Genomic DNA, 137,500 nt, shown 5'->3' on the forward strand with positions numbered 1-137,500 from the left:
AGCACAAGACAGTAAAATGCCCAGCACAGTTTGTCAAGCCCCTGGGTCACCAACATTGGTATAGGATCCGATCACAGTGGACGCCCGAAACACGCTTCATGTTAAACTGAGTTCAGACTGCATGATATTTAAAGTAGTCGTTTCACAGATTTGTTTTCACACTGCATGACTATCTGGGCAAGCGTTTTGTCGCAGCTTTGTTTACACTGCAAGATGGATCGGCGACAGGGGCTTTCACATTGCATGACTTTAAAATAGGAAGAATTGCAGACAACTTCATCCAAATTACATCTCGCAGCCAAAAAAAATGTAGTATATCCTAACTACATAACGAGAAAGAAGCCTTTAATGGGGTAGAAAATGTACATATTTGCTCACCTGGGTTTGAAGGGAATTAGCAATTTCTCTTCAACTTCTTTTTTAACTTTCTGTATGAAACGTCAAACAGACACAGGTGCTCCTGTCAAACCTCCGCTAGTCTTTTCTCCATTTCTTGGGTCCAAATTAACTAAAAATGAGCACTTTTAACTTCTCCCTCAACATCCTGCTGGCCTCCAGGTACACACACACACACACAAACAAGTGAATGATGTTCTCTAATTGGCTGTAGGTGATCGTCTATGTTATTTTCAGTCAAAACTCATTTCACGGCATGACGGCTCCAAATCCAGATATTTAGCACGTAAAATATCTTACAGGCATCGGCGACTCATTAGGGATTCTCTCAGGTCGTACTCACACTAGGTACAGTTGCCTCGAACCAGGCCAAAGCACGCTTGTCCCCCCTCTCGTCTCTCCCGATGGCCCGCACTCACACCACAATCGGGCCTCGGCACAAGATGCTGATGGCGCGCAGCTGTCGTGCTGTGAGGGGTTTGCGTCTTTAATAAACTACGCCAGTTTGCGTTCACTGAACCGTAAGAATGATTAAGAAATCCATATGAAACAGTTCCTTAAAAGTCACGTATCGCTTTCAGTTTTGGGCTTTGGCGCATTTTGCACTCACGGCGCATTTTGCACTCACACTACAAACATACCGCGCCAAAGCCCAGGTGAACCGCGCTCAGGCCCACCTCTTCTATCCCGGGCCAGGGCCGGCCAAGTGAACCGTGCTTGAGCCCGATTCAGCGCACTCACACTTCTCAAACGATCCGGGAAACTGGCCTGGGCACGGTACGGATGGCATAGTGTGAGTAGGCCCTCTGATTGCACAGTCTTCGATAGTTCATACTATGTGATTGTCACTTACATGCACGAGCACCGGTTTGCCTGTGATTTCAGGCATTTGTCCGCAATTTCTCAAAACCTGTTGGTTGAGTCAAAATCGGCACTAAAATCGTGCAGTCTGAACTCGGCTTGACGCAGCATTGTAATTCAGACACCTTACCCCCAAAAGCAGTGTAGCTAAACACCAGCACATTGCTCCATTCTTAACTAAAACACACATTGAGTATTAATCCACACAGCAGCAAAAGCAAGACAAACGGCGGTGGAACACGAGCTCACGAGTGTATCAGATACTTTAAACAATTTTACTTTGTTAAATTTGCATATATCGCAGAATTTGAATATCAAAATCATGTCTGGATCATGATTGGGGCCAGGCTGGAGTGCTCTCTCTGAACCCCGCAAAGGCCTACATAGGATTGGGCAAACTGCTGGCCGCGTATAGGAGATGAGCTTCCCTCCCTCCTGGACATCTACACCCCACACAAACTCTTGCACACCCTCACTGCGCACCATCAATGTGTAGCATGCACTGCACTTTAACCAATCCATACTTGAAATGATACAGCCTACAACTATGTGTACACCTATTCATTGTACATATCACTGTCAACATTGCCAATTTTTGGTATTGGTAATCTGAGTCCAGGGGGGAGGGGGATGTTTCTATATACTGATGTATGGATGTTGTGTGGTAATATTTTATTAATGTGTACTTCGCCTGTGTTATGGTACTTTATTGCAATTTTAGTTTCCCTAACGGGATAATAAAGCTGAGTCTGAGTCTGAATTTAACATTGTTCTGTTTTTTTTTTTTTTTTTTTTTGTTTTTTGTTTTTTGGGAGTATGCTGTTGTATGTTGTTGTATTTTGCACTGTCTGTATTTTGCACCGTCGTTGTATTTTGCACTGTCTGGAGCCAGCAACTAAGCTTTTCACTCATCATCACACTTGTGCTGCTGATATTGTGACAATAAAAGTGATTTGATTTAGATTTTATTTGAAATAATACCTTTTAAAGTATAACCATATTCACTACTGGGAGGCGGTATAATCACTCTCGTAGGAGAATTTTGCTTTCACAATCCAAAATAAAGTAATTCAACATCAGTCCCCAAAAGCTCCGCCCCTTCCGCTACATGAGCAAAGCAGCGACCGTTGAGTGTGTGAAGTGTCCTAAATTCGACATTTCATTTTAATGCTTGAATAAGTGCATCATTCGGGCATTTAAAGTGCACTTCTTTTTAGTACTTAAACTATTTATATAGCAACATGGCGCAGAATAGTGCATAAGTATGTGATTTGGGACGCATTTTCACTTAGTTCTTATTCTGCGTTCACACCAGATGGGAACGCGCGTCAAGCGTGAGTGATTTACATGTTAAGTCAATGCAAACGCATGAATAGACATCCTGAGGTGCGAATGGCGCGACGTGAATGACGAGAATTGCGTGAATGGTGTGGCCCGAATTGAGCGTTTTGCGCTTTTGACGCGCTTAATGCACATTTCACTCGAGTTCGAAAACCTGACCTTCAGCGGACATTCGCGCCGCGTTAACCAATCAGGATCTTGCTCTTTTGGGGGCGTGATTGTGACGTATCGCCTGTTGTCGGTGTCCCAGGGGAAATCCCCCAGCAGACACCGACAAGAAGTTCATCAAACTGGGCTGGGCTTAGTCAGAAGCACAGCTAAAAACCTCCATTAGCCAGGTTCAGTTTCTGGAGGAGTCTATGAGCTTAAAGTGCTCTATGCACGTCTGAAAGGATGTAGTGGACTCAGACACGGCCCTAAACGTATCGACGCTGTTTATCATCTTTCATAAAGCACATAAACACTGTTATTTTCTTCATAAAATCCATGTTAGCCCTTTAGCTATGAAGCTAGAGTCACGGGGCAGACAGAAGCCCTGCCCATCATGCGAATCCGTGTCTGTTCTGAAGTGAATTTGACACGCGAATGAAGCAGGGTTTGACGCACGAATGAAGCAAGTAACCTCAAATGTTCACGCGGCTATTTACGCGCGAATAGCGCGATTTATCCGCGCATTCCGTGTCTGGTGTGAACACAGCATTATAGTCTCCTACAACCCCCACTAACAAACATATTATTAAGGTTAATATATTTGTCCACAATAACCGTATAGTGAAAAATCTGATGTTGTGGAACCCAACAGTGTGCAGTGGTTTGTAAACGCAAACATAAAAACTCTTATGGGACCAGATGGGGAAAAGAGACAGCCTCAAAAAGATCAGATAGTCTTTTCATTTAATTACTTCAATAATGCATTTCAAATGGTCTCATGAGCAAAATTGGACTCTGCACTCAATTCGCGAAGGAGCAGATAAATGGAGAGTTACGACAGCAAAATAAGTACAATTACAGTAATTGCGTCATTACAGCAACATCACAACAGCATCATTTTCTGTGTCTGATAAAAGCCATACATAATTCATGCCTGGCAGAACAGGTCTCGACTGAATTTACAATCAGACACTTTATCGTCATCTTAACTGAGCGCTTTATCAAAGAAGACCTGGCCAGAGGAGATGAGGATCGCTTCACCTTTCCCTCCAGGCCCAAATGAACAGAACGAATGAGACAGAGCATGGAGAAGTGACATCATAAAAGGTCACCTGTCAGTTTGGGCTGTGTATATGAAAGGGGTCCCGTGCATAATGAGAATCAGCACTGCTTCAACAACACCCCAATCCTCTGTGCACCGGCTGCTAAATGAGAGGAGAGTGGGAAATGTCAGATTTGTTCCACTGTGCGAGTTACTCTCAAGTGGAATGCCCCATCATGCATTCTAATGAGTCCCAAAAGTCATTAATAATTTCACTTAATCAAACTGGATGACCACACGAACTCCATTTAAAAAGCTTTCATTTCTGACCGGTAGAGCAAACATAATGTGCAAAAAGCACAGAAAAATGTACCTTTTTGCTTTTTTTATTGTCTCATATCCTCTGTGACAGTAATTTTTAGCTCATTTCATCCAATTCATCTATACCACATGCCTTTGGACTGTAGGGGAAACCAGAGCACCTGGAGGAAACTCACACAAACATAGGGAGAACATGCAAACAGAAATAATGACAGCTGACCCAGCCAGGGCTAAAACCAGCAATCTTCTTGCTGTGAGGCCACCGTTCTGCTTTAATAATAATAATAATAATAATAATTGCTTATATTAACATAGCGCTTTTCTGGACAATCAAAACGCTTTACACAATGGGGGAATCTCCTCATCCACCACAGTGTGCATCATCCACTTGGATGACGGCAGCCATATTGCACCAGACCGCACACCACACACCAGCTAATTGGTGGAGAGGAGACAGAGTAATGAAGCCAATTATGATATGGGGATGGTTAGGAGGCCATGATGGACAGAGGCCAGTGGGCAGGTTTGGCCAGGATGCAAGGGTTAAACCCCTACTCTCTTTAGAAGGACATCCCAGAATTTTTAATGACCACAGGGAGTCGGGCCTCTGTTTAACATCTCATCCGAAAGAGGGTGCTTACTGAGAAGTATAGAGTCCTCGTCACTATACTGGGGCATTAGGACTTCCAAAGACCACAGGTTGGGTGCCCCCTGCTGGTCTCACTAACACCACTTCCTGCAGCAATCTAGCTTTTCCATGTGGTCTCCCATCCCTGACCAGGCTCAGCCCTGCTTAGCTTCAGTGGGCGACCATGTGAGAGTTGCAGAGAGCTAGCTGCCGGCTTTATTCATTTGATTATACTTATTATGTCCATCAAGTCTCAGTTTCTACATCACTGTGTGCTATGACCCTCACTTTTCGTTTCAATTATATTGCAAACTTTGTTGTAACAATCTAAAGAAACCTAGTCTTTAAATCTCCCTATTGACCTGCCTCATTCACATTTCACGCTGATGGACCCATTGAAGGAGGATCTTTGTAGTCTCAAGGTGAGAATCGCCATCAGTATGCATGACACCGCTACTCCTTCACACAAAGTGCCTCACAAAAGTTAAATTAATAAGTATTCAATGTGAATGAGTAGGTTGATTTTTACATCATTCTGTGGTATGTGGAAAGTGTTCAGGGGACAAAAGCTTTGTTAAAGAGTATTTACTCTGTTTTTAATATAAGTGACATTATTATTAATAGTATTTATGCTAGCCTTGTAGTTAATATTATTAATATTCAGTATTGGGAGTAATGCATTACAAAAGTAATGTATTATAGTAACATATTACTTTGTGTAATGCAGTAGTGTAAGGCATTACTAATAGGATTGGGTATCGTTTGAGGTTTTTTCGATACAGGTGCTAAATCAATACTTTTAAAACGATACCGGTGCCTGAACCGATACTTTTGAGCCACAAAATTATGGTGGAAAAATTGTTTATTTGACAGAATCTTTAAAAAAAAAGATTTTAATAGAACAATAAAATTTAAGTTTGAAGTAAACATCAATTCATATTTTATATATTTGAATTACTTTAATATGATTCCTTTGATCATTTGTTGAATAGCATGAATTTAAGATTAGCATTATGAAATTATGCGGCCCCCGGGCAAGGGCCACTTGTACTTTTGGGGGCACATTGTAAAATGTATCACACTTTTTTTTTTTTTTTATACATCACTCTGCAGTCTTCATAAACAAGATAATTAAATAACTTAAACTCAAAATAATCTTCCTTGTTAATTTATTTGACATGTAACTTTGTACTGGTGTTGGATAACACATTTCCAACATTAAAATTACGTCAAGGCACAAGTTGCACCTGTAAACTTTAACAGATAGGCCTACAGTTGAAGTCAATTTATTTTGCCCTCCCATTCATTTAAAATAATGTTTCTGAAAATGTTCAAAGTGTTTCCTAAAATAAATAATTATTCTGAGGTCATAATAAGTTGTATTTCCTATTGTATATTTCTTGAATAAAAGCTGTTTTTAATATAAAAAAGAACTTAAGGTCAGTATTATTAGCCTCCTTAAGAAATATTTCCTGTATATTTTTTGATATACACAACAAATCAGTTATAAAATAATTTGACTAATTATTTCAACATTCGTAGTTAACTGATTAAGTCTTTAAATTACACTTTAATCTGAATAAAATACTATAAAATACTTAAAGAGACTTTGTCTGAATACAACTGTCTTGCTAAATAACTAGTAAAATGTTATGCACTGACTGTCACTGTGAGAAAGATAAAAAAGTAGATATTAAAAACTAGTTAGTTAATGTTAAACTATTATGATTAGGAGTGTGTTGTAAATAAATAATGTGTTGAAAACTGAAATCAAAAAAGTTGAATATGACTTACATAAGCATGACTGAAAACTACATTTGATCAATGTGTTACATCTGTTCTTTAGTACTTGCCTACTATTTGTAAATTCAAGACTGCATTTCCTAATGTAAAACTATGTACACTAGATTTCTGATTAATAATGGTCTCTGCATAGCTTAGGACTTCCTATATTAAAAGTGTTAAAATCACTATTACCTCTGTCAATTTTAGCATCAACCTCTGAAGAATGCGGGGAACTAGGCTAATGCAAGCAAGTGTCAAAGACAGTGCATTTCTCTGTCTTTGAGCCCTCAAATGTGTCATTAAGTTTGATGTGTTTCCCCATCTTACTCGCAGCTTTTGTAAAGAGTATGCGTCCCGATGCTGTGTCAGAATCCTTGCTTGTAAAATATGCTTTAGAACGCTTAGTTTAAGCAAATTTGATGAACGTGTTCATGCGTGTTAATCTGAAAAGTCGCTCTCGCTCACCGAATGCGCTGTACTGCGTGTGTTGCGTGCGTCTACCCTTAGTTACAAGAACAATTGCCTGACATCGCCTGTCGATATTCCTCAAAGTTGATTAGAATTAAATGCTCAGAGATGTAGCAACCATGGTTGCGTTGCAACAAACTTTTCACCTGCAAGACATAAATCAAATAAAATATACCGCAGTTCTATTTCCTGTTCATGGTTAATGAACATAGGCGTGTGTTGTCATTAATCTCCCACTGGCAATTGGAACTTTTCCACTTTGAATGCGGAATGATTTCAGCCTCAAAGCTCAAGTTCCGAGGCTATTGGGTCAGCCCGGTTCACAGTAACGTTAAGACGCCTAACGTGTAGCGGAAAAACAGCAAATAGATGAAAATGGCAGAAGGCAGTACTTTCGCAAGATGGACGTACACGCATTTGGCGTTATTTCACTGACAAAAAAAAAGGCTATGATACCTGTCACGGTTTATGGATTATGTGTGTTCCTGCTGTATGTTGTCAAGCCATGTGTGTTGTCGTGTTTGAGGGCGTGTGCTTGTTGACCTTTTTGTGTTGACAGCATGCTATAGAATCAGCTGATGTCATCAGCTAACTGAATCATCCTCCAGCTGATCCTTAATTGGCTGGCCATCTATGTCAGCCTGTGGTTTGTGCTGGTTATCAGTCCATTGTTTGTTCTTGTCCCTGTCTGTTCGTCGCATGATAACTTCGTTTGGTTGGTTAACATTCTTTGTTTCAAACTTTCCGTTTTTCCATGTTCAACGGCTACAAGCCGTTTGGTATCCTTTGATACAGATTTTTTTTGTTAAATATAACTTGCACTTGGTTTCATTCTGTTTGGTTTCTGACAACTTTCAAGTTTTTTCTCTTATTTCTATTAGTTACATTTCTGCTAGCATTAGTTATGTTTTTTATTTGATTAGGATGGTGCACCTTTTGGATGTTTATTAAATGTTTTCAAATAAAACGTATTCTTTACATTCAACGTCTACTCTCTGTGTCTTTAAGTGTTTGAAACTGGAAATTTCATAAAACATACAGCCAAAAATTGTATGCTTTTTTAACATAAAAAATTAATATGTAAGTCTATTTTAATATTTTGGTTATTGTTCATAAATAGTGTGCCAATATAAATCATATCAAAAAGCACGAAAGGAAGAAGGAACACAAGACACAAATTGTGAGTCTGTGTAACGGAGGCCAGCTAGTAAGTGCTGTGCAGGTAAACCTCACTCCTCTGACCTGTAAAGGTCCTCTAGCGGCAGACGCTAGAGGCCATGGTCTTTAGCCTCCTTGTTAGAGCAACCTACTCCCATGCGGAAGGTCGCCAGTCGATACCAGCTCGGAGCGGCTTGGGTGGTGTAGGACCGGCGGGGTTACATTGGTGCCGTGACCCAGATGGGAGTGAGGTTTAGAGGGGGTGAGTGTAACGAAGGCCAGCTAGTTAGTGCTGTGCTGGTAAATCTCACTCCTCTGACCTGTACAGGTGTTCTAGCGACAGACACTTCAGGCCATGGTCTTTAGCTTTCTTGTTAGTGCAACCGACTCCCATGTGGAAGGTCGCCGGTTCGATACCAGCTCAGAGCAGGTTGGGTGGCGTCGGACCAGTGGGGTTACATCTGCATATAATCAAAGTCTCTTTAGGACTATGGATAGGATAGGTCACAGTCATTCTGCTACATTATATCGCTTTCTACCGAATGTAAAAAGCTCTGCAGTGCGCTGTCATTTTATAATGTTAAGTTCTAATTCTGTAGTTATTTCAGTGAAAGCAACTAAACAGTAATATGAGTCATGTAACATATTACAATTCTGAGACAGTAATTTCGTAAGGTAAAGGATTACTTTTAAATAACAGAAACAGGTCATTTGTAATGGATTACAGTTTAGAAGTAACTTGCACCACACTGTTAATATTACACTAAACACAATTATTAAGTTGCATTATGTATGACAATCTTTACATACTGTCAGAAGCACAGATGATATATGCAGTATAAAGGTTTACTATAGATTCTATATATTTTAAAGTATGTTTTTTAATCACAAGGACATTAACATTTTAGTGCACATTCATGTGTTTTTGTATGCGCTTGTTTGTATGTGAGTGTGTCGGTCTTAGAATTTCTAGTCAGATCCAGTATCTCATTTAAACTGGCAAAGATTTCAATAGAGATTGCATCTGAGAATGTTCAGACCATGGTGCTTCCATTTACATGGAAATTAAATGCATTATTCATGCGCGGATTGACTGAAGTGATATATAAAAGGACTTTGTGGAAACTATAAGCATGATGTGATGTTTATAGGTATATAGCCTTTCACAAATTCTTGTACTGTAACAATGGGTCTCATTCACTAAGCAAGCACACACATAAATGTATTAGTGAAATGTTTGTGCAGACGTTTTTCTTAAATCATGATTCATCCAAATTTCCGTGTTAAATTGTATTTGTGTTTATGTAAAAACATACACTACACATACGCCTGTGGTGCTTTGCGTTTCCACGGAGCACTCTGAGCGCCTGCAGTTGGAGAAAGTTAACTCTAGGCAGAAAACATCTGAGTAACTAAACCCTCTTCTAAACCCAACCAATAGTGTTTTCAAAAGCACTGATTGACCCGCCCACCCACTTTCCTAAACCCAACCGACAGTTTTAAAAAACAATCCAGAAAAACAAAAGCTCTTGCCTTATTTTTACCACATTTTCAGATTTTACCACATTTTCACCCTGTTATTTACTTGTTTATATTATTTTTTGACTTCTGTTTTTGTCTTACCTGCTTTCTGGAAGCGTTCTTCACTGGACTCGAACACTGTTTTTACAGTCAACTCCTCTCTGAATCTCAAGTTCACAGATTTACATGGGGAGCGTACTGGACAAACTGATAACAGCGGGAAAGCTGTCCATATGGAGGTAAGCTGTCAGTTGGTAAGTGCGAAATGGAACGATGCCATACCGCCTCATAGCATTCGTTTTAAAGACAAAATGCAGCCATATGTACTTTTGGCTACATCATTCGCAATCTCCAGAAATGGACATAGGGCTTTGTTTTCAGAATGATCTAATGTTGCATTTGAGAGATCTACTGTAGCACTGATGTTGTATGAGAAGGCTCACAGTCTCCACTCTATTTCAGTTGAGTTGAGGTCAGGACTCTGTGCAGGCCAGTTTAGTTCATTAAACAGCACACAATTCCATTCACATCTTTATAGATCTTGCTCAGTGCTGAGTCATGTTAAAATGTGAAGTTGTGATCTCAAAATGATTTACACAATGTTGGGAACATGAATTTTACCAAGATGTCTTGGTATGCTGAATAATTAGGAGTTCATTTTACTGGTACTAAAAAGGGAACCAAAAAATAGCCCAACGACTTACTCCCCCACCATTAAAATTAATTTATAGGCAGGTCAGGTACTACTTCTAGCAACCACCAAACCCAGACTAATTCATCAGATTGCTGAACCGAGAAGTGTGAACCTCCACTGCTCTAGACCCCAGTGGCAGCCTGCTTTACACCACTGCAGCTCACACTTTGCATAGCACTTGGTGACGTAAAGTTGGGCACAGCTTCTCTGCCATGGAAACACATTTCTAAAGCTCTCTATACACTGATCTTGAGCTAATTCTGAAGGCCAAACAACAACTAAAGGTCTGTAGCTATTGACTGTGTAAAGTTAGTTTTATGAAATAAATGCTCTGTCCACACTCTGTGATTTTACATGGCTGACCACTTCATGGCCAAGTTGCGGTTGTTCCCAATTGCTTACACTTGGTTATAATACATCAGTTGATCATAGAGCATTTAGTGAGGAAATTTTGTGAATAAGCTTATGACACATGGTATATCATGTTTTCATGCTTGAATTAACTGAGCTCCTGGTAGTGACCTTTTCACGATCTGTTGTTTAAATAGTGTGCAAGTGATTTATTTTGTAAACCTGTGGCTATGGAAGTGATTGGAACACCTGAATTTAAGATTTTAATGGGTCCAACTTTATATTAAGTGTCCTTAACTACTATGTACTTACATAAAAACATAAATACAATGTACTTACTGTGTTTATAATGTATTTGTGAACACTTGTGATGCTCTTGGGTTGGGATAGAGGTTGGGTTAGGGACAGGTTTGGTGGTGTGGGTAGGTTTAAGGTTGGGTTAAGGTGTAAGGAATGGTCAGCAGTGTATTTACGAATGTATTTACAGAAGTTAATTACAGATGTAATTACATACAGGTATTTAATCAAGCATAAGTACACAGTAAATACATGTATTTACACAATTAGTAACAGACTATTAAATCCTGTGTAAGTATATATTAGTTAAGGCCACTTAATATAAAGTGGGACCAATGTTTTTAAAAATTATAGAATTTTAACTCTTTAATTGCCAAATTTACAAATGACATCACTGATTTGGTGAAAAACAAACACACAAAAGTTTTTTTTTTTTTTTTTTGTGAAACAACATTGCCTTTGATGCATTGTTTATGATTAATTTTCTTTTTTTTTCTCCCTGTTGGTGGCTGTTTTTATTACAAACCATGACACCATCTAATCATGCATTTTTAATTGTTGGTGGTTTTCCCTGATGAAAAGAGGTAAAATTATATTTTTTATTTATTTATTTTTTTGCTTATATCATCAGTTGGCCCCTTTAACCCTTTAAATAGGTGTGTGCAAAATAAGCTTAGTTTTCGACTTTTATAAATAGTATAAATAAAGGGTGTCTGTGAGTGTGTGAGAGTGACCTTTGCGCACTTACCTTGTTGTGTCTGAAAAAATCAAAATATGCATCTCAGCTCTCAGATCTACATGCAGTAAATAAAAACAAAGAATGTGTATTTATGCAGCATCAAATTTGTTAATAATGGAAGTCAATAGGGCAAAAACAGCCACCAACAGTAAATTAGGGAGAAAAAAAAAAGAAAATCCAGCAATGCATCGAAGGTTGTTACTAATCATTTACATGTTCAAGAATGTGATAAAAGGTTTAAAAAATAATAAAATCCAGTCCACAATTACTTTTCATAATAAAATATGTAATTTAGTGTTTTTATTTATTTATTTATTTATTTATTGCACCAAATCAATGACTGAATTTGTGAACTTGGCAATTAAAAAGTTGAAGTCCTGCAATTTTCAAAAAAAAAAAAAATTAGTTTTGATCAGGACTGAGGCTGATTAACTGATTTAAACAACAAAAAACAAAAAAAAAAAAAGAAAGAAAATATTTATCTGATGCATTTTTACAGCAATGCAACATTGAGCTGATGTTTTTATCCCATAACATAACAAACCAGTAGTAAATTTGTACAGCTCACAAATACAGTAGCAAGACAGTGAAATAAATTACTTTTGAAAGGACCCACTGCTTACAACTTGGTTATGGATGGGTTTGTCAGATTCCCCCATAGGAACGTTTTTATGTTAATGATTTTGCAAGTATTTCACCTTATGACTGGGTTGTGAGGGAAAGCAGACTTCACTTTCTACTCAGTCACATTTAAAGTATTTCCTGACAAGTTTATTGACAAGATCAAATAAAGAACAATAGCGTTTACTGCAGTGTCACACACTTTTCATGTTCATCAACTACTGAAGATGAAAAAAGAAAACTCTCAAGTCTGTTTTTTTATTTCAAGCCATCCCAAAGGTGACACTTTTATTGAAAATGTACTGTTATTAAATCAAAATGTGTCATTTTTGACATGGATTTGACTTTGCTACACATACCTCACCTTTAGCTCTTTATTGAAAACTGCTTCATTCCAGTAAATCAGACACTTTTTCAAACTAATGTAAACAGTTTGTTATACACTTTCTTCCCACGAGGTATCTTAATTTTTATTAGTTTTATCATGATCTAATTAGCTAACGGAAAGAAAATCTAAAGACAATCCCAAAAGAATAAACTGGAGGATCGTGGTATAGAAAAAAATATGCTCATGAAGCAATAATTACTCATTTGATGTTACACTTTTGTGAGCTAATGACATGCTAATTTTTATTTGTTATTTCTCTTTGGAGAAAATGTTAAACTGCCATGTAATGTGATTAAAAAAACTGCAGAACGGTTAACTGAGAGAGAGATTAACACATTGACTTTGGTATACTGTGGAGGCTTCAGCTAATGACTTGAATTATTATGTAAATGAAAAATATATTACTTATTTACTGGAGAATAAGAATTGACGGCTTTATTCAAAACATTTGAGTCTTAAAATGTATTTTATTATTTGAAGGAAAATTCTAGTAACAATATTATAGGAACCTGATCCTGGAGAGCTCTGACACATTTCCTACATGTGTTATACCTTTACAATATTCTTGTATATAGTATCCCTATATTTTGTATAATTTAGGATTAAACAAGTTGTTACAATGTAAACAAGTAAACCTCACTCCTCTGAGCTCTTAAGGTGCTTTTGCGACAGACGCTAGAGCCCATAGTCTTCAGCCTCCTTGTTAGAGCAACCGACTCCCATGCGGAAGGTTGCCGGTTTGATCCCAGCTCGGAGCGGGTTGGGTGGTGTTGGACCGGCGGGATTTATATTGGTGCCGTGACCCGTATGAAAGTGAGGTTTAGTGGTGTGAGTGTAACGGAGGCCAGCTGGTCAAGTGCTGTGCAGGTAAACCTCACTCCTCTAACCTCTAAATGTGCTCTAGCAACCGGCGCCAGAGGCTATGGTCTTTAGCCTCCTTGTTAGAGCAACCGACTCCCATGCAGAAGATTGCCGGTTCAATCCCAGCTCTGGGTGGGTTGGGATGCATAGGACCGGCAGGGTAACACATGTAGTTTATTGTGACAAATAATATTGTATAAAGATTTAAGCTGTTGCATTTAAAATTTTAATTATTATTTAAATGACTATGTATTTTCAGTTTTGCAAAGCTTAATTTAATAAGTGAATTGATTAACTGATGAGCACTTTTTAAACTGTCAAAAGACAATCTATGCTTAAATGTGCTGCATAGACCAGCTGAAATAATCAACATTTAGAGTGTTGGCAATCACAGAAAGTGAAGTGAGTGTAGACGCTACAATTGAACAGAAATAAAACAAGATAAACTTTCACATATTTACTGTATAATGTTTAACACTATTCTAGGTGAGCTCATTCATTTTCTGTATCTTTCTGTGACTTGACAGGCTGTATTTATGTGCCAGGCCACATTTATTTGCCATTATTTGTAAGTGGGTTTAAGTTTGTTTGCAAACCTGTCACAGTTTCCGCGGTCACAAAAGCCCCCTGTCATTTCAACAAGGAGTGCCTGGAAAGTGTGAACTCGTTGCGTGTGCGTCCCTCCATTGGAAATATCGAACTTGAAAGAGCTTGCCTTAATTATGAGCCGCAGTCATAGTTAGTCCAGTATGCGTGGTTAATAGTCTCAGTGTACAAACTAGCGCACAGTTGTCATAACTTTGTTTAGTTGCTGCATTTTTGTTCCGTGCAAAAACACAATGTTGAGAAGCCTTTGCGATTAATTAACCATGACGAAATAAATCACAATTAATAGTGAAATCGGTTAATCGTTGCATCCCTAATATTGACCTCAGCTAGATTTATATATTTATGGAACATAATCTTTAGTTTAAATCCTATCTTAAAATCTGATTTTGCCATAAAAGGAAATGTATTTTTGAGTATTGTCAAAAATATACCAGAGCAATATAAAGCACAGTCAGACTACAGTTTGAGCATGCTAAGTTATGTCGGATGATGCTACGAAAAGTGGCAGGATAAAACAAGCAACACAATTTTTCTGTACAGAGAGGTCACCTTTTAATCTTCCATTCGTCTCACACATTTACATGATGCAAATTCGCACAAACTGTGGAAAGGGGCAACTTATTGCATGAAACTTGCATTGGAACATGCTCGGATTTCTGGTTTAGAGCAGTGGCATGAATATGAATGGCAATGTTTCCATCCAAACATGCAAATTAGATTTATGTGCAGAACTGGAATATTGCATAAAACATTTGTAAATAAAGAACTGTTTCCATTCAGGCTGTCAAAAAAAGAAAAAAAAAATCAGCAAAAAATCTCCCTGATAAACTTCAACGAGTGTTCGAGTGTTATTTACTTGCCCTCGCTTTAGTATTGACATCGCACATAGGAGATAAATGATGTCAGAACGTAACAACCGGTAATGATCTATTAATGAACCGATATCAATAATTTTGACACCCCTAGTAACGAGTAACGATGGAGCACATAAAAAATCTATTTGAGTAAAAGTATTACACTCATCGATAATATGTACTGAAGTTAAAGTGGAAGTAGGAGAAAAATACTCCAGTAGAGTACAGATACAGCCTTTTAGCACTTAAGTACAGTAGTCAAGTAGTTCTACTTTGTTACTATACATCTCTGCTGCTGGGTCACATTAGCTAAAGTAGGCTTCAACAAGCCATTTTTTTGGTTTCGCTAATTGCTCACTTGCACTTTAAGGCTTGAAAGTTACAATGTTACCATAGTGCAATACAGTATTATATTTCAAAAGATCAAGGGCAATGTTATTCTTTATGATATAACCCCTTTAAAGAAAAGAGATTTGAAGATGACATCTCATATTTCACACAGAGCGTGCAGCAGCTCTGGGGAGATTTAAAACAGTTGTGGAGAAAAGGAATAAAAATCTGTGAGGGTAAAGCTGCTATTATAGCTTTTTCAAAAACACCGTACAGTCACATTCCCTTTCTTAAACTATCTCATTCACTCACCGATCTTTTTTTGTTCCACGTTACTCTTTTAACCTTTTAAGCATTCAACCGAGCATTATGAAGACCTAGATAGCATTCACTTTCTGAAAGACTCAAATCTACAGATATGCTCTTTTCTTCTGTTGCCTTTGAGTTTCATACTACAGTCTAAAGTCTTTTTAAATGCATTCATAGTTAATTCCACTCCCTCCTTGATGCTGATTGGTCAATAGCTGTGTTTTATTTACAATAAATGATCCCTCTACCTATACAGCAACCTTACAAAGCAACATAAACAATCACAATAGTGTCAGAACTCTTGAATATATAATTTATTTCAGCTAAATTTAAACCATTGATTATGCAATCATTGGCCACTTTATTAGGTACACCTTACTACCCAGTTAGACCTCTTTTTTGCCTTCAGAACTGCCTTAAGCCTTCAGGGCAACCAACAACCATGGCACATTCAAAGTCAGTTAAATCATCCATCTTTCTCCCCAGATATGATGCTCGGTTTGAACTGCAGTAGATCCTCTTCACCATGTCTACATGCCTAAATGCATTGCCTTGTGATTGGCTGATTAGACATTTGCGTAACGAGCAGTTGTACAGGTGTATCTAATAAAGTGGCCGGTGAGTGTATATGTACTGAAAATGTGTGACCCCGGTGGTGAGGTGTCATTTGAATGTTTTTTTGAAGTGCTTTGAAATGCACAGTGCAATCGTACAGCCGCTTGTCTATGTCTGACAAGCTTTCAGTATCAGCCTTGGCGCTCCCTTTTCAATTTGTGCACTCCCTCAGAGAAATAGTGAATAATTTCTGGAAAAAATGACATACTGGTTTCAGACAGTAGACATTAAGGTCTGCAATAAAAAAAAGAGAAAATAGCCAGTAGCATTTAGTTTATATTACAGCTGAATGGTGTAACTCAGTAAACAGTAACAGTCAGTCTGTCTAACTATTTCTTTAATAATCTCGCATTCTGTTTTGAGCATTTGTATATTTTGAATAAATACAAGTCATATCATCATAAATGAGTACACTCTTTTTTGAAAATGCATATTTTTATAAATTTTGAATATAGCCAATGACTGTTACACCCATTAAAATAACATTGAATATCCTAACAGCTTTAGGAATAAAAAGATAATACACTTAAAAACATTTATTGGAAAATAATAATAATAATAATAATAAAATGGTACTTTATTTTGATGGTCCATCTGCGTGATAGTTGACTGTCTGCTTAATATCTGTTGATACTGCTCCTTCAACAGACATTAACTGACTATACAAAACTTAGCAAGTACATGTCAGCTTACACTAACCCTAAACCCAATCCCAACCTAACACTCTACTTACAGTCTAATGAGTATTAGTTGACATGTAGATGCGATATAACTTTAAACAACAATTCAACAAACGGATAATCAAAATGAAGTGTGATCAAAAAAAAAAAAAAAACTACAAAATTTCAACTAAATTTGATATTTTATGCTGCTCTTGATTTATTCCATTTAATAAATTTGCATTTAATATTTCCCGCCAAACATATTATTTGTGTGTACTAATTTTATTTATTTTTTTGTGCTAAATTTTAGGACTTAGTTCCAGTTTTTGCTTTGGTACTGACTAATCTAATATAATATTATAAATATTAATTTAAATGCTATATATATATATTCATTTTTAGACAAAGTCCTTCATCCTTTGGACTAAAGTCTTCTAATGTGGGACAATGATAGTTCAAATGCATTTTTGAAAGTGCTTTAATTTTAAACATTGTTTAATGGCATACGATAACACTATGTTAACACAGGTGAATTGAGTGGGCTAAGTTGTCTGTGCTGTGTGTGTGGATGTTTCCCAGAGATGGATTGCGGCAGGAAGGGCATCCGCTGCATAAAAACGTGCTGGATAAGCTGTTAAGTTAACTCGACTACAAAATCTTAATCTTAAACAGATATTCTCACACAATGTGTTCTGGTAACTTGGTCAAATAAATAAATACATAATAAAATACATTTATGTGTTTTTATTATTATTATTATTTTTATTTATTTTATTATTGAATGAATTAATGTATTTATTTTCTGAAGCCAATTTCAAATCTATAACAAAAATATTAATATATTTGGCAATGTCTGAGAAGTTGCAATGCATTTCACAATTATTAAAAACATATATATATATATATATATATATATATATATATATATATATATATATATATATATATATATATATATATATATATATATATATATATATTTATATTTTGAAGCTGAACACCCATATTTTAGCTGCTAAATTTTAATCTAAAACAATATTTTATTATCCTGATCACAAAAACAAAATTACTTGCCTATAAAGGATCAATAACTATTTAGATTGTAAAACATTATAGACTTTATTTTTTGTAATTCAAGCCAGTGGAATAAATGTACTGTCCTCTACAGAACTCTGTGTGTGAGCTGCTTTTTCAATTTACACTGCATTTATAAACAAGCTTTGCACAAACCTCACACCTGGCAAAAGATAACAATAGAATGTAAACTACTGACAGTAAACATGGAAGTATGCCTTTCAAATATAACAGACAGAAAAAAAAAGCTCTGTGATACTGTGACTGACTTTATTTCCTCTTATAATTATTATAATAATTCATATTATTATCAAATGGTAGCATCTGCTGTAGTCAGTCACATATGCCCAGAGTGTTGCATTTGTTCACTATGAGCCTTTTTCCATTTCGAACTAGATCAGAGTGTTTAGTGTAGACAGTGGACTGGTCTAAACAGAAGCCTCAGGATATTGTTTTGTGGTGCTTCGGGATATTAACCAGCCACGTTGCCATCCTGCTGATATCTGATAGTTTATCTTTGCTGGCTGATCTTAAACTCTGGTATGTGTTCCAGCAGTAGTAGGTACAATGTTCCAGATGGAAACTGAAATACTACAAATCTTTTTTCAAAGTACAAATATTATTTTCAGTGACATTTTTATATATTTACCGCATCATCTTTTTTTGCGTCAGACTATTAAACGTGTTCTTGTGCTGGGTGTGTGGGGAACTGTTACATTTCACTCTGTCTCAGAAGTTATTATTTCATTTGAATGTAGCTTGATCAACCTTTTCAAAATCAATGAATGAAAAATTTTATAAATTCAGGATTTTTAATTTTGCCTTTTTGTTAACACATTGACTTGATTTTAAGGCTTAAAAACCTAAACTTAAAAGCCATTTTAGAGTGTGTTTATAAAAATAAAATGATTAATTTTAAAGAAGACAAGAATTGTTGCTTTAAAAGTGAACTAAAATCAATTTATGCTAGATTGTTAGAATTTCTAACTTTATTATTTTAACCCATTACATTCTTATTTGAATTGATGTAAACAATATTAATAATAATAATAACTAGAAAGGTTCATAGACAAAATTTATGATGGCTTGAAAAAGTCTGGACGTTTGAAGTAGTTTTAAAGTTTGAATCATTGAAGTAGCTTTCAAGAAGTTTGAAATATATGGCATAGACAGATAACTACATATATGTTAGCTCGTTTTTAGTATGGATTGGCATGTTTCTTGCTGGGCAGTGATAGGGGGTTGCTAGGTGGTTGCTAGGCGCTTATTAAGGCATTGCTATTGATTATGACTGCTTGCTAAAGTGTTTCTAGGAGGTTGCTAGGGTGCTCGGAGTGGTTGGTAAGGCATTGCTATGGTGTTTTGACTGGTTGTTAAGGTGTTGCCAAGGTGATTGCATCAGTGATTGGCAGATTGGTAGTCTGAGATAAATAAGCCCAACCTTTAGCCTGCATGACAGTGTGACGCAAAGTTATGAGTAGGCCTACCTGAGCTCAAACTCCTTGCAAACGGGAGGGAGCCCGTTTAAAAATAAAAAGGGACCAAAAAAAGTGAAGGCAAATAACACAAGAAATCCCACATATTCATTAAAAATGGCAAATTGCATACAGATGTGATATCTGTGTGCTTGTGGTTGCTGCAAAAACCCTTTCTTTGGGGTTGTAAGGTTCATGCTGTTAATTATTGCTCAGCAATTTAACATTACATATGTGCAACTTGAGAAATTACTAGCACTACTAGACTTTCTGTATCTGAATCCCAATATGCAAGGGTGTTCTCACAGCTTGGTTATTCCTTTATTTTTTTTTTTTTGTTTCGATCAAAGACAACCACAAGAGCAGTTAAGCACCCTGCATTTACCTCTCAAAATGCAAGTGCTGCATTCTCCATCACTTTAATGGTGAAAAACACATTGTTTTCTTTATTAGTCAGATGCTGTCTAGGCATCCTGAAACCAGATGGCAGTGCCACGTTGGCAGTGTTGCGTTATCTGGGACCTTCACTAGCAACCGCAGGGGAACACTGCGCACTTTTATGATACTCTGTCCTAGTTTTTTGAGCTTTTATTTTGAAGTATCTCATGTATAACGTGGCCTTGTTACTGAACCTCCTGCTGGTAGATGCTGGAACTTAAGAATTCAATTGAAATATAGTCTTTATGTTAGCGCAGTGTTATAATGGGCCAAATCATGCTGTGAGGGATCCCTTTGCAGCATGTCTTTTAATAAACACAGCAACGAAGAAGATTAGCCTCAATAGATAACTAATGAGAGGGGGGGGGGGACATGACTGTAACACACAACAAAAAGAATTGAAAGAAACAAGGGCTAGAAATACTAAGAAATAACATGGACAGAAGACAAGGGGGACAAATCAGTTACTTATAGTTCCTTCATTTTGTTTGGTTGGTTCACAGTAGAGTTTGTTTTCTCTTTTGTTGGTGGTTGGTTTGGGCAGGTGTGAATGCAGCAAATACTTTTGAGTGTGCACCAAAATGAACCTGCTTAAAGAGAAGTTTCCAGTGCTTACAATAAAAACACTGAAGTGGTTCATTTGTGATGAGAATATGATCCAAACTTGAACAGACCCAATGGCAAAAAGTGCTGCTCATTTGTGGACTAAACTTGCTGCCGTAGTCAGCTGTGATGTGATATATGGTATGAGGGCAAGTATCTGTTTACAGTGCTTTAGCAACTACTCCATGGTAGCTTGCAGACAAAGTATTCTGAAGTGATTTACGATGTGCCAAAGTGTTGCCTGCTGGCTTTTTGTTTGATTTCTGTTGGAATATTTGCACACTTTTACTCAGCACAGGCTTATTGTGAAAATGTTCCCCATATACATTTTTGGAGATAACAAATTATGTAGCCAGAGGTATGTATGTCTGTATTTTGTCTTTAAAATGACACTACAGGATGGTATAATGCTGCCGACGACTTCTGTTTTTTTTTTTTTTTCTTTCTTTTTTTTTGAACTACCAGCTAAACATTTAGCTCCATGTGGACAGATTTTCCGCTGTTACCAGTCTGCCCAGTCATTTGCCACGTATTTCGGCAGATTTGAGAGACAGAGTAGAGTTGACCACAATGATGAGTCCAGCAAAGAACGGTTTCAGAAAGTGGGTAAAACAAAAACAAAAGACAAAAAATAAAAGTAAATAACAGGGTGAGAATGTGGTAAGATCTGAAAACATGGTAAAGGGTTTTCTTTTTCCTGGATTGCTTTTGAAAACACTGTTGGTTGGGTTTAGGGAAAGGGGTGATTGGGTCAACTGGGGCTTTTAAAAACACTATTGGTTGGTTTTAGGGAAGGGGGTGGGTGGTGTTGTTGATCAGTCAGTCAGTCGACATCAGCCTCTCATGGATTTACACGAGAACAGCAGATGCGAATGGCACTCGCAAGAGAACTTTGAGATCTGAAAAAGTGTTCACATTGGCTTTTGGTGGATTTGTTAAAACAAAAACTGCAAAAACAAAACAAACAAAAAAAACATTCAAAAAGCAGTTTAGGAAACACTTTGATGACATCTGGTTAGTGGCTGTTTCACAATTCCAAGAACACAGAGAACGGACTTGTGTCCTCGGAAGAACGAACTAAGGAGACTGCGAGGACAGAGAACGCGTCCTTTGAGAATTGAGATGCTGCGTTCTTCCTGATGGTCACATGACCTTCACGCATTTTAAATGGTAAATTATTTAAACATTACAGCCTTCATACAACAATTTATTGTTTTTCCCCTTTTCAAAATATATACTTTGCATAAAAACATTATAAATATATGTTGCATAATATAAATAAAACAGATTTTAATACAAATTTCAGCAAGCAAACACCCTTAATGTGTTTATTCCTTTACTAAGATGTCCATGGTAATGTTTACTTTCACCGTTTCATTTAGGGAAACTCCTGAGGTAAATAATTCATATCTATGAACTTTAATAATAAATCTAGATAAAATGCTGTGCTTCCCACCTCCAGTCGCAATGACTTCTGGGACTTCCAGAGCGAGTTTGGGGCTCAAGTCTGCATCGGTGCATCCTCGATATCAAGAACACATCCGGGAAGTTTCACGTGTCCTCCGTACTTGCGGTCTTGAGTATTGGAACTGAACTTAGGCAGCTGATGATGACATTTCACGAGAACACGAGGACGCAAGACCGCTGAAGAACGCATATTGAGAAACAGCCAGTGTGTGATGTGTAGGAAGAATGAAATGAATGGATATTGCCTAATATTTTTAGCACGGGTGAAATTGATTAGAGGGAAAGCCATGGTGGAGATATGATAGGAAGGCAGGTAAAACCAGTTTAATGACAGTATAGGCATTTACCCAGGTTGAACCGAGCAGAACCTGAGTGATGATGGGCCACACTGAACCAAGGTGGTATAAAGATATTGCAGTGCATTGTAGAAAAAAAATGGATCACCAGGCCAAAGTGGAGCATTATGCTCAGAGGCCCTATGCAGAGTCAATGCACAAGAAAGAGTTCTGGCTCCAGTAGACTGAAGTAAATTAGCTTTAAACTATCTATTTAAGTCTTCACCCTTTGGAAATGCATGGAATTGTTTGCTTTGAATTGTAGAAGTTGGTGTCTTTTCAAAATCACAACAGCATCAACCAAACTCATCAATCCCTTACCTGGAACTACAGTTTTTAAAGACATAAGATTATTTTTTTTCTTTATTTCTATAGTGCATTGATCATATTTATTCCATCAAATTAGCTTAGCATAGATAAAGAAAAGAGAATAACAAGTCATAAAATAATTTAATTGTGGAACATTTCATCAAATTAAGCAGGCAGGAGAGTAGTCGCCGAATGCTGTTGTTGTTAGTTAAATTAAAACTGACTTAGTTCAATTGAACACAGATGTCACAAATCATTCATTTTCTTTTCGGCTTGGTGCCATTAATTAATCTGGGGTCGCCACAGTGGAATGAACCACCAACTTATCCAGCGTATGTTCTATGCAGTGGATGCCCTTCCAGCAACAATCCATCACTAGGAAACTAGTGAAGATCAGTTCAGTCTAATTCAGGTTAGTTTAATACAAAATGAACTACTGAAGAATGATCCACTGAAGAGGAGCTACACTGGTCCCAACCAAGCTAACCATAGACGGCAGTGCCAAGGAACCAATACTTCACTGATTGGCAGATGTGAAGAAAAAACCTTGTGAGAAACCAGGCTCAGTCAGAGGAACCATAACCTCTGGTTGAGAAGAAACAGTGTAATATGAGTGCAGATGTCATTCAAATGAGAGTCTTTTTGGGAAGTGTTCATGGCTCCAGCTTCCCTGATTAAAGCAGCCTAACAATCCTTTAGAGGTTTTGGATTTAAAGCCAATGAAGAGCATGAGCTGGCAATATGCAAATTAGTTCCAAAACTACACATTTTTGTGCAGCAGGACAGGAATTGGTCATGGCTCATTTAAGTCAGTTCAGACAAAGACAATAACCCATTTCAAACATACAGACCTTACTGGAAAATTACCGGCAATTTTCCGGAAAGGTCTGTATGTGTGAACACCTTTTTGAAAATAGCGGTAAATTTGTTCTGGCTATTTTCCAGAAAGAGAAGTTGTAACATTACTGGTAATTTGCCGGAATGCTGCGCTGTGTGAACACAGAAGGAAGATTGCCGGAAAGAACGCGTGCACGTCTAGAACATGCTGATGTAAGACGTCTACTTTAGCCAATCAAAATCAGGACACATTCACGTTCGTGCGGTTTAGGAAAATAAAAGCCTTTGAATATTTTTCCAGACGCTGCTAGATGTAAGTCAGATAACGTTTATATGTTCCTTATTAATGCCAACTGGGTAAATAATTATCGATAAGATGCTAATGATAAGCTGTTGTTTGTTTACCTTCAAACTCTGCTTCCTTTAGTTGCTTGACGCATCGCGTGTGCCTGTGAAGCAGCTGGTGAGCGCCAGCACACACGAGTTATGTACATCTCGACATTTGAAAGTGTTTCTCAATATGTTTTCATCGAAGTTGTTCGCTATACTGATCCATCTACATTTGTAATGTAGTCATTTGTAATGTAGTCAAATGTTTACAAACACAAGCGCGGCCATTTAGAGGTCATTCTAGTTAATGATGTTAGAATTCACCGGTATTTTGGAATGGATGCAGGGCTGGCGCATCCATAGAGGCGACCTAGGCGGCCGCCTAGGGTGGCAGTATAGAGAGGCCGGCGTCGGCAACACCCCCCTTACCACCCGCGTCCTCAGTTATGTCCACGACACCTCCCTCACCACCCGCATCCTCAGATATATTCGTGCATAGGCGACACCTCCATCGACACCCACATGTCCTCAGTTATATCCGCGCATAGAGTGGCAGAATAGAGAGAGCAGCGTCAGCGACACCTCCCTCTCTCCCTCAGCACCCGCGCCTCCTCAGTTATATCCGCGCATAGGGCGGCAGAATAGAGGTCCGCGACACCTCACTTTCATTTTCACATTGGGTTGAGGGCGGCGTGATCGTCCTCTGCCTAGAGCGGCAGTTCAGCTTGCTCCAGCCCTGAATAGATGTGTGAACAGTCTTTTCCTGAAAAATTCCAGAACGTCCTCATCTATGAACATCGCTTTTCTGAATTTACCGGTAAAGTCGTTCCGGAAATTTTCCGAATATTTTACTGGTATTACTGTGAGAAAGGGGCTAATAACTCTGTAACTTCTGATCTTTGAAACTTTGCAAAGCTTTTACATTCACATGCAGCTCTATTACACACTACATGAATATGAAAACCACAGTAGGGAGACTTTAGGAAACTTTGTTTCTGCTTTTAAGTAGATGGTAGATTAAAATCTTCCACAATGAGATGAATGGAAATATTAAAGGATAGTTTTCATTTTTATATGTATGCCTTGTTTTAGCATAGTCTTTACCCCATCTTGAATGCATTATGTGAATAAACCTTATGAATTTGATTTTGAGTCTCTAAGGTATCTAGATTTACATTTCTGTTATCCCGATGCTCATCCTGTTTCACTTCTAAACTGCTGCAGTTTATCCTTGTGTCTGAGTCATAGTTCTTACAAGCAGTCCACGGTTAAAATTAGGTCACATCTTTGTTCGGGTTATTGACTATATTTCAAAACAATGGACGTCCAGGGTAAAACCTCTCGGATGACTGGCTCCTTTTTCCTCCAGACTACCATATTTTTACAAGATGACTTCAAGACAGCCTATGTGAATGCAGATGGCCTCTTTAAAATGTACGGCCTCCGGTCAGATCTGGAGAGTGCTAATCCGACTTACCATTTCCTCCTCCGCCGTCTTTTATCTTCTGGTGGCCAGATGCTTTGGGAGTAGGAGCGTAAATGCCAGGCCGCTGTGCACTATCCAGTGTTTCACATATTCTCTCAGTCTTCATCTTTTTCGGGTCACTAACAAGGTGGTTAGGTGACATCTTCCAGAACTTTGATGTTTGTGATGTCTTGGCTACAGACTGCTCATTTGATGTGCAAGTCTTCCAAGGCAGGTAAGTTCAGGGATAAAGGGAAAGGACACATTATTATTTTTTTTTTACTTTTAGGTGATGTTTGCTTCACTGTCTGAACTCCAAAAAGCTTGATAAAGACAAGTGTTTGATGTGTTTTTTTCTCTTGAGCTCATGCTATCTGATCCCCTTCAGTGTCATTAAGTCTCCAAGCTCCTTTGATAAATGTGTGTGTGTGTGTGTGTGTGCGTGCATGCGTGTGTGTGTTTTCTCAACGCTTGGAGGTAAAAATATAAAATACTGTATGTCTATGAACTTAGCAAAGCTTGTTAAAATATGTATTTTATATCTGTTTATGTTTATAAATGTTTATTTATATGATGTTGTGTGCCTGCTGGGTGGTTATGAAAAGGTTAAAAAAAAAAGCTGTTAAACGGCATTTTGAAAAAATGAATAAATAAATAAAGTTACCATTTCACACAAGCGACAATATTGCAACCGCATAAATTTGACTTCAATTATCGTTATATAAGGTATATAAATAAATGAAAAAGCTAAGGATAATATTTTTTCAATTATTCTAAAAATAACTTTCTCAATTATTGTAGAAGTTAACCTTTCTGTCTTGTTTGGGTCAAAATCTTGGGTCACTTAAGTCACTCATATATATTGTGTTTTACATCTGATTGCCTCAAGGCCTTATGATATCCTCCACACGATGTATTTGAACATATTAAAGTTATGATCACCTCTTTCCTAGAATTTTGAGTGTTTTAATCAACTTTGTTACACTTGTGGTGTTCCCGGTCAAAAGTGACCGCCATAGGAAATTAATGGGTATCCAGGCTATATTCATTCATCAGACAGAAAACATCCCCACACACACTACCCCAACTCACTCACTCACTCACTCACTCTCTCTTTTCAGACTAAACAATGTCTTTTTTTCGTCGTTACGTGCTTATGTGCTGATCCTCCAGCCTGATTTCACAATGAAACTATTTTACGTTTTGTGGCTAATTCATATTCAGTTCAGTCGAGTTCAGTCGTACAAAATCGTACTATTTTTGAAAGGAGACGATGCTCCCAACCCCACCCCTAAACCCAGTCGTCATTGAGGATAAGCAAATTGTACAAAATTGTATAAATGAGATCTTACAAATTCATACAGATTAGATTTCATCGTAAATCAACTTCCTGATAAAACTTCACATAGACTTGGTGTCTGTTATGTGAATCCATCTTCTTTCTTTCTTTCTTTCTTTATTTCTTTCTTTTTCTTTTTTCTTTCTTTCTTTCATTCTTTTTTTTGTTTATTTATTTCTCTCTCTCTCTCTCTCTCTCTCTTTCTCTCTCTCTCTGAAAAGAAGCACAGAGAAGGAATCTTGTTATCTTTCTTTTTTTTCTTTCTTTCTTTCTTTCTGCCAATCTAGCAGGAGCAATTTTAGCTTAGCAACAATTATTTTATTATATTAGACCCTTATCATCTCGCTCAAATGATCAAAGTATAACTAGTGCTAGGTCTGTGTTCATGCTCAGCGTTTATACCCTCAGTCACTATTCCCTATTTTAGTAAACTTGAAGGACTGACAATTCGATCACTCAGAACACAGGAAAGGATAGCATTTTGTTTGTGCTTTGCTGGTTGATAAATCATTCAGATGGATTAAAGGTTCTATTTCTTTGGTCAGACCCTGTTATAGTTAATTTAGCGAGCTGTTTATTATTAATGAAAGAAAGTATTTTGACTTCTGTCATCTGTTGTTCTTTTATTTTCGATGCAGTTATTTTAAGTCTAATTCTGTAAATTCATGTTAAACACCACTGTCAGACATTGTTCACCGCTAAAGAATGCTAAATAAAAATTTGGTGGAGAAAAAAAAAATATTTTCGTGCTAAAAAAAGAGCAGTTAAAACAAACTGGTCAGTTTTGACCGGGAACACTAAAGTAAGGGTCAGGATGTGAACATGACAGGAGGGTTAAGAACCTTTATGTTAGTTTTGCATTTATAAAAAGACAAAGTCAAAACTGACTTTCCAGGTTGCCAATGAAAGCCTGTAGGCTGATTCTTTCCTTTTATATGTGAAGGACATTTTGTGGGACGTCACTGGACTGTTAAACAGCTCTTTATTGTCCTTGAATAAAGCTTAAATGTTTACAAATTGACAAACTGAAATCCAACAGTGAACATTGTTTTGTTATTTAAACATTTGTCCTCAGATGAGTGCATTACACCATGTCGGTTTATTATTATTTAAATCATCAATCAAAAGTTTCATCCAGAACAAATCTGCTTACATGACAAAAAATAGCTCCGAGTTGGCATTTTCCTCTGTACTCTTGCGGGAATTGAGATCAAAACCTTCAAGTGTTTCAGGGTCAAACCTGATGCAAGAGGCAGGGAAGTAATCACCAATAAATGTACAGCGATGATGTGAGATGGAGGGATTAATCGATAACCTTCCTCGCTGAAAGGTTTTGCTGCTCCCAGCGAACAACGTAATAAACATCTTCCCGATATCACACAATGGAAATCACTCTTTAACATCGCATACACTCTCCCTCGTCCATTAAAGCTTGTAAACATACACCGCTGTGGTGTTTATCTCTAATTCACATCTTCGATTTTGGCAAAGGTGCGCAGATAAGCTACAAAAAAACTTTGCAAACTTTTAAACTGTATTGGACAACTTCAGAATAACCGAAAAAACAACATTCATAGACATTTTTGCTGCTTGTTACTTATTTAAAATCAGAATCAGTTTTATTTAGTGTGCTTCACACACACAAGGATATTGTTTTGGCTACAGAAGCTTCCAGTGTACATAAAGTGACAAGTGACAACACAAAATAAATATGAGAAAAAAACAAGTTGATAAACATTAAGCAGAGATGCAGGTAGTCAAGAAATCTGGATATTGAATTGTATGTACAGATTTGTTATAAATATACAGGTATACGGTGCTGTGTACAAATGCGAATGTAGAAAGTATTGCATTGTATATTAAATTAAGGTGAAGTACAAGTGCGTATGAGAAAGTATTGCACATATTTATTGCACAGTTGGGGGATATTTAACTGTTTATGAGGTAAAGGAAGGCAAGGCACGTTTATTATATAGCACATTTCATACACAGTGGCAATTCAAAGTGCTTTACATAAACAAGAATAAAAGAAACAAGTAAAATAAAAATAAAAACAAATAATAAAAATGAGTAAGAAAAAAAAAAACAAAGGTAGATGGCCTGAAGAAAGAAACTGTTCATGTATCTGGCTGTTTTTGTGCTTGCTGCTGTGAAGTGCCGACCAGACGGTAACAGTTTGAACAGGTAGTGTGCTGGGTGCGAGGCGTCCAGAGTGATTTTGCAAGGACAAATAAGCTCAAACAACACAATAATGAAGTTTTTTTTGGAGGGCAGCTTAATAGTTTTATGCTCTATTAGCCTGAAATGGTAAAAACCATTAAGTTAATTTAAAGGATTGACATGATGTGTGAGGAACGCGTCTATATATTACTATTTATTTTTATTAATAGTAAGGAATCTGTGTCCACTCCAAATAATGACTTTAAATGAGTTAAATGAGTTGAAACAACAATTCTTAACATTTTTGCGACAACTTAATTGGTTTATGTTTAATCCTCCTAAATTTCTAAAAACGATTAAGTTAACTTAATTCATTTGTGTTTGAACAACATAAAGAAATAGTGTGGAACCCAGTAATGATTTTGCTAGCTATTTCTTAAGTGAAATGTGTTTGATAATGGAAATGGAAAGCAGACACAAAAGAGTTGATGAGCTTTATTATATGATTACCATACAACATCAAATTGCACAGCGTCAGCAGCCCCAGACGGACTCGCAGCTTTACATACAGATGTACACGCTGTTAAAGCAACAAGCGTCAGTCTCTTGGGTTTGCGAGCCCAATTTATAGTCAGCATTATGATCATTATGCAGCAGAAGAAAATTGAGATTATGAGTAAATATACCATATAATGCAGTATTATTAAACTGAGCCCCCATATATTCCATCAGAGAGAAATTAACTTACTTTTTTAAAATTATTTTAATGAAAAAAGAGAGAGAAGGATTTCTTGAAGATTCATTTTTTTCTGAATTTACTTTTTTAAGGTAGTGTTTGAGTATATTAATATTTGTTTGATATTAACATTTTAACTTTTAAATATATTTCTTATGATCAAAAATCTATTTTTTTTTTCTGAGGAATATTGATTTCTCTTAAAAATTTGTTGTGTTATCTAAAAGTTGGCACCTTTTTATTGTTTTACACAATAATAATAATAATAATAGTCTAAATGACTCTTGTTTTAAATTTAAACATAGGCTCATTCTGAAAACGTAGCCCTATATCTGTTTCTGGAGATATTATGTAATTAATTATGTTGCCTGGAGTATGTGCATAAGTGGCTGCGTTTCGTCTTTAAAACAGATGCTACGGTGCGGTATGATGGGGTTTCTTTTTGGACATACCAGCTGACTGCTTACCTCTGTATGGACGGCATTCCTGCTGTTTGTCCAGTAGCTCGACATGTACGTCAGCAGAGATGCAGAGAGGTGTTGACCACGATGACCAAGTTTAAATCTGGCGAAGAAGGCTTCCAGAAAGTGGGTATATAACAAAAACAGAAAAAAAAAAAGTCAGTTAGTTAGTCAGATGACAGCGGCTTCTTGTCGATTTATGTGAGAAAAGCAGGCATGAATGGCACTTGCGAGACAAATTTGAGATCTCAAAAAGTGTACACAGCGGCCTGGGTGGATTCAGAAACAAAACTACAAAAACATTTACCTCCTGGGACGTATTTGGCACTCTCCAGAAATGTATGTAGCTGTACAGTTTCAGAATGAGCCAGGATTGTTAAATTTAGAAGCTATGTTTTCAGAATAAACTGAAAATGATTCTTTACTTAATCACATAACAACCATTACAAATTGTAAATCCAAAGAAACTGAGCGTTTTTAAAAGGAAAGTTCATCCAAAACTTCAATAATATTATGATTTACTCACCTTTAACTTGTTCCAAACTAGTTTGACCTCCTTTTTTTCTGGTGGGCCGAAAAGAAGATATTAAGAATAAAAAAAAAAGGTTGAAAACAATTATTAACTTCCATAGTATTTATTTATTTATTTATTTATTTTATTTATTTTTATTTTACAGGTTACAAAACAAAGTAAGGAAATATAAAGAATGGGAACCACTTGATGGTAAATAAATTTTCATTTTTTGGTAAACCATCCCTCAAAGTGGTTTCTTGTTTATTTATTTATTTAGAAATAGATAGATAGCTGTACTGCAAACAAAATATTTCAGGAATCATTCAAATGGACTGATTTGCTGCTCATCATAACATTTCTTATTATTATTATGTTTGAATCATTGCTTCTATCTATTGTTATGTTTATAAATGTGATGCACTTCTGACTAAATATTTGTGGTATAAAAAAAAAACTGAAATTAATGTTTTTTTTTTATGTCAATAAAGGCTCAATAAATTGAGCATTAAACAATAAATAAATATTAACTTGCTATAAATATCTGACAAAAGATTTCAATTTTAAAAATTAACGCTTTAATACAATTTCACTCTATAGCTGTTATTACTATATATTTAATCAAACAAATCCAGCTGTGTTAGGCAAAAGAGATGCTTTATTTATTTATATTTATTTATTTATTTTACTCTGCTGCACAAGCAATGAGATAAACCATCTCTCAGCTACCAAGGCAATAACACAAATAGCTGTCACAACAATCATAGTACATATTAATATAGAAGCAATATCAGAACAATGAACACAGTATAGGACACCCATTAAAACCAACAAAGCTAATTTACAATAGTAGTAAACAGAGATTTTTTAAACAACGTAAAAACAAACAAACAAACAAAAAAGATTTTGCACACCTTCAATACACACATTAGCATTCAAGTTGCGATTTCCGTGCTTAAGGACTATTAGCTAGTCAATTAAGTCAGCTAGCTAGCAAAACACGCACATTAACACACAGTTTTAAGGCATTGGTGGCCTAAAGTCTATAATAGTCCATGTTTCTCTTTATACAGTTTTTTTTTTCAAATCTTGTTTACACAAATAAATACACAGATTAAATTTTAAATCCCTTCAAATTCCTACAGCATTACACTAAAGTAATAAAAGGTTATCACAGAGCAGATAGCAAAGCCCAGATAGTCATTCATTCAAAACATAAATGAAAAGAAAAACATTATGATAATCTTCTTTGCGTTGTAAAGACCTAAAGTACATTTCAGCCATGCAGACCAAATCACAGCTAGCCGGAGAGAAGGACACATCTACATTTGTTTGGTTGCCTTTTTTTCTTCTTCTTCTTTTTAATCAGAGTTGCTAACCCTTTGTATTTTTACTCGTTGGTAGAAAACTCTGTCACAAGATAATAAAATAAAAAAATAAAAAATAACTATATGATATACAGTGTATATATAAGATTTCAACAACTAGCCCACAGCAGTAATCAGATTCAACATTATTTTTTGAGGGGGGCACAAAATGGCATGAGACCGACTTCCGTAGGCTGCAAGACTATGAGCTTTAGTGGCCAAATCCACCGTTTTATTGAGGATCTGCAGTTTGAAACATGTCACCACAGTTTCTGGGGTCAGATATCAGTGTGTGGATGTCAGTAAATGTAATAACTTTCTCCAGACGTCTGGATTCAGTTGGAAGCCTCTAGAGGCGGATGTTAAAGCTCTGGGCAATCATGAACAACACTCATCTCATCTGCTCCACAAGACACTTCTTGAACTACAAAACACACTTGAATAAAGATATTTATCTTGGATATTTTACTATAAGGTTTATAGTAAGATTACATCGCTTTAGAATTATAAGATTAAACAGTATGCCCCCCACCCCAAAATACATAGTTGTATTTAATGACAACTTATTTACATTATGTGCTCATTTGTGTGTACTTTGTTTGTTTGTAGAAACAAAAGTATCTAGCTGCAAAGAATTTTGGCTATAAGGTACTATTTGTGAGCCAATCAGCACTCCGAATGCGAACAAAAAGACCAGGAGTGGTCAAAAAAAAATAAATAAATAAATCAGGAGTGCCATTAAGTCTGTTGATATTCATACAACTGGAAAATAGAGTCACCTACAGGTTATATATGAAGGTGAACAGAAAAAAAGGTTAAAAGTCATTCGGCTTACATTACCCAACATAAAAACATCAAGAAAAACCACCAATCCAAATGCAGAAACTCTGCCATTGCTGGCCCCAAGCACAAAAAAAGAGAAGGGTTGAGTGTGGAGCTAGAAACCCAACCTCATAAAACCTCAAACGCTTAAAAAAATGCCAAAAAAAGAAACAGACTAACTTTTAGGACGATGAAGGACTTCAGACAACCTGGAGATGTATGATGCTAGATGGTGGAAGCCGTCGAGCCAAAAACCCTTCTTTTGATCAGTATAGGGACCATGGAATGTCAGGACCTTGTACGAGACAGGTAAGACAGCAGGTAAGATAGCTGCCGAGATCAAAAAAGAACATCCTGATCATCCTGGGAATTAGTAAAACTAGGTGGACACAAGTTGGGCAGAGAAAACTGAGGACAGGAGAGTTATTGTTTTGCTCCAGGCACTCATCATCACCTGTCTCAGAAAGATTCTTCAAATTCACTGGCATGATAAGTAACATCGACCGATAGGGGAAGACCTGTCAACCTTCAATAGAAGTAGAAATCTGGAAGAGAAGATTGGGTTGGATTGGGCACACCCTACACAAACCACCAACTAGCATCACCAGACATGCTCTCAGATGGAACCCCCAAGGGAATCGCAAGAGAGGACGTCCACCTGGCAACACAACCTCAAGGCAGATATCACAAGGATAGTTTACACCTTTACACAAGTAGAAAGAATGGCCCAAGACATGTAGTGCTCGAGATTTGGTAGCCCATACCTTGAAAGGGGTGGAGAGCAGAAGTAAGCCAAATGCAGAAGCAAATGCTCAGATTTTAAATTAAAGTTACCAAAACATTTTATTTTTCGGAGTACTTTTCACAGAATAATTGCTAACCTTCAAAATAAAACTGTCAACTAGTAAAATAAACAAGGTAAATTTAGATTTCACATTTATTTGAACAATTATTCATAACAAATATGAGTCCACAAATCTTAGCATATTTTACATACTGCATGCTTGTAGTCCAGTGGTCACCAAACTTGTTCCTGGAGGGCCAGTATCCTGCAGATTTTAGCTCCAACCCTAATCAAACACACCTGAACAAGCTAATCAAGGTCCTACTAGGTCAGGTGTATCAAACTCAATCCCTGGAGGGCTGAAGCCCTCTACAGTTTAGTTCCAATCCTGCTCCAACACACTTACCTGTAGGTTTCAAACAAGCCTGAAGGACTCAATTAGTTTGATCAGGTGTGTTTAATTAGGGTTGGAACTAAACTGTGCAGAGCTGCGGCCCTTTTGGATCTGAGTTTGACACCTGTGTACTAGGTATACTAGAAACATCCAGGCAGGTGTGCTGAAGCAAGTTGGAGCTAAACCCTGCAGGGACATCGGCCCTCCAGGATCGAGATTGGTGACCCCTGTTGTAGTCAGTGGTGGATTTAGGCATGAGCAATGTGGGCGATCGCCCAGGGCGGCATCTTGCTAGAGGTAGCATAAACACACAACCATCATCTACCTCCCTTTCTTTACTTTCGTTTGCGACAACCACACCCCCCTTCTTCGATTTTGCCTGCGATAGTCCGTGAGGGTGGCACAACCATCATTTGCCTAGAGTGCCAGTTAAGCTTGCATTGCTACTGCTCGTAGTGTATTTGGTTATAAACGGCATTTTCTCAATTCATCTGCACTTTTCTGCTCTATGTTTGTGGCATGCCGCTTTAATTAAAAGTAAAATTCTTTGACGTACCAAACATAGGTTTGCTATTTATTTTAGAAAGCACAATCTGCCATCAGTTTGCATGAGCCAGTAGCAGATCATGATGCTCTCCGGGTGAAATCTGTCCACTGCTGTAGTAACAGATGCTGCGTAAGCCTGGTTACAAGGCTCTGTTAAGCCGTCTGCAAAAGAGATGAACATTTTAATACATCATCTAAAAAAAGGTTTAAAAAGACCTTTAAGCTTGTAGACCCTGTGCATAAATCCCATTCGCTACTAAATCCAATCTTTCAGACCGACTGGCATTGTGTAAGTGATGAAATGTGATCCGTTTGTACATACAGTTTAGGTCACATCCGGCATATCTAAATCGGATGCTGAAGCAATGATGTAAGCATTCAGAAAACTGGAAGATTTTCTGTCCGCTCATGTTTATCATGCTATCTCGCTGTCATTCTCACTGAATCTCTTTTGGATCATTCTTTTCAAAGCCTTTAGATATTGTCGCACATGGAAATCCTAGTAGATCTGCCTTTTATGAGATATTCAGAGCAGCCTGTATATGACACAAACAACTATGGCACATTTAAAGTCACTTAAAAAAAATGTCCAGCCAAAATTGAAAATTGCCCACTCTCAGAAAAACCCAGTTTGAGTAGTATAAACTGTTATGGTGTATAATTTGATGGTATGTCTATGGTGTATAATGGTGTGGGAGGGTAGATTGTATTTTTGAAACTTCCAAAAGTGCGTAAATACATTGTCAAACAAACCCATACCCCACCAGGGTGTTAAGACAGACTAATGATGTCTGTGAGACACTAGAAACTAGTGATGAGCTGAGAGATTAATAAACTGGTAAGCAGTACGCAAGGGCTTGTTCTCTAATTTAGATCACAAAAACACACTGTTACTGTCACCGACTCGGTCCCAGTCATTCCCCTCGCTGGCCAGCAGAGGTCACCATCTCCGGACTTCTAATCATTACGTCATCCATTCTACCTGATCCCAGCACACCTGTTCTCCATTCCACTAATGACCCACGTACCACATATAAGCAGCTCACACACACACTTTAGTGCGAAGTCTTGTTTAGCCCCGGCCAGCATTTCTGAGCGTTCTATCCTGCCTGATCTCCCGTTTACCACTTCAGCCCTTTCACAACTCTGCTCTGTCTTCTGCCTGCCCTCGACCAAAGCCTGTTTCCTCGGACTCTGATTCTCGCTGCCTGCCCCTGACCAAAGCCTGTTACACGGACTCTGAATCACGCTGCCTGCCTCTGACCCAAGCCTGGTAATCACACTGTGTCTGTTATCTGCTACGTCTCCCTTGATGTGTATGTTGTATGTCCGCACAGCCGTGCGAGTTGTTGATGTTTAAGTGTGACTTAATAAATACTGCAAAATGGATCCCTCCGTGTCAGTCTCCCCGTTACAGTTACTATCAGCATTGTATAACCAACTATAATTTAGAACAAAGATGAAGAAAATGTTTGTGAAAATATTGCTAACACTTTAGTTTGGGTCACAATTCAAGCTATTAACTACTGGCTCATTACCTGGCTATCATTAAAATATTAACTGTCCGTTAGTAGTTAAGTAAGTTAAGTGCAATATGTTATTATTTTGCATCCCTAATAGCATCCCAAACCTAAAACCAAACTTCTGTCCTACTATCTATTAATTAACCAGCCTGATCTCACAAGAAAACATAGGTATTTTACGCTTTGTCAGTTTAGTGGTTAATTTGTTCGATTTCAAAAAGGAGGTGTGGCACCCAACCCCACCCCTTAACCCAACCGAACAAATCATACTAAATTGTACGAACTAAATTAAAAAGTTATTAATTGCTGTAAGACTGTGTTAAAGAAAGCTAGTGGTGTTATTTTTGGTTTGTCAATACGGTGAATTGTGACCTAAACTAAGGCCGTACTCACACTAGGTACAGTTGCCTCGAACCGGGCCAAAGCACGCTTGTCCCCCCTCCCGTCTCTCCTGACAGCCCGCGCTCACACCACAAATGGGCTTCGGCACGCTTACGTCATCACTGCTGGGCTGTTCAGTGAGAAGCGCTCTCTCACTCAGCAGCACAGTGAAGATTTCTCTAGTTATATCGTTTCAGTCGTTTGATATGCCGTCAAATATTTCGCCAAACAGTCCTTAGGGATGCGGGGACACACAGTCAGATATTTCGTCGTACAGATCCGCCACTTTTGGCGCTCATAAACAATCATAAAGCTCTCGTGCTGCAGGAATGAGGAGGAATGAGGTCTGCTGAAGGCGCGCAGCTGTCGTGAAGTGATGAGTTTGCGTCTTTAATAAACGACGGCAGTTTGTGTTTACTGAACAGTAATGATTAATAAATCTATATGAAACAGTCCCTTAAAAGTCACGTCTCGCTTTCAGTTTCAGGCTTTGGCGTGTTTTGCACTCACACACAAGCATACCGCGCCAAAGCCCAAGTGAACCGCGCTCAGGCACACCTCTTCCAACCGGGCCAGGGCCGGCCAAGTGAACCGTGCTTGAGCCCGATTCAGCGCACTCACACTTCTCAAACGATCCGGGAAACGGGCCTGGGCACGGTACGGATGGCATAGTGTGAGTAGGCCCTAAAGTGTTACCAAAATATCAATATGTGTGAATATTTTGATGTCTAGCAAATGTTGAGATTAACATTTAGTTAGATATTTTATTGCAATCTGATCAGACTTTGATGCTTTCCAAACAACAACAAGCAAGCACTGCTTCTGTTCATAATTTTTATGGACTGGGGCGGTATGCTGCAGAGTGTGATCCAGCAGGGATGAGAATCAACACCTCCAAGTACGAGGTCATGGCTCTCCACCGAAAGGTGTCTTGCCATCTTCAGGTTGGAGGAAAGTCCTTACCCCAGAGAAAGGAGTTCAAGTTTTTTGGGGTTTTGTTCATAGGTGAGGAAAGGATGGAATGTGAGATTGACAGGTGGATCGGTGCAGCGGCAAGCAGTAATGTGGTCGATGTACCGGTTCATAGGTGGCTGAGCCGAAAGGCAAAGCTCTCCATTTACTGGTCAATCTATGTTCTTAAGGCTGATTTATACTTCTGTGTCAAACGCCGGCGTATGCTACGGCACTGACGCATAGCCCTTTGCCGTGGCCGTCGGCGTCACTGACGTGCACCTCTCAAAAAATTTAACTACACGTTGCAACAACGCGTAGCGCAAGCTCTGTGATTGGTCGGCTTGGTAGCACTGACGAGTCTGGGCGGGACCGAGAGCCGCGCGAATGGTGCGAGCGATTGTTTACAAGTGTGGAGTCCCGTGAAGGAGCTCCGGATGGAGAGTTTTGTTTTGTGTTTACCTCATAGTTGTTGCATGTCCGCCGGTTCCTGCCTCAAAATGAGCGAGTTTGAGTCACTTGTACATCCAGGAATTGTTCAGGAAAAGCAAAACAGAAGCGAAGAAACCGGACACAGAGGAACATTTAAACCTCACTGCCAACTAGCGTTTCGGAAGTGTTAATGCAGACCAACAGAGACAGCGCGCAGAAGTATAAATGCACAGCTGCGCGCGTTGCCTGCACCGTGAGTTACGCCGGTCACTTGACGCAGAAGTATAAACCAGGCTTTACTCTCACCTATGTTCATGAACTTTGGGTCATGACCACAATGACATGAACTCGGATACACATGGCCAAAATGAGTCACAGGATGGCAAGGTGTGCACCCTTATAGATAGGATGAGGAGCTCGGATACTCGGAAGAAGCTAGGAGTATAGCCTCTACTCCTCCGCATTGAAAAATGACAGTTGAGGTGGCTTGAGCATCTGTTTTGAATACCTCCCTGACGCCTACCTAGGAAGGCGTTCCAGTCATGTGCCACCAGGAGGAGGCATTGAGGAATACCTAGGATATGCGGGATCGACTATGTATCCTAACTGGCCTGGGAATGCCTCGGAATGGAGGAAGTGTCTGGGAAGAGGGAAGTCTGGGATTCTATCCTGAGACTGCTGCCCCCATGACCTGGCCCAGAACAAGAAGAAGAAAATGAATGAATGAACAAGCATGCAATAAAAAACAAAAAACAAAAAAACATATGGTTTGAATGAGGTTTGTAAAAATCTGATATCATGTTTTTTGTCATTCTGATGAAAAATGTTATTCTGAATAAACAGTTTTTATAATAATGCACCCTGTGTGTGAATTTGGGGCAGAGAACCATTTTGATGAGAGGAAAACCAATTTTTTCAACATGCTGTCTGCAAACTTTGTTCGTACAAATGGCAAGGTGACTGATTTCGAGGAAACACTTGCAGCCAGGACAGCTTAAAGGTTCTGTATGCAATCTAATGATAACACTTGAGTCGACTGTTGGTTAAGCATGAAGCATGTGGTTAGTTTAGGCTTCTGATGATATCCTATTAATCAGAAGGGAGCTGCGGGCTACAGCAATGCAATGTGTTCAGAGCGCTTTCCAGACTTCTTAAACACACCTCAGGGAAATCAATGTTTTACAGCTCTTCCGTTTTCAGCCAGAGCACCCAAGTTGAGAGCATTTACACCAGCTCAACTGAGGCGGGGACTATGATGTCCGACTAATTAAAGTGTCCCACAGATCATTTCTAAAATGAATTTTCCACAGGCATAGGCTTTTTTGCAATCTCCAAACACTTAATGTTTTATTGGATATACCTGGCAGATGTTGGCGCTGTCTGTTCAGAAGTATTTATTTAAGTGTTTAGAGTTTTATTAATTCCACATTCTGCTAATTCAATTCATGTTGAACATTGGGTTTATAAAAGTGTTTCCTAAATGAAACTTATATTATTTGTGGATGTAAAAAAGCATGCAATAAATTATTTAGATTCTATGCTTCATAGTCAACATGCAGCTTACAGCAAGCGGTAACCTCTCTGGTGTTTGTTTGCCCTGCTCTGGATGGGATTTAAATCAGTGTTTCTGGCATAGGATGTGGGCACACTAACATGGCCACTAAAGGCCACAGCCATTAGTGCATCTCTCTTGATGCCAGGATAGTGAGTTTTCCTTTTACAGCTCCTACTAGATGGGCTCCATTACACTCACCTCCTAAACCTCACTTCCATTACGAGCATGGCACAAGCGTAACCCCTCAGGCTTGTATTAAGGGGCACACTAACAAGGACACTAAAAAGTACACCCTCTAGAGTCCTAGCGTGTCTCTTGAGGCTGAGAAAGTGTGGTTTACACTTACAGCTCTTACTAGCTGTGCTCTGACACACTCACCCCCAAACCTCACTTCCATCCAGGTCACATTGCCAATTCAACCCTTCAGGTTCCACCAAACTTGCTCTGAGTTGGATTTTAACTGGTACTGATCCTATTAAAGGTGGGCACACATATGGAATGCTAAAAATAATAGCCTTTTTCACCATTCACTATTGTACCGCTTAGGCAAGAGCACATAATTGGTGGCCTTTGTTAGGCCCAACCCAAATTTTACCTGTAAGCCCTTTCACTCACTCCTACACCACGTTTGTACGTTCACATTAAGGGGTAGCGGTCTCATGAGCCTCTTTTGATAGGGGGTTACTACAATGTAAAGGGAAGTGACATATAGCCTCTCAAATGCAAAATTTCTAGACCCACACTTCAAACATATAGCGAACACACCAGCTACAGCAGCAACACAGTTACCAAAGAGAGCAAAGAGTCCCAGAAATGTTTTAGAAAGGGGCACTGATAAGGATTTTTACTACAAATGTGCATTTGATTTATTATACTAAAAATGTAATTAATGAGTTACGGTGATGAACTGTAATATGAAACAAATATGCACAAAAATTTTGCTAATGATAGTCCCTTATAATTACTATTATAGTTAAAACATATTTTAAATTTTGATTACATCACGGGTGAAGCAGTGGCACAGTAGGTAGTGCTGTCGCCTCACAGCAAGAAGGTCGCTGGTTCGAACCTCGGCTCAGTTGGCGTTTCTGTGTGGAGTTTGCATGTTCTCCCTGCGTTCGTGTGGGTTTCCTCCGGGTGGTCCGGTTTCCCCCACAGTCCAAAGACATGCAGTACAGGTGATTGGGTAGGCTAAATTGTCTGTATTGTGTGAATGTGTGTGTGTGGATGTTTTCCAGAGATGGGTTGTGGCTTGAAGGGCATCCGCTGCGTAAAAACTTGCTGGACAAGTAGGCGGTTCATTCCGCTGTGGCGACCCCGGATTAATAAAGGGACTAAGCCTAAAAGAAAATGAATGAATGATTACATCACTTGATGACTTGACTGAATAGGTCAGCCTGTCTGGTGCCAGGGAATTAGCTTACATAGCATGTCTGAAATAGCGTTTGTCCAAATACAGTGCAAAACAACTTTGCAACTGAGTAATCTGTTAAATGTGATTGTGCCTTTTGGAATGACTGCTGCAGATGATATCTAATGTGATACATGAGCTAGTGATGACACACTGTCTGATGATGTGTGTGCATGTAGTACTGGTGTCCCATATCTTAGGGGAATAATTTAATCCCTACACCTTCACAATTTGCATATGGGAAGACATATGCATAGGTGTAAGGGTATAAGATAAAAATGGGATTAGACCTAAAACGTATCCAACTAAATCTCACCTACATCCGGGTCATGGCACCAATGTAACCACAGGGTTCTTTTTGCCCTGTTTTGAATTTAATTCAAACTATTTTTTTTTTTTTTTTGGGCATGACAGGTAGGCAAACTAACAAGTATGCTAATGAAACAGTGTTTGACAGTGGGTCAATGGGAAGACATAGGCATAGTCGTAGGTGTAAGTGTATAAAATTGGGATAGTGCCTAAAACTCATCCATCTAAATCTCAATTATATCCGGGTAATGGCACCAATGTAACCACCAGGTTCTTATTGCCCTATTTTGAATTGAATTCAAACTGGTCTTTCTGGCATGACAGGTAGGCAGACTAACAAGTATGCTAAAGACGCAGTCACTTGTGTGACTGAGGATAAAGGCTGATTTATACTTCTGCATCAAGTGCACGCGTATAGTCCGGCACAGCCTTTGCGAGGTTGTATAGCCCTTGCTGTGGCCGACGCCAACACTGACGCACACCTCTCTAAAAATATAACCTCATGTTGTAGTGATGCACAGCGCAAAGTCTGTGATTGGTCAGCCTGGTAGTGTTGATAAGCGAGGGCGGTGCTGAGAGCCACAAGCTTAATTAATTGATTGTTTACAAGTCCTTTGAAGGAGCTACAGATGGAGACTTTTGTTTTGTGTTTACCTTTTGATTAAAGTTCCTGGTTCCCACCTCTAAATGAGCGAGATCTAGTTACTTGTAGTGTTCAGAAAAAACAAAACACCCACAAAGAATCTCGACACAGAGAAAATAAAACCCTACTGCCAGCTACAGTAGTATTTCGTAAGTATTTCGAAACACAAACGGCACGCAGAAGTTTAAATCCACAAGACAGGCACCGTGGGTCATGCCAATCACTAGATGCAGAAGTATAAACCAGCTTTAAATGAGTGAAGTTTGTCAGCATACAGCTCTCATCCACCTCAATCTACCTACTGTCAGGGCAACGACACCAACATAACACCCCGGGTTGTTTTCATTCCACTCAGAGTGGGATTTGAACTGGCTTTTCTGGCACTAGCAGGGACAATGACACCTCTAATGTCAGTATTAAGTGCACACCTTAAGGTCAGAGGAGGTTCACTGAAACATCTATTACTAGCTGGCCTCTGTTACACTCCAATCCCGGTCACATCACCTATGTAACCAAACTGGCATTTCTTTCACGCGAGGTGTGTGCACTTCCTGTGACTCTAAAAAAAACACTGCTTCTATTATCAGTTACTAGTGTGCTAATGCTAAAGGACTTAAAATATTTATAAAGTTGATGGTAAAAAACCCAAAACTTTACCTTTAAAAATGGAAATTTAATTTTTTTTGTGTGGTAAACCATTATTGATTAATTTATTGTATTATACACAAGTATGTTAAAGTTATAAGTCTACATATCATTAACCATAAGCAAGCAGTGATGAGAAAGCTATACGTTCGACGAATACTTTTCACAAACAACTTTTCCCTCAACCAGAGAGACATACTAAAATAAGACACTCAGTGTCATTCACACAACTAGTAAACCCCATCATGTTGACAAACTTAAATATAAATAAACAATATCAACATTAGATGTAAAATAAAACTCTACTGTATATAAATAATGAGGAAAAAACAACATAGTGTCAACAAAAATGCATAACAAGTGAAATCAATATTAGAATTATAAGGGTCTATCTGAAATTTTGTCAAAATTGAGGTATTGACATATTCTAAATGACAACTTATTTACATTATGGGGTGTTTTTGAATAAGTTGTTTACATTTGAAAACTTTTTACTTTGAAAACAAATGTTATACACGCACTGTTTGCTATATGGAATGCAAAAACGTTGAAGCTCAATATCTCAAAATCAGATAATGCAGATAGAACCTTATAATTCCAAGGTGACGAAGTGTTTGGCAATTACAGGAAAATCAATTTATAGTCATTAACTGTATATATATTCAGGGGACTTACTGTTAACTAAGTTGGAAATAAAAAAAAATAAATAAATAACGGTTAACCCGGGGGAAACTCATGTGAGCACGGGGAGAATGTGTAAACTCCGCACAGAAATGTCTGCTGGCTTGGGAAGGACTAGAACCAGTGACGTTCTTGCTGTGAGACAACAGTGCTAACCACTGGGCCACCGTGCCACCCATCTAGGAAAGGAGGAGGAGTAGGGGTTGAAGGGGGGATTCTTCAAAACGAAGATGGCTGTCATATGGAACTTAGGGTATTTGTAGTGCTTAGGGATTGTCTGATCGATGAATTATAAATTAAATAATGTGGGGCCGGCTGCAAGCAAACATAAGCACGTCATCCTCTCGAAATTAGTTTATAAATAAACTTCACTTAAACTCATCACGTGTTAGTTACAGATTAGTTTGCTTGCTTTTGGACTAAATATAGGTTTATAGAAAAGCATGTGATACTATGCCAGTTGTTTTTCACAGGAAACACATGGGTTCCTGATCTGGATCCAAACTTGATGAAGCCAGACGTCTGTTTTAAGAGACTGCACAGGAGGGTTTCTACCACTGGCTATATATTCGTTTCATTGGTCTCATAAAAAAAAGGAGTCATGATGGGCTTGGAAAGGTCAGAACTAAATGCTTACCCTGACCTCATTTCTCTCGTAATTAGAATAAAGCTGAAACATCTGCCCAGCAAAATCCCCCCTCGTATCCTTTTTCAAGACAGAGTGATGTAATGAAATTTAAATATTGGCTCATATAAGAAGTATTTGAGTTCTTTTTTCCCCGCTTACTAAGCACACAATCAGGAGGCGCTCAAATTCTCAGTTTCAGCTATGATCGCTGCCACATTTTCTGATCTGAAAATAACAACCTGAACTAATGGGATCCTGTTTTGAAAGGTAAAAGACCAGCAAATCTGACAACACTGTCTGGGTGATCCTATAAACCTAATGTTTGCCTGTGATCCTGTACACCATCCCATTATCCAAGCCATGCGCAACCCAGGGGAACGATGCTATTAAAGCCCTGGCTGAAACATAAGGGAAAGTTTGGACAGCCAAGCGACATGAATTTAATGGGGGAATTGGCAGGTTTTAAGGCCTGCTGTGTGATTGGTGGCCATGATGGCTAGGGAAGTGTGAGGATAACAAGATTTCAGAACATTATTGCCATTGCTCACTGCAACATAGGTTAAGAGTGCACATGGACACTGCTTTGAAAGTCATGGAAAACAGAAATATAAAATGCTAGGAAGAATGGCTCAAACTTTTGGAAAAATAGTGGATGACGAATAAAAAGAACTGGAATATTATATGCTCGTTTATGAATGGGATTATCTTAGACATAATGTACATAAACATAATGATGTTGAATTGGCCATGAGCAATGTAAAGTCACTCAGTTCTGCATAAACAAGTGTTTCCCAATCAATCCTAAAACTCCCTTCAAAATAAAGCAGTGATGTGAATTTTGCTAAAAACAAGCCTCAGTGGGGGGCAATAAGGCGGCTTAGTGGTTAGCACAGCAAGAAGGTCGCTGGTTCGAGTCCCAGTTGGGATTTCTGTGTGTAGTTTGCATCTTCTCGTAGGTTTCCTCCGGGTGCTCTGGTTTCTTATGTCTAACGACATGGACTATAGGTGAATTGAACAAACTAAATTGGCCGTAGAGTATGTGTGTGCATGTGAGGCTGTAGCTGGAAAGGCATTCGCTGTGTAAAACATATGCTGGATAAGTTGGCGACCCCTGATGAATAAAGAGCTGAAGGAAATTAAATAAATGAATAAAGTCTTAATAGAATATTAGAACTGATGACAAAAATATATGCAGATCATGTCAATAATTTATGTATTTTGCCTTAATTGTTTGATTAAAACTGTCTATTATTGGGCTTTCTGTCTTTGAACTAAAAACTGAAAACATCATGACTTGAATCATGATTTGTGATTCTAACTAATAACTGCTTAATAGGTCTTTAAACAAGTCATCTCCTGGGATTGAAGAGGAATAATTTTTGATCTTTTACTAACAAGTTTTAATGAAAGTAATCACCATTTTTGATTGTGAATTGCAAATGAGTTGTTAAAGTGAAATGAACGTTCATGCAGATTATTAGAGCAAAGAATGAATGTTTTGCAATTTAGCTGTGAAAACAATTCCATTTTTCAAAAAAAGGTTTCAATCAGCTGAACTTCCTACTTAATGTCATAAGCTTTTGAAATTGCAGCTTCACTTTTTTGATTAAATTTAAAGTGGTTGAGAAACTGAACACTTTGGCAACACTTAAATTATACTTAAAAGTCAGCAGTTAAATTGACATTTTCTAATTTAGGGGCTTAAAACTTGACAAACTCAAAGTGACTAACTCAAGGTTCCAAAGGAAAGCAAAAATATCTGACATTTAATCAAGCTTCATTCTTTCTGCTTTAAAACAATGTATTTTTCTCTTCAAGAAGGAGGAGGGGTAGGGAAGCATTTGTTTTCTGTGTTGTGATTTGATGTGGACCGCCTTTTGATGACCTTAATAAGCTTATTTCTCTAACATTTACGAGGGTACATGAAAGCAGCCATAAATCAGTCTGTAAGATGACAGATCTCGGAGTCTAGGCTTTACATTCAGTGGAGGTTACCTGCATTTACCGCCACTCAAGAAGATGAACCAAGCACTTTGAAGGCCATGAAGGACAGAACAAATCCTCTTCAGCCTAATAAAAGTCGTTGTGCGGTTCCAGCATTGTGTCATTGCATTGGGTTTTTATAATACAGTAGAATACTGTGACTTTCTCTACTGTAGAAGCCTGTTGGCTTAGATTTAGAGAGCTGCTGTATAGCTTTTCAATGAAATCTTTTAGATAATCTCTCCTGCTGTGACAATCACCACAATTAAAAAAAAAAAAAAACCTTGACCGCAGAAAAAGATTTTAAACACTATGCAGGCACTTAAAACTGCAAAGTATAACTTAACACAAAGTGTAAGGCTGGCATTCCACTAGCCATTTACATACTGTAGTTTGACAATCATAGCAGGGAGGGCACTCAGTATGCACTAACAGCGCCAAAAACTCTGCTTCCTGCCGAGTTTGATGATCTTGCTGACTCTGACAACATCTCGCCAGTTTGACATTATGTTTCAGTCGATAACGCCGACCACTGAGCTGCTACTTTTACTGAAGATCTGTTCTTTCTATAACTTTCTTCAGTGAATACTGAGCCAAGTACTGCACTTCAGACTCAGATTGTTATTCATAGTAGTTGTTAAAATGAATGATCTTTGGAGTTCTTCTTCACCACAAGTCTGAGAGAAATGTTTAGTCTCCCTTTAGCCTAAACTGTACAAAATAACAGACCTTCGGCAGAAGAGATCCTCACAAGTGGACTTGGGCCAGCTTGTGGAACGCTGCCTTAAGTATATACATTTATACAAGTCTTCACTGTTTAGATAACATCACAAGCATTCGCAGATCATAAAACATTGACCGATGAAGATGTGGCATGTGGTTTGCTTTCCTGCAAGTAGATGATAAACAATCGGTCTGTCCAGTGGAACACAGCAACTCTTCCCAATGCAAACCCTAACAATGTCAACTTCGGCTCCGCCATTCCCAACCTGAAGTCTTTTGAGAATCAGCAGGGTCCCATTGTGCTCACAGTGGTGTAGTTGAACTTAGACATGGACGCTCCGGTGGCAGTGACCTCATCATCGCCTTCCCTGAAGCCTCTTTTACGGCAGGGCCAACAGCAGCAGGAGAAGGTGGCAAGAAGAGCCTTTCGAAAGCGCTTATTCATGAAGCAGTAGATGATGGGGTTGACGCAGGCTGAGGTGTAGGAGAGCAGGTGTATGAATGAAATGGGGGCTCCAGAAAGAGCCCTGTGGGCTGAAGCTAGGTCGAATGCTTTCCAGGTGTTGACGGAGTAGACAGGCATCCAGCAGATGAAGAACATGGCCACGATGACGATCAGCATACGGATCACTCGCTTCTTGGCCATTAGTTTAGCCTCGGATGTGTTGCTGCGGGGTCGGTCCACCTTTGCGGAGCCTGTTGGGGTGAGGGCTGACATCTCCATGGAGTTGGGTCTCTTGGACACCTGGATGTAGCAGCCATCTCCGTCGTCGCTGCTAATTAAGACAGTGGCGCTTATACCATTTTTCATTCCTAGAAAGAAAACATTGCAGTTTCATTTTAAGGAAGCTCAACATCAATACAAATGTGGGATGATTAAATTCTGAAGGAGTTTTGCATTTCTTGGATTCAATACTAGTGCTTGTGAGGTAGCAGAAGAAACAATGGAAAGGTCTTAATGGTCAATTTTAGGTATTCTCATTTTATTCTACTACCCTCAACCTAACAGATGTGGCGCAGGCCATGCCAACTATTTAAATTGTGTCTGTATGTTAGTGTTTTCTCAATTATAAGTTAATTGGTAAAATCCACATGAACCAGAAGTTTCTACGATTTTTATTTTTAGTATGCTGGTGTACTTCAGAAATGGAAAATTTAGAAGGTGGTGGCGCTTTCTTTTTGCATTTCATTATCAAGTAGAAAGCACAGCTAAAAGCAGCAGAAAACTAGAACTGTAACATCAAAACAACAACAACAACAATGGGGTAATTATGTATCACAAATGTGGATGCAAATGATTGAAACTTTAATTGAAGATTACCAACACACTTTTTTTTCAGTTAATTGAATTTTACTTAATAATTGCTCACCTAAAGAATAATAATGTAAAACATAAACAAAGAACCTTTAGATTTCACATGAACTTTCAAGAGTTCACACTTAGCTGATGATTGATAATAAAGCTAGTTTGGCGTGCTGTCCCGGGAGAGAGCCCTGAGCTTATATGATCTTCGAGCCCTGGGCTCCCTCCTGTTGCAAGGCGAGAGGGGAGTTTGAGCTTAGGTAGATCTCCATGCTTCCCCCTTTGGCTTGTTGTAGCTAAGTGTCAGATATGAATGCTGAAGGTGTACTCAGAGTTTAGCTAAAGTATTTGGATTAATTGTTAGAGTGCTTGTTTTTGAACTGTGGGAGGAAACCGGAGGACCCGGGGAAAACCCACACGACCACGGGGAGAACGAGCAAACTCCGCACAGAAATGCTGTCTGGTTTGGAAAGGAATTAAAGCAGGGGCATTCTTGCTGTGAGGCAACAGCACTAATCGCTGGCCACCGTGACGCCCGTTTAAAATGAGGGAAAGTAGGGTTGGGTGGGGGGGTTTCTTCAAGTTAAGGAAAGGATCGTCTGATAGGATAATCAGTCATTAGCTAAAGTTGGAACAGCTATGAACAATCATAAGCAGTGATTGAAATTGTGTCTATGTTAGTGTTTCTTCAATTTTAGAAACTTATGAATAAATCATACAAATATGCAAACTGTATTATTATTAGAATCATAAAAAATTACTTTGATGAATGGTTATTTTTAATGAATCAATCACAGTTGCTCATTACTTATTACTATAATTGCAAATTACTCATATTTTTGTGTCAATTGCTCTTACGACTCAATTACTTCAAATCCTGTTTAATACATAAAATAATTATTTTGCATATACATATTCAAGGTGACACAGAATGTCGCTGTTTCGAGCCTGGGCTGGGTCAGTTGTAGTTTCTGTGTGGAGTTTGCATGTTCTCCCTGCGTTTGAGTGGGTTTCCTCCGGGTGCTCCGGTTTCCTTCAGAGTCCAAAGACATGCGGTATAGGTGAATTGGTTAGGCTAAATTGTCTGTAGTGTATGATTGTGAATGAGTGTGTATTGAGGTTTCCCAGAAATGGGTTGCAGTTGGAAGGGCGTCCGGTCCGTAAAACATGTGCTGATAAGTTGGCGGTTCATTCCGCTGTGGCAACCCCGGATTAATAAAGGAATGAAAAGAAAATGAATGAATGAATGATGCTTAATAACTTCCTAACCCTTGTATCTTAAAACAACTACAGAGTAACCTTCATGAGACCCCACAGCAAGTTGTAGTTTCTTCAGTTTCCTTCTTTTGCGCAAATTGTTACCGATAAAAATGGGAACGGAAATGGCATTTCGCTGATAGGAATGAAAACATCTTAATGGCCATTGCGATGACTCAGCACTGAAGAGTCTGAATGCTAGATTACTGAAGCCGCAGGGGAAATTGGAGCATATTTATGACATTAATAGAATGTGATTTAGCGCAGAACAGCGGAATTCAGAATGGAAGGTAATCAAAGCAATCCAGCAGATATTAACTTCTGCGAGCGCCATCAATGAGCAATTTGAGGGTAATATCTGAGCTTGCATTTCCTGGCTTTTTTTTTAGGGCCAGTTACGTAAATGTTATACGGCTGCAATTATCTCCTTTTGAAAATCCAATAGGTCACATTTCATTACTTAGGAAATTGAGTTTTATCCACAAACAGATGGCTAAAACTGTACACACAGACAATTAAATCCTCAGGGTAGGTCATCCAATATGTTTTCAGTGACTAGCGCAGTTAATACCCTTTGGGATGGTTACTAAAACATGACTCTAAATCAGACCATAATGTGTTATCGACTTCATAAAGCGCTCACCACACTGTCCCTTCTTCTGCTCCAGTTCAAACTGTATTCCACGGTAAAGCTCTCGAGAGATGAGCCCGTAAGCGATGATCATTACGACTCCAGGGATAAAGAACAGAACAAACAGCAAGAGGATGCACCTGAAACAAGACATGAGACACAGAGGAATAAGTTTAAACTTAATCTTTAAGGTATACGCTTTCTTCAAAACATACCAAGGAGGGACATTTTTAAAATAGCTTTGTGAAACTTTTGATGCTAAAGCTTTACACTGTCCATATGAGGAAACTCAACACTAGTTCTTAAAGCACCACTTTCCTGTTGAGTTCAGCTTCAATCCTAATTAAACACATCTGCTACATACCACTTTAACTTATTGGGAGAATTGTCCATGGACCTCACCTTAGTCCATTTTCCACCATTTTCTGTTTTGAGCATTCACAAGTTTGGCCATTCATTCATAAAATTTAATGGTAAACAACTTGGCCTGCTGTTCTCAAATGTGGCTCGAATGTCAGGTTCCTAAAGGAGGGTTGAGGCTTGAGGTTGGACTTGAGCTGCACGTCCAAACCCCCTTATGAAAGCACTTCTAATGAGAAAAGAATAAGCAAATAGGAGGACAACAAGGGGAAGTGGAAAGATGCCTGAAAACAAAATCCAGCTGGCACTGTGCAATGGCTGCTGCTATACCCACATAATAATTACTGACATGCCTGAATGACTAGGCTCCTTCGAACTTCATTTTACGTATAGGGTAAATGTGTTTTAATACACTTTTGCTTGGAGAAAAGGAAAAGCCAGACCGATGTTTCTTTTAGCATTACTATTGATTTTAATGACAAATTATCATCGGTTTATGTCATTCAATCATGTTTTACAAAGAAATGTTTGCAAATAAATGCCTAAAATTCATAAATGTTATATCATTAACTTTTAACCATTAACATAGAATTAAAAACTTGATTCGCAGAGAATTTGTTTATAATATTCCCTGGTATCAACACAATTAATAACTGTGTTGCCTTTTATGTTTACCATGTATTATAAATTTATGAACGCATTGTAAACGAACAGTGATTAGAGTGTTTCATGTTTTTACACAACGTATGATGATGTGTAACAATGTGGAATGTCCCTTGAATTGGAAGCGATGGGTGAATGGATATTATTGGTCCTTACCCCAGCAGAAGTGAGCATTGACAGTACATAGCGGCTACAAAGATGGTGCTCACAAGCACTCTTACGCCCCATTCACACTGGGCTTCAGCGTCAACTCTTGACAGAGGGGGTGTCTAAAGTTGGGGCTGACGTGATCGTCATAGCATCGTCAGCCAATGAAATTAGTCAGCAGATGGCCACTGGCTGCGCTGGTGTATTTGCATACAGTGATCTGATTGGCTGATGCTTTTCGTCGGCACTTAAAAAGTTGAGCAAGTCCCAACTTCTGCAATGAGCAACGCCTCTGCAGCGACGCTGACAGATCCACAATGCAGTTCAACATCGCCTGACGTCACCCATTTAAAGTGAATGGGAATAGTTGAAGTTGACGCCCGTTGTGAATGGGGCTTTATGAAGGATAAACTGCTGAATTGAACAGCATGTTCTTGTGAACTTAAAGGTGTAGTTCACTAAAACAAATACCATTTTACTTTTAGTTTACAAAAATTTAAGTGGTTCTGAAACTAAGTGAGTTTATTTTTTCTGTTGAACAGAAGGTGTTTTGACAAATATTATCAATTGGTAGCCATATATATATATATATATATATATATATATATATATATATATATATATATATATATATATAAATGCACTGTAAAAAATATTAGAAAAAAAAAAAAAACAGTTTTCCGTATTTGGTGGTTCATTTTCTTTTTTTTTCTTTTCTTTTTTTTAAATTTTTTTATTGCATTATGGGATCTTGATCTTTCCTCCAAAAGCTTTTGACATAAATGTTTGAAGTGACTCTTGTTGTAATTTTTTTTATAGTTTGAAGGCACATAATGTCTGTTTGTGTAGTAAATTATAATACAAAAACCTTTAAATACACTGGCAGTACTTTTTTCCTGTTATTTTTCTTATTAAATTGTCTCTGTATTATTTCTTAAACAAAATCGTGTCGCAAACTACTAAAAATGACAATAGTAGTCACTTTGTGGAATTTTGATGTTAAAAATTCCGCACTGCAGTTTAACAAAGCAGAGAGAAAACTCCCATAATGCTATTCATAACCGGTGATAAACAGAAAACACCATGCAAACCATAAAATACAGAAGATGAATGATGGATAATGAATGGATATATTTTACTGTGTGTATATATATATGAAAGTAAATGGCACCTATTTTTCGAAATTCTTCAAAATAACCTAAGCATTTAACAGAATAGTATAGGATGAGAGAATGGTACAATAATTTTCAGTTTTGGTTAAAAATAGCCATTTAAAAGACAAGCTCTGGACTGGACTTTAGAAACTTGCAGACAAATCTGTTGGAGATGGTTAAAGCTAAAATCTGCAGGATTGAGGTCATTCAGAAGCAGCTTTGGACACCACTGGCCAGGACTTCATGGCTTTACCTGAGCTGTGCACATCATAGCACTTGCAGAAAGGGAATGTTTAATTACAGTAAATTATCAATGACATCAAAGGTTAAAAAACACAGGTCAAAAAGACCAATTTACACACACAATATATATATATATATATATATATATATATATATATATATATATATATATATATATATATATATATATATATATATATATATATATATATATATATGAATGTGTGAATATGTGTGTGGATCTCTCCCATAGATGGGTTGCGGCTGGAAGGGCATCCGCTGCGTAAAAATGTGCTGAATAAGTTGGCGGTTCATTCCGCTGTGGCGACCCCGGAATAATAAAGGGACTAAGCCGACAAGATTAATGAATGTATGAATAAATTTTCATTTTTGCAGGATCCACAGAAATCCTTTAAAACATTACACTTTTTAAACAAAACATTTGATTCAAGTTAGTTTGTAGTCAATGCATATTTTTGCTGCATGTACACTGTTTTCATTAGTTTCCTCACCACTCTGTGACATGTTGAACATATTTCTAAAGTGAAATATTTTGCAAAGCGTTTGGCTTAATTGTTTCAAGGTGTCACGAAGCTTAATTTCATCTGTAACTGCACCACAGTCAGAAACTCATTTATTTATCCAAGTGTGGCCACTAGTGGGTTTGCTTAATTAAAAAGGCTTCATCAGAATATACAAAACATTGTTTATTCTACAGAAGAGCTATTTATTCAGATTATAATTATGAATTAATTCAAAAAATAATAATAAATAACATCAGACATGCATAGCCGCACATTCACACAAGTTTGAAGGGAACGTGTTCGTGATGTGCCTAACAACACATCTTACCTGTGGTAAAATCCCTGCAATGCCTCTAATTGCTTGTTGTTTTAACAGAATCTTCAGAAAGAATAATGAAAGTGTATACAAGCAATCTCTGGGAAACAGGAAGACAGAGAATACTCTTGTTGTCCCTTGCTGTCTACATAGCAACAGCTGTCATAAAACGTAAATGTCTCACGGAAGGCATCCAGCTAATGTTTCAGACTCCAGCTACTTATCAGAGCGCTGCAGTGACTCTGTCTCTGTTTCTCTGTCATTGTCTCTTGCAATGAGACAGACAATAATGTTGTCCTGTGAGTTATAACAAGATGCTTTTCCCATTAAAGGAATGTTCTGGGTTTAAAACATCTTAAGCTTTATGAACAGCGTCTCGTGTACAGACAATGATTTTAGTGTGTGTGATTGTATATAAACAAACACTGTTTTTGCAGGTATGCAGTTATAATAGAAGTCTTTTGGGACAAGCATTCTAGAATATATTTGGCACTCTCCAGAAATGTATATAGAGGTACGTTTTCAGAATGAGCCTGAGTTGGAAAAATTACTACATAAAATCCTACCTGTCAACACTGGGATGTGAAAATAAGGGATATGCCAACCATAATGATCATTTAAGACAAAATTACTTATGTTTGAAATAAAACCACCAAGATCTACATCTTTAGATGTTATTATTATTAATTATGTGTATATGTCTGTTTAAACACGCACCTAAAGCCAGACTTTTGCTCCGCTTCAAATCGCGAGTACAGAATCCGTTTGGGAAACAGTGTCTATTTATCACTATGGAGCGCGTCACCTGACAGTCATGCACCGCTACATGACTGTTTTGAGGATTGCATAGGAGTGGTGACGGCACTTGTAATGAAAAGGAAAGGGGAATCGCGCCGTTTTTATATTTATATCACAGTGATTCATGCCTAAACAAAGCGAAAGCACAGAACAGTCTCACATTTAAGAGCAAGGGGCGGCTCCTGGTGGCTCGGTGTTATGGGTTGCCTATAGGGAGGATCGACTCTTTAATGTTTCTTGTAACTCCTCAGAGAAACACTGAAAATACGGGAGAAATACGGGAAAATAGCTTTACGGGATGATAGCGGGATAGAACTGTAAAATATGGGATAATCCCGGGAAAAACCGGAGGTTAAAAATATGCATAAAATATTATCTCAGACATTCATATCCTAATTCTAAAATTTGAAATAGAAGCTTTGAATGTAAATCAAACAAGATGACCAATGATGACATCTACTAATATCACAGGCACAAATCTTTTGAAGACATGCTTTACTTGGGAATTAAATATTGGTGCAAATACCAGTGACAACCATAGGAAAGCTCCATTGCACGGTTTTCTTGTAACAGCTTTTTACTGCCAAGGTTTGCACTGACAGAGGCTGACCCTTAAGGCACAATCCATGCACAAAGCGCAGGGCGCAAACACATTAAGGGCGCGTCAGAATCCACTTTTGCTAATATGAGGACTGAAAAATCCGCTTAGCGCCATGGCGCATGGTCTAAAAGGGTTGAGCTTATTTCCCTAATGAGTTATAGATGTGTTTTGAGAATAAAACAATCAGAGTCTCATCTCCCATTCCCTTTAGGAGTCAGTTGCATCGTGCCATGGTGCATTTGCTATTTACATGGCGACTTTGTAAGTGGCAAAACTGAACACTTCACTAAAGAGAAAACAGTTGAACAGAGCTTCTGCTGCGCGAGAAGGAGAGATAAGGCCTTCTTATTATCTACTTTCACTTTCACTCTCGTGGATAGGGAAACCTTGTATGCACAGACATCAATTAGCCTATAAATAATTAATTTGTTAATTTATTTATTATAATTGTTAAGCGCAAAGACTGGTTTCAAAACTATTTCTAAATTCAGTTCTAATTTTCAGCAAACAAATAAATTAACAATAATAACGAAGTGGGTTAAAAAAACTGAGTTATATCCAAATACACATGCTGTGCCCCTTATGGTCCAAAACCTGACAGATGGACAAATTTAAGCTTGTTTTTAATAAAACAAATGTAAATATGCATATAATAAATAATACTGCTAATAATGATAACATTATACAAAAGCAATTTGTCACTAATAAACTGATAAAGCCCCCGAGATGAAGAAGGCATGAAGGTATGGTTTTTATATTTATGTAGGCTAGAAAATAATATGTTTTGTAATATTTTAATCCTTTATATTTATAGCCTACATATATATATATATATATATATATATATATATATATATATATATATATATATATATATATTGTAGCGAGCACACGAATGCCACGTCGCCCTGGTCGCTAATTCAACCCAGCTAGACCATCATCAACACAGGATCGCTCACAGCTGGACGTCATCAAGCGGAGAGGCATATAAACCAAGCCCACTTAGTTAAGATGTTTTCACTCCCTGCACTAATGCTTGTCTCTCTGTCTCTCCACAGCAGACTCCAGCTCGTGACGATCCCACACCCGACTACTCACTGTCCTTCACTTACTTCCCGGAGCACCAGAGCACCTCACCTTGAAGAAGAGCACCGTTTGCACCTCATTCACTTTGAATGAGGTGCATTCTTTCTCATATGTTAAGATATTTGTGTATTGCTCTACATCTTGTGTGTATTAAACAGTGTGTAAGCGAGGCGCACCACTAACGCGCTTTCTGCTGGACTTTAGACCGGCTTGTTCTGGTCTATTGAAAAATCTATTATATAGCAACGCGCCAGCAATGCGCCTCCAAAACGCCTCCCCTTTTTAGATCAGAACGCCTATAGGCGCACATATGAGCGCAAATGCATTTGCTATTTAAACGGCGCAAAACGTTCAAACGACTCTTGCAGCAAGCTGAAACTAGCAAACAACAGTTGTGTCGCGCCTTGCGCCACATTGCGCTGGGTGTATGATAGGGCCTTATATTTGTCAGAAGTGTAGCAGCTTCTTTGTTGCACAGTAATTATATTCACTACAGATCTTGTAGCTCTGCTTTTAAGTAACATTTTAATATTCACCCCAGTGCAGCATACTGACACAGGCGTACATCATAAGTGCATTACCGTACAGATTAGAGCTGAAGATCTTTGCCCGAACCTGGTGGGTTCGGATTTAACTTCTATCATTTTAGACAGGGTTGGGTCGGGCTTGGCTTGCCTTATAAATGAACAGTCATGTGATGCTTTTTGATTAGTGCGAGAGGGTAATCAAATCGTTGGTTACAAAATTAAAGTCCATCCCTGCAAAGTAAAAACACATGATGATGAGAAGTTAAAAAAACGAATTTTGATTGCTGTCAGGCCAGCCGCCAGTCCAAAAAGAACGATCATTCTAGCCGCCAATGTATTTCGACGGTCACTCATACACTGCGTATTACGGTAGAGCGCTAAACAGCAATGTATAGCAAGCTGACAGGGAAGATGACGAGGTCACTCACTATATTGAAACTGCTGTCATGGAAAATTAAATAGATGTTCTTGGCTGGTAGAAGATGCACAAACAATCCAACCCAAAACATGCAAAATTAGCCAGATCAGAACTATGCATCTTGACCAGTAGCAGCAGCAGTTAAAGCCTGTCCAGTGCTGCTGGACACACCATCCTGAGTGCAGGACTGCGCTAAAGCCATCTACTGAGGATTCAATAGGCCTAATGTTCCTCCACAAATACACGTAGCCTAATCTTGGTGAGTAAAGAGCTTTTAAATTATAAATAAATGATAACTAAACCATAAATGCATAATGTAGACAGAGTATATAGGCTAATATTGGTATTAGGCTATTCTTTTAATATTCAGCTTCACCGTCACCTCAAGACCAGATTGTGAACAGAAGTGGCGAAACAAATCCCACAGAGCCTTTATCCTGATTTTGTTATTGCCAAATACCCGCCATGATTTAGAATTTATTTTTATTTAATTTGTTGAGAAAGACTAATTTTTATTGGTGTGCTGGTCAATTTAAAAGCTAAAATGTATGTAACTAGGCCTATTTAGAGTGCTGAGATGTTACGATATTACAGAGGACTTATTTTATTTCTTTGTTCCAACTTCCAAGTGGCCTATAGCCTACGTTTGTTATGAATAAATTATGTTAAAACAAATGACTCATTCTTAAAAAAGGCAAAAGAGCTGTGTGCGTGTGCACATTTGAATCATATCGGGCTATAAATGGGTTGGGGGCTTCATAAAGCTGTCAATCAAAATGTACCTGTCAGGCCCAATTACAGATCTAGTACAGATGAGCACTCACCATGCCTTCTCCACCTCGCTATTCATCCAGTCATGACGGCACATGTGACCAGTGATGTTGTTGTTTTTGGTGAACTCCACCAAGGTGCTGAAGATAGGATACGGCGTCATAATGAGGAAGGACACAACCCACGTTGAAGCGATGACTTTGTAGGCATGAGATCGGGTCTGCCAGGCTCGGGACTTGAGCGGGTTGCAAATAGCACTGTACCTCTCAATGGCTATAGCCACCAAACTGAAGGTAGATATGCAGACAGAGATTCCTGTTGGAAAGCACAGAAATCACATCAGCATTTCACTCGCAAAGCATTGATCTGTATCCTTACCAGCATGAAACTTTGATTGACCTATTATGTAATTACACTGAAATTATTATTTTGTTGTAATGTACTTATTGTGTAAATGCATGTTTATAAATTGTACTTATGCTTGATTAAAAACCTGCATGATTACATCTGTAATTATTTTCTGAAAGTGCATTTATAATTACAGTGTTCACCATGCATTAAACTTTAACCCATCCTTAAACCACACATACCATCAAATCCTTCGCTAACCACCCGTATTCCACCTAAAGAGCACCAGAAGTGTTCTGCAATACATTATGAACACACTACTTTAAATGTAAATACATTTTGATGTAAGTAGCAGTTATTGCTACTTAACGGAAAAGTTTATTCAAAATTTGAAAGAGATGTATGGAGTGGCTAGTCTTTTTAAGTGACTTGAATGAATTAAATACGTAAAGATGCAATAGTATATCTGATTACTGATTTGAAATGATCAACTTCTTCTGTTATGTTTGAAAGGATCATCTCTTTGACAGATTTAAAAGGATCAGCCTTGTCTCTGAGGTTTTTAGTTATCTGATTTCAATATTTTCGTATTTCTAATGTTTCAGTTGTCAGTAGCATCTGCACATAGCTGATCTTCCTTACACATGCTGGACCACCACAGTGCCCCCCTTGCTGTCAAATGTGATCTTATGACAAGAACTGGTTAAGAATTTGGCCCATTATGCCCAAAAATGCTTTTTCATTCAAAAAATGCTGCATTAATATTGATGTGACTAGTAAAATATCTAGTCAAATATTATTTACTGTCATCATGGAAAAGATAAATTAGTTATTAGAAATGAGTTATTAAAATTATAATGTTTAGAAATGTGTTGATAAAATCTCTCCGTTAAACAGAAACAGGGGGGCTAATAATTTAGGGGGGCTAATAATTCTGACTTCAACTATTTATATATATATATATATATATATATATATATATATATATATATATATATATATATATATATATATATATATATATATATATATATATATATATATATATATATAAACATATTTATACATATATATATATATATATATATATATATATATGTATAAATATATATATATATATATATATATATATATATATATATATATATATATATATATATATATATATATATATATTTATTTATTTATTTATTATTTTTTTTTTTTTTACATATGTGTGTGTAATTAAATTAATATAGTAACTTTAATCCGAATCAATGCATATTTAAATTATACCATGGAAAGATAAATACACTGTAAAAAATATCCTTAAATTAGTAGTTTCTAATTTTTTATTTTATTTGTTACCCTGTTTATTTGTGCTTTTTAATTACTTCCAATTACAATTAACATTGAAAAGTTTATTATTATTATTTTTTTAAGTGACTTTTATGAACATTTTAATAGTTTTAATGAACATATTTTCTGGGTTAATACAATACAATATTTAATTTTAAAGCACATTTAAAAACCACCAAGCTACAGAAACCTTGTAATAAACTGCCAGTACACCGGGACTTATTTCTCTGTATATTTTTTCTTGTACATTATATAATTTTAAACTAATATGTCCAAATTATATGTAACTTGGTTAAACTGCTGATTTGAATTTTCAACATCAAATGCCGACAGAGTAGATATGAAGCTCTCAAAATGCAATTCACAACCATAAATAAAAGACAACATTTTGTGAAAATACAAATTAATAGACTTTTTTTACCACACATATTTCCACATCCCAGTGTTGACAGACATGGGTACTGCACACTAACTAAACTAATATCAAAAGCTAACCGAACTTATTCAAAGTTCATCCACCACATTTTTGGAGTTAGTTGCTCTTATCACTGCATGCATTCACTGCACATCTCTCGCTCTCTATTTTCCCAAAAGGCTTTATGCCATCCGAAATTGAGAGCAACAAATCCTAAATGCGTTCTAAATACAAAGCTTGGTGAAAAAAGTAATGAAAGGGTATTGTAGTTGACAATTGTTGTAAAGCGAGATTTCTGACGACCCCTCTTGTTGTTTGAGGAATTACTGCCCGGATGGCCTGAGAGCTTTGATCGGATCTCACCCTTCACACCAAAGCTCATATCAGGGAAATTGTTCTTTGCTTTACAAATCCCCCTTTACTTCCCTCCACCCTCTCAGAAAGCAAACAGCAGGAGGGAGGTTTCGCTTGGTATGACGTGTTGGAAGTGCTGCCCTGTCACACTCTGACACTGTGTGGGCCGCGGGGGCCACTCGTACACACTCGAGCAAATAAGATCTGCTCTCTTCTGAACTTTGTCGTCTCCAGGGCTTCCACCAGACAGTCAACATAATGCTGGTGAAAAAACATTCTTTAGAAACGCTATCAAATTGCCCTCGTATGCGAGGGAGAAACTTGACAGTTTAATTGTTTCAGGCCACTGTACCTGAACTGTTTCTTTCGAGATTTTTGTGCAAAATGCTCTATTTTGTCCGCTGATCCCAGAGCAGAACTGTCTTAAAGGGTTAGTTAAGAGCAAAAAATGAATGTTAACTCACCCTAAAGTGGTTGCAAACCATTATGAATTTCTTTATTCTGCTGAGCACAGAAGAAGGTATTTTAAAGAAAGCTAAAAACCTGACTATTGACCTCCTACACCAGGGGTGGCCAACCCTGTTCCTGGAGAGCCACCTTCTAGAGATCTGCACGGGACTAAATTCGAACTCGAACCCGACCGCTCCCGCTTATATTAAGAACTTGTTGTCCCGCTGCCCCACCCGCCCCGTTTTCTGCCCGCCGCGCCCCATCCCGCTAAAGAGCGGGGGAGAACAAAACCGAAAATCACCCAGCTAAACAGTCCAGACAGCCATAAACACACACACACACACACACACACACACACACACACACACACACACACACACAGCACCAAGCACACACACACACACACACAGACAAAGCTCTCTCTCTCTCATACGCGCGCGCGCACTAACACACACACACAAGCACCAAGCAGACACACAGGCGTTTGCTGTTATATCAACTCAAAGGGTTGTAATACCATGTATCAAGTACCAATGTAATACCAAAAGGTTTTATATAAAAGTAAATAAATACTGAGTCGCGCCAGCTCCGGGCCGCAGCGCACATTACTCTCGGGCCGATGCGGCAGCGTCGGCTTGCTTGCGGCCGCCGCATCTGGCCCGAATCGGGCAGTGAGTCCACAAGCATCCGGCCTGAGTAGTAAGTCTCCGAGAATCTAGCCGGAACTGGCCCGAGTGTATTTTGCTATCTGGGAAAACTCTCTCTCTCTCTCTCATTCGCGTGCGCACTGACATACACATACACAAGCACCAAGTACACACACAGGCAAAGCTCTCTCTCTCTCTCATTCGCATAGCAATATCCGCGATATTGCTAGACAGCCCGCTCCCGTCCCAAATTAAACCTGTTACCGACCGCTCCCGCGATTAATTCGGAAATTTATTCCCGCGGCCGTCCCGCGGCCCGACTAGGTTTCTGCGGCGCGGGAATAAATTTCTGAATGCAGACCTCTACCACCATCCTGCAGATTTCAGTTGCAACCCATATCAAACACACCTGCCTGTAATTATCACGTGGTGCTCAGGTCCTAATTAAGTGGTTCAGGTGTGTTAGATATGGGTAGCAACTGAAATCTGAAGGAAGGTGGCTCTCCAGGAACAGGGTTGGCCACCCCTGTCCTACACTGTAAAACATGTCCATTAATAAGCATTGTTTTCTGTATTTTGTGATTCATGTTTTTTATTTACATTTGTATTGACTTGTATTAACATTTCTGATAGTTTGAAATGACCGACCACTTTATTAGGAACACCTAATTAACAGCTTGTTAATGCAAATGTCTAATCAGCCAATCACATGGCAGCAACTTAATGCATTTAGGCATGTAAACATGGGCTGTTTCTCAATTCCAAGAACGCAGAGAACCGACTTGCGTTCTTGTGGAGAGCGGTCTTGCCAGGTGTCCTCGGAAGAATGAACTCGGGAGACTGTGAGAAATGAGATGCTGCAGTCTTCCTGATGGTCACGTGACCTTCACGTGTTTTATATTGATGATAATTTATTACATTACAGCATTCATTATTGTTTTTCCCCTTTTCAAAATGTATACTATGCAATAAAGCACTGTAAATATATGGTGCACAATATAAATAAAACAGATTTTAATTAGAATTTCCGCAAACAAACACCCTTAATGTGTTTGTTCCTTTATTAAGATCTCCATGGTAATGTTTATATTTACCGCTTCATTTAGGAAAACTCCTGAGGCAAATAAGTTCTATCTCTGTGATTTATGTGAGTTTGAACATGGCATGTTTGTTAGTGCCAGATGGGCTGGTTTGAGTATTTCAGAAACTGCTGGTCTACTGAGATTTTCACGCACAACCATATCCAGGGTTTACAGAGAATGGTTCAAAAAAGAGAAAATATCCAGCGAGTGGCAGTCTACAAATGTAGACACAAATGCCTTGCTGATGCCAGATCTCAGAGGAGACTGGCCAGTCTGGTTCGGGATAATAGAAAGGCAAAGGTAACTCAAATAACCACTCGTGGTACAGCAGATGAAGACCACACCAGGTGGCAGTTAAGAACAGGAATCTAAGGCTACAACTCGCACAGGCTCACCAAAATTGGACAATAGAAGATTGCAAAAAGGTTGCCTTGTCTGATGAGACTCGATTTCCGCTGTGAGATTCGAATGGTAGGGCCAGAATTTGGAGTCAACAACATCCATCCTGCCTTGTATCAACGATTCAGGCTGGTGGTGCCGGTGTAATGGTGTGGGGGATATTTTCTTGGCACACTTTGTGCCCATTAGTACCAATTAGGCCAAATTAGTACCAACCACCAGAGTATTGTTGCTGACCTTGTCCATCCCTTTATGACCAAAGTGTACTCATATTCTGATGGCTACTTCCAGCATGATAATGCACCATGTCATAAAGCATGAATCATTTCAGACTAGTTTCTTGAACATGACAATGAGTTCACTGTACTTAAATGGCCTCCATAGTCATCAGATCTCAATCCAATAGAGTACCTTTGGGATGTGGTGGAACAGCAGATTGGCATCATGGATGTGCAGCCGACAAATCTACAGAAACTGAGTGATGCTATCATATCAATATGGACTGAAATCTCTGAAGAGTATTTCCAGTATCTTGTTGAACCTATGCTACAAAGGATTAAGGCTGGTACTAGTAAGGTTTACCTAAAAAGAGTGTATTGTCTGGGTTGTTGTTGCATTAAAAACCTTGTAATAAATTGCCCGTACATTTTCAGTAATTTTACTAACTTATTCCTCTATATATTATTTCTTATACATTATATTACTTCAAACTACTAAAATGTCAATAAATGTTGCTTTGTTAAACTGTAGAATTTTCATTTTCATTTCAGAACTATCCCTTTAAGTGACGTGGATTTCCTTGGGGTGCTCTGGTTTCCCCTACAGTCCAAAGACATGTGGTACAGGTGAATTGTATAAGCTAAATTGGCCGTGGTGTATGAAGGGGAATGTGAAGTTGTATGGGTGTTTCCCAGTACTGGGTTGTGGTTGGAGCCACATCTACTGCGTAAAACATGCTGGATAAATTGACAGGTTCATTCCACTATGGCGACCGCGGATTAATAAAGAAACTAAGCCGTAGGAAAATAAATGAATGAAAATATCCATTTAAGTTGAGTTTGTTTTAATACCATTTTGCTAGCAGCCCTTGTGTGTGAAATCTGTCCTTGGATTTGTATTAGCTGTTGCTGGATGAGCTCTGAGTTTCATTTAGGTAGGTAGTGATCCATGTAAAAGTGCAGATCAAGCTGGGCACATTCATATGTCTAAATCAGGGGCCAATTTCTCAAAGCCACGGTTAGTGCCAAAATTGGATATCCTAGTAATTGCATTACAAATGAGAAGTATTGTCTCACAGCGATTTTTAGTGGCTCTATATGAATCATATTATAGTGTGTCTGTGTGAAAGACAACAGTTGATGAGCATGATTCCTCAATAATAGCTTGGTATGGATTTTAGTTCTCAAAATCTGGACTTTGGAAAGAGAATTCAATCCAAAATCCATTTGTGAATGAATCTTCGTTATGAATGACTCCTTCACTTGGCCGATAATAATACAGGTTTCTGGCAGTGCAGCATCTCGTTGTCATATTTCTTTTGCATTGTTTGCTGATTTTGTTGAGCTATAGGATTCACAGCATGAGACTGATTCTTGTGATGCTAAGGACAGAGCTGAGGTCCAGCTTCCAGCCTCCAGCACATAGACTGCAGCTCTGTACAAGTTGTTTGGCCAGTGGAGTAATGGTCCTGCCCTATTGAGCCTGGTTTTTCTCAGGGTTTTTTAATTCTTCACTTTCACCAATTAGTGAAGTTTTTTTCTCGCCACTGTCGCCACTTGCTTGCATGGTTCGGGACCTGTAGAGCTGCGCATCAATGGATTGCTCTTCAGTTTTTGGACTCTTAGTAGTGATTATTAAACCACACTGAACTGAGCTAAACTGAACTGAACTTAAACTCTGAAAACTGAACTACACTGTTTCATTTTACTATAATCTTCTATGTGAAGCTGCTTTGACACAATCTACATTGTAAAAGCGACATACAAATAAAGGTGAATTTAATTTGTTGATGGAAAAAGTTAATATGTATTCCAAAAACAAATTCTTAATAACCTGGAATATATTGTATTTAAAATTATATGCACGTTTTTGCCGTGCCATAATAGGGACGCCATGCCTGTTCATTACTGTACTATAGATTTATTGGCTTTTATGGCTATAAAGCACTCATAAAATGTCGAATTCCACTGCCTTCACAAGTTACCTAAATTATCATAAATATGAGGTTTCTAGCCAGAAATGGGACATGCAAGGCCTCTGAAGTGGTCTTTTTTATTAGAAAACTCAGAGTTGTCAATTTGGGTCATGGGAGAAGGGGGTGGGGGTTGAGGGTTATAAAACTTGGCAGGGGCATACACTTCCTTGCAAAAAAGTTGACACTTGGAAGGACTTTTTTCAAAATGTATTTATTTTTCCCCACAATAGCTTCATCACCTTATTCTGTTTTTTTTTTTTTTTTTAATATTGACATACAGTTGAAGTCAGAATTATTAACCCCCTTTTGATTTTTTTTTCTTTTTTTAATATTTCCCAAATGATGTTCAACAGAGCAAGGACATTTTCACAGTATGTCTGATAATATTTTTTCTTCTGGAGAAAGTCTTATTTGTTTTATTTCGGCTAGAATAAAAGCAGTTTTTAATTTTTTTAAAAACAATTTTGGTACAAAATTATTAGCCCCTTTAAGCTATTTTTTTTTCGATAGTCTACAGAACAAACCATCATTATACAATAACTTGCCTAATTACCCTTACCTGCCTATTTTACCTTATTTACCTAGTTAAGCCTTTAAATGTCACTTTAAGCTGTACAGAAGTGTGTTGAAAAATATCAAGTAAAATATTATTTACTGTCATCATGACAAAGATAAAATAAATTAGTTAGTTATTAGAAATAGGTTTCTAAAACTATTATGCTTAGAAATGTGCTGAAACAATCTTCCCTCCATAAAACAGAAATTGGGGAAAAAATAAACAGGGGTGCTAATAAGTAAGGGGGGCTAATAATTCCGACTTCAACTGTATCTGACCAATACATTTCATAGCTCATCCCATCAGCATACCTCTCAATGTTATAAATACCCAATTTAATAATTTCGTCACCATGGAATTATAAGGTTCTGTCTGCGTTCTGAATGATTTTGAGATTTTGAGCTCCAAAGTTTTTTGCATTCCATAGCAAACAGTACGTGTGTAACATTTGTTTTTTAAATAAAAAAGTCTTAAAATGTAAACAATCTAAAAAAAGCATCCCATAATGTAAATAAGTTGTCATTTAGAATGTGTCAATAACTCAATTTAGATAAAAATGTCAGATAGAACCTTATAATTCTAAGGTGGCGATTTGTGTATAGCATTAACACAATTAAAAAGGCAAAATCTTTAGATATTCTAATCTCTACTGATGGCACTAAAATGTCCCAGTTCCAGTCCATGTGCAACTGACTCTCAAAAACTGTGTTTCCATCCAAAAATAGGACTGAACTTTATGCGCAAAACTGGATTATTGCATAAAAGATGTCCAAATAAAGCAGCGTTCCATCCAGCGAGTCAAAGCAAACAAAATCATCACTTCTTGATTAACTGGTACCAATTATCAACAGTAAAAACGTAATTTGCAGCAGTAGGAGAAGGTCAATCTTTTCTTCATCTAATAAATGACTTGCGCTTCAGAAGGCAATCCTGACACGCAGTGAACTTGCCATGGTGTTTGAAGGAGTCAGACGCGGAGCACAGACACTCTTAATTCTGGAGGTTATTAATATTATAATAACACTAATATTTAAACGGTAAGGCGTTTTAGAATGACCGAAACAACAGTTCAGAAGGTTTACAGTGTGCTCAGCCAGCTGGTTTGTCGAATCACATGCCTTTTTTTAATGCGCATACTGAAATTTGTGCGGTAAAAGTGTTTCCATTGTAGTTTATGCGCATCATTTCTTATCGAATAAAACGTTTTTCCTACTCAGTTATGCGCATATGCTTTTTATGCACATTTTCAAAATTTATCAACCGTCAAATCAACCGTTTTGTATGAGTATATGCAAAATGCGCATAAAAATAGGCGGATGGAAACATAGCAATGGCTAATCGTCATTTGAGGGTAGAGACTTACCAATGGGTCGACATAATGATTAGTCCACCCAAAAATGACAATTCTGTTAATATTTACCATGTTTTTCCATTGAATTCTCTGAGACCTTGATTCATCTTCAACCAAAATTAAGTTATATTCGAAGTCATATTTAACATTGTTGTTTGTTTGTTTTGTTTTTTTTACTACACAAATATTGTATGATTACAGTTGGGCCAATGAAATTACCATGAAGTTGTGATGATGTTTTAAGGGGCCCTGTCATACACCCGGCGCAGTGTGGCGCAAGACGTGGCGCAGTAGTCTTTTGGTAGTTTCAGCTTGGCGCAAGAGTCGTTTTGAGGCGTTGCGCTACGCTGTTTAAATAGCAAATGCATTAGCGCTCATTTGTGCTAGTTCTGGTCTAAAAAGGAAGGCGTTCTGAGGCGGACCGCTGGCGCGTTGCTATTTTGAGAAACTATAATAGATTTTTCATTAGACCAAAACAAACCCGGTCTAAACTCCGGCGCCTCGCTTACGCACTGCTTAATACGCACAAGAGAGCAATAGGCAAATATCTTTACATATGAAAAAATTTTAATATTAAGGATATATATAGGATATAATAAGAATAGATATAGGATATAAATATAAAAGATTAAAATATTACAAAACATATTATTTTCTATCCTACATAAATATGAAAAACGTCTCGGGTTACGTATGTAACCATAGTTCCCCGAGAGGGAACGAGACACTGCGTCTAACCAGAACGCTAGGGGAACACCTCTTTTATACGCGTCTTGAAGCACATGTGAAATCAATCTAATGTAATTAAGCAGGTGTCGTCAGACCAGAGAGTATAAAAGCCTGTACTGAGCATTCAGTATCAACTTCGAATTTGCTTGAAAGAAGTAACAGGCAGAAGAGAGTATGGCGGAATACGCAGTGTCTCGTTCCCTCTCGGGGAACTATGGTTACATACGTAACCCGAGACGTTCCCCTTCTAGGGAACTTCAACACTGCGTCTAACCAGAACGCTAGGGGAACGCAATACCCACTAGGCCAGACTCACTGCTGACTGTGAACGCACACTACGCAGTGAGAATAGAGGACCCTGGTGAGGGGTCTACATCGAGTTGATAGTGACGCACAAATGTATGTGGAGTCGACCATCCTGCCGCCAAACAAATGTCAGAAAGGGCTGAGCCCGAAATAGAAGCTTTGGAGGCCCCGACAGCCCTTGTGGAGTGGGCCTTAACAAATTTAGGTGCAGGGCGTCCAGCAGCCTGATAGGTAAATGAGATAGTCTCAACTATCCAATTACTTATTGTCTGCTTATTTGCCGGACTCCCCCTTTTTGAGGGTCCGAAGCAGACCAGTAACTGTTCACTCTTTCTCCAGTTGATAACCCGGTTAACATATGTATTCAGAGCTCTAACTGGGCAGAGTAAGTTTAACTTCTCTTGGTCCGACGACTGAAATGGGGGCAGGTTAAAGGCCTGTAGCACAGCAGGTCTCGCCACATGAGTGGGCACCTTAGGCACGTACCCCGGTCTGGGATAAAGAAAGGCTTTGGACATGCCTGGAGCAAACTCCAGAAATGAAGGTGCAACCGACAAAGCCTGGAGGTCACCAACCCTTTTTAAGGAAGAAATAGCTAATAAGAAAGCTGTTTTTAGTGTCAGAAACTTATCTGACGCCTCCTGCAGTGGCTCAAATGGGGGAACAGAGATGCCCTCGAGCACCAATGTTAAATCCCATGTCGGTACCCTGTGTGTGCTGACAGGCCTTAGCCTTATGGCTCCACGAAGGAAGCGACGAATTAGCGGATCCTGTCCTAGTGACTCATCATCTAGGGGAGAACGGTAGGCCGCTATAGCTGACACGTACACTCTCAGAGTGGATGCAGCTAACCCAGCAGACAGGCGATCTTGGAGAAATTCCAGCACTGAGGCTACCTGGCAGCTGACTGGGTTCAGCTGGTGTTCTCTGCACCAAGCTGAAAAGAGAGCCCATTTTAGGGCATAAAGCTTCCTTGTGGAGGGAGCCCTGGAGCTTAGAATGGTCTGAGCAACCTCGGTTGACAGTCCATACTCTATGAGGTGGGCCCCCTCAGAGGCCACACCCACAGTTTCCACAGGTCGGGTAGGGGATGAAGTATCATTCCTCCCCCCTGGGACAGAAGGTCCCTGCTGATGGGGATCTCCCACGAGAGACCCGCCAGCAGGGCTATGAGGTCCGAAAACCAAATCCTGGTAGGCCAAACCGGGGCTACCAGCAGTGACCGTACTCAGTCTTGACGGACCCTCTCCAGGACTCCTGGGAGCAGAGCGATCAGGGGAAAAGCATACAGACGTAGCCTCGGCTATGTCTGAACCATGGCAACCAGTCACGGAGGGGCTGGATGCGAGAGAGAAACTCATAGTACGCAATGCGTGGTCTCTTGGGAAGCAAACAGGTCTACCTGCGCTTTCCTTAATCTTTCCCAAATGGACTCCACCACCTCGGGGTGAAGAAGTTTCCATTCCCTGGATCTCACCCCCTGCCTCGACAGGAGATCTGCTCCCATGTTCAGATGGCCCGGGACATACATTGCCCTGATGGACAGGATTTTGTTCTGGGCCCACAGGAGGATCCGATGTGCTAGTTTGCATAGCATTCGAGACTTCAGACCCCCCTGCTGGTTGATGTAAGCGACCACCAATGTGTTGTTCGTGCAGACTAAAACATGATGGCCCCTTAGATCTGGGAGAAAGTGTTTTAAGGCCAGAAACACGGCCATCATCTCCAGGCAGTTTATGTGCCAGTAACGATGATGTTCTCCCCATCGTCCCGCTGCGGGAAGCCCCCTCAGGGTTGCTCCCCAGCCCGTTAGAGAAGCATCTGTCATAAGCATGACGCGATGACAGACAGCCCCCAACACTAGGCCCTGGGACAGATACTAGGGCATTTTCCACATACTTAAGGCTCGAAGGCAGCGCCGCGAGACCTTGATCATGCGAATCAAGCCCGTTGCTCCCTAGCCCGTCAGAGAAGCATTTGTCATAGGCATGACGCGATGACAGACAGCCCCCAACACTGGGCTCTGGGACAGGAACCAGGGTATTTTCCACATACTTAAGGCTCGAAGGCAGTGCCGCGAGACCTTGATCATGCGGAAAGGATTCCCCTTGAGGGAAAACCCCCTGGATTTGAGCCACCACTGCAGGGGTCTCATGTACAGCAGACCGAACGGAATCAAGCTGGCTGCTGCTGCCCTGAGACCCAACAACCTCTGAAAGTGTTTCACAGTGATGAACTGGCCTAGTTTGACTCTGTGTACGGTTGACTGAATCGATTCGATTCATGGCGGGGACAGACGTGCTCGCATCGTCATGGAGTCCCATAGCACACCTAAAGAAATGGTCGTCCTGGCTGGAACAAGCACACTTCTTGCGGTGTTTAACCGAAACCCCAACCTTCTGATATGGGTGAGAACGACATCTCGATGCCGAACTGCCATATCTTGAGTCTGAGCTAGAATTAGCCAATCGTCTATGCAGTTTAGGATACGTATCCCCTGCATACGAAGTGGAGCTAGTGCCGCTTCGACTATTTTGGTAAAGGTTCGAGGTGACAGAGCTAGGCCGAATGGAAGAACCCGATACTGGAACGCTTCGCCCCCGCAAGCGAACCTCAGGTATTTCCTGTGTTGGGGAAGGATGGAAATATGGAAGTATGCGTCTTTCAGGTCTATCGTCACAAACCAGTCCTCGGACTGAATTTGTGACACCACGTTTTTGATGGTTAACATCCTGAACCTGAGGGCCTCGACGGACCGATTTAGATTTCTCAGATCTAATATGGGACGCAATCCCCCATCCTTTTTGGGAACTATAAAATACCGGCTGTAAAACCCTGACTCTTTGTCGAGTGGGAGAACACGCTCTATTGCGCCTTTTATTAATAAGGCCAGTACTTCCTGTTCCATAACCAGAGCCTGTTCTGGCTTCACTATGGTGGGTGCAATACCGTTGAAGCGAGGTGGGCGTGCACAAAACTGTATTTTGTAGCCGTGTTCTACTGTGAACAGGACCCACTGGGACACCATCGGCAGGTGTTTCCACGCTGCCAAAAAATGTGCTAGGGGTACCAGCCTCTCGAGACTGGCCTCTGGTTGTTCTTTGACCCCCCTGCAGAGGGGGTGGGGCCCCCAATGCCCTCAGACACTGAGGAACGCCCACCCCGGGAGACACAGAGCCCCCCACCAGCATACGTGGTGAGGTGGTCTCTCCCTTTCTCCGCGGACCCTGGTTCAGTGAGAGCGCTGAATGGTGCTCTCGGCGTCCAGGGGGGGCCCTGGAAAGCCTGACTCCCAACACGTCAGGACTTTGTTTTATCCTTTGAACTTTATGATATGAGGAGCTGGTTGACGGCTGGCCCAGACTTTTTGATCTTGGGGGGAGAAAGTCCCCGAGGGAGCTAGAGCGTTTTTTAACTCTGTCGAGGGATTCGGCGACGCGATCAACGGCGTCACCGAAGAGCCCTGAGCTCGATATTGGAGCGTCCATAAGAATAGCTCTATCGGTTTCTGACACTTCTGCTTGTGTCAGCCAGAGGTGCCGCTCAGTAGCCACCAGGGTAGCCATAGATCGCCCCAAACTAGAGGCTGCCTCTTTAGTAGCTCTTAAAGCTAGATCTGACGCCCGAAGAGCTTCTCGAAGCTGTTCGGGTGTTGCTCCCCCACCATCTAGGCACTCTTTAATTAGGTCAGCCTGATATGCCTGCAGCACTGACATGGTGTGCAGGCATCCAACAGACTGACCAGCCGTCATATATGCTTTACTGACTAGACCCGATGTTAATCTTAATGGTCTCGACAACAAAGGAGGGACCCTTGCAGATTTTAGATCTGAACGACGATGACACGCTAAGTCCTCTTCTATCATTGGCATTACTGTACATGCCTTTTCCCCTAGCCCACGAACTGCTGAATAAATAGCTGTTTTTGGTGTCATTAACCATGCTGAATACGGATTTTTCCATGATTTAGAAACCGCATCATGTAGCTCGGGACAAAAGGGGAGGTCCCTTAGTGGAGGATCTACTCTGCTGGGTAATTCTCTCTCATCCAGCATTCCTGTCAGACGCAGCTGCTGCTGCTCACGTGCTGGCTGCCAATCTATTACATCGAACCGGTCAGCAGCACGTGAAATCACCTCCACTAACTCCTCATATTCCGCTGACTGGGGCGGCAGATTCCCCGACCCTCTTTTTATTTGTTGCTGCGGCGCCTCGGTTTCCTCGGAAACGGAGGACGCCGCCCTCTCACGAGGCGCAGAAGAAACCGCAGAGCGTGCTTCTGACGCTCCCGAAGGAGGATTAGATCTCACGGATCCAGAGAGAGAAAGGACAGAGTCCGTCTCCATCTCATCCGCCAGATCTAGCTGCGAACCCCACGACCGAAGTCGACGCTCAGCCTCAGCACGAGCAGGACCCGAACCGCGAGGAGCGTGCGCCACGGGAGCTTTATTAAAGAACTCTCTCCGACTGCGCAGCTCTTTACGGGAGAGAACGTCACAGTGTCCACAGTCAGCATTCTCAAATGCTACCAGGGCATGCTCTTCTCCCAAACACTCTAAACACAAATCATGTGAGTCACCAGCCGTAATAAAGCGAGGGCATGGAGGCACACAACGTTTAAAGTTTTTCTCTGCCATACCAAAATAAAAAAGTAAGTTGTCAGTTTTTTTGTATTTTGTGTATGCAAATCAGTAATGAAAGATCACAGAAAGAGGGTGTATTTTCACGTGCGTGCTTCTTGAAAGCAAAGAAGTTGATACTGAATGCTCAGTACAGGCTTTTATACTCTCTGGTCTGACGACACCTGCTTAATTACATTAGATTGATTTCACATGTGCTTCAAGACGCGTATAAAAGAGGTGTTCCCCCCCCCCTAGCGTTCTGGTTAGACGCAGTGTTGAAGTTCCCTAAAAGGGGAATCACTGCTTTTATGTCTTCTTCATCTCGGGAGGCTTTTTCAGTTCATTCATAACAATTTGCTTTTGTATAATGTTATTATATTTAGCAGTATTATTTATTATATCCATATTTACATTTGTTTTATTAAAAACAAGCTTAGATTTGTCCACCTGTCAGGTTTTAGACCATATGGGGCATGGCAGGTGTATTTGGAAATAACTCAGTATTTTGACCACACTTGGTCATTATTGTTAATTTATTCGTTTGCTAGAAATTAGAACTGAATTTAGAAATAGTTTTGAAACAAATCTTTGCGCTTAACAAACTAAATTAATTATTTATAGGCTTATTGATGTGTGCGTAAAGGTTTCCCTATCCAAGAGCGAAAGTGAAAGTAGTTTCATTATCTCTCATTCTCACGCAGTAGATGCTCTGTTTAACAGTTTTCTGTTAAATAACTGTTAACTGTTTGCTTGTGAAATGCTCATTTTTTCCACTTAGACTTACTTTGCGTCCTGTAAATAGCGAATGCGCTCTTGACGCGATGCAGCTGGGTCTTAAAGGGAATGGGAGATGAGACTCTAATTGCTTTATTCTCAAAACACACCTATAACTCATTAAGAAAATAAACCATCCGTAAATTAGCAAAAATGCGTTCTGACATGCCCTAAAATCGTTTGCGCCCTGCGTTTTGCGCTCTGCGCATGGACGGTCAAAATAGAGCCCAAGATCTTTGCGTATCTTGTGACCATTTGGAGGATAAGAGAGCTCCTGGATTTAATCTAAAATATAGTTTTTTTTTGTTTTTGTTCTAAAGATAAACAAAGTTCTTCAGTCAACATGAGGCTGAGTAATTCATAACTAATTAATAAATAAAATTTCTGGGTAAGCTAATCCTTTGACTTGAAGCTTGTGAGGTCCTTTAATGGTCAGTAAAAACTCTCCCTGGGTGCTGTACACCAAAACATTGACTTCAAAAATGGTTTTTGGTGATAATGCCAAATTTCTGACACAAAGCAATGAATCTTACCCATAAGATAGGCCACAATCTTGCACATGGCAGCCCCAAAGATGAAGTCCCCCATCAGGTTGGGAATGAGAGTGAAGGGCATGCAGACCACAGCCATCATCAGGTCACTGATGGCCAGAGAGAGCAGGAATGAGTTGGTCACCGTCCGCATTCGCTTATTCACCATCAGCACTACTATGATGAGCAGATTCCCAAAGACACTCAGCAGGAATATCAGACAGTAGAGCAGGATGCGCAGAGAATCCATCTCTGAAACATAAAGATTAAATACGGATCAACATAATCGGGTCATTAAAAAAGATCAGCAAACCTTAACCCTATAAAGATCTGCTGTATCATATTTAAAGGCAATGTCAACATGATCAAAAAAGACTTGCTGGAAGAATCTACTAGTGTTGTTTGATGTGTAGTTAATCATTTTATCAGCAGTTAAAGTCTTTTTAGTGAAATTCTATCCATGTTCAAGTTTAGGTAGCAGTTTACTGTATGTTGTCTTTTAGCTGGTATTTTTATTTTTTTAAATAATATGCAATAACATATATTGTGAGTAATGTTATTCATGAAACATACATGAACTGAATTTATATAATTCATTCATTCATTTACAAAACCTACATTTTATTAAATAGTTAATAAATGATTGCTCTGATTCAGATTGTTCATTCATTCATTCATTTATTCACTCATTACTAAAATCAATCAATCAATCATTCATTGATTCATTCGCAAAATCTTTCCTCCATAAAATAATTCATTCATTAAATAATTCATTATTTTAATTATTAAAAATAATTTATTTGATTTATTCACAAAATTAACTTAAGTAATTCACAAATTATTGCATTCATGAAAATAACCTAATCATTTGTTCGTTCATTCATTCTTTAAAAAAAATCATTAAATTCACTTATTAAGTCGATCATTCGTTCATTTATTCCAAATATTGATGGAATGAATTCCATTCATGCATTTATAAAATCTTTCCTCCATAAAATCATTCATTCATTAAATAATTAATTATTTCATGTATTAAAAATATTCTATTATTTGATTCATTCACAATTTAATTATGTAATTCACAAATTACTTAATTGATTAAAATTATTTATTTGTTCCTTCGTTCATTTGTTTGTTCATGCATTCTTTCCAAAATTCATTCATTAATTTATTCATCTGTTAATTTGTTTATTTGTTGATTATTTAAAAAAACATTCATTCATTCATTTATTCATTCATTCATTCATTAATTTATTAATTAACTAATTCATTCGTCCTAAAATATTTTCTCCATGAAACCATATATTCATTAAGTAATTAATTGTTTCATTCATTAAATATCATTCATTATTTGATTAATTCACAAAAGTATTTCATTCATTTGTTCAAAAATAATTCATTCATTAAAAATCATTCATTTATGATCTATTTGATTCACTGACAAATTCGTTCATTCGTTCAAACACATTCATTCAAACACGCTCATTCATTCACAAAATATTTTCTCAACAAAATCATTCGTTTATTCAGTATTTTGTTTTCATTAAAATCATGTATTTTTTTAAATTCATTTACAAATTAATTCATTAATTAACTCATTCATTCACAAAAAAATTGTTTAAAAATAATTCATTTATAAAAATCATTCACTCACAAAATATTTCCTCTATAAAACTATTCGTTCATCAAATGTTAGTTCATTCATTAAAAATAATTTATTATTTTATGAATTCAGAATTTATTCATTCATAAATTAATTAATTCATTCACAAATCATTCATTAATTTGTTCAAAAATGACTTGATTCACTGACAAATTCATTCATTCATTCATTGAAATGTATTGTACAGTATGTACAATGCAATGTTACAACCAATATCGGATACCAAAGACTGAACCCAGATACTAATTAATTCAATACTAACTTTAAATTAATACTTTTTTTAAAAACTTAAACGCTGCTACATCGAATAATGAAGCAACATTATTACACTCATATTTTGACATTACTTTCATAAAAGTTTATGAAACATTACAGTGAATATTTGAATTCAATTTGTGTCATTTGTATCCCTTTTGTGCATTTTATTTGATGCAGACACATTAGTGAATCATTTTATTTGACTAAATAACAGCAACTGCTCCAAATTGCATGCTTTGGTTCAGTTTGTGCATCTGAATAAAAACTGAAGTGTTTGTTTCCTATTCAAGTATAAGGTCCATTATCTGATTATCAAATGAGCCATAAAAGCTCATATAAATTGCACAAAATTGTGCTAAATCCAAAAACAGCAACAACAAACACACAGTGTCAGGCTTTGGTATGTTAAAGTTAGATAAAATGAAAACGGTAAAACCAAGTCAAGTCAGCCAGTGAAGTTCAAATAATTACTGCAGAAATAATAGAGGAAATGTTTGATTATGTCCAAGAGTTAGCAAATCACTTAAATGTATCATTGCATACATTCAATTACTGAGCGTGTTTCAAGGGTCCACTCCGGCACACACTCTCAGTTGATTACTGTTTGGGTTTATTTTCAACTCTGTCTGTAATTTCCTGATGCAAATTATATATTTATATAAGAATCACAGATGATTACTGGTGTACTTCTGCATTCTTCGAAACAAAACCTCCAAACAGACCTTGTTGAATGGAAAGATAAGGCAATATCTCCTATAAATAAGGATAGGTATGCATCACAATACTATACACACCTGCACACATAAAACACTATCATTACAAATGTGTGGCTTTATACTCCGATGATCATTTGTGAATAAGAAATATATAAATTGACACACATTTTGCAAATGGTTTATGGTCCTAAAAATGCTATTACTATGGAAATAGAAATAAAATGTGTATTTTTTTATTTATTTATTTATTTATTTATTTATTTATTTATTTATTTATTTATTTATTTATTTATTTATTTGTCTATACATTATACATATATTCATATTCTTAACCGCATTATAGACAATGTTATTATGCCAACAACTTGTACTCTGATTATTATCTTTTATATGATTCTTAGTTGGTTAATACTGTGTGTGAGATGGATATATTAATTTACTTAGGCCTGTTTATGACTCATGACTGTTTGAACACATTTTCATAATTATTGAGCACAACATAACAAGTAAATAATTTATATTAATTTTAAAGTTGTATAATATAATATAATATAATATAATATAATATAATATAATATAATATAATATAATATAATATATACTGATAATGCAATATAATATAATATAATATAATATAATATAATATAATATAATATAATATAATATGCGTCCTTAATAAATGAGTTCATCACTCTCTTGTCAATTTATATTTTCTAAATAATTGTGTATTTACATTAGATTAGTCAGTACCAAATCCGAAACTAAAGCTAAACGTACAACAAAAATGAATATGTTAGGGGAAAATATGAAATTAAATTGTAATAGAGAAAAATTCAATAGAAAAATAAAACATTTAGCTGCAATTGTGTAAAAAATTGTGGGTTTTTTTGCAATTTAAAACGTAATAAAATATATTATCTCTCTATTCCTAATGATGCTCAGTGACCAAACGTTTATTTTAATGAATATAACCATTGAATAAATGTGCTTTGTTTAAATGAACTATTGAAAATCTTTATACTAACTGAGAAATAGATATGTGAATAGATAACTGAGAAATGTGAGGGTCACTTTTGTGACATTCTGTATATGTAGATATATGTATAGTACTTTCTGCCTTGAGAAAAGATGGATTTCTCTACTGGTCCTCAGCGCAACTTTGTGCCAGTAATGTACAAAATAAAAATACCCAGCCATCTTTAAATAACATCCTCAGAATGTAACAGCTCACTCAAGCTGTTAACACAGACACGGCTGATGGATTATGTTCTTTTAACTGATCTCTATGGTTATACATCACAATTTCTACACAGAAAATCCTTCTTCCTGACATTATCCTTTACTTTAATTAGATGATCAGTTCTGAACTTGATATCTGTAACTGATGTGCAATTGGAAAGCTGTCTGATTGTTGATCAATCAGAGAGAACTGCAAACACTAATGAAGGAAAATAGCAGGCTTACTGCTAAATATTATTACACTTACTCTGCAGGAATGTTGTAAACGTCCGATGAATTATTTTAATAGCACCATAAACATGAACCTCTTCATAAACCAATTTATATTTATACAGTACTTTGAAATGAAAGCGTAACAAACCTCAAAATATAGTCATCTGTCCATGCAGGTTATTATTTTTGTTTTATACATAGTCAAATTCCAAAACATTGCAAAACTAGATATATTTTCCATCAGTGTTTCATAACTTCAATAAACATTATTCAGATGGCTACAAGATTGCATGCAAAGCAATCCATTATCAGAAATATGCAACTTCATATTGTTGAATTGTCTTCAGAGTAGACTTGGACTCACAGTTTCATTTCCGATGAGTTTATTAAAGACATGACATTTCTTGCTAGACAAGATAGTATCACTGCAACGCCACAAAATAACCAAATAAAAAGAACCAGAAAAAGATCTTAGAGATCAGAAAAGGAGATATGTGAATGTATTTTATGTGACATTTCAAAAGACCAGTAATTATTTGTTGAGATGTACAGGATTAAAAAAATAAATAAATAAGGGTAATAATATAACAAAAGTACAGCAACAAGTCGGCAACAGATTAAACGCAAGAGTTGTTGTTGATATAAAAGTTATTGTATCGCATTATGGAGTATTGACTGCTGTGTTTTTATTGTTTTGATACTTCCTTAAAAGTCACGACTGCATGATATTGGAAAAATATAGTTTTGATATAAATTGCAATATGAAAACATAGGTGAAACTTAAGTGAAGCATAGGTGAAACTTTGAAACTGATGACTGGAGTATTGTTGTCAAAAATGCAGGTTTAAATTACAGAAAAATCTTATATTTTAAATTGCATTCAATAAGAAAGGGTTAGTAGAGCGTCACAGTGACACAGTGCGTAGCATGATCGTCGCAGAGCAAGAAAGGCGCTGGTAGTTTGCGCCCCCAGTTGAGTCGTTGGCATTTCTGTGTGGAGTTTGCATGTTCTCCCTGTGTTCGTATTGTTTCCCATGTTCCTCTGATTAATAAAGGGACTAAGACGAAAAGAAAATGAATATATATATATATATATATATATATATATATATATATATATATATATATATATACATATATATATATATATATATATATATATATATATATATATATATATATATATATATATATATATATATATATATATATATATATATATATATATATAAACAAGCAGAGCAAGAAAATTTTCACAGTATGTCTGATAATATTTTTTCTTCTGGAAAAAATCTCATTTGTTTTATTTCGGCAAGGATAAAAGCAGTTTTAATTTATTTTAAAGTCATTTTAGGGACCAAATAATTAGCCCCTTTAAGCTTTATTTTTTCCAGATAGTCTACAGAACAAACCAATATTAAACAATAACTTGCCTAATTACCCTAACCTGCATAGTTACCCTAATTACCCTAGTTAACCCTTTAAATGTCACTTTAAGGTATATATACAAGCTTCAAGCGCATGTGTATGCTCCTGCACAGCCTTCGCTTGGTTGTATAGCCCTTGTCGTGGTCATTGCTGATGCTGACGCGTACCTCCCTAAAATTGTAGCTACAAGTTGCAACGACGCATAGCGCAAGCTCTGTGATTGGTCAGCTTGGTGGCGCTGATAAGTGAGGGTAGGACTAAGAGCCGCGCGAACTCATAGGAGCAAGTGTTTACAGTTGTTGAGTCCCGTGAAGGAGCTCCAGACAAAAAGTTTTGTTTTGTGTTTACCTTATGATTAAAGTTGTTGAATGTCTGTCAGTTTCTGCCCCTGAATGAGCGCCAGCTAGCAAAATTCATGTGGCTTAAATCCGGCCCACACCAGACACTTACAACCGAGCCACATACCGCAATGGTGAATACTGACGGAATGATGATACTTGGGCGATCATGCTTGCCGGATCTGGGCCACAATTAAGCCATAGCAATATCACATATCAGCCGGAATTCCAACAAATGAACCAGATCTGACCCTATTCTGGGCCACAGTTTGCTTTTATTCTGGCCCAGAACTGGCCTATTACTTCTAATAATAGATTAAACATTGGTAAACATCAGTAAATTATATTGTTTCATCAGAGGTTGTGCCTACCTTCATTTTGTTTGCTGTAATGAACAAACTTTTCAATCAATGTTCTTAAAAGTTACAGCAGGCCAAAAGCAAATTTATATTAAGAGGTTCAGGGCTATGAGCCCAACTAAAGCAAACACTTTTCTCCTTAATGGTGACTTTAGTCTATGTGGTCCAAATATGTTTTAAGATAACCAGGCCACATTTGCCATATCTCCTCTGGGTCGCTTTAGGCTCACAGCCACATTAGCCAGCTCTTACTGTGCCAAATATTTGCCAAAAGTGACCCACATTTGTTTAAGGAAAACTGGGCCCCATTTGCTATACCTTCTCTGGGCAACTATAGCCTCAAATCCACATTATCCACAGCTTACTGTGCCAAATATTCGCTAAAAGTTTACCACATATGTTTTAAGGGTAACTGGGCCACATTTGACATATCTTCTCTGGGCCACTACAGGCTAACGGCTGCATTAGCCAAAGTTTACTGTGCTGAATATTTGCCAAAAGTGGCCTACATAGATAACTGGGCCACATTTGTACTGTGAGCCACTGTAGGTTTAGACCCAGATTACCCTTAAATGACTATGCCACTATTGTGGCCCACATTTTTCCTCTGTCATTTGGGCCAAATTCATAATTTTCCACATGGGCCACATCGGGCTCACATTCAGATTACATTTTGCCATAAGTGCCAAATATTTTACAAAATGTATGTGTTTGAATCTTTTGAATCTTGAATCCCTTTGCCATTGTACAGTTTGGCAACTTCAGGCTCAAATTCATTTTGTCTGGTCCGAAGGAATACCACCTGTGCCTTATAACTGCCTAAAGTGGCCCACATTCGTATGCTATCTGAGGCAAGTTTGAGCCACTTGTACATTAAGGTAGCGTTCAGAAAAAACATCTGTGTAGAAACTTGACACAGAGGAACATTTAAACCTACTGCTACAGCTAGCGTTTCTGAAGTGGTTTTGCAGAGCAACACAAACAGTCCGCAGAAGTATGAATGCACGGAAACCCACAAGGCATACGTCATGGGTCACGCCGATCACTCAATGCAGAGGTATAAACCAGGCTTTAGGCAACAAATCTGGCACAGTGTTTAGGACTTTTGCTCGATATATGTTCGGTATCTAAATTGTTTGGTGTAAATGTAGACTGTTTCAAATTATAAAGTGTATACTTAATCTAGCTTAAAATTTTGCACCCAACTATCAGACTTCATTTTGTGTCAACGTGTGACTTCGTCCAGCTGCTTTCCATTACTGCCTTTGCAGAGAGCAGTCAATAGGAGCCAGCATGAGCAGGGAGGATTATGGGATGTGAACAGTCATATCCTGTTTGAGGCTTAGTAAGGCTAAAGCAATCAATCGAGGCCACCTTTGACTACAGCGCATGGGCTCGGCGTCTGCTCCATTACTGATCGCCTGTAGCTACTAGTCTCAGAGGATTAGATCCGCCGAAATGCTGCCGACAACCTCAGGACTTTGATCTCAGAGGAGATGTGGGACCACATAAGCGGCCCGACTTAAATCGATCTAATCTCTCGCTTTCTCTGTCATTGTTGCAAAGAACGTTGCCGTGTTTATCAAGTATCCTCCACATGGCACTACTTTCTGTGGGACGCATTAGGCTCAGTATGTGGGAGAAGCATGAACTGAAGTCTTTGAGGATTTTTGTGAACCCTGTCACAGTCGTGGGTTTCGCAGGCCTCGGGAAATACTTGGGAAGCATTAAAAAACTGCAGTGTGCAGCATGGGGGTGGAATTGACTCCATTTAGGGTTAAACAGCATTTGTCATCAAAGCTGGCAAATGGATTAAGGGTACTATTTTGAATCCTCTATTATATGGAGCTTCATAAACATACAAATAAGTCACAGTGAAATACTGTAAAAATGTTCTGTGATACCAAGAATATCCTGGTGGTAGATAACTACACAGCAATGAAGGTGTGTAGGCAGGCACTTATTGTATTTGTCCCGGTTCATATTATTAATCTTCCAGCTTCTTTTTAAACAAAAAAATGTCAGTAATTTGTCTTTAATGATAAAGCACCTAAAATAAAAGTCAAACTGTGAGATTGTTTGTCATTTTACAAAGTGTTGAATATTATTTTAAATGACAAAAAAATTACTGTAAAAAATGGGATGAGATATTTTCTGTAAAATTTGGTTTTTATTTACAATGTGTTGAGCAATGTGTGAACACAATGGCAAAGCAGAATGTACTCAACAGTGCCTAAACGTTAACGGGAAATGGTTGTTTTTAAAAATTCAATATCGTGACAACAGTTGAATTGCATTCCAGCTTGAGTAAATGAATGTAAATTTCTTTTAATTTTAATCACAGCTCTGGAATAAGTGATGTTTTCTTTAGGGTTTAGTCTGAAAGTACACTATAACCTTACATATGTTGTAATAAATCGTGTTTCTTTTTTTTTTTTTTTTTCCAACCGACCACAAACACCAAACAAGCTAAGAAAAAAAGGTAAAAGCACAAAATCAGAAGCGCACTCAGCACTGGCGAATGCAAAAACAACTCAGTTAAGAGAAAAGATATAGGAAGAACGAGACAATAAATTCGATTAGAGAGAATGAAACAGTTGTTCCTCTCGCCATTTGAAACGTTGCAAAAGGAACGTCTAATCGAATTCAGCTACTCGTTCCTCTGTGCTCTTCTCCTTCTGGATGAAAGTCTCCCTCGGCGTGCTTCACCGTGCAATCTTGGCGTCTGTGACAGATGCTTGTTTTGGGATGAACACGTTCTTTCTCGCACGAACATGCACTGTCAACATTCGTAAGTTACATCGCTATTTAAACCATCCAAGACAGCTCAGTGTGTGAACTGCCAATAGCTCTCGGCACACGAGCCACTGACAATCCAGAATGAGGTCATTATACAAGCAAACACTGCATGTCACTGATCATATACAGTATTTGATGTTCAACTATTTCAGGAAGTGATAATACAATTATTAATTTTCCTTTGGCTTAGTCCCTTCATTTAGGAGCAAAATAAACCACCAACTTTTCCAGCAAATGTTTTAAGCAGTGGATGCCCTTCCAGTACTGGGAAACACCCATACACTCTTGCATTTGCACACAAAATTACACTAAAACCAATTAAATTTATTCAATTTACCTTTACCGTGTGTCTCTGGACTGTGGGGTAAATTGAGAACTTGGGGAAACCTCACACGAACAAGGAGAAAACATGCAAACTCCAACTGACAATTGACCCAGCCGGAATTCAAACCAGCGACCTTCTTGCTGTGAGGTGGCAGTGCTAACCACTGAACCACTTTACCGTCTAGTGATAATACGTGATGCAGGAGTTGAAGTTATAAATAAACGTTTATTGAACTAAACTAATCTGTGGCACAGGGATAATGCAGAAGAGACAGCAAAACAAACATAATCACAGCAAGAACTCAACTGAAACCTGGCATTAAATGAGTAACAAGGCAGACACAGGCGTGAATCATAATCAGTAACCATAGAAACAAATTGAAAAATTCTTATGGAGCATTCAAGTCATATCAAGGAATTGTATTTATTGGTTTAACATACAGGAATGCTGTCACAAAATTTGTAATTATGAATGGGATTTTTTTTAAGCACAGATTTTTAGAGATTAGGGGGGAATACCATATTTTGTACAATTTATAAAACATCTGCATTGACGTTAAAAGTGTTATTTTTTTCATTTAAAAGGAAAGTTGCATCTTTAAAATTATATATTTTTGTGCGGTTATAATAGAACAAACAAGTTAAAACCATTTATTCATTCATTTACTTTTTGGCTTAGTCCCTTCATTAATTTGGGGTTGGCTGGAAGGTAGGGGTGTTCGGTTCTGGGTTTTTTGAAGTCGACTCCGATTCTCGACTCCTAATTTTGTAGTCGGTGGAATCGACTCCGGAATCGACTCTATTTACATTCACTTAAAATAGCGCAAGAATAAACATGCTGTATCATATAGCGCTTTACACAATGCGACTGCGTCAATTGCAGCTTTACATTGTGCAGTTCTCCTCTGGTCAGACAAAACCAGCAGTAAATCATCTGCAGTCAAAAATATAAATAAATAGAAAAATAATAAGTTATCAATCTATGCTATTTACAGCATAATTTAATTGTCTAGTTCAGATTATTTAGAAAATTGCTATGCAATCTTGGAGACAGGAAGTTAAAACATTTGTTTATTATCAAAAGGTTTAATTGGAAAGACGTGTAGCAGTTATTTACAAAGAAAACATCTTAATTGAGCCCAAACATTGTTTAAAAAAATTATTTAGAATAGTCGGAATCTTCTTAATATAAATGTTTGATACTTGAAATAATAATCTGCGATTGTTCATATATTTATTTATTTATTTATTTTGATGCTCCAACCGATCAATAAATAAAATAGCTAACAAATTTGATCTAATGACCAATTAAATATTAACCCCCATACACAAAATATGTAATAATTCATACATTAACACCCCCCCCCCCCCCCCCCCCCCCCCAAAAAAAGTAAATAATAAATAAATAAAAGCAGCGTGACAGACTGTGCCTTAAAGGATATTGTATTGCTCTCGCTCGTAAATGGGATTTTCTATAAAGTGTACTTTGAAATAGCTCATTACTTTACTTTTAAATATGACTGTTTGTTTTGTACAATTTACTCATTATTGTAATTAAGGACGTTTTAACAGGCTTTTTTGGCCATTCAAAGCACTCTACACATCGGGGGAATCTCCTCATCCACCACCAGTGTGCAGCATCCACCTGGATGACGACATTTTGCGTCAGACCACAAACCACACACCAGGGGCCTCATGTATCAACGCTGCGTACGCACAAAAACTTTGCGTACGCCAGGTTTCACGCTCAGAATCGCTCATGTTTGGATTTACTAACAATGAACTGAACGTGGGAATGTGCGCAGCTTCACGGCAGCTTTATGGCTGGCGTACGCACATTTTTTGTGTGTGTCTGTTTTATTTCCATTGGCGACTCCTAGAGGCAGTTGTGTTAAATTCCTCTCTACAAAGTGTCTGAGCCTTGCAATGGCAGCTGTATGAGACGGGTTCAGCAGGTATATTTCCATACCATACATTTGACCAGCTAAACATTAAAGAACAATTTGCAGCAGTCGCCTGTTTTCCCAATGTAATCTGAGCGATCTACCGCACGCACATTGCTATAAAGACACTATCTGAAGATGAATTTGCATGCGTGAATCAGAAACATTTCCATTCAATAAATGTGCAAATAAAATATGATGCTTATTGATATGAACTTATTGATGATTCCTACTTGTCTTTCTCATGATAAATAGTTGGCAAAATCTGATATGTAGCGGGGGAAAAAACAAGAAAGAATTCATCAGACGCTGGATTCGAGCCGAGTTCATGCTCGAACGAATCAATTCATGATCACATGCGTCTTACAAGGTGCGCCACTGAGACTGCTAAGGGTACTGCAACATTTTACAGATATAAACCACACTATTTCTATCTTTAATGCACTCAGTGCGATGTTCAGACCCAACTGTGTTAATCGCATCAGCTAAACTCTCCCACTCTATTTTTTTTGTTTTGTTGTTAATTCCAGAGAACAAACTTGCAAATAACACAGCTTTCCTCCGGTCTACCTCCGAAAGCAGCACCTCCAATTCACATTCTGTTCAAAGTTTCTCTTTTTGCTTGCTTTTGCCATTGCTTTTTCGTTCATTTTCACGTTCATTCGGATGTACAAAAGAATATGCGTGAGATTCGGCGTACGCAGTGTTTCATACATCTAAATTTTTTTCTGCGTACGCACATTTACAGCTTTGTGCGTACGCAATGTTTTAGTAAGATTTCAACGCAAGTCTTCGTACATGCGGCCCCAGATGATTGGTGAAGAGGAGACTGATTAAAACTATAACGAATATTTGCTTGGCAGCAGTGCCAAGAGAGAGAGAGAGAAATATCACTTTGCTCAAAGATGTTATGCGCATCTGCTATTTATCAGCACAGCTGTCAATCAGTGCCTTCTCCTTTTTCCAGGTCAGTTTGTTTTTGCCATGTAACTGTTGATGTTGAATATGAGACCCTTTTAAACTAATGTATGCAGATCATCAAAAAAATTGGATGGAGTCTCCAAATTAAAATTGACCCTCAAAATCTACAGCATAAATTCCACCTAAGTGGCAGCGCAATCCACCAAGAGAAAAACAAATCAAACGTAATGTGGCTTGGCAACCGATTGTGATGACACCTTCTGGCTTGCCAAATAAAGCAAGTAGAGACAATGCTCTTTCTTCAAGCACATGCTCGATTTTCTCAGTGTTTCTCCTTCTGCAGCAACTGTTGAAGCTTGTCAAGAGAACTTCCTGAACAAGCTGCCACCTGGTCCTTCACCAACTTAAAGGGCCACACTCATGATGCCAAATGGCCTTACTGATAACCCTTCAGCGGACAGATGCAGACGCCACTACCCCCATTGTTGGTTAACAATGACTCCTCTGATTACAGGTGCCTGGAGCAACCCCCTGGTCCCTTGCTTCTCCTGATTCCATTCATAATGGCATACAGAACCAAGCCCTGGCACCTAGTGAATATCAGATGCCCATTGTGACAATACCAGCTCCTTCATATCCTTGCAGAAATCATTAACTGGATTGGTGAATGGCAGTGAATTTAGTTTAACAGTGTTTTCCCCATGTTTACCTCATGCTGTAGTCTCGTTTGTGTTTGTGCTACATTAAGCGAATTGCAGTTGGTTGTACAATATGTAAATAGCAAGGCGTATACAAATGCCAGGTAAAAGTATTTATTCAGTGCATACTTGACATCATTAGAAGAAGGTGAAGTTGTAAGTGTTTTGATTTGTTTTGGATATTGTTCAGCATCTTTAATTAATAATTCCTTACATTTACACTGCATAACAAACATCTTGTCGTTGATGGCAGTTGTAGGAGCAACAAACAATACCTTCAATTCTAGTTGAACATTTGGAAAAGTGGCAGAAGGTATATTTTGCCAATGGATCATCTGTTGAACTGCATCCTAATCATCGCAAAAACTGGATAAGACCTATTGGAACCCGCATGGACCCAAAGATTCTCACAGAAATCAGTCAAGTTTGGTGAAGGAAAAATCATGGTTTGGGCTTAGATTCAGTATGGGGGCGTGTGAGAGATCTGCAGAGTGGATGGAACCATCAACAGCCTGATGTATCAAGACATTTGTGCTGCCCATTACATTACAAACTACGAGAGAGAGAACATTCCTCAGCAGGATAGCGCTGCTTTTTATACTTTAGCCTCCACATCAAACTTCCTGAAAGCAAAGAAGGTCAAGGTGCTCCAGGATTGGCCAGCCCAGTCACCGGACATGAACGTTATTGAGCATGTCTGGGGTAAGATGAAGGAGGGTCTAGAGGCCTTTGCCTTTCAAATAAGCCACTACTGATACCAAATGATCAACTTAAAGTCAAGTAATTATCTGTTGTTCCTAAAACTTGGATAGGCAACAAGATTTTATCAGGTAGTATATATAGTGCATTTATGGGTACTCAAAATACTTTACTTTAGGGGCAATCTTTTAGACATTCTGCACTGGACCACACGCCAGCTTATTGGTTGAAAAAAAAAACAGAGTGATAAAGTCGATTAGTTAATAAACTCTGCTGTTATTTTGGGATTTCCGTCTGGATTTTGCTAGGTGTAAATGCAAAAATGTAGTATAATTTTAAAGAAAACCCTTTGACTTTTCATAAAACACTATTAAAAGTGTTTAAAATAGCTGCTTATGTTGTCTGTGTTATAATAAACATCTAAAAAAGGAGGCGATTTTTGTATTTTTTTTTTTTTTTATAAACTGATTTGAAATTTGAAAGTTAGGTTCTGTGTGGTCTAGGGTGCTGTAATTAATTTTTGTGGTTCCTGCACATGTCTGTAATCATAGGAAAAAAGAAAAATGTTTCAACCATAATCTATGCAAAAGTTACTGTATTCCAACTGATGAGAGGTGCTGTACACTGCAAAAAATGCTTTTCTTACTTAAATTTTTTTGTCTTGTTTCTAGTCCAAATATCTTAAAATTCCTAAATCAAGAAGCATTTTCTAGACAAGAAAAACATATAGTCTTGTTTTCAGAAATAATATGCCAAAATTAGGTGAGTTTTTCCTTAAAACAAGCAAAATAATCTGCCAATGGGGTAAGCAAAATATTCTTACGTCAAAAGAAAAAACAAGATTAATTTGCTTACCCCATTGGCAGATTATTTTACTTGTTTTAAGGAAAAACTGACTTAATATTGGCATTTTATTTCTCAAAACAAGACAATATGTTTTGCTTGTCTAGAGAATGCTTCTTGATATAAGAAATTTTAGATATTTAGACTAGAAACAAGACCAAAAATCTAAGCAGGAAAATCATTTTTTGCAGTGTACAAACCACAGGGATCGATCATTGTTTTCATATTTAACTATTCTTTTGTTTAATCAAACATAATTTACTGTGTTTGGACCACGTCAGACATATAAAAAGATTACTTATGCACATCACCTCAAAAACAGAGGAGAAATGGCCCTAAAGCACACAAGCATAAGGTAAGAGATGACAGCTGTCTGTGCTATCTGGGGCTGCTCAGTGATCATAAATGTACTGTTTTCACTTCTGCGCCATGGAAACACCGCAATTTATTCGGCAACTGTTTGATATGTGAATATAATTCAGTAAAAAGAACACTAGAACTGTATGAGCACCGGCAAGAGCTTTCATTTGACCTATAACTTGTACATGTGTTATATGAAAAATATGAAAATGAACCAATGTAAAATACCCAGCTCGGGTATCTAAAATACTGTGTATTTAAGTGTAAATAACTTTTGGAGAGTAGAATAAAAACCAAAGTGATGCATATGTGCGTAAAATATAGATTCTAAACTTTCAAACGAAATCACTTAAGGGGTTCTGGTGCAATGCTAGCCCTTTAAGTCAATGACGTCACAGAGTTTAACTGGTTGAGAGGCTATGATGGACAGAGGCTAGTGGGCAAATTTGGCCAGGATACCAGGGACACACCCCTACTCATTTCGAAGAACATCCTGGGATTTTTAATGACCATAGAGAGTCAGGACCGCAGTTTAACATCTTACCCAAAAGACAGTGCTAAATGACAGTGCAGCATTCCCTTCACTATACTGGGGCATTATTACCCACACAAACCTCAGGTTGGGCATCCCTTGCTGGCCTCACTAACACCTCTTCCGGCAGCAACCTAGCTAGTTTTCCCATGTTGTCTCCAATCAAGGTACTAACCCTAGTCCTGCTTAGCTTCAGTGGTACTGTAATGACTGTGAGGGTGCAGGTGACATGTTATTTTTCACTGCGTATACAACGTCTAAGTTACATAAAACAATAAATTGCAAACTGAAATAAATATAATTTGATTATATGGTTTGGAATTGGATCTTTTATGAAATTTTTTATTTATTTTTTATTTTTTTTGCAAATTTTTTTTCGCATTTAATTAAGAATTTTCTAGGATTTGTGACTTTTTGTTGATTTTGCGTTGGATTCAGTGATCACGAAATCACGAAAAACTAAGGGATCTGATAACAGTTACCCTAGCACTACTGCAATGAGCAGCATCACGTGGCATCCCTACAAGCACATTCCGCCAGGCATCAAAATCCCCCTCAGCAGCAGGCACTCTTTGACTGTGTGTTCCTCCTCCCTCTCAGGTTTTGCCACCAATGCAATGCAGTTCCAAATTAAATGGAAAAAAGATTACAGAAATTGGCAAATGATGAACAAACTTTATCACCACTTGTTCATTACAGTCACGTCACTGGCCTCAATCCACTCCAATCCGTGGCTCGCAGCCCTGCTACACTTGCCACAATAGGGTTAGCTGTGAAAATCACTGTGCCCATGCTTTGCGATAACTCATCATCTTTTCACTGTTTTAGTCAATTAAAAATGAATTTGGAAAGCGAAAGGAGGTTTGTGATTGAACAAGACACAGTTTGCAACTGATTTTAAGATGCATTTTCAAATCAACCATGCTAAATGCTGGTGTAAAATGAGTCTAAAATGTTGAGCTTGAATGTCTCCAGAGGAAGATGACTATGCATTTGATCAGACTTCTTTCACGGTGCAAACACAAATGTGGTGAAATGTGTTTAAAGGTGCAGTATGTAAAATGAACACCCAGTGGTTGAACTAGGTATTGCGATTAAAACACTCCATACAAACGCAGGTTTTATGCTTTACAAGAGTCAAAATCGTACATACACCACCTCTTTAAACAAAAGTCCACCTACTCTCCACCCTCTGAACTAGCATGTGATAAGTATAGGAAGTATAAAATATATACAGTCTTTTTTACGTGACTTTAACGAAAACTTGACATGACTAAAGTCTTGAGCCAAAATTTTACTCTATTCTACCAGAAAATATGTACTATGAAAAAAAATGCAGTTTACATTTTTATAACTTGCTTGCTTTTTTCACCATTAAGTCATAAAGCCAGGTATACACTGTGCAAATACTGATTGTCAGAAGATGTGCATGTGCATGAACCCATCAATGTTGAGTTTATGTAAAAATCGCAACCCAGGCTCATTCTCAAAACCCACCTCTAAATCCATTTCTGGAGACAGCGAAATATGTTTAAGGAGGTACATTTTTTGCAGTTTTTGTTTTTGCAAATACACAAGATGTCGCTGTGTATGCTTTTTGAGATCTCAAATGTCTCTCATACTAAAGAAATCTCTCAAAATTTCTCTATATCCACCAGAGGCCGCTGTTGACTGTTTGACTGACTGACTGACCAATTGACTGACCCACCCTACTCCTTCCCTAAACCCAACTAATTTTGTTTATTGACCTACCCACCCACTTCCCTAAACCCAACCAACAATTTTCAAAAGCAATCCAGAAAAATAAAAGCCCTAGTCTAATTTCTACCACGTTTTCAGATTTTACCACATTCTCACCCTGTTTTTTACTTGTTTATTTAATTTTTTAGATTTTGTTTTTTGTCTTACCCGCTCTCTGGAACTATTCTTCACTGGAGTTAAACTCCGCTGTCTTGGTCAACTCCTCTCTGCGTCTCAAATGCGCCGGCGTACATATCGAGCTAACAAAACAAACTGGTTACAGCGGTAATGCTGTTCATCGTGAGGTGAGCGGTCAGCTGGTAAGCTCAAAAAGGAATAGCGTCATACAGCCACGTAGTGTTAGTTTAAAAAAATGAAATGCAACCATACTTACTTCTGACTACATTATTTACGGTCTCCAGAAATGTATATAGGACTACGTTTTAGACTGAGCCTATGTTGAAAAATTTCAAAACAATTGCAAGAATTCTGTTTCAAACAAACAGACAGAAGACAAAATTGTTTTCATGCTTTTAGAGCCTCTCTCTCTCTCTCTCTCTCCCTCTCTCTCATTCATAAATGTTTAATATATTTATACAAGCCAAGAATATTTTCGACAGATGTAGGTTATTTTTCAGAACCAGAAACCCAGGGTGCCTGGTCGCCCTGTGTAGATGAATTATAAAGCCTAGTCCAAGGTAAACTATCATCTCTGACAACGCAGTCATCCATGACACATCATCCAGCATTCGCGGTTCAGCAAATTTATCCCCCTGATTGGTCAACTTCAGGTGGATTGACAGATTGACTCATTCAACCACACACACCTCACAAATTTAAGCCCCCAACTGCCCACAACCATTATAGACATGCTTAAAAAATGGTCTGGAGCTTGTGAGCCACTTGGCTCAGCTTGTCTGCTTGTTTTCCTGATGGCCAAGAAAATGTGTACAATCTTGTATTATTTAGACTAAGTTTAACATCCCAGATAGCAAAGAATTCTGGGTCCCACTTTATATTAAGTGTCCTTAACTACTATGTACTTACATCAAAAAAATAAATACAATGTACTTACTGTGTTTATAATGTATTTGAGAACACTTGTGGTGCTTTTGAGTTGGAATAGAGGTTGGGTTATGGACAGGTTTGGTGGCATGGGTAGGTTTAAGGGTGGGTTAAGGTGTAAGGGATGGTCAACAGTGTATTTACAAATGTAATTACAAAAGTTAATTACAGATGTAATTACATACATGTATTTAATCAAGCTTAAGTACACAGTAAATGCATGTATTTGCACAATAAGTACATTGTAACAAACTATTAACTTCTATGTAAGTACATATTAGTTAAGGCCACAATATAAAGTGGGACCGAATTCTGGCCCAGATTTGGCATAAAGCTGGCACTGCAGTTATTCGTCCGGCACTGGCTGAGGTGGCATCGTCTTACACGAACTCAAGACTTGGGCCAGATCTCAAATGTAGTATTTGGCCCAGATGTTTAAATGTATATGTGGGCCACGTAAGTTTGGCCTATCTTGACCCACTTTTAAAATACATTTAAATTATTTTAGAGCAAAGAAAGAATTATATCAAGCAGGTCGCTTCAAGAAAAGCAAAGCCATAAAGCGAAATGCTTCGTGGGTTTATAAAAAAACATTGCAGTCATGACACACCAACATAACTGGCCCAATTAAGGGTTATTACTTTGGCTGAGACTTGGCCCAGATATGGTCCATGTTTGCGGCTTGTATGGAAGCCAGACTTGGTCCAGTCATGTACCGTAAGTCACTGTGGCATGTGGGCCAAGCAAATGCTGATCGTGTGGGCCAGACCTGAATTGGTTGATTTATTCAATAGTACTTGTGCACTGCACTAAGTGATTCAACAAAAGAAATGTAGAGCTTAATACAATAATAGAGATGGGTCTATACAAAATCCAAACACGTGGCCATAGGAGACATATACTATATAAATGCAAGTCAATACCACACTGTTAAAAAATCGGTTATTTTATGTTATTTCTTTTTTTTTCTCCAGCAGCTAGGGAACAGGAAAAAAAAAAAAAACGTAAAATAACGGCTGGTAAATTACAGAAAGTTACCGGAAATCTAAATTTAAGGAAATATCTGTAACTTTAGGTCTGTGATTTAACGGCTGTTATTTTACGTTATTTTAACATAAAATAACTTTTTTTTTTTTACAGTGCAGGTGTAAACTAATGTGTCTCAGCTAACCAGTATAATGGGATATATGCAAACAGACTTTTAATTTCAGCCAGCCAGCATCAGCGGTTTCAGTGAACTGTCGTTCCATTATAAAATCGCCACGTTTAAGGCCTGATTTCTTTAAAAATCAGTGATCTTAACCACCTGATAGATATACAATATAAGTGGGTCTCAGACCGGACATGAACCACTACATTAAATTCCTTTTTACCCGCCATGTCTTTAAAATGACAGTTTATTTTACCCCAGTATTTTCCATCAAGTTCCTGCTGCTCCTGACAGGCTTGTCATCTTTTGTCTTTCATTTAGACAACTAAATGAATGCTTAAGTCTATTTAACTGAAATAAATTAATGACATTACAGCATCGACACAGTAAAAGGAAGCGTATAAAATTAAAAATAGTCACATTAGGCTTTCACCAGAAGTTTATCAATGACACATCTGAAAATGGCCAGAGGGTTGATAATACATTCTCATCTGTGTCCCATTTAAAATAAAATTATAGTAATTATAGTAATTTAAAGCAATTCTATAGTGTTTAATAAATACAATGAAAACCAATTTTTTTGAAATACCAGCCAGTATTTAATCAGTTTAGAAATACCAGTAGAAATACAACAGTTATAGTAACAAATAACCCAAATCGATTGGTTGGCCAGTCAGTCAGTCGACAGTAGCCTCTGGTGGATTTACGTGAGAACAGCAGGCGCAAATTGCACTCGTGAGAGAAATTTGAGATCTGAAAAAGCGTACACAGAGGCCTCTGGTGGATTTGCCAAAACAAAAACTGCAAAAGAAAGTAGCTCCTGGGACGTATTTGGAGCTCTCCAGAAATGTATATAGGGGTACGTAATCAAAATGAGCCTGGGTTGATATATATTCTACATTACAATACAGTTTCCTCCAGGTGCTCTTGTTTCCCCCACAGTCCAAAAACTTGCACATTAGGTAAATTAAATAAACTAAATTGTAATACATACCGTATAATACACTTTACTATAGTATGGCAAGAAACACTGTCTACTATTAATGTTATTTTTTTCATGTGTGTTGCCTCTGGTTTGGTTACACAAGCAAAAATAGCATGACTTCTTCAACACTTTACATCATGTATGCCGAATACACAGATCGTTAAATTAGATGGATATTGTTTAAAAAGGAACTGAATTTTTGTTCCAAGATGTTATAAACTGCGCCTCATGTCATTAACTGCCTTGGCTCTGTGTCACGTAAACAAAACATCACCACCATTTCTCATCAGCCCTCATCCATTTCGATCTCACAACACATCGCCTCCACAACTGCGCAGCTTCTGTTTCAGCTGCTGAGCTTTCCCCTTCCAAAAACTCACCATTTATTATTTCATCAATGCTTTTGGCCTCATGATCAATTCATGAGAAGATTGAACTGGGTTATGAATACAGGTCTCAAACCAGAAAAAAGGAATGCATGAATAAATTACAATCAAGAAGAATCAAGATATCATGAAAGTTGCCTGCATGAATTATGAATCTGAGGCCAAATGTGAGAGCATGAATATTTTATTATTGTGTAAATTGTGTTTCCTCGCATGTCAACAACATTTTACAAGCCCCAAGCCATTGTTATAGAACCAATGATAAGAGAGGAATGAATAACTCAATATGCCAATGGTAAAAATATTATTTTACAGAGTATGTGTAAAGGGATATGGTTCACCCGGTTAACAAGGATCTGCAAATGTGACTATTATTATGTCAAATCAGCATTTTGGACTATATCATGGGTACAGTCTCATGTGCACAGGATGTCACTGTTTATTTACTAAAACAAGTTGTAAAATTACATAATAATTACTTAAGAAAGCATTCATCAACATTGATTAAAGCTCTACAGCAAGTTCTGAATAGATTCACCACTGTCAAAGACATAATCAATTTTTGAAAACATGTCGAATCATAAATTCGGAGAGAAAAATTGACCGTCAGAGGAAGTCGAAGGTCAACGTTCCTTTTAGGTTGCAATCGCTATTCCCAAAGCAGAGAAGTAATCCATGCTGTTTGTAATTGGTGTCCAGTCCGAGAGGCCAAGTGGCTGTCCATAATTGAATTATTCAACTGTTAGCTAATTAAAATCTCTCGAATGAAGAACACATTCGCTGGGTTGCTGTTTATTAGCCATGTGGCATGGTGGATTTTGTAGAGATTCATTTTAGGTCATGTTTTTATTTGGTGGAATGTAAATTTCTGTACTATTTTATAGGAATTCATCTGTTTGTCTGGATTCAAAAAAAGTTATTTTTTTCTAAAGTAATAATTGTTTTTCTGACCAGTGCCGAGTTTAAGATAACAGTGCGTTTTGGCTCCTGAGCGCATGGACTCTTTTCACGAGACAATTATGACACATTTACCATGTTTAAGCATATTAAATTCTTGATATAAATAAATATTTTTAAAGTATGGATGTACATTTCTAAAGCTAGAATTTGTATTTTATCATCTTTGCATAAAATTGCAAAAAAACAAAAAACAAAAAAAGAATTACCGCTTATGCGAGGTTTTTGTATGTAACGCAGCATCAATAGAGGGGTCTGTAAATTTAATATTGTTCTCTCTTCCCCTCTTCTGTTTGCCATTACCAGTCACAGACATTTTTGTTTTCCTCTTTTGCTCAAAATCTTGATATCAAGGATTTTTTTGTTTACTTTTTGAGCAAATGCAAATGTAAAAAAAATAAAAATGTATATATATATATATATATATATATATATATATATATATATATATATATATATATATATATATATATATATTATTGTAGATATGTTTAAAAGAGTGTCATTGTGTATTTTGGTGTAGAACCAGAAGAAAAAACAGGGTGTATATATATATATATATATATATATATATATATATATATATATATATATATATATATATATATATATATATATATATATATATGTATGTATATGTGTGTGTGTGTGTGTGTGTGTGTGTGTGTATATATTAATATGTGGATATATCTACAATAATATGTGGATATATATAGGAATATGGTTACCTACTTAATTCATAATACAAAGCAATAACACACAGAGAAAGGAGGGACTTTGAAGGAATGTAAGGAAACCTTTGTTAAAGTGCACTGGACAAGTCTGAACAAGTTCGACCCACACATGCTTGAGGCAGGCGGTTCTGTACCATTACGTAATCTATTGGCGTAAAGATATCCGCCTTATATTTATCGGATATTGGAAATGGCCAACACATGGATTGGTTTTATGAAGTCAATGACAGATTTTTTTTATTTTGTCTTTTATTTTGTACATTGTGCATTTCTATTTTTGTTTGTTTGTTTTCTGCTCTTTAATTATTTTGTTTATAAATCCGTTCAAAAAGAACAATAGAGTGTACAATAATGTACAAATCCTTTAATTATAATCACACTGCACTGCACACAACAAGCAACAGGTGTAATATGCAATTTGTCCTCATATATCTGTCTTCTTATGATACACTTAGGGCTTAAATTATTACTCCAGAGTACTCACAGATCTTTGACAATTTCCAAGTTCTACTTAAGTCACGATGCTTTTGGGAAACAGGCAATAACATTAAGATCAGTCGCACAATCATTTTTACAATCTACTTAGGCTTACAACGCTTCTGGGAAATGCAGGCCTGACTGATAATGCAAGGGACTAAATTAGGTTTGTGTCCAGACTTAGCCCACCTATAATGGCAATAATCAATCAATCAATCAATCAATCAATCAATCAATCAATCAATCAATCAATCTATCTATCTATCTATCTATCTATCTATCTATCTATCTATCTATCTATCTATCTATCTATCTAAGTTGTTTTCAAGACTTTCCGGATAAAATTGGATGACATTCTCATCACTGAAGAGTTCACACTTAGCATATGATTGATAATAAAGTCCAGGGAGAGAGCCCTGAGCTCAGAAGATCCCTGAGCCTGGGGCTCCCTCACATTTCATCGGGAGAGAGTCATAAAGTCAGACTGAATGACAATAAAGGCTAAACACAAAAGAAAACGCTCCTGGAGTTTGTTGTCATCCACGTGTGACACTTTTGCTATCCCGCGTTCTGAAATGGTTCCTCACAACAAACGTAAACAATCTATAGCACAATTTTGCACACGGCCTGTCTCAATATTAAAACCAGGAAGAAAAACTTTTAACATGTCCATGCTGTCATGTGAATTGTCGCATGGATTGCGTCATCAAATTCAGAGCTCCTATTGGTTTTTGGATTGACGCTCATCACAGCTGTTGTCGCACTGCAGGAAAGTGTCTGACTGTAACCACGGGGAGTGACAAACAAGGTTTGGATCCACATGCAGGTTTATTCAAAGTCAGGCAAGCAAAGGTCAGCACAGGTGCAAACAGATATGTACAGGCAAATCCAGAATCGTAGTCAATATGACAAGCGAGAGGTCGAAAGGCAGGCGGCAGACCGGGATGGCTAAATAAACAATGTTAGGTAAGTACACGCGAAATCAAGGCTAAAACACGTTGTAATGTCACTGTGACAGATAACTAGACGGCCAACTGTGTGGCTTAAATAGTATGTGCAATCGGTCTCTGACAATCCTCAGGTGGTGCGAGTAATCAGTCTAGATGAGGAAGCATGTGTGAGTGTGACCGGAGTGCATGTATGAATATGTAGTCCAGAAATAGTGGAATTGTAGTCCATGAGTTATTGTCAGTGCAATCCGGCGATCTTATGGAATATGATCACTGGTAATCGTGACACTGACACTGTCAGAACTTCATTGCAGGAAAAATCCAATTGCAACGGGTTTTAAGCGGCTGTCAGTGAGCATGTCAAACCAACGATCAAAGACCCCAGATTTTATCCTAAGATTTCAGGAATCTTTTAGGATTTCCCAAATTCGTCTCAGATGACAAAATCGTGGCTGAAATCTCACAGTGTGAGCAGGGATTAAGGTAAGGAAATCTGGTTATTTATGTGCATTTGGATTTGTCTGAATGGTAAATCAAATGAAAGCTAATGCAGGACTAGCTGTGGTCAATTATAAGCAGGTGATCCTCTCAAATTAGTTTAAAAAATAAACTTCACTAGTCACAATTTTAGGATATTAAAGAAGCTTCTTTCTGTCACAGGAGGGATGGACAGACAAAAAAAATAACTAGAGTATAATTGTCCCTTTTTTTCTCACTAACTTTCTCTCAGTTCAAGTTTACATCTCACAATTCATATTGTTGTTGTGAATTTAGAGAGCTAATTTAGAAGTCGCTAGTAATTTCTCCCAGTTTTGAGAATTGTTATCACTTTTCTATATTTTCAGTGCAGTATCACAGTGTACCTTTCTGTCATTTTTATTAATTCATAATTGAGAGATATTAAATTCCTGGTTAATTTGGTTATTTAAACTTTTTGTTTTAGAGTATTTTCTCTGTTGAACTTGCATACTGATATTTCAGTAGCTAGCCTGAAAAGCTGTAGTATTTTCTCATAATAGGTGCTTCAAAAGATGCATTACACAAGACATTACACAAGTAGATATCAAACCACCTTTTAAACCGCATTCACAATCCCACAATGCAATATGCACGACTTAACCTTCTATTTCTAAACCATTTCTTTTCAGAACCACATTTTTTTTTGACTCACTTAATCATACTGCCAAAAGAAAAAAAGTCCATTAATCACCTACTATTTTTAAATAACAGTAGGCAGTGAACAATGCAGTATTCCGTAATAAGCTATTTGAAGAGCCTGTCAATGTGAATACCCAGAATTCCTCCATACAGCAGCCTTGAGAGTCCTCAAGCTTTGTCCTTAGAGAAAATTATTGTAGCTCAATCCTCCAAAACCAATTGTCTTCAGTGACCCTCGTCTCCAGGATCATTCAGAGCCACTGCACAGTAGAAGCTGCTGGATATAGTAATACCGCTGGATTTACCAGAATACTCATTCAAGGTCTCAAGAGACATTCTGTAAGCAAAATGCAGGAAAAAAATAATGGTGTTTACTAGTAAAAGGTCATATTTAGCATTTATAGCATACCAAAATTCTCCATACGATAAGAATTTGGCTTACATGATGATAAAATTTACAATCTGGAATCTACATTACATCTGGACCATACTTTTACTCTAAATTCACATCCTAACATCAGTCGAGAGTTTACAATAATTTAAATTTATGGTTTCATATCACAGAATACGGACAAAATAATAGTAATTTTTTTATTGTTATCAAATAAAGTTATTATTAGCATTAGCATTGAATTATTAATATGGAGTACTCATAGCTTGAAGATTACAGACATACCATATACAGCAGTAGCGGTTCTGGTTTAAATAGCACCCTGGGCGAAACCACCTCAAACATACCTCCTCCCTATCCCCCAAGAAATAAAATTACTTCCTATATATATATATATATATATATATATATATATATATATATATATATATATATATATATATATATATATATATATATATATATAGGAAGGTCCAAGTTTGCCCACCCCTGGTCTAAAGTAAAAGCTGGACGCTTTTGAGCTGCGGTCACTCTAGAGCAGGGGTGGGCAAACTCGGTTCTGGAGGGCCGGTGTCCTGCACAGTTTAGCTCCAAAACTCCAAAATCTCAGTTCACTATTACTACAGTATGCTGTTGCATTTATTAACAATTGTAAATGCTATACACAGTATATTACATTTGACTATAGTATAGTTACAATACATACTATATTATTTTTATTTATCTTTCTTTTTTTTTTATATAGGATGCGTACTCATCCAATTTTTGGTTAAAATAGAAAAGATAATACTTCTCTTCAAAGATACAGGACTGTACTTTTTTCCTAGTAGTTCCATATGAATTGTCATAATCAATATTTTTCCAGGAATAAATAACAAAAGATATTGAGATATAGCCTGTCTCCTGAATTCCTGGATCATGATATCATGAGTCACAGAGAGTTTTGCAGGTGTTAGTAACTATAAAAGTGTCAGAGGGTGAGATTGCATGAGGACAGTCTGTAAGTGGAAAAGCCCACACAAGTTTACAATTCAACAGCCACAAGAGTCTCAGGTGTCAGGTGAAGTTGTTATTAATGCCAGGGATTGTGTAAACAGTCAGAAAAAATGGTATTTGGAACATTTACAAGACTGAATATACTAACTTTGTTAATTCTGGCACATTTGCAGTATTGTGTGTTGTGCAAAAGATAACTAAAATACAGTTGAAGTCAGAATTATTAGCCCCCCTGACTTATTAGCGCCCTTGTTTATTTTTTCCCCAATTTCTGTTTAATGGAGGGAAGACTGTTTCAGCACATTTCAAAGCATAATAGTTTTAGAAACCTATTTCTAATAACTAATTTGTTTTATCTTTGTCATGATGAGAGTAAATAATATTTTACTTGATATTTTTCACGACACTTCTGTACAGCTTAAAGTGACATTTAAAGGCTTAAATAGGTTAATAAGGTGAACTAGGCAGGTTAGGGTAATTAGGCAAGTTATTGTATAGTAATGGTTTGTTCTGTAGACTATCGAAAAAAAAATTTGATAAAGGGGCTAATAATTTTGTCCCAAAATTAGTTTTTAAAAAATTTTAATCTGCTTTTATTCTAGCCGAAATAAAACAAATAATACTTTCTCCAGAAGAAAAAAATATATACATTATCAGACATACTGTGAAAATTTCCTTGCTCTGTTAAATATAATTTGGGAAATATTAAAAAAAAGAAAAATAAATCAAAAGGGGGCTAATAATTCTGACTTCAACTGTATGTATTAATTTTTGTTATTGTTAGAAAAAAAAATAATGAATTAAAATGCTTTTCACTGATGTATGGTTTGTTAGAATAATAACATATTTGGCCAAGATACAACTATTATATATCTGGAATCAAAGGGTTAAAAAAAATACAAATACATAGAAAATTGCCATTTAAAAAAAAAAAAAAAAAAAAAAAATATATATATATATATATATATATATATATATATATATATATATATATATATATATATATATATATATATATATATATATATATATATATATATATATATAGGTTGCGCAGTGGCGCAGTAGGTAGTGCTGTCGCCTCACAGAAAGAAGGTCGCTGGTTCAAACCTCGGCTCAGTTGGCATTTCTGTGTGGAGTTTGCATGTTCTCCCTGCATTCGCATGGGTTTCCTCCGGGTGCTCCGGTTTCCCACACAGTTCAAAGACATGCGGTACAGGTGAATTCGGTAGGCTAAATTGTCCGTAGTGTATGAGTGTGTGTGTATGTGTGAATGTTTCCCAGAGATGGGTTGCGGCTGGAAGAGCATCTGCTGCGTAAAAATGTGCTGGATAGGTTGGGGGTTCATTACGCTGTGGCGACCCCGGATTAATAAAGGGACTAAGCCGACAAGAAAATGAATGAATAAATACATATACATACATATATATATATATATATATATATATATATATATATATATATATATATATATATATATATATATATATATATATATATATATGTGTGTGTGTGTATATATATACATATAGGCCTTAGCGCCCCACCATTGCTGATATACAGCCATAGCACACTGCTACTCATCTGATATTGCTCATATCTGATATATATAATACAGTGTGGAAAATACACGATTATTGGGCTCTTAACTGATTGGTCAAAAAATATAAATTAGTTTTTTTCTTTTAAAGAAAAGCCAAAAGCAAATTTAATGCCATCATTTCAATTTAAGTCACTGTCTTGCATGCTAAGAACAACCAAACAGCACATTTGTTGATTAGGGCCCTCATTAAACTGCTCAGACATGCCATAAACTATGAAAATATTATTAGTCCAATATTATTGTATTATTAGTCCCCCTGTTTATTTCTTTCCCCAATTTCTGTTTAACGTAGAGAAGATTTGTTCAGCACATTTCTAAACATAATAGTTTCAAAAAATCATTTCTAATAACTAATTTATTTTATCTTTGCCATGATGACAATAAATAATATTTGACTAGATATTTTTTCAAGACACTTCTATACAGCTTAAAGTGACATTTAAAGGCTTAACTAGGTTAATGAGGTTAACTAGGCAGGTTAGGGTAATTAGGCAAGTTATTGTATAATGATGGTTTGTTCTGTAGACTGTCGAAGAAAAAAAATAGCTTGAAAGGGCTAATAATTTTAATCTAAAAATATATTCTTAAAAAAAATTTAAAACTGCTTTCATTCTAGCCAGAATAAAACAAATAAGACTTTCTCCAGAAGAAAAAATATTATCAGACATACTGTGAAAATGTCCTTGCTCTGTTAAACATAATTTGGGAAATATTTAAAAGAGAAGAAAAAAATAAAGGGATGTTAATAATTCACAAAGCAAACCACAGTCTGAAGAAAAGCGTAACATGCAGACTGTAAAGCAGTAAATTATCTAACGATTAGATCCTTAACATGTACAGTAAATATGTGTCAATCATCATTACTATGCCGCTGCATTAAGGGAAAGCGTGACGTTCTGCTAACCTCAGTGTCCTCTCACATTATCCTGATGTAGCTTCAGATATGGACTCATCTAAATGTTAAAGGCTCTTGACTGATCACCTCATCCTGAGCAAACTCAGCAGGGTCTCACCTGAGAGCACAGATCACACGGTTCCAGAGCAAATGTCCTCTACTGCCTGTCTTGTCAAGTTAACAAGAAACAAGCCAGATCGTTTACTGTGGTGATTCCCTACTGGTGAGATAAGCAGCAGAGGCAAATGAGTAAAATGTGTATGATAGAAGTCAACTGAGCATGTGCTCGTTTGTAGTTATAGGACAGCAAAACAAACAGACTTGGACTTCACAACCAAAATCAAGGACACTGCATTGCCAATGGTCTTCAAATGAACTTGGTGGCTTGGTAAAATCCACAATGATAAATAGCTATGGCTTAAAAAAAACATGATTCTTTTTAAGTTGGTTTTATTTATTTATTTATTTATTTATTTATTTCCTTTATTTAGCCAGGAGATCACATTGAGACAGTACTGTCTCTTCTTCCAGTGAGACCTGGTCAAGATGGCAGGCAGCACATAAAGTTTCATATAAAAATCACAAACAATACCACAAAATTACAAAATCACCATTCTTAAAAACATCAGCTCATAACAAACAATTGCAGGTGTCCTTTAAAATGTTGTATAAAAGATGTTTAAAAGTACTCAGAGTCGGAAGAGTGTCAAGATTGAGCTGATTTTGCAGGTCATTCCAAGCCCTGGGAGCGTGAACGAAAAAAGCACGTTTGCCAAGTTCTGATAATGCCCTTGGAACTATCAGACGAATACATGAACCAGATCTAGTATTTTGATTGTTGGTGTGAAATGTTAATAAATTAAAAATATAGGATGGTAATTTACCTAAAAGAGCTTTTAAAATAAATAAGTACAGATGTAATTTTCTCCTTTGATATAGAGATAACCAGTCTAAGGAATCATACAAAATACAGTGATGCGTCCGTGAATCTGCACCTGTGACAAAACGTATTGCTGCATGATAAACAGAATCTAATTTTCTTAATAGGGTAGCGGTTGCGTGCATATAGAGATGATCACCATAATCCATTATAGACAGAAATGTACTCTCTACTAATTTTTTGCGGACTTTATAAGGAAAACAATTTCTTGACTGGTATAAAAAAACCTAACTTTGGCCTAAGCTTTTTCAATAACTTGTCAATATGTATATCAAAGGCTAATCTCTCATCAATCCAAACTCCTAGATATTTATAAAAGCTAACTCTTTCTATTTGAACACCGTTCAGAGTTTTTATTGTCTGATCTGTTGACAGTGCGGCCACGGCTAAAAATCATATATTTAGTCTTTTTTGAATTTAAAACCAATTTTAAATTTTGCAACGTACACTGCAATATTTATACAATAATACAAAACATTTTGTGTGATCTGTTGGTACGGAAATGCTTCTGAGGCCCAAAAGAGGTCACTGGGGAAGGTGGTAACAACAGTTGGGAATAAAACTAAAGAGTATTAATAGTATATACAAAGAAAGAGTATTAAATGAGGCTATCATGATTGATAATGATGAGAGACATCCTTTATCATACACCTTACATTTTTACCATCAGGTAATCATCAATATTGTGTTCCCAGATGTGTAAGAAATTGAACAAAGTTATAATTTATACCTCAAGCAGTTAGGTTTTTAGATTCCTCCTCTCTCAGTAGCAGTTGATGGCCAGTAAATTGGATATTCATTTAGAATAGGGGTACTGTGGTCCTTTAGGCTTTTAAATGATTTATTTACTGTATAAATGTGAAATGTCAGATGTCTCTGTGAGTGTTGCTGCAAATTAAATTTCCCAAATAAAGTTAACTAACCAACATAATAATGGAGAAAATATACCGATCATCAGGTTATATATTAGGGAATATATTAACCATTTAAATTTCAAACTGTTTTGATATGTGAATTAAAGTTACTATTCTTAAATAATATTTTGAAGAAATACTATTTGTTTGTTTGATTGTCCACATTAATTTATTTACTTATTTACATGTATATTATTATTATTATTATTATTATTATTATTATTATTATTATTATTATTATTATTGTTATTATTTATTCATTCATTCATTCATTCATTCAATCATTCATTCATTTTATTTTCGGCTTAGTCCTTTTTTTAATCTGGGGTCGCCACAGCGGAATGAACCACCAACTTTTCCAGCATATGTTTTTACACAGTGGATGCCCTTCCAGCTGCAACCCATCTTTGGGAAACATCCTGCCATCCATAACGCATACACTATGGACAATTTAGCGTACCCAATTCACCTGTATCACATGTCTTTAGACTATGGAGAACATGCAAACTCCAACTGACCCAGCCAAGGCTCGAACTAGCGGTCTTCTTGCTGTGAGGCGACAGCACTACCTACTGCATCGCCCTATTATTATTATTATTATTATTATTATTATTATTATTATTATTATTATTATTATTATTATTATTAATATTATTGATTTGTTTATGTGTCTATATTATTATTATTATTATTATTATTATTATTATTATTATTATTATTATTAATATTATCATTATTAGTAGTAGTATTATTGCTTATGTTAGTAATAATAATAATAATAATAATAATAACACTGAATAAGTAAATAAATAAATACAGACAAACAAATAGTAGTAATTTAAAATATTATTTAAGAATCAAAATTTTTATTTATTTTATTTTTCATATTAGTATTCTTCAAATTTAACCATATAGCTAAAACAAACAAACAAATAAATAATTAAATAAGTTCTGTACATCAAACCTTCTTTTCCTAGCATTCTTTAAAATAATGTGAATTTAAGGTTTTAGAGTAAAAACTGAAGATTATTTAGGGTCCACTGATTATAACCAAAGCAATAATGTGTGCAAATCATCTAGACACCATCAAGAACACATGTGCAGCGCATGCTAAAAGTCTAAATGTGGATCTGAAGAGGTCTGTTGTTGTTGTTGTGTGAGGCTGATAATGACACACGTGTGTTGATGATCAGGGATTATATTGGACATGAGAATGGAGAGCAGCCTCTGCTGATGGAGGAAATGGACAGCAAATATGTGTTTTGTCGAGGAGTCTCTGATTAGGCTCTTCACTGGCAAGCACTAAATTTAGCCTGTGCCCAGAGGTATGCTGAACGCTGAACACTTGCTCCAAAGCACAGAGAGAACCACGGAAACACTGTCCAATGTGAATATGCACTTTAAAGAGCTGTTGAGTATCGGCTGAGTCTTTAAAGGAACAATCTATTGCTTTCACAAGATTTGAATAAATTATTTTTCACAGTGAATACATTTTCAAAGTATTTCCTATAATAATATATATATATATATATATATATATATATATATATATATATATATATATATATATATATATATATATATATATATATATATATATATATATATATATATATATATATTTAATAAAATGAGGATTTAATTTTGGGTTATTATAATTAGCCTCCATGGAAATATTTATTTATTTATTTACTTATTAGTTAGTTTGGTTGTTTATTTATTTACTTTGTTTGTTTGTTTGTTTGTTTGTTTGTTTGTTTGTTTGTTTGTTTGTTTGTTTGTTTGTTTGTTTGTCAACTGAACAAACCAGCTGCCCAATGATTTGCCTATTAATCTAATTAACCTAGTTAAACCTTGAAAATGCACTTTAAGCTGAATACTAGTTAATAACCAGTATAATATAATGTACTTATTATTATATAATTAATGCACATATTCTTATAATATGCTTATAATTGTATAAAAATTATGACAAAGACAAAAGAAGTGAGTTATTACACTCACCTGATACATTAACTCAAACCAATTGCGGCAAACCAGTTGAAACCTATGAAACCTATGTATTTCTGTAAAACTATACTGTATACATTGAGTCGCATATACATACTATTTTGTGGTGATATCATTAAACACTTAGTATTATTAGTATAAGTAACTTTAGTAAGTTCAGTTAAGTTCATAAAATCAATATGAGTTCGGGTAATAGAACAAATTAAGTTCAAACATGCTTCTAGCATTAGGGTGCTATTTTAGCATTCTAGGCTCAAAGTCTAAAGCGCATGGCGCATAAGCATTAAGGGCATGTCCCAATCCACTTTTTTATCCGCTATTTTAAGGACAAAAAATATGGTTTGTGCAGCGACGTATGGTCTAACATGGCTCTGCTTGTTCTCTTAATGAGTTATGGATGTATTTAGAGCATAACATGCATTAAACCAGTTAGAATCTCATCTCACATTTCTTCAAGAGTCAGTTGCATTACGCCAAGGTGCATTTGCTATGTACACAATAGGCTTTATGAGTTGAAAAACTGAACGCCTCACTTGTGAGAAAACAGCCTCTTTCTCTTTACTTTTATTCTTTACTACTTTACTTTTGTGGATTAGTAAACATTGTTGCACGCACTCCACTGAAGACATCTATTAGCCTACGTATTTAATTTTGTTTGTTAACAGCAAAGATTTGAAGTGTGGTCAAAAAAACTGAGTTATATCCAAATACACATCTTATTCTGCCCTATCTGGTGATGCATGCGTCTCCAAAACCCGACAAGTGGACAGATCTAAAATAGTTTTTATTTAAACAAATATAAATATGCATGTAATGAATAATAATGCTAATAATGATAACATTATGCAAATTATCGTGAATAAACTGAAAACAGAGCACTGAGATGAGGCATGGAGGCAGTGGTTTTTATATGTATGTAGAAAATAATAATTTTTGTAACATTTTAATCCTTTAATTTTTTTCATATGTAAAGATATTTGTGTTGCTGTACATTCTGTGTGTGTTAAACAATGTAATCGTTTAGACCTGCACATAACTAAGGCGCTGTGTGCTGGACTTTAGACCAGCTTTCAGTTGGTCAATGGTGCAGTCTATTTCAGTTCCTCAAAATAGCAACGCGCCAACAATATACTTTAACACACCTCCTTTTTAGGCCGACACACCCATGAGTCCACAAAGTGGTGCAATTTCTATTTGAACAATGTAGCACAAAACGTAACACTTACTGTTGCACTGGTCTGAAAATAGCAACAAGTCGCGCAAAACACATAGCATGCCTTGTTGCGCCAGGTGTATGATATGGCCCTTAGAGTTGTGAATGAAAATAACTTCAGTTGGAGCTTCAATGAGATTATATATTTGGGGCTGGATGCTTGGTCATTTCGTCTTATCCCATATCCATTGGAAGGGTGTTATGACAAATAGACCTGTCAGGTAAACGCCGCTCACTTTAACGCTAATTTTGCCGAATCACTGTGCTTATGACATGGTGACAAGCTGTTATAATAAACACTGAAAGCATTTAGTAAATAATATGTAATCAATATGGCGACGCAATGGTGCAGTAGGTAGTGCTGTCTCTTCACAGCAAGAAGGTCGCCAGTTCGAGCTTCGGCTGGGTAAGTTGGCGTTTCTGTGTGGAGTTTGCATGTTCTCTCTGCGTTCGTGTCTCCCACAGTCCAAAGACATGCGGTTCAGGTGAATTGAGTAGGCTAAATTGTCCGTAGTTTATGACTGTGAATGAGTGTGTATGGATGTTTCCCAGAGATGGGTTGCAGCTGGAAGGGCATCCACTGTGTGAAGCATATGCTGGATAAGTTGGTGGTTCATTCCGCTGTGGCGATCTTAGATTAATAAAGGGACTAATCCAAAAAGAAAATAAATGAATGAATGTAATCAACATATCCTATTTCTAAGACAACAACAAACTCTGTACCTCATCAGATGTCATTCCCTTGCTGTAAATGTTAGCGATCCGTTTTTTTTTTACCACCTCCCTGCGGGCGTATCCTAAATGTTTGGTAATTGGTCTATTAATCAGGGGTTGCCACAACGGAATGAACCGCACACTTATCCAGCATACGTTTTACGCAGCGGATACCCTTCCAGCTGCAACCCATCACTGGGAATCATTCATACACACTGATTCACTCACGGCCAATTTAGCTTACCCAATTCACCTATAGTGCATGCCTTTGGACTGTGGGGGTAACCGGAGTACCTGGAGAAAACTCATGCGAACACGAAGGGAACATGCTAACTCCACACTGAAATGCCAACTGACCCAGTCAAGGCTTGAGTCAGCGACCTTCTTGCTGTGAGGCGATCGTGCTGCCCACACCATGACAGTGGGAATTAATTAACACTATTATGTTTAAAAATATGTAAAAAAAAAAAAGCATATTTTCTCCATTAAACAGCAGATGGGAATATTTGATAAGTAACTGATATTTTTCTCTTCAGCCGTATTGAAAACACATTAAGCAATTTGATCTAACTTGTTTTATAGTGATTAAGAGTAACTTGTTTTTATTGACTTTTTTGTCATTATTAATTGAATTGCATCTAATTACTGTTGTTTTTGTTGTCTCCCGCTGTCTTTTTAATGCAGTTATGTCTAGAGAGATTTGTCTAGAAAGGCAAGAAAATATCATTTAATATTTAGATTTATCCCTTTAGGAATACAGCCACAAGCATTACATTCATAATCAATAATGTGATCAACAGCGTTTAATGTCACTAATCCAAAATATAAGGAAACATTTCTCTCTCCACTCTTCCACGTTTGTATACACTTTATAGTTTACTATTTCAGGTTTTAACGCTTATACTCTTAAAAACAATTGGAAAAAGTCAAACGTGAAACATTAATTATTAAATTTTTTTTAGCTTAATCCCTTATTTATCAGGGGTCACCACAGCGGAATGAACCACCAACTATTCTTCAGAGTTCAGTTCGCAATCAATGGCATTCCTGCAAAAAATAATCCTTTGGAACATTTATTAATAAAGTAATGTGGGTATCCCCCGACATCGAAGCTTGCTTTGTCCTTTTGTAGGCTCAAGCATTGGCATATCCTTGTTTACAGATCTATACTGGGTTTATTCCATCATGTCTACAGAATTACATTTGTAAAAAGCCTGTTCTTAACTATGGTCTTCTGTCACAGGACATTTATTTACTGTCTGTTGCTAAAGTGTGGACTGAGATGTGGGAAAAAGGCTTTTAAGTACGCAGCACCTTTTGCTTGGAATAATCTGCAAACACAGTTGCAGTTCAAAGAATTGCTTTCACTACATGCTTTTAAAAAGACTATAAAAGATTTAGATGTTGACACACAGGTTTGTAGATGTTTTGAATAGTTTGTCTGTGTTATAATGTTCTGTAAAATGTTTTTGTTTGTTGTCTGTTAGATTTTTAATCTCAATCTGTCTTTCCTGGTAAAATAAAGTTAATAATAATATAATAATAATTATTAAAATAATAATAATAATAATAATAATAATAATAATAATATTATTGTTATTGTTATTATTATTATTATTATTATTATTATTATTATTATTATTATTATTATTATTATTATTATTATTGTTGTTATTATTATTATTATTATTAGTAGTAGTAGTAGTAGTAGTAGTAGTATAATAATAATAATAATAATAATAATAATAGTAATAATAATAATTATTATTATTATTATTATTATTAATAATATTAACATAATAATTATTATTATTATTATTATTATTATTATTATTATTATTATTATTATTATTATTATTATTATAAATATTGTTCATTAGGTCTCACAATATAAACAATGGCCTCATGTCATAAAACAGTCCCGTGCATCATAATAACCAGAGGACGAACATGTGATGCATAGTGATGTCATGCAAATCATGTTTATGCACTCACTGTGATTCTTAGAGGAAACTCTGTGGCTTGAATAGACACAGCTGGCTTCATTTCATTCATAGCCTTGTGAAATTAAAGAGATAGTTCACTCCACAAAAAACCTCCACTTGTTTCTTCTGTTGAGCACAAAAGAAGATATTTAGAAAAATGCTGGTTGATTGGATTTGTTGATTTTTATAGTATATATTTTTAATTCTATGAAAGTCCATGGGTCCCAGCATTCCTCAAAATATCTTCTTTTGTGTTTAACAGAACAAAGAAACTCAAATAGGTGTAAATTGTGTGGTAAATTATTATTATTTATTTTTGTTTATTTTTTTGGCCAACTATCCCATTGAAAATTCTTCCTCATTAAATGTGAGAACATGTATTAAATTTTTTGGATATAGTGACACAAGTATTAAAGTTTAAGTGTTATTTCTTATTTTTAACAGTGGAGAAATTACAAAGTCAAAAATCCCCCCAAAAAAGTTACAAATAATATAGCAATTTTTTATTTGTTCATTTGACCAGACATTTACAGGGGAAATTTGATAATGAATACTTTTTATTTATTTATATATATATATATATATATATATATATATATATATATATATATATATATATATATATATATATATATATATATATATATATATATATATATATATATATATATATATATTTTTTTTTTTTTATTTTTTTATTTTTTTTTTTTAATTCTTGTCATTTAAAAAGTAAAAATTATGATATAAATTAAATTATCTCTTTGAAATGCTTCTCTGTTTCTGCTGAATTTTCTCTTTTTTGTTATTGTACATAATATGAGGCAGGTTATATTCAGAGCTTTCAAATATGTTCCAAATATGACAGTAAAAACCACTTGACACGATCATTTACAGCAAACACGCAAAATGTTATTAAATTACAATTATTCTGAATAGGATTTGATTACAGTGGACACTTAATGCACTTTCAGCCCTTCTTAGGTTCTCCAATCAGATGTAAACGTTGCTCACAGGAAGAATGAAATGGATTTATTTTGATCGGCTTTCCGTATTAACACACTTCATTATGCTTTTGCTGTTGCATCTACTGATCTGACTGCAAAGGCAACAGAATCCATATTACATCATTAACGCATTGACATCTGAATTAACCTGCTATAGAGACCAATCAAACCGGCAGAAATTGATTTAGAGTTTTCTAAGAGAGCCAGCATTGTCCTTGCCTTTACACCACATGGTAGACTGATTTTAATTTAAGAAGTTGCCTGTACTTTGATTTGATAAATTTGCTATCCATGAACACCGAGTTGTTATCATTCATGTTATATTACACTCTTTAAAAAGCCAAAGGGGTTTTTCATATAACCAGAACCAGAATATAATCTTAAAACTGTTTATTATTAGCACATTCTCTTCAACAAAGTACTGAAAAAAGTGTGACAAAAATTGTACTCTGATATTTTAATATAGTATTATTCTAATTCCTCCTAAAAAATAAAATAAAATAAAAAATGTGTGATTTATATATACATACAGTTAAAGTCAGAATTACTATCCCCTTTGAATTTATTTTTCTCTTTTAAATATTTCCCAAATGATGTTTAACAGAGCAAGGAAATTTTCATAGTATGTCTGATAATTTTTTTTCTTCTAGGGAAAAAGTTTTATTTTGGCTAGAATAAAAGCAGTTTTAAATTTTTTTAAACACATTTTAAGTTTAAAATTATTAGCCCCTTTAAGCTATTTTTTCATTTCTCATAAATCTATATTTTTAAATAATATTTTAATAGGAAACTATACAATATTATATTTGTGCATGTACAGTCATTACTTGACCCAAATCTGGAGCTTATCTAACACATGAACTAACAATAACAGTCCAAAAATGAGTTCACCCAAATTGATATGTTATAGAAAAATATTAAATACAAATTAAATAAAAACTGGAAATAATCAAGCGAAGCAAAAAAGTTGAAATTTTTTGTTAAGATTTTTTAGGTTGTATTTTTTTTCTTATTATTTTTCCACTATTAATGGGTCCATAATAAAATAATAAATATTATAGGTAAAAACATATGCTAAACAGATTTTTAAAATTTAAATATTTAATTTATTTTAATTTTTTATGTTGATTATTAATGACTTCACAGCACAGAAATAGCCTAATATATTATTTTAAGAACTGGTCACTGAATAGTTCTTCAGGCAAGCTAAAATTACACGATGTATGTAAAAACACTATGAATCTATGTCCTGTTTGTGAACTACTTATTTTCTTAGCAGGGATCTAAATTAAAGGAGATTTCTCTTGGTTGTCTATTTTTCGGGAATCAGTCTGATTGCTCCTCCGCAACTGAATATTAGGCGTCCTTAAAACTGAACGATGAGAAAGAACATACTACTTTTTTAACCTATTACTTCTTATCTACAAGCCATCATATATGTGGACTATATCATGAATTGATTTTATGGAAATAATAATGCGCATTTGACAGAAAGCGCATCTGTAAGAGACTAACTTCTGTGACTGTACGTAATTAAATGTAACAATTTGAATGTTTTGAACACCTTCAACCAAAAGGTTTTCTAAACCTCGTCGTAATGCTAATACATGATCACAAAAAATCTTTCTGCTACCTCTTTATGAACGAGTGTCTCGAATACGCGAGACCGAACGCGCGTTCTGGTTCTGGATGTCGGCAGATCCTCACCTTTAGCTCGCGCCGGCTCAATCTTGGGCAACAGAAGCGCGTCTTCGCAGGTGCCGTTGGGAACCTCCAGACTCCCGTTTGAGCTCCTGTTCAGAATCGACGCGTTGTGCAGCTGAAGACATGCCCAAATCCCCGTGTCATTTAGCAATTGTAAATCCATTACGGACCTGACCACAACTGTTTTATTTTAGCAGCTCCTGGCAACCAAATAATCGAGAAGCGCAGTAGAATAGTTTAGAAAGCAGGGTTGTAAAGAGGATACATTAAAAAAAAACAGTAAACAAAAAGGTAAGTATAATAAAAGCTGTATATAAAAGCTGGTAGATGAAGGCACAGATGCAGATGCTGTGTGTGAGGATGTGATGGAGCGCGGAACGGCACTGAGTCTCTCTCGCCGGGACTGAGGGTTTATTGATGGGCTCTTAAACAGCAGGGGTGGGAGTTTGGTGGAGAGTCGGTGGGATTCGGAGATTTGAGCATCCTAGAGAGGAGGAGACACTGAAAGGAGTTTGTGGAGTACGTGCTCGGGGAGATTCAGGGAAACTTATGAATGGCAAGGCATAAGGAATGAAGCATCAGCGCCCTCTTGCGGAAGCAGAAATGGCTGGATTTGGTGAAACGCTTGTCCTTTTTGTGAGATTTTAATCTTGATTATACCTTTAACTGCCCCACCAGGGAAAAAAAAAAAAAAAAAAAAAACTGGATTGGATTGGATTTCTTAACTCCTAATGTCGCTAGTTAACACATGCATTTATTTTTCAACACATACGATAATTTCTAAAATATCATCCTCTACCAAATGGTTGATATGTTGGTTTATGATAAAAGTTCCTGAATTAATACAAATATACTATGAATAATACGAAAACGTTAAGTGTAAGACTAATTTATTAACCCTTGTATGGTGTTCGGGTCTGTGAAACCCGTTTTCAGTTTTTTTCAAAAGATAAAATAAACAATGAATTATTTTTTTCAACCTGAAATTCATTGGCTTTGGTTTATTTTCTGTGAAGAACATAAATTCGAACAAAAATTTTCAGTGACCGCATAATGTACCTCACCCCACGCATTTACATTACATACAAGGTGTTCGGGTTCACTGGACCCAGGTCTTATAAAAGTGTTGAAAGTGTAGGTCCTGCCACAACAAAGTTTTAACTGTTGAAAATTCAACTATCAACAATATCTGCTCTTACATTTATGCACATTTTACCCTCTCTCTTGTGGGAACCAAGCTTTATGTTCTCATACTCTGTCCCATCTGCAAATTAGGGGCATAAATAAGACTTTGCCAGTGTGGTTCCTTATCACAAATGGCCAAAAGATTATCTGCTGCGAGGGCCTTGCAATTGATTGTGGAAGAGAGAGAAGCTTCTGATGCTGATGTCGAGGAAAAGGTTTCAGAATATAAGGATCACATTTCTGATAATTTAGAGTCTGACAGTAACTTTGAAGAAGAGGATGAGCTTGAGGACCATTTAATAACAAAATGAAGACGAGTATCCCATCAGCAGCCAGCTCCATTACCAGCTTGTCAGCAGCCAGTTCCAGGACAAGAGCAAGCCCACCAGACAGCAAGTGAAGAAATGCGGATGTCAAAAAATGGTGAAATTGAATGGTCTTCTTGCCCAATAAATTTTACAGCCCTGGGCTTAATGTCAGCATTGATGAGCAGCTAATGCCATTTAGAGACCGCTACCCTTTTAGGCAGTATATACCATAGAAACCTGCAAAATATGGTAAAAAGATCTGGGCTGTCTGTGATGTCACTTCCTGATAAGCTTGGAACTTACAAGTGTACACAGCGAAACCCGATGGAGGAGCCTCTGAGAAAAATCAAGGGATGAGAGTTGTCCTGGACCTGACTCAGGGACTTAGTGGATACAATATCATTCATTCATTCATTCATTCATTCATTCATTCATTCATTCATTCATTCATTCATTCATTCATTCATTCATTTTGCATAGTGCTGGGTGTTTGATAAATAAATCAATAAATAAATAAATAAATATGGACTGTGACTTTAAGTAGTAATAGACACTAAATAAACAAATAAATAAATAAATAAATAAATATGGGCAGTGTCCTTAAGTAGTAACAGACTCTAAATAAATAAATAAATAAATAAATAAATAAATAAATATGAACAATGTCTTCAAGTAGTAACAAACACTAAATAAAAATAAATAAATAAATAAATATGGACAGTTACTTTAAGTAGTAATAGACACTAAATAAACAAACAAACAAACAAACAAATAAATAAATAATAAATAAATAAATAAATAAATAAATAAATAAATAAATAAATAAATATGGGCAGTATCTTTAAGTAGTAACAGACTCTAAATAAATAATAAAATAAATAAATATGGGCAGTGTCTTTAAGTAGTAACAGACTCTAAATAAATAAATAAATAAATAAATAAATAAATATGGGCAGTGTATTTAAGTAGTAACAGACTCTAAATAAATAAATAAATAAATAAATAAATAAATAAATAAATAAATAAATAAATAAATATGGGCAGTGTCTTTAAGTAGTAACAGACTCTAAATAAATAAATAAATAAATAAATATATAAATAAATAAATATAAACAATGTCTTCAAGTAGTAACAAACACTAAATAAAAATAACCAAATAAATAAATATGAACAAAGTCTTTAAGTAGTTACAGACACTAAATAAATAAATAAAAAATAATTATTAAATAAACAAAAAATTATTAATTTATAAATATTAAATAGATAAACATAAAGAATGTTTTCGAGTACTAATAGACAATAAATAAATAAATAAATAAATAAGTAAAGAGATAAATAAATAAATAAATAAATAAATAAATAAATAAATAAATAAATAAATAAATAAATAAATATAAATAAACAGTGTCTGAAAGTTACAACAGACACTAAATAAATAAATAAATAAATATGGACAGTGTCTTCAAGTTACAACAGACACTAAATAAATAAATAAATAAATAAATATGGACAGTGTCTTCAAGTTACAACAGACACTAAATAAATAAATAAAAATAGACTGTGTCTTCAAGTAATGACATACTCTAAAAAAATAAATAAATGAATATGAACAATGTCTTCAAGTAGTAACAGACAATAAATAAATAATAATAAAAAAACTAAATATAAATAAATCAATTAATCAGTAAATGAATGAATAAATGAGGTATTTAATTAAGTCGATCGTTTATCTTTTTATAATGTAATACAATTTACACCTTTCCAAAATAACACATTTTGGAAATACATAAACAAATTGCTTTGTGTAATATTGCATTAACATTGTAAAGTTGCATTTGTTGACATTCGGAAGTTAGATTCATGCATAGAGTATACTAATAGCTTCTTAGAGGAGTTACAAATGCAAATACTCATGTGATTCATGCTTCCTGATTTAATCCAAAATCCACAGTTCTGTTAATATTTTTGAAAAAAGTCTCTAAAGCTGTAATTAATCATTTAATCCAACACTCATCATTTGTAATATATTATTTCAATTTAAAACAACTGTTTAAAATGTAAATTATTAATGTATGTCGAAGCTGCAATTCATTTTGAGCATCATTTCGGTGTCACACAGTCCTTCAAGAATCATTCTAATGTGCAAAAGAATAGTAATAATAAAAGTATCGTATGTTCCCAAACTTTTATTAATACTGCAAAATGTGCAGACATGAAAGTATAATTATGTAATGAAGTGGTTGAGTCTATGAGGCCTTACACATAAAATGTTGAGTATGTAAAACTAGTCTCCTAATTTGACTCTATCATGGGATTTAGGATTTAGATGTAATGAGTTTGGTAATACTGAGATGATTTGAGTGGCCTGCTGAAAACACAAATTAAGTTAAGAGGTGTGATTTACCAGAAGACTGAGCTGAGAATCACTGTCATAGAGGTATTTTCACAAGCATCTGTTCTTTACAGCAATAAAGAGAGCAGTGACACTTATTTCTCTTGTGTATATGCAATTGTCTTGAGAATAAAGGAAGGATTATAATATGAAATTAAACATTAATGGACATTTCTAAGTCTAAATAGGGAGGCTAATAAATCAGGGGGGCTAATAATTCTTCTGACTTCAACTGTTTGTTTATTTATATATATATATATATATATATATATATATATATATATATATATATATTTTTTTTTTATTTTATATATATATATATATATATATATATATATATATATATATATATATATATATATATATATATATATATATATATATATATATATATACTCCAAACTCCAAAATGTCATCTCTGTTCCATTAATGCAAATTATTCTCAAAGAGTGCAATCCACTTTGATTTTTTTTTTTTTTTTGGTTTATTTAAAGAAAAATGTAAAATGTATAATATTTTAGAACATACAGTTGAAACCAGAAGTTTACATACACTCTAAAAAAAGGAACATAAGCATTTTTTTAATGTCTGATTATCATACATTTTTGATTATCATTGTAAATCAGACTAAGTTTTTAAAATTTAGGTCTGTTAGGATTACCTAATTAATTTACATTTGCTAAATGCCAGAATAATGAGATTTTTTTGTTTGTTTTATTTTTATGAGAAATTTTTATCATTTATTTATTTCTAGACAGTCAAAAGTTTACACACATGTCCTTGGTATTTTTTTAGCTTTGCTTTTAAACTGTAAAACTTTGGTCAAATGTTTTGGGTATCCTTCCACAAGCTTCTTACAATAGTTTGCAGGAATTTTGGCCCATTTCCCCAGACAGAATTGGTGTAAAAGAGTCAGATTTGTTGACTGTCTTGCTCGCACAAGCTTGTTCAACTCTGCCCACAAATTGTCTATTGGACTGACATCAGGGCTTTGTGATGGCCACTCCAAAACATTTACTCTGTTGTACTTAAAGCACATTTTAACTATTTTGGCAGTGTGCTTAGGGTCATGGTCTGTTTGGAAGAGCCATTTGTGGCCAAGTTTTAATTTCCTGGCTGATGTCTAGAGATGTTGCTTCAGTATTTCTACATAATGTTCTTTCTTCATGATGCCATCTATGCTGTGTAGTGGACCAGTCCCTCCTGCAGCAAAACAGCCCCACAACATGATGCTGCCGCCCCCATACTTCACAGTTGGGAAGGTGTTCCTAGGCTTGTAAGCTTTCCCCTTTGTCCTCCAAATGTAACACTGGTCATTATGGCCAAACAGTTCAATCTTAGTTCCATCAGACCACAGGACATGTCTCAAAAAATGTATCTTTTTTTTCCAGTGTAATTTAGCAAATTATAATTTGGCTTTTTTGTTGATTTTAATTTGTTGATTTTTCCATGTTGTCACACAAGGAAGCAGAGTGTTTGAGGTTTACCTGAAATACTGTTCTACAGTTGTGCCTCCAATTAACTCAAATGTTGTCAATTAGCCAATCGGAAACTTCCAAAACCTTGACACCATTATCTGAGCCTTTTCAGAGGTATAATAACCTTGTACGTAATTTTGACTTTCAAGAAACGTTATAACAATTTCTCAAAAAAATATATGTCTCATTATTCTGCTATTAAGCATAACAGAAACACATTTGATAATCCTAACTCGAATCCTCCATGGGATTCGAATTACTGGATGGAGTTATTTAAAATGACACTTTATTACAATATGTAAATATATTATATAATATTAAATTACATAAAATAATTAAAAGGACAAATTCTGGACCTTTTGCCTGTGGAGGGGTGGCTCGTTCGAACCATCCGAACCCCCATGACTTGGCTTGGCTTTTTATATTATGTGCCAAACTGACATTAATATATAGAGCTTTCACAAATGACATGTTATAGTGCAATAAGTATAATATCCCGGCAAACATATTTACAGATGAAAGTCTTCTTAATCAAACCACAATCTTTCTGTACTGCTGTACTTAGGGCAGAATATGGTCACTTGTAGGAATAAACCTCCAGCCACGGGACATGGTTAAATAACTCACCTTTTAGATCAACCTTTGGTCTGTCAAAGTCCTTCACACACACACTTACACAGTGCTAGATAACACCTGAGCAGGAGCCAACAGACACCTCCTTTACAACAGGACACTGAGGAGACCACAGCTGGTGAGTGACCGACACTTCTGTCCTGTTCACAGCGTACAGACAAAAGTTGAGGAATACACTAGAGTGTCTTGTAATTTCTACCTTTACATGTTCTCTGAAAAGATTTAGACAGTAATTTTTATAATTTGACAAGACAAGTATAGTAAATACACAATAAAAATGCTGGGTTGTTTTTTTTACCCATAGTAGGATCAAACATTGGCTAACTCAACGTTGGGTTAATTTTTAAAATTAAATGTAACTGTCATTTTCTAAATTGTTTTACACTTTTTAAGCCCATCAATGGGTTTGTTTATAAGTTGACCCAAATCACAGTATAAAGAATAGAATAGAATAGAATAGAATAGAATAGAATAGAATAGAATAGAATAGAATAGAATAGAATAGGGTACAGTATATGCACAACTAGTGTTTCTTTCCATGCCAATAAAATTTCACAGTTTATGTGACATTTTTTTCCATTTTATACGGTTCCTTTTACAGCATCGATGTTGTAATGCAATTAAAATATAATCAGTTAAATAGACTTTGGCATTCATTTAGTTGCTCAAGCGCAAAACGAGATGAAAAGCCGTTTATACACACACAGCTGTCAGGATTAGCAGGCTATTGCAGAAGCTGCATTGAATACACTGGGGTAAAATAGATGTTCATATTTTATAAACATGGCGGGGGCATTTTTAATTTAATGCAGTGCTTCTTGTACATTCTGAGGATCCACTTTATACCCACTCAGCCAGTGGAGATTTGTCTAATTTTTTTAATAAAAACAGACCGTGCCGATTTTGTAATGGCATGCAGTTCACCGGAAGCTCTTGACCCAGGTTACTGACCAATGAAAAGTCCTTACGCATACTTCTACATATACCCAATAGATCTAAAAAATGGAGGGTTGTTTTAACCCACGATGTAAACATGCAAAAATCTGGGTTGTCACAATCTAATGTTGGGTCAGATATGGATATGGATTTTTCAATTAAACTTAAATGATTTTAGAGTGGGATTTTGTATATATTTGACCCAATGTTTGGTTTTGACAAACCAGAATTTGTTAAAGTGCAAACTTGGGTGAAAAATGAACAAAGCCAAGTGTTTCATTTTTTTTTTTTTTTTTTTAACTCAACAATTGGGTTTGTATGGTATTTGCTTTAGACTTAGATTAAAACAACCCAGGATTTCTTACAGTAAAAAGGCTGAGTTGCTGAAATATAATGCTGGAATAAATTTAGACAAACCCAGCATTGTGTTATTATTTTCATTTAAATTTAAATGACACTTTTTAACCCAACAGTTGGATTTGTCCAAATTTGGAACTAACGTTGGGTTACAGCAGCATGCATAGAATGTATAGAATGTTGTTTCATACACCCTGCAACAAAATCTGTCACTGTGGTGGTACACTTTTGTACCATACACATGGACATTAGTACTTTTAGAGTACACTTTTTTACCTTTATAGTACAATGAGGAACACATTTGTACTTTTTAGGTATTAATATGTACTATACCAATAAAGAAAAAAAAATCCCAGTAAATATAAAAGATATATAAATATATATATCTTTTAAAAAGATTCCGCCACAGTGACAGATTTCGGATTTTTACTTCTGACTGTGCACTCTCAGAAATAAAGGTAAGTGAGATGTCACTGGGGTGAGACGTTTACAAAAGGTATAAGTTTGTACCTAAAAGGTCCATATTAATACCTCAAATATACAAATTACTACCTAAAAAGTACAAAAGTGTTGCTCTTAATATTTGTAGGTGCTATTATGTACTTTTGAGGTACCAATATGGACCCTTTAAGTACAAAAGTATATCTTTTGAAAAGGTACCAGCTTGCGTACTCTTATTTCTGAGAGTGTGTGAATAATAAAAAAAGTCTCTCCATGAAAGATGGCTAGAAATTTGAATATGAAACCATTTTTGATCAATTTGACATCTTAACTCGGCATTCTTGCTTTCCAGTCATCTGTACAGATGAGAAACCTGAAGCAAAGTGGCATTAATTATTAAACAGCAGCAAGCAGGCAGGCAGGCAGTTTTAGGAATAATGCGATGATGTGAAAACACAGAGCAGTTGATGGATCACTGAAGTGTGAGAAGTGAACTTCAGCTCTCAGCTCATGTGTGAGGTGTTATGTAATGGGTATCGCATCAGCGGTGCTTGAATCTATAGCTTCATTCTTGGATTTTTTCCACTATTACATCATTTATCAATGTGGGCCAAGGCTCAAGGCAATTTTGCCAAAATATTTATGATTCTATATTATTTGTGCATGTTTTATTTTATTATAAAGCTTTCTTGATTGGTATTGATAAACATAGAGGTGCATACATAATAGCGTACTTTGACATAATCACCTTCATCCAGCTTGTTAACAATTAACAGTTTATTTCAATAACATTTTAATGATCCACATTCACAAATGTAAGTGGATTGAACATAAAACAATTAGGTTGTCCCCAAAAAAAGAAGAAAAAAAAAATAAAGAATTGTGTTGTTTCTGCTCATTTTAATATAATTTGAGGGAACTGCAAACATAATTTCTAAGTGAAGATAGATGCATTTCTACATTTAGGAAGAATGATAAATAGAATAAGAGTTAATTAAATAGATTTAATGCACAAATTAATGTTATTCCAGGGAACAAAAAAACAGACAAACAAACTAACATATATCAATATTCAATATTTAAAACATTACTTTTAAATCTGCTTGGGAAGAAGAACTTGCAGTAGAAATTCCAAGTGAAATTTGGGAACAAAAGCCCCTTTCACACATACAGACCTTTCCGGAAAATTGCCGGCAATTTTCCGGAAAGGTTGTATGTGTGAACAGGTCCTTTTTGAAAATACCGGTAAATTCGTTCTGGCTATTTTCCGGAAAGAGAAGTTGTAACATTACCGACAATTTGCTGGATTGCTGCGCTGTGTGAATGCAGAAGGAAGATTGCCGTAATAAGCGCGTGCACGTCTAGAACGTGCTGACGTGACACGTCTGCTTTAGCCAATCAGAACAGTCAGACGCATTTACGTCCGCGCGGTTTGTGAGAATAAAAGCCTTTGAATATTTTTCCAGACACCTTTAGCTGCTAGAAGTTAGTCAGATCACGTTTATATGTTCTTCTTAATGCCAACTGTGTAAATAATCATCGATGTGATGCTTATGATAAGCCGTTGTTTGTTTACCTTCAAGCTTTGCGTGTGCCTGTGAAACAGCCTGTGAGCGCCTGCACACGCACATATCATGAACATCTCGACATGCGAAAGTGATCCTGCGAAAGTTGTTCACAATATTGATCATCCACAGAGTTTGTAATGTAGTAAAATGTTTACAAATACAAGCGCAGCCGTTTAAAGCTCATTTGTGGTGAATGATGTCAGAATTTACCGGTATTTTGGAATGGATGTGTGAATGCTCTTTTCCGGAAAATTTCCGTAACGTCCTCGCCTGTGTGAACAGCGCTTTTTTGAATATACCGGTAAAGTCGTTCCGGAAATTTTCCAGAAATTTACCGGTATCACTGTGTGAAAGGGGCTAATGTCTTCAACTGGTTCACAGATGTTCCATTAATGCAAGACATTAGCCCCTTTCACACATAAAGACCTTTCCGGAAAATTACCGGCAATTTACCGGAAAGGTGTGTATGTGTGAACAGGCCCTTTTTGAAAATAGCGGTAAATTCGTTCTGGTTATTTTCCGGAAAGAGAAGTTGTAGCATTACCAGTAATTTGCCAGAATGCTGCACTGTGTGAATGCAGAAGGAAGATTGCCGGAAAAACCGCGCGCACCTCTAAAACGTGCTGACGTGAGACGTCTGCTTTAGCCAATCAGAACAATCAGACGCAATCACGTCCGCGCTGTTTATGAGAATAAAAGCCTTTGAATATTTTACCAGACATAGTTAGCTGCTAGATGTTAGTCAGATAATGCTTATATGTTCATCTTAATGCCAACCGTGTAAATAATTATCGATAAGATGCTTATGATAAGCCATTGTTTGTTTACCTTCAAGCTTTGCGTGTGCCCATGAAACAGCCCGTGAGCGCCAGCACACACACATTTCATGTACATTTTGACATGCGAAAGTGTTTCTCTATATTTCATTGAAGTTGTTCACAACACTGATCCATCCACAGAGTTTGTAATGTAATCAAATGTTTACAAACACAAGCCCAGCCATTTAGAGCTCATTTCTGGTTAATGATGTCAGAATTTACCGGTATTTTGAAATGGATGTGTAAAAAAAATTCCGTAACATCCTCGCCTGTGTGAACAGCACTTTTTTGAATTTACCGGTAAAGTCGTTCTGGTAATTTTCCAGATATTTACTGGTATCACTGTGTGAAAGGGGCTATAGTCTCATTCACTTTAAAGTACTTCATAGGCTTCATTATTCCAAGTGTAAATTGAATAAAATATTTCCAGAAGTGTCCCCAGTGTGTAACAAATGTCAGTTCTTAGATTCCAACCTGTCTCATTCCTATGTGATGTGTCCCAAATTACAGAGTTTCTGGATCAAAATATTTCAAGTTTTTTTAATTACAATAGATATTGCGATTAAACCAGATCCTATATTAATTATATTTGTAGCTTCTGAAGAATTTTTGAGGCTCACACGAGTACAACAACAGTTTCATATGGGTTGATCTTTGCCAAAAACTCATCCTTTTGTTTTGGAAGAAAAAAGAAGTTCCAACTCTTAAATTACGGCTGACAGAGCTAACAGGTACTCTACAGCTGAAAATAAAATCAGATATACCCTAATAGACAAGGTTTTGTTATTTGAAATAAATTTGGTCCCCTTTTATTTCCTTTTTACAAACTTGTAATTAATATGTTTACTATGCCTTTAATACCTATGTTTATTGTTATATAGCACTGGTGGGTGGTTGTTGGGGGAATGAATGTTTATTTTATTATTTTAAATTGTTTTAATTATTTTTATTAATGACTGTTGTTTGTTGTTGTTTTTTTATTATTTTTTTTTCAAATGTCATTGTTTGAATGCAAGTTTTATGTTTATGTTTAAAAAAAGTGTATTTTTAAGTAAATGTCTGCAAAAATTTCTAATAAGAAAAATATTAAAACAAAAAAACATTACTTTTATTATTTGTAAAACTTTTAATACTTTTTTGCTATAATCATTTAATTTAATTTAAAAATAATTTTAAAATATTAAATTATATTAATATATTACATTAATTAATTTTACATTGAATGTTAGAAACAAATCTAATATCAATATATATATATATATATATATATATATATATATATATATATATATATATATATATATATAATTCATAATACATTAATATTTTGTGTTTTTAGCTGAAAGAACTTCACAGAAATAAGAGTCATTTACTTTACCAATACGATTTGACCTCGACTTTAAACCTTTATAACCTTTCAAAATGCACCCTAACACAGGGCGGTGATTTTATGGCCCTTGATAATTCTCTATTACCCCAGTTATCACCTTCATTTCAAGAACACACGATTACATAATCATATCAACAGGTAAATGTTCCCCGCTTCATCAAATGTGTGGCAATCTGCTGCTGTTGAATAATAATAACCACATGCGATTTAACTGGCCACAGTATCACCACCACACATTGTGAAAAAAATGAAATCCACCTTTATTTGTGAATGCTGAATTTAAATGACTAGTTTTATCACCAAACAACTGGTGTATAACACATTATGTGCTTCAATGATAAGATAAAATCAGATGTACCAAGCATTTTATCACATTAGATGACCTCAGCTTAAAAGGCAAACACGTATCAATGGATGTTTCCTAACTGTGAATGTGAATTGACCAAGTAGAGCATTGTCTCTAAAATCACCTCTCTACACCGTAATTTACTATTCAGTCCACTAATATAGTCCACTTAAAGGAGTAAATTAAAATCAATGAGTTAACATAAATAAATTTAATTACTTAGAAACATACACTGATAGGATTCCACTGTGGATGCCATCTTGTGGTCAGATGGATTAATTGGGAATTAATTTGGTACATGAACTCTCACAGTGAGTTATGGGTATTGTTTGGCTGTTGAATGCACATTAATTGTACACTTGTAAATGTGGTGCATTGTGGGATTGATTGAGTGCACTACATTCACTATGATTTCAGACACCACTGCAATGGCTATTTGAAAATAGTGCCCTATATTTAAGTGTATACTGTAGGGCAGAGGTTCTCAAACAACTTTAAAGCTGGCGACCCCCAATGTAATATCGTCAAGAACTCGCGACCCTCAACTACCAAAGATTACCAAGATACCAAGATCACAAGATTTTAAGTAAATTTACTGTACATTACAGGGCTCGAAATTAACATTTTTGCTTGGTAGCACTGGTGCTGCTAACTTTTTTAAAAAATTAGGCGCACCAGCCAAAATTTTGTCGCACCCACTAATTTTGAGCACTGTTACTACAAGTTTTATAAACAGATTTTATTGCATTTCAATTCAACACTAATCAAAACTAACAAGCAATTATATATATATTTTTTTTTTTTTTTTTTATTATATTATATATATATATTTTTTTATTTATATATAAATTTATTTATTTATTTATTTATTTCAAATAACAAAACCTTGTCTATTAGGGTATATCTGATTTTATTTTCAGCTGTAGAGTACCTGTTAGCTCTGTCAGCCGTAATTTAAGAGTTGGAACTTCTTTTTTCTTCCAAAACAAAAGGATGAGTTTTTGGCAAAGATCAAACCATATGAAACTGTTGTTGTACTCGTGTGAGCCTCAAAAATTCTTTGGAAGCTACAAATATATTTATATATATATATATATATATATATATATATATATATATATATATATATATATATATATATATATATATATATATATATTAATATATATATATATATATATATATATATATATATATATATATATATATATATATATATATATATATATATATATATATATATTGTATATATATATATATATATATATATATATATATATATATATATATATATATATATATATATATATATATGCGTGAGGAAAATATGTATCAATGAAATCCCATTATTACAAGAAAATATATTTTTACAACATAATTGAGTGACCAAAAGATACAAAGACCGCTCACCGGCCCTACACGCACTGCTTGACATGAATGAATCTGTTAATGTTACATTACTGTGCTGTGGTCTCACGGGTGGTGTCTGATATTGCACTGATGCCTTTGACAGATACCTTATTATTTGCATACGTCATTTTAATAGCAAAACCGGTCTTTTCATGAGCTGCAATATTTAATCTTAGTCTGTGCTAGACCTTTTGCGATGTAATAAAAGCAGTTTTTTATTTTTTTAACACCATTTTAAGGACAAAATTATTAGCCCCTTTAAGCTTTTTTTTTTTTTTTTGATAATCTACAGTACAAACCGTCATTATACAATAACTTGCCTAATTACCCTAACCTGCCTAGTTAACCTAATTAACCTAGTTAAGCCTTTAAATGTCACTTTAAGCTGTATTGAAGTGTCTAGAAAAATATCTGGTAAATTAATATTTAATGTCATCATGACAAAGATAAAATAAATCAGTTATTAGAAATGAGTAAGTAAAACTGTTATGTTTAGAAATGTGTTGAAAAAATCTTCTCTACGTTAAACAGAAATTGGGGGAAAAATAAACAGGGAGATAATAATTCAGGAGGGTTAATAATTGTGACTTCAACTGTATACCATGAAGAGGAAAATGCAGTGAGTTTATGCAAACCAGTCTAGAAAATCAAAGTATAAAAATGAAAGTACCTCAGATATTCAGCATAGTTTCAGTGTGTTTGTGTTGCAATCTTAGTCAATTGCTGGGGAAAATACTTTCAGACATGGAATGTTGTTTCTGGATCTCTTACTTTTGAAATCCTTTCCTGATAGGAAAAATGGCTGGGCCAAAGCCGCGTATCATCAGTTTGACCAAGCGAGAGAGCCAGGGTTATGGCTTCTACCTTCGCGTGGAGCACGGCGAGGAGGGTCACCTGATCCGGGCGCTGGAGATGGGTGGTGCTGCAGAACTGGCTGGTCTGAAGGATGGAGACCGGATACTGAGAGTCAATAACACATTTGTGGATAATCTTGAGCACACTCAGGTTTGACAATTTTTTATTGTAAATGAAATATGTTTTTGGTTAAAATGTCACAAACTTTCCTGTTTCTGCAGTGTATTTTCACACCTCTGTTTTGGAAAGGATTCCCAAAGTTTGTAATGTTTAACACAGTGCACACTTTAGGTGAACAATTAATCCATGCATGTTAATTGACTGGAAAAATTCACGTAGACTTTAAGGCACGCAAGGGTCAAGTGCTGAAAGAAGAAATGGATAGCATAAAAAGTGGACTTCATTAAACGCATTGGCTGGCTTGCTTAGAACTTGTGAAGCTGCACTCGATGAATATATATATATATATATATATATATATATATATATATATATATATATATATATATACAGTTGAAGTCAGAATTATTAGCCCCCTTTTGATTTTTATTTTCTTTTTTAAATATTTCCCAAATGATGTTTAACAGAGCAATGACATTTTTACAGTATGTCTGATAATATTTTTTCTTCTGAAGAAAGTCTTATTTGTTTTATTTCGGCTAGAATAAAAGTAGTTATTAATTTTTTTTTAAACATTTTTGGGACAAAATTATTAGCCCCTTTAAGCTAATTCTTTTTTGGATAGTCTACAGAACAAACCATCATCATACAATAATTTGACTAATTACCCTAACCTGCCTAGTGCACCTTATTACCCTAGTTAAGCTTTTAAATGTCACTTTAAGCTGTATAGAAGTGTCTTGAAAAATTTCAAGTAAAATATTATTTACTGTTATCATGACAAAGACAAAATACATCTGTTATTAGAAATAAGTTTTTAAAACTATTATGCTTAGAAATGTGCTGAAACAATCTTCCCTCCATTACACAGAAATTGGGGAAAAAAATAAACAGGGTCGCTAATAATACAGGGGGCTAATAATTCTGACTTCAACTGTATATATTAATATATGCACATTTTTAGGGGGATTGCATTTTACGGCAGGGGCACTATCTCTCCAGTCTTTTCTTAATTCCATTAAATTCAATTCATCTTTATTTCTCTAGCGCTTTTATAGAGTAGATTGTGTCAAAGCAGCTCAACATAGATGTTCTAGTAAGTTGAAAATGTGTCAGTCCAGTTTTAAGAGTTGAAGTTCAGTTAAGTTCAGCTCAGTGTGGTTTAATTTTCACTGCTGAAAGTCTAAACACTGAAGAGCAAATTCATCGAGGGCAGCTCCACAAGTTCCAAGCAAGCCAGCCAATGCGTTTAATGAAGTCCACTTTTTATGCAATCCATTTCTTCTTTCAGCACTTGACCCTTGTGCCTTAAAGTCTACATTATTTTTCCAGTCAATTTGACTTGTATGGATTAATTGTTCACCTAAAGAATAACAGTGTATATGTAATGTATGTATATATAAATAATAATAATTATAATAATAATAATAGAGATTTGACAACTAATAACAGTGCTTGGGGTGAGTTCCATGAATAACCCTTCCCATACAGAAGAGAAATATATTTAAATAAATAAATAGTTTTCATTTAAATACAATATAGATTAGATTAAAGAGCCATGACACCCCCAACTTTTGGTTCAGGTCTACCTCAGAATTTTTTCAAAAGATGCATCATAATGGGCGTGGAGCTCCGCGAGCAAAGAGCAGGAGTGGGCGTGGCCAGCAGAGCAGGGGAGAAGGAGGGGAGTGAACAACCGTTGGGTTGTCAGTTGGCTCACAAAATGAGACACAAACTGTGAGACGCATGATTTTATAGTTTACAAAGTTAAAATGAAAAGAAATAAACAGTAACTTAAGCCCTGCTACATTTGTCATTTGTAATTTTATATACAGATAACCAAAATTTATGTCATTATAAAGATAATCGTGTTCATATAAACACTATAAATGAGGACTTCTCCCTCAATCCCCGGGTCTGAATGCAGACTCAGTGCAGCAGGTCTCTTGCCCTGTCTATTTTAATCTTTAGCCCTGCTGGTAATCTGGAGGATTTGGGCGAACACAGCAACACAGCGACGTATCTAAATGTTAATAAACTCCTGATAAAAGACAACATCCACCATTCTCCAATTCTCGTACTGCTCTCCCGACAAAAATGCTTGCTGCACACTAACAGCTTTGCTGTTTCGGCCCTGACAGCATTGTGGGGAAAAAACATGCAGCAAACCCCATGGATCATGGAAACAAACACATACGACCCTTTATGAACAGCTAAATACTGTGTGCCATGGACGTTGTCTCACTTAATCATCAACATAGGATCTCACAGCTTGGCACTGGCAGGTCTGCCTTGCCTTCGGAAAGCATGCGTAGTCATGAATAATTAAGAAGCCGGCTCTACTTATAGGATAAGAAAACTCCGCTATAAATAATAATAAGAAACCGACACATCATCTTGCAGTTCTTGCCTCAAAAATATTTTAAAACCGGAGGCTAAAATTAGCTGACAAAAGCTCAAAATTATCCAGTTTTCCCCACAATTAAAGCTAAAATGTGCTAACATTGTCTTAACTGATGATCAACACACACAAATCTGTTAAGATCTCAAAAAAAAAAATACCTGAGGGTTTCGTGAACCTTAAGTAAAGTGAATGGTTAAATGTATGCGTTAGCTGAAAACAGCAACAGTTTTATGTTTTACGTTTGTTTAAAACCATTACATCAGGGAATAATATGCATTTCTTATGCATAATAATAACATTACATCTCATTTATTAAGCCAGCTCTTTCTCCTGAATAAATGTGGAGAATCCAAAAATCTGATGACCTATATGTGTACTCTACAATCCTGACAGCCAATCATCACTTTGAATTACCACATAAATGTATAAAATCACATAAAGTCTTCAACTTCAACTTTTAAAACTGGACGAATGAATATTAACATCTCCAGAAAATGTGTTTCATTTGGTCAGGGTTTCATGACCTGACACTTTTTTATTATAATTTTTGGGTCAGGTTGCAGATTTGGTGAGGAACAGTGGCATGAGCGTCACATTGCATGTGCTTGGAGAAGAGGCCTATAAGACAGCAAAAGCCAACAATGTGAATCTTGCTGACCTTCAGTCCTTGCCAGGTCAAAGCCAGCCCACCATGAACGGAGTGTCTACACCAGCTGCTAAAGCCAAACTGTGTTATCTGCAAAAATCCAGCAGTGGATTTGGTTTCTCCTTAAAGTCCACCAAGGGTAAGCCAATAAACAAATAAATAAATAAATAAATAAAACAATGCAATGACCAGTCTATTGGCCAACAGCTTGACATCTGGTCCACAATAATACTTCTCTGTGACCAAAAGTCCTACTTCTTATCTCAAAATTAAAATAAGTGTCGGTAACAATGTTGTTATTTGAAATTCTGTCTTGGAAATTAGAATTTCATTTCATTCATTTTCTTTTTGGCTTAATGCCTTTATTAATCCGGGGTCGCCAACTTATCCAGCACATGTTTCACATAGCGGATGCCCTTCCAGCTGCAACCCATCTCTGGGAAACATCCACACACACTCATTCACACTTATACACTACGGACAATTTAGCCTACCCATTTCACTTGTACCGCTTGTCTTTGGACTGTGGGGTAAAACGGAGCACCTGGAGGAAACCCACGCGAATGCAGGGAGAACATGCAAACTCCATACAGAATCGCAAACTGACGCAGCCGAGGCTTGAACCAGCAATCCTCTTGCTGTGAGGTGACAGCACTACCTACTGCGCCACTGCATCACCTAATTTAATTTAATTTAATTTAATTTAATTTAATTTAATTTAATTTAATTTAATTTAATTTAATTTAATTTAGGGCAACACAGTGGTGCAGTAAGGGCATCCGCTGTGTAAAAACGTGCTGAATAAGTTGGCGGTTCATTCCACTGTGGTGACCCCGGATAAATATTTTATTTTATTTTATTTTATTTTATTTTATACATTTTTAGCCCAATTCTGTTAATGACAGAAATATCAAAAATTGAGAAAATGTTTGTCGAAAGTATGAATTTATTTCTATCCAAAGCAATAATAATAATAATAATAATAATAATAATAATAATAATTATTATTATTATTATTATTATTATTATTATCATATTTACAGCATATAGACAGTTTCATACAGCAAATCATACTTAACTAAAATGCTTTAATCTGAGTTTTAAATTGTGAAATTTGAATGGTGAAGTTTTGTATTGAACAACCTACAATTCTTGGCCTAATTAAAATTTTGGAACAGTTAGTCAATCTAAAAAACACGATCTTAGGAAACAGTAGAATATGTGGTTTAAAAAAACTATGAAAGATAAAGAGGAGCCAGACATTGAAGATATTTAAAAATGAGCAGCAAGACTTTATAATGAATGCGATACTGAATTTGAAGCCAGTGGAGTTGAAAAGGAAGAGGTGTGATGTGTTCAGTGGTGCATGTATGAGTGACAGTCCTCACAGCTGAATTAAATGCCAAAATGAAGTAGCTTCACAGCGAAAGACTTTTGAAAGAGAGATATTTTCAATAAAGCCCCAATAAACTTTACTTTTGTTAGTGCAAAGCTTTTAAAAAATGGTCATATGAATGGTACCATCCACCAAACACTAACTAAAGTATTTTGTGAAAAAGTGTACAGCTGAATAAATGTGATAAACAATAGGAGACCCAACACTGAGCCCTGTGGAACACCGTAAGTAAGTCAGGTGCACACTATACCATTTGGTTACATAAGCCAAAAATAGAAAATCCTAAATGTTCCTATTCTGCTAAGGCACGGGTGCCCAAACCCTGTCCTGTAGGGCTGATGTCCTGCAAAGTTTTGTTCCAACCCCAATCATACACCTGGGCTAGTTAATCAAGTTCTTAAGCTGCAGTCCCACATCACTTTTTCCCCATAAATTTCTCCCCATAATTTTCCATTTCCATTTCCAATTTGAAAGACCCACCTCCCTACTAAGAAAATCCAGAATATGGCATCCAGTTAATAGGCCATTAATAAACTGTGAGTTAATGGGTTATAAATGGCTTCATAACTGTATTTTAATGATTTATAACTACCTAATAAACCAATAATAGATCATGATCAAGCTGTTGGTAAATTACTTACTAAAGACTTGTTAAGTTTATAAATGTTATTGGGACGTTTTTTTTTTTTTTTCTAAATTTGCAACTATTCTTCATTTATTAACTGTTAGCAGATGAGGAATAGTTGCAACTAGAATAACGTCCCAACATACATAAACTATTAACTGATACTTAACTAATATATTGACTCACACTTTACAAATCAGTTGTTTATAGTCTGTTTATCATCTACTAATGCAAGTGAAATTTTATAGAACTTTTTTAATAACAGAAATTGTATTTATTTTGTTTTCATGTTTAGCACAAAAAGTGCCCAAACCTCGTGGGTTTGTATTCTGTTGTATGCTGCTGTTCTGCCATGTGATGGTTCAGTATGTGTGTTTCTATACATTAACACAATGTTCAACATTTCATCTGTGGAGTTTCTTTGGTAAAATACAGCACACAGAAAAGCCCATGAGTGGAACAAGGCTAAGATACAAACATTTTATATTTAAAATATCAAATCAAATTTCTGTGGCTTGAACTTGCTCCATCCATTTGCTGTTCTACAAAGTTTCACTGGTATTATTAGATGATTAACAAATATGAACAACTGATCTGTAAAGTGTGAGTTAATATATTAGTTAAGAGTTAGTTAATAGCTTATATATGTTATTGGGACGTTATTCTAAAGTTGCAACTGTTCCTCATTTACTAAGTTAATAAATGAAGAATAGTTGCAACTTTAGAATAACATCCCAATAATATATATAAACTTTTAACAGACCCTTAACAAGTCTTTAGTAAGTAATTTGCCACCAGCTTGATCATGATCTATTACTAATATTCATTCATTTTCTTGTCGGCTTAGTCCTTTTATTAATCCGGGGTCACCACAGCAGAATGAACGGCCATCTTATCCAGCAAGTTTTTACGCAGCGGATGCCCTTCCAGCCACAACCCATCTCTGGGAAACATCCACACACATATTCACACACACACTCATACATTCATACACTACGGGCAATTTAGCCTACCCAATACACCTGTACCACATGTCTTTGGACTGTGGGGGAAACCGGAGCACCTGGAGGAAACCCACGCAAATGCAGGGAGAACATGCAAACTCCACACAGAAACGCCAACTGAGCCGAGGTTCGAACCAGCGACCCAGCGACCTTCTTGCTGTGAGGCGACAGCACTACCTACTGCGCCACTGCCTCGCCTATTACTAATATATTGGGTAATTATAAATCATTAAAATACAGCTAAGAAGTCATTCATAACTTGTTAACTAACAGCTTGTAAGTTATCTGTTGGTCTTCTATTCACCTTATTCTCCGCCGACGAGTGGGCGCTGAAATTTGAATCTTTTTGGCTTGAGACTTCCGGTCTCATTTACTTACATTCATTTTTTGACGTTAAAAACTGCTCATTACGCTGCTTGATGTTTGCAATTTGATATTTTCTTATTATAGTATTCTACTTGGTCTATATAGTCATGCAAACATTTGTTTGTAGAGCAAGTAGTTTGACCGTTTTCTGCCGTTTATTATTCCTAGTCATTTCTCCCATAGGCGACTGAATCGGAAGTTCTAAGACAATCGCGAAAACAGGCGCACATCTGCATTTTAGAATGATCAATAAGGCACAGTTATAATTAACAAACTATTAACTTTTATTTAACAAGTAATTTATAACTCATTAACTGACAGTTTGTTAATAATCTATTAACTAGTTAAAACGGATAGTTATTCTAAAGTGTTACCTAACCATCTGACAAACTAATCCAACACAAATAATTGCTTAAAATGTCACTAAAATGCAGTGTTTGAACCTGTGTTTGAACCTTTTGAGAAAAAAGAACCCCTCCTTTTAATAAGCTGGCTATGGACCTGTGACAGAACTATCTTTTTAAGAGGGGGGGGGGAGTTTTGTGGAAAAGGCTTTGTTGAATATCATCTCTTTTAAAGTTGCAGTTATGCAGTTAACATAGTAAATAAGCAAACAAAAGTGGATCCTACACCAACCGCTGTGGAACACCATTCATAAAGAAGACTCTGAATGAACACTCGTAATCTGTAAAAATTGATTTAAATAGGATTAAAACCAAATAAGTGGATTTTCTTTGACCACGACGCATGTCAAGCATTGTAATTATATTAAATTCCAACTGCAAGAATGACACTCTTAAATATACAACTTTGAAAGAAGGTTAACAGCAATGTCTGCTTTGTTGTATCCATAGTAGACTGATTTAAGAACTGTGTTCCATTCAGAAGGGCTTATCCTTATGCCCTAATCCCCTTATTTACAGCACTTACAGTGCATCCAATGGATTAGGGCAAACGGATGAGCCCTTTATAATGGAATTCAGTGTGTAGGACCAAATAACTTTTGTGCAAACGATCATTGGGGTCTGAATGTTCATTAGTTGTACCCTTTGAAATCCTTCATTCCAATGGGCCCTTTGATATGTACAACCCAGGCTCATTGTGGAAACGTAGCCCTGCGGACATTTCTGGAGGCCGCGAAAAAAGTCCCAGGAGGTACGTATTCATGCAGGTTTTGTTTTCGCGAATCCGTGAGAGGGGGCTGCGGCGTTCACGCCCGTGCTGTTCTCACGCGAAAAGTCGGCGGAGGCCACTGTCGAGCGACCGTCTGTCCCAAATGATGATTTACAAAAGTTGTCTAGAAATATAAAAAAAAAAAGCAAAAGCCCTCGTCCGATTTTGACCGCAATTTCGGGTTTCGCCGCATTCTCGCCCCATTGCGAACTCCACGCTTTTATTTTTTGGATTCTGTTTTTCATCTTACCTGATTTCTGGAACCGCTCTTCCCGGACTCGATCCCGGTCGTCGTCGCTGCGGCCGGCTCCTTCTCCAGGCCTCCTAGTTGTGACGGGAAAGCCTTGCACATGGAGGTGAGCCGTCACAGCCGGCGAGCGAGCGTGAAGAAGAGGAGCAGTGTCACACCGCCCCGAAGCGTTCGTTCGAAAAAAACTAAATGTGGCCATACGTACCTCCGGCCACGTAAATCGCGGTCTCCAGAAATGTCCGCGGGGCTATGTTATTGGAATGAGCCTGGGTTGGATATGTAATAGGCATACGGCTATATAAAGAGAGAATTATGAGTAGGTCATTCCAGACATCTCAAGTCCCCTGGAAGTTTCGGGAGTCTCCCGTAAATGCACAGAGACTCCCGGATGCCTGCAAACGAGTGATAATCTCTGGTAAATTGCGCATCTCCTTCCCGCTCCTCAAATACGTCGTGCACCCTTCTTACCCCTCCCCACCGCATCCATCCTCGCTCTTTAGACACATCGCACGCACCTTGTCAAACGCCACCAAACCACCACCCCCTCTGACAAATGAGCGGGACTCTACAAAATGAACCGTGAAACTCTGACCAATGAGATGAGAGTTTACTTACACGTGACTTGTTTTAGTTCTTGTGAAAGCCGTGTTTTTAGCCATGTGAAAGCGAACCGCATCAAGAACAAGCAACATTGTAACAATTTTAATTCCTGTTTCGGAACAACTGAATCGATTCACAGGTGTGAGAGCACCCTAAGTGTTTTCTAGTGCACTGTGAAGTCAACAGTGACCAAGTGGTTTTCTGATATTGCGAAAGTTAAACATGAGCTCATTTTCTTAGAATTGTTTTGGTTTAATCAACCAATAATTTGATTGTTGAAATATTTTTGATGACATAAGAGACCAAGAATCGGTATGTGTTTGAAGAAAACTTGTTTTTTTTTTTTGTTTTTTTTTTTCGCAGGGGCTCATGGCATATTCATGGTAGACGTGGTGTCAGGAGGAGTGGCAGATCAGGCAGGTGTGAAGCTCGGTGATCGCCTAGTGGAGATCAACAGTGAAAATGTTGAGCATCTCGTACATGATCAGATTGTGCAAAAAGTAAGTAGAATGGCATTTTTTTGTTAAATGATATAAATCCTGTCTACATACTATATTTTTGCTAACTTATAAGACTTTGTTCCACAACATCTAGTCAGTCTTTTAAAAACCTGATCTGTTGTTCATAAAAAATGTCTTCAATCCAGGGGCTACAGTGCTTTTTCCAATTAATTGTTACCTTGAGACTTGCTCTGACTGCATATAATTGAATCAGTGAATCGGTAACTTGAGATTCATTCTGGCCAGATAATTTAAATCAGTAATTTGTTACTTTGAGAAGGGTTTTGACTTGTTCATTTGAATCAGTGAATTGTTACCTTGAGACTCATTCTGGCAAGATTATTTAAGTTTATTTATTTACTTTAGACTCCTTCTGTTCTGACTGGTTCATGTAAATCAGTAAATTGATCATTTGGGACTCGTTCTGACTGGATTACTTGAATCAGTGAATCATTTACCTGAGACTGGCATTGACTAATTCATTTGAATCACTGAATAATTAACTTGAGGCCTATTCTGACAGTATTATTTGAATCTGTAAGTTGTTAATTTAAGATTCTTTCTGACTGGATCATGAACATTAGAAAATTTCTCATTTGAGACTCGTTCTGACTGGATCATTTGAATGAGTGAATCGTTTACTTTAAACTGGCTCTGACTGGTTCATTTGAATCAGTGAATAGTTGAATATAGACTCACTCTAACTGGATCATGTAAATCATTGAATTTGTTACCTGAGACTCGTTCTGATTGTTTAATTTGAATTAGTGAATCGTTTACTCAAGACTGGCTCTGACTGGTTAATTTGAATCATGGAATGGTTGAATGTTTACTTGCTCTTACTGTATCGTTTGAATCAGTGAATCGTTTACTCGAGACTCATTTGAATCAGTGAATGGTTAACTGTACATTAGCTCTAACTGAATCATTTGAATCGTTTACTCGAGACTGGCTCTAACTGGATCATCTGAATCAGTGAAATGTTTCACTTACAATTAATGGAATAAAATTGGTACAATATTTTGCAAAGTTGTAAAGTAAAATGTCTCCTTAAAGAAAAAAGAAATACTCCAATAGAGTACAAATATTTAAAAAATGTACATAAGTACAGTAGTGAAGCATAAATATTAGTTACTGTCCCCCACTTTTCTTTTGTTATTATAGGTGAAAGCAGCGAGTGACAGATTAATGCTTCTGCTGGTGGATGAAGAAGCTGACAGATATTTCAAGAGCAAAAACATTCAACCAGGTGTTTCTCATGCCACAGTCAAACACCTCCCGCATAAGCCGCGCATTGCAGACATGATCAAGAGAGCCGATGGCTATGGCTTCATGCTGAAGGAAGATCCTAAACGTAAAGGTGAGTATGTACAGTATGTCAACATTATATTATATTTATGGAACTTTAAGACCATGATTTTGCCAGTGTTGGATAAAGTTACTTTAAAGTCATAGATTACCATCTTAAATGAATGCTAATCTGTAAAAAAAATGGTCCCACTTTATATTAAGTGGCTTTAACTAATATGTACTTACACAGGAATTAATAGTTTGTTATAATGTACTTATTGTGTAACTACATGTATTTACTGTGTACTTATGCTTGATTAAATACATGTATGTAGTTACATCTGTAATTAACTTTTGTAATTACATTTGTAAATACACTGTTGACCATCCCTTACACCTTAACCCACCCTTAAACATACCCATGCCACCAAACCTGTCCATAACCCAACCTCTTTTCCAACTCAAAAGCCCCACGTGTTCACAAATACATTA

General features: G+C 36.6%; 2 protein-coding genes across 4 annotated transcripts in view; one reads left to right on the plus strand and one right to left on the minus strand.

Annotated features, from left to right (window-relative positions):
* Positions 1–31,181: 31,181 nt before the first annotated feature.
* cckbrb (cholecystokinin B receptor b) lies at positions 31,182–112,902 on the minus strand. 2 transcript variants are annotated; one of them, XM_073912453.1, is made up of 5 exons: positions 112,521–112,902; positions 73,217–73,465; positions 57,172–57,433; positions 49,523–49,650; positions 31,182–34,616 (listed from the first exon to the last, which is right to left on the minus strand). In XM_073912453.1, the coding sequence occupies exons 1-5, from the start codon at positions 112,678–112,680 to the stop codon at positions 34,483–34,485; spliced, it is 933 nt and encodes a 310-aa protein (XP_073768554.1). In that variant the 5' UTR covers positions 112,681–112,902; the 3' UTR covers positions 31,182–34,482. The 2 variants fall into 2 exon arrangements, with proteins under 2 accessions (XP_073768554.1, XP_017213239.2); XM_017357750.4 differs by lacking the exon at positions 31,182–34,616 and adding an exon at positions 45,351–47,132.
* Positions 112,903–118,577: 5,675 nt separating this feature from the next.
* The window catches only part of pdzk1 (PDZ domain containing 1), a 30,402-nt gene continuing 11,479 nt past the window's right edge, over positions 118,578–137,500 (plus strand). Inside the window, 5 exon segments of one of the 2 annotated variants that reach the window (NM_001128670.2) lie at positions 118,578–118,631; positions 126,573–126,784; positions 129,715–129,943; positions 135,582–135,718; positions 136,883–137,078. In NM_001128670.2, the coding sequence (NP_001122142.2) occupies positions 126,578–126,784; positions 129,715–129,943; positions 135,582–135,718; positions 136,883–137,078 (769 nt within the window). In that variant the 5' untranslated portion in view covers positions 118,578–118,631; positions 126,573–126,577. 2 annotated transcript variants of the gene reach the window in all.

The sequence above is a fragment of the Danio rerio genome, chromosome 9 (genome assembly GCF_049306965.1).
Source record: "Danio rerio strain Tuebingen ecotype United States chromosome 9, GRCz12tu, whole genome shotgun sequence".
Classification (NCBI taxonomy): Eukaryota; Metazoa; Chordata; class Actinopteri; order Cypriniformes; family Danionidae; genus Danio; species Danio rerio.

Bases quoted from the DNA above. Each gene is read 5' to 3' on its own strand.
- cckbrb (XM_017357750.4), bottom strand. From the start codon at position 112,680: ATGGATTTACAATTGCTAAATGACACGGGGATTTGGGCATGTCTTCAG. The intron at 73,466-112,520 runs GTGAGGATCTGC...TTTATGTTTCAG, and splicing joins TGAGCCGGCGCGAGCTAAAG to AGATGGATTCTCTGCGCATC. The intron at 57,434-73,216 runs GTAAGATTCATT...GCTTTCCAACAG, and splicing joins GATTGTGGCCTATCTTATGG to GAATCTCTGTCTGCATATCT.